Consider the following 111512-nt stretch of genomic DNA (forward strand, 5'->3'; position numbering starts at 1 on the left):
GTTGTTTTATTCCCTGACCGAAGGAACTCTCGGCACGGACGCACTGGCACACAGCTGGCCCCAGGGCCTTCGCAAATATGCGTTTCCCCCAGTGAGCCTTCTCGCACAGACTTTGTGCAAGATCAGGGAGGACGAGGAGCAAGTCCTGCTTGTTGCGCCGTATTGGCCCAACCGGACTTGGTTTGCAGAACTTATGCTCCTCGCGACAGCCCCTCCTTGGCCGATTCCTCTGAGGAAGGACCTTCTTTCTCAGAGACGGGGCACTCTATGGCACCCGCGTCCAGACCTCTGGAGACTCCATGTCTGGTCCCTGGACGGGACGCGGAGGTTCTAGGTGGCCTACCACAGGCTGTGGTTGACACCATCTCTTCCGCTAGAGCCCCCTCTACGAGGCGCCTCTATGCGTTGAAGTGGAACCTATTCGTCGGTTGGTGCTCTTCCCGCCGGGAAGACCCCCGAACTTGCCCGATCAGTGTCGTGCTTTCCTTCCTGCAAGATGGGTTGGAGCGAAGGCTGTCTCCCTCCACCCTCAAAGTGTATGTTGCCGCAATAGCTGCACATCACGATGCAGTAGAAGGTAAGTCCTTGGGAAAGCACGACCTGATCCTCAGGTTCCTCAGGGGTGCTAGGAGACTGAATCCTCCTCGTAATCAGCACCCCGTACCCTCTTGGGATCTGACTTTAGTGCTCAGAGCACTCCAGAATCCACCCTTTGAGCCCTTGCATGCAGTCGATTTGAATATCCTGTCAATGAAGACAGCCCTCCTGCTCGCTTTGGCGTCCATCAAGAGGGTAGGGGACCTGCAGGCATTTTCGGTCGACGAATCGTGCCTAGAGTTCGCGCCGGACTTTTCTCACGTTGTTCTGAGACCCCGACCCGGATATGTGCCCAAGGTTCCTACCACTCCTTTTAGAGATCAGGTAGTGAACCTGCAAGCGCTGCCCCCAGAGGAGGCAGACCCAGCCCTGGCTTTGCTCTGTCCTGTTCGCGCTCTGCGCTGCTACATTGACAGGACCCAAAGCTTTAGGACCTCAGACCAGCTCTTTGTCTGTTACGGAGGCCAGCAGAAGGGGAAGGCTGTCTCCAAGCAGAGGTTAGCCCACTGGTTAGTGGATGCTATCGTCCGGGCTTATGAGTCCCAGGACGTGCCTTGTCCACCTAGGTTGAGGGCACACTCTACTAGGAGTGTTGCCTCCTCCTGGGCTTTGGCTCAAGGCGCCTCGCTGACAGATATCTGTAGAGCTGCGGGCTGGGCGACACCCAACACGTTCGCTAGGTTTTATAGCCTTCGTGTTGAACCTGTTTCCTCCCGTGTACTCGCTTCGGCCAGTAGCGCGAGGGATTAGGTTAGTGTCGGCTTGCTACGCCATTCTCGCCCTAGGGGCCAGATACGTGCGTTATTCTGCTCCGTGGGTTACCCAACAAACGGTTAACCTCGTGAGTTCCTCCGTCTCCCCCCCCCCGGCGACAGGCGAGGCGGATCGCCAGTCGCCAAGCTTGTTACCTCTCTTGAGCTGAGTACAGGCTGGGGTCCTATGTAGTGGTCCCTACGGCGACCCCATAGGTGTTTTTCCACGTTCGGTTACCCTCCGGGTTAGCCAGTGTCTTCCCCTTGACAGACTCTGTCTGTCGTCTCTGCTGAGTTCGCTCCCACCCTCCGGGCTGGGACTACCTCAGAGACTGCCGTGTGTTCACTACCCTACGGGCTAGTGCACATGTGTTTTCCTAGTGCCTCCCTTCGGGCAGGTTATGGGCTCCGCAGCGTTCCCTTCTACATCATGGGCACGCTTTCCCAGTGTTATCCAATGTCCACTGAGCGGGTCTTGCGGAACAGCAGTGTGACTCTTCCCAGCTAAGCTTCCGCACATAAGAGATAAGTTTCAAGAAACTGCGGCTGAAGCTTAGGCAGGGCGCTGGAAGGGGCCAGCAGCATGGCGTTTTATTAGGGATCCCAATTCGTTGGAAACTCCTCCGACGAGACGTAGGAGTTCCCGAACGAAAGGGAACGTCTCGGTTACGTATGGTAACCCTCGTTCCCTGAGTAGGGAACGGAGACGTCTCGTCCCGTCGCCATGCTGCTGTACCTTCGCGGAGGACTGGACACTGTTCGGCTCCTCAGCGAAAAGCGTTTGTGTATGCGCTTGCTTCCGCTTTATACCCGCGCTGGTAGGCGGGCCGCGGGATGCAAATCTTGCATGCCAATGTTTATTGGCTCGTTTTATCTCACTCGAAGGCAATTGGTCTCCCTAGCGTGATCCCAATTCGTTGGAAACTCCTCCGACGAGACGTCTCCGTTCCCTACTCAGGGAACGAGGGTTACCATACGTAACCGAGACGTTATTTCAAATTGTAATAATATTTCACACTTTCTGTTTTTACTGAATTTTTTATCAAATAAATGCAGCCTTGGTGAGCATGCGAGACTTCTTTCAAAAACATTTTTAAAAAAATATACACTGAGAAAAATCTTCACATTCAGAGACAAAAGCATCACAGATGTACTAATTCATCCCAAAGGTGATGAAGGTGAAAGAAATTCTAGCACGTTAAATATTTTCAACAAATTGTCATGACAGTCAGTACTCAATCATACTGAGACTGCTTTGTTTTTGCTTTTTTAGGATAGAGCAATGCCGGGAACATCTCCAGCTGAGGAGCGACTGGAAACGCTGCTTTATTAGACCTCTCACTGATGGCTTTGTTCAATGGACTTTGAAGTACATATTTTTCCACTTCCAAGAGCACAGAGCCTCATCCTGTTCAATGACCTCTTCTTTACTGGCATGAGCATCATGTGACTGGTCAGAAGTTACACTTGCCACTGGATTTTGCGGAAACCATCAAACCAAATGAAGCAGTTCTGCTCTTTTATTGCAGGAGGAAAAATTGAGCTATTGATCTCTCTGCACATTTACGCTCAAAAGCACATAGGCCCTTTCTTGATGTTTTGGACACTCATGTCCTCATGAATGTGTACTTACTGCTTGGTCCTTGTAGTGAACATTATAAGACGGAAGCTTGTTGCTCTTTCAGGTTTTTAGTCAGTGATAAAAAGATCCAGATCTAGTAGCACATGCTACGATAAAGTTTAAACCTTTAAGGGTAACTCTCGCCAAAATGCAATCTAGGGTCTTTATGTTAATCTACCCAAGCAAACTTTCGTTTAAGAGCATAATTAGAATGGAAACGCCACTTTTAAGTTTGACCGTATTTTCGTTTTCGGTCAAATTGCCTTTTGAATGGGAGTGCTTGGGGCACTTCTATGATAGCATCAAAAATCGCTATTTTTAAAACACTAAGGCTCAACACAACATGAAACTTTGCTGGAAGTATCACCAGGGGCTCTTCACATGAACTCGAGCATTGAGAACATTGTTTGTGTACACAGAGTTTACTAAAAATAAAGATTTTGAACAACTCACTGTCGCTGTGTCCGCTGGCATTTTGACAGTAAAAAATTGTCGATCTCCGTAACAGGGAGTAAAGATGGAAAGCTCCTAAAGCTTAGTTCCATATAAATTAACGGATAATTTGTTGTTTTGTCATTAGTAAAAATCAATATTGACCTTATATTTGAAAAAGGATGCTCATATAAGAAACAATACTACAATTCAGAGTCAGTTCATTCACATTCGGAGATCGACTATTTTTGACTGACAGAATGCCGGCGGACACAGCGACAGTGAGTTGTTCAAAATCTTTCTTTTTAGTAAACTCTGTGTATACACAGATTAACAAAAAGACCCTAGGTTGCATTTTGGCAAGAGTTACCATTCAAATCTTATGATTGAGTTGATCAACTCCCAGTTTGCTACATACTCTAACTTTAATATAGCCAAAAGACTTAAATATTATATTTTATCATGAGGGATACAATCACTTACACTGTTTAAAATTATATGATCAAAAAGTGTTTTTACATTGCTTTAACTCGTCAAAATGTTAACTATTTTTCAGCTTTTTATGTTATACAAGATTCATCTAATTTTCTAAGTCAGATTAAGGTTGATTGTACTTCAAATTTTAAGGCAGCCACTTTTTTTTTTTACACTAACCCTGTGTAAATGATCTTTAAACTAAGGCCAGTAAAGACAGTAAGTGACTTTCCCATGGTATTTGCACAAGAAAGAGTAATAATGACTTAACTTTCTTGTTTACATGCACTGTAAAAAAAAAAAAAAAGTTGAGAAAACTTAAAAGTTTAAGGCAACCAGCTGCAGGACATTTTTTAGTTTTCTCAACTTACGTGTTTGAGTTATCTCAACTTTTCTCAACTTTTTTCATGTTAAATAGTTGAATAAACTTTAAAAACTGAATTTGTCATACAAAACGTAAGTTGGATTTTTTACAGTGTGGAGGATGAGGACATTTTGTGTTATTAACAATGTGTGACGCAGTTATTCTAAATCAGGACATACAATCCTCTACTTTCTATATGATCAGTTAATTTAAAGAGGTAAATGAAGCCAGGTGTTTTAAAGGAGCTGTATGTAAGAAATGTATTTCAATTAATCATAAAATGGCCCTGATATGTCACTAGACATTAAGAAATCATGTTCATTTCAAATACTTGTCGAAGTCAGTAGGGGATACACCGCTCTACAGTAATTTGAAAGTGATTGCAGTACCAGTTTTGGCCACAATCTTACATACGGCTCCTTTAATTAATGCATGGGATAAAATCAGGTGTGTGTGTTAAAAGAAAATAAACCTGGGTCTTGTCTATTAAAGCTTTGTCCTCAAAAGTTAAGATGTTTTAATGTTTTTGAAAGAAGTCTCTCACCAAGTTCTTTATTCTAATCATGATTTCTGCCTTTTTAAACTAGGCCGAGTAGAAATAACCTTTTATGTAAATCGAAAATGTGCAACAAGTGCTGTTCGGCTTAAGCTGAAATCGGAACATTCCTCACAAATGTTACATGGCACAAACAACCGCAAACTCCACCAACATCAGAATTCATTTGACCTCCCTGATGGTGCATTGCTCTCAGGCAGCAGTCTGATACTGTAGATCATGAATATTTACACCCTAAACTCTGAGCTCTAACAAATGTGTATGATAAATATGCTTCCCTCCGCAGCAGAGGCCAGTGAAAACACATCGAGGATGGGTTCATCTATGTACGCCTGCGGGGCCGATCAGCGGGAATGCCTGATGGGAAAAGATGTTGCCCGTATCCAGCCATTACAGAGATGTGCTGAGCACAGAGCGCCTGTAGCTTGTCAGCAACACCGTAAAAAATAAAAAATCCCAAGCTCCAGTAATTCAACTGAACAGGCAAAGGCAATTTTGCAGTAAATTTACACAATTATCCTGCTTGAGTAATCAATGACTCTCATAGCTGGTGAAAAAAAAAAAATGGCTGCCAGATGTAAATGTGTGTGTGAGAACAGGTGTGACTGTACCCCTCTGTGCTACAGTGGAGCTCATTTCCCATACCCTGCCAAGTTTGCAAATTGAAGCGTGTAGAGGCTCAGGTAATATTGCTGCAATTTGAGATTCAATAGCAGCCGTGAGAATACCAAACAGTGTCATGTGTACCATGGGAAAGTGAATCATTGGCTTCCATTCAATTAATAGAGTAACACAACAAATGATTAGTCCAACACAAGATTATATATATATATATATATATACACACACATACATACAAGGTTTGTTAGAATACTCCAAACAGTGTGGAGGTAAGGGAACAACTTAAAGGATTAGTTCACCCCAAAATGAAAATTTCCTAATAATTTACTCACCCCAATGCCATCCAAGATATCCATGTCTTTCTTTCCTCAGTGGGAGAGAAATTATATTTTTTGAGGAAAACATTACTGGATTTTTCTTCTAACAATGGACTTCATTGGTTACCATCGTTTTTAAGTCCAAATCAATGCAGTTTCAAAACTCTTTGAAGTGTTTAAATGGGCTGTACGCGATCACAGCTGAAGAAGAGGTTGTTATCTAGCGAAACGATAGGTCATTTTCAATTTTTTTTAAAAATTATTTATAGACTTTTTACCTTCAATAGTTCGGATTGAGCTGATCAACAAACGGACAGGGAACTACGTCATCACGTCGAAAGGTCACGCCGGCGCCGGCGGAAGTACCGCCCCACTGTTTACAATGCAACCGTACGTAGGAGGATAGTTCAAATAGTATTGTTTGCTATTACATATATAGTAATAGTATTCAGTGAATATGAATAGTATATGAATAACATTCTGATGAATATGAATAGTAGTTCAAATAGTATTGCCGGCGCCGGCATGACCTTTCAACATGATGACGTAGTTCCCTGTCCGTTTGTTGATCAGCTCAATCCGAACTATTGAAGGTAAAAAGTCTATAAATTATTTTTTTTTAAATTGAAAATGACCTATCGTTTCGCTAGATAACAAGCTCTTCTACAGCTGTGATCGCGTACAGCTCGTTTAAACACTTCAAAGAGTTTTGAAACTGCATTGATTTGGACTTAAAAACGATGGTAACCAATGAAGTCCATTGTTAGAAGAAAAATCCAGAAATGTTTCCCTTAAAAAAACATAATTTCTCTCCCACTGAGGAAAGAAAGACATGGATATCTTAGATGGCATTGGGGTGAGTAAATTAGTAGGACATTTTCATTTTGGGGTGAACTAATCCTTTAAAGAGGGGTCATAGGCTACATAATATGATAATACATAATACATAATACATAATACATAATACGAAGCGTTTTAGGAAGGCGTGGCTGAGCCGTAACTTTTATAAAGAATATCTCTGAATAACTAAAGAATAACTCTGCAGATCTTATACTTGCGCTAACAGCTACATAATATTATTATGTAGCTGTTAGCGCAAGTATAAGATCTGCAGAGTTATTCTTTAGTTATTCAGAGATATTCTTTATAAAAGTTACGGCTCAGCCACGCCTTCCTAAAACGCTTCGTTTAAAGACGCCCCCACAAATCTACGTCAGTATGTGGGGTCAGAGTTTCATAACACCGCCCAAATGTACACGCGAAGAAAGAAGGTGGAACTTTTATTCTCACTGTATTTATTATTTCGTTGCGAAAGCCAAATTACTTTGTTTGGGCTTCCAAAAGACGACACAATTAGAAAACAGTGCTTAAGCTTTATTTACAACATTGTTCCAGAACAGTCCAACTAAAAATGTATATAATTTTACTTTATATATATTACAGATATTTGATACTGGCTTTATCCAATTTCTGGAATTTGCACATTCTTCACAACTTATGAGTGATGTGGTCCTTCAATATCATTAAACCTTCACTTGGACCACCTTTCCAAGCAAATGCAGATGAAGCTGCCAACTCCACCAATTAATCTTGTTTAAAACTTGTTCAAGTATGCTTGAAGTTCCTGTGCTTCACAGCCGCTGGCCCAAAAGTCCATTGCTCCAGCTGACTTTAAAAATGCTGCCAGTTCCAAGAAAAATTAATTACAAGATTTATGCCAGGTTTTTTCCCATGAGATCCCGTAGCATGATAACAGATGACACAGTGGGTTAGAGTTCCCTCATATCTCATCCCAAAGTAAATGGCAAACAAGGTTAATTGGCTTCTCTGGCCTCCCCAGAGGCTGATCGACGGTATCAAAAATATTTTACTTTTGTTAAGTGTGGAGGGTGATGGGTTTAATCAAGGCATTAAGTGAAAGAGATTTAGTCTCCGCTCCTAGCGTTTGACTGTCCACTGTGCATCCAATTAAACTATGATTGTATTTTATAGTAATTGGTTGGTTCACACATATTCAATCAACAGACTGGGACTTAAATTGCGCTGCATAAAGCTTCATCCACCTTACTTACAATGACAAAAGTACTTTTGACACAATGCATCCGTGAATGCATGAAAAATGAATATGAAACACAATTGAAATGCTTTATTGGTTAACTCTAGTAGAAATTCATTTAGGTTTAGATACTCCGTCTATCTTTCAGCTTATCTTCAAGCCAAATACTCATGCAGTGAAGAGAGAGAGCAATTTATTTCTCTTTATCTCGCTTTCACTATTTTTTTCCACATCCTTTATTCTTGCTTTAAGGGTTGAGGTGCAAGACGTTGATTAAAAATGCATCTGAAAACCCACTTTCAGGTTAACGCTGCTGCATTTTTCCACGTTCTGCGTTTTCAGGTTCAGATTTTTCTCAAGATATCCACTCGTATTTGGGGCGAATTGAATTTGGGCTCATCGATGATTCAATTTTCACAGGTTTTCTTCTGCATGCACTGTTTTCCTTTTATCCAACTCAGAGAAAATAGCAGAAAAACGTAGTCATGTGAAACATCAGCCTGTGTAGAATTACTATCTCTTGTGCACCTTTTCTGCAATCCGTAGCCTTTCCTTTTATTGTAATAAACTTTTCTACATTTCTACAATAAAATCACATCAAGTTACAGGACCAAAAATGTTAAACAATCAAACTCATCTTATATTTAAAGGAGCCAAACTTTACCTTAATAACATCCCTGTACGCTCTTGACCTGCTCAATTCATTTCATGAAGTGCATTGTGGGATGCTTTTCTGGCAGTCCTGCCCTGCGTCTGAATAAACCTACTTCCATTCTATATAATAGGCAAAAAACAGTATGTGAGCAGAATAGTATGTGCGTTCACTCCATGTCATAATCACAGTAAGTGCGCATCTAAAGGACACTATCCCATGAGGCCACGGGAAAAGGATTTGTGAATAGCAGTGAAGCGACGCAACTGACGGCATAGGTCACATGACAGTGACAACATGGCGGATGTAGTATGTCTGAATTTCAGTCAAGAAGTACGTTTTAAACCACATGTATACCTACTATGCAGTATACGATTTCGGACGCAGTGCAGTTCCCAAATATGCTGGGCTTCGGCTGCTTTTTCTTCACTGACCAAATTTTATCCATTAAAAATTGTTCTGTAAAGAAGTTAGTAAATGTACAATTTATATTTGTCAATAAACTAATTCCAAACACTTACGCACACAGTTAGCCTGCGAATTAATAGGTTTTTAAGATCACGAGGAATCCAAAACCAGTAAAGTGTGTCCACACTTTTGACTGGTAGTCTAAATTCAGTCAAGTATTTCTGTGAACTTGTGAAGGTGTGATCATGTGACAGTCAGGTGCATCCTGCCATCAGGGGTGTTGTTTTGCTCACTACAGCCTACCTGTTACAGCAGATAGCCAAGAGAAGTTGTTTCATTATCACTGTATCCTAAGAGTTCTCAGTCGATTCTCTCTCTCTTTTTCTTTTTCCATCTTGGCTTATATTACTAGCAGTTCATATGACACAGGAAATAGAAGGTCAAACGGACTGTATTGTAGAATACAAAACCCAGCGCAATGTGCCGTTGTATATGGCACATTTCGCCAGGTTATATTACACGAATACAGAAAATTAGCATACTATGCACAGTAGACATAGCAGAAAATAGTATGGCAGTACTCTAGGGCTCAACAATATAGGTAGCCATTATGAGAGTTTCTGGACAGTTGACAGAAGTGTCACTTGCCATATTTGTCAGTGGCAAATTTTGAAGTTTATAATTGTATGTGCTGGATCCTGTAGGTATCTGAACTACTGGTCAGTTTTTGCAAGCAGAAACAATCCTTACTGTTGAGTCATGGAGTGCACTATCCCATACATTGCCATATACGCATTCATTTTTGCATAAATATACCAAAACCAGTTCAATAGGTCATCTGCACTCATAAGCTCTTAGAAAGCTCCATTTATTAAATATAATTATGAAACATATGTACACCATTCATTTACAATAGTCATATAGAAAAAAAAAAAAAAAAAAACAGCCATAGAATTAACTCTCAATAAAAAGCAAGTGTTTTGTTGTAGTTGTTTTTCTAGTCAGGAGATATAATGCACTTCCATAAGGATGAGATTTCATTCCAGGAGCTCAGTTGTGAGACCGGCTCAATTACCGTGGGAAAGAGAATTAAACTGCCTGAATCTGCCCGGCCCATGGGAATCGGGATACACACAAATGACTCATATTCCATCTCTCAGCCGCTTTTTCTTATAGTCTTTTGGTTGTTAATCCCAGCCTATAGTGGTTCCTTGTACCAGTCAATAGTTTCAACATCAAATGCGAGGTTGTCTGATGCGGATGTCTTTAATCTTTTTTTATTTTTTTTTGGACACGTTCAGCGATGATCGATCCTTTAAAAACAATGTCTAGGAAGGTCCACCGCCTTGCCACAAAACCATTCTCTCAGAACACTCTCCTCTGGGGTTTCAGTCCATTAGCTTAAGCCCAGTCTATATATGCGGGCTCTGAGACAGACAGGTTTGAGCAGGCACACTGGATAAAGACAATTCCGAGTGATGCTTCAGGCCTCCTGCTGTGCCGTTTGCGTGTGTGTGTGCTGTGCATGTAAAACCTATTATTATGCCTGTAAAATAACAATATACAGCTCGGTCATTATTCAGGAGGCTCGCACACACCACTTCAACATAAGCTTTACTCTCTTCATAGAAAATAAGCAAACAAAGAAAAAATGTCTGTTGTCTCTCTTGTGTTCCCAGCCTAAAAAAGTGGCTGTCGAGTCATTGCTGGCCTCTGATTGGCTGCTCAGCCTGCAGTGTAGATAATACAGTGTGGACGGGATGTTTGCATGTTCACTGAGACAGGCTACTCAATTAAAGGTCAAGCACGACAACGAGAGGTCAGATGTAATATTCTTTGCTGTCGTGGTTGGGTTTGTGCAGGCCCAATGCAGCCCGGTACGGTGGATGCTCCATGCTGGGGCAATGCGTCTTTCCGGTGATTCCGGAGGGCGCTGGAGTCCGTCGATGTCGGTATAGGAAGCGGATGATGACGGCCAACGCACAGAGGGTGATGAACACCACTGCAGCCACTACTCCTGTTTATTAGATGAATGAAGATGTGGAAATTAGCGTTGCATGTGCTTCCTTTTAAATGGATGCATGAAAACATGCTAAATATTAAACAATTATACTGATTCACTTCCTAAAATGTGGTTTGAATGAAATGGTGTGGGTTTGGATCTCACGAATCTATCTTGAGAATAAATGGAAGATGTATTAATATTTCCATCATTCTACAATGCAGTGCTGCAGTGGTACAAATGAGAAACAGCATGAAATAAAACTTCTGATTTAACACTAGAGATGTATGAGGCTGTACAGTTTCATTTCTGAGGATGGTCTATTGTCAGATCTGGGTATTATTCTGAAAAGCTTTTCCAAAAGCACAATATCATGGGGATCTATACCTCCGATAAGTGCCAAGTCATTTTGATCTGCCTTTTTCAATGGGTCTTTGCCTCTGTTTGATTTTGCTGAGTCATCTGTAAGCAGAGAAAGAGAGCAAGAGGAAGACAAAGGACTGGCTTTTTGTGATTCTTTTCAGCAGGCTGAAAAATACTGTCATCATTGAGTCTCTTTGCAGTGTGGAAACATTTAAAGATTCATTTACCTGACCGTGTGTGTGTATTGCTCAAAGTGTTCGAGCTGGAAATCGTCCCGCAACTTGATGCTTCCAGGCGGCCGATAACAGTAACTAATGGGCTTTGGCTGTTTTGCAGGGCTGCCTTCAGCGGGGTAGCCTGATTAAACTGCACGGAGGACAAGCAGCCAATAAACCCTCTCAATCCAGCCTGGACCAGTTCCTTATCAGTGATGTCACTATCTGAAACAGGAAAAAGAATTGAGCAACTGAACTTAAATTGTGATGTTAAAACACATTCTCCCATCCTAGTTTAATATGCAGAGACAACTACACTACAGTTCAAAAGTTTGGGTTGGTAAGATGTTTTTGAAATAAGTCTCTTACGCTCGCCAAGGAAATATTTCAAAATTATTACAATTTAAAGTAATATTTAACAATGTCATTTATTCTTATGATGGCAAAGTTGAATTTTCAGTCTTCAGTGTCACATGACCCTTCAGAAATCATTCTGATATGCTAGTTTGGTGCTCAAGACGCCTTTCAGAGTTGAAAACTGCTTAATATTTTTGTGGAAACCATGATACATATTTTTCAGGATTCTTTGATCCTGATATTCTTTGATTTGGGGTGGAATTATCTGTTTGTCTGACTAATGGGAGACAAAGAGAGACTTTTTTTTTTTTTAGCAATTCCATCTGGTGACATCAGTGGCATACAAATTATGCATTTCACCTTTAACTGAATTCAAATGATAAACTGTTAATGAAACCACTCATCAGCCTTCATTTTAAAAGTAGCAGACTGCAGAACCACACAAGTAACCTCTGCTTAATTAACTTTTTTTCCTTAAAAAAAAAAAGATTCATTAGTAGTGTCTAAAAAGCCATTCTAAAACAGAATAAATTAGCACATTCAGTGCTCGTTCCTTTTCCATTTTGCATCTGTAGTAACTAATGAGATTAAAAAGGGTTTGTTGTAGTTATGTGAGTGTCCTAATCATTCTCTAGCTTTTTTATCAGGTAAAAATAAACTGTCTCCTTGGCAACACTGAGAAATTCCATTTGGCTTTCACTTGGCAACTCACCTGTGACGCCGCTGTCAAAAGTGTGACACCATACATCTGCCTCCCAACCCAGTCAACCACCCACCCTTTCCTAACCTGCCTGGTTTCAGACACCCGACGCCACATCAGTGAAATAGAAATGTGTGAAATGGCACACAAGGAACATGAAGAAATAGAGTCCTCTTCAAAAGCCTGCTAGGAACTCACCTTGGATTCTCCCCAGAATCACTGACCTCACCGGGCTGAGAGCAGAGCCAGGAGACAGGCTGTACTGCTGGGTTACTGTGCTGTCAATCTGGAAGGGCACAGATATTATGGCAGATATCTTGTAAAATATTTATACCAACACTAAGTTTAAATCAGTCATGGTAAGCACAGGAAAATACATCTCAGTTCATTGTGACATGCTTTTAGAAATATCATGCTAGCCCTTTATTTTACAGTCCTGTTCCCCATGTACATACTATGTACTTATTATAGCAATTTAAATAACTGGTTAATAACTAGGTACTATATTACTTTATATTACCCAGCACTTTCTTTGTAAGTACACTGCAAGTGCACATACTATAAAATAAAATAAAATTTAGTATGTTACAAGGCTTTTGAGACAAGCATAAAAGTAATCCATTCTCATTCCTGTAAAAAAGTACCCTGGTGAAAAAACTTCTCAAAATGTATTTAAAATACATTTATTTCATTTGAAGTATACTGCAAATCCATTCATATATTAACTGACATATCGATTGAGACTTACTGATATAAATATTATAATTAAACTTTATTTGGAGTACTTCTTTATTGCACAATGCACATTTCTTAATATTAAGCCTAAAATGTGTTTAATATCACTATTAGTAAGGATAGTATGATCTCTGTGTAATATCAGTCTTTAAATGCACCATTTTTAAAGTGTACCAAAAGTATACTTGCAATATTTCCACTTCAGCACAATCAAATATACTTAAGTATATCTTTAGTTGGACCTCAGCACTATTTCTGAATAACTAAAGTTTACTAAGTACAAAATGAGTTATTCCAATTTAGCAGGCTTTAAGTATACCAATTTAGTACACTAAAAGTACAATTGCAGGGTATTTATATTAAGTACATAAATATGTAAATATACTTGTAGTACACTTAGCATAAAATAAATGTATTTCAAATACATTTGAGTGTATTTATTTTTCACTAGGGTAAAGTATAGGAGGTCAAGAAAAACATCTTTGGAAATCAGACATTGGCCATTGCCTTAACACCTGCTGCTATGGAGACAAAGACTCACCTGAACAAGGAGTTCCTGTCCCTTTCGATTGATTTTGACCCAGTGGAACCGTCCATCTGATAGACTGGCTGACTTTGGGCTGAACGTTTCTGTTCTTTTTTCTTTGTTCAACAAGTATCGTATTTGCAGGCTGCCTGGGAAATCAGAGTAAAAGCTATTGACTTAAAGTCATACGATATTTGTTTGATACAATGAATGCAGTGTTGTAGCATGACAAGAAGAAATAATGCTTTAAATTTCAACATGTTCAAGTCCACAATGTAAAGTGTTTTTGTATCACCATAAAGGAGTATGTGATAATAAGCATCTTTTACATGGCTTACCAAAGAAATAAATGGACTAGAAATATTGATTTGATTTGAAGTCATTCTATTATGTGATAAGAAAATATGGTGTGTGTATATGACAAACATTACACTAGCAGTTAAGAAGGAAATTGTTTTCTTAGGACAATGTCAGTTATACTGTTCAGTGATCATGATATAAAAATATTTGAACAGATCGCAGCAATTGACTATTCAGAATCAAGTATAGCAGAAAGCCATGTCATTTATTATATATACACACACATACAAAAAAAAAAAAAAAAAAAAAAATCATACTTTTATTCCGTAAGGGTAAATTAAATTAATCAAAAACATTAATTTTAGAATGTAACAAAAGATTTAAATTTCAAATAATTTCTGTTCTTTTGAACTTTCTATTCTATCATTTCTATCATGGGTTCCAAAAAATATATATATTAAGCAGCACAGCTGTTTTCAACATTGATAATAATACACAAGCTTTCTGAAGGATCATGTGACATTGAAGACTGGAGTTATGGCTACTGAAAATTTGGCCATTAGTCAAAAACATTTAAAAAAAATCTTATCAACCCCAAACTTTTGAACAGTATAGTCAACAGTACATGAGATGAAGCCTCCAGTAATATCTGTGGCCTAATAAAAGCGTTTTTCTTTTAGAGCAAGATAAACAATTGACTGAGTGCACCTTTAAGGAAATAAAACACACTACTCTTTAGTCATAATTAGGTTATTTCACTGCAATTAACAATTTGAGAATTATGAATGCTTGAACATGTTTAACAGTAATTTGGGATAACAGGACCAAGCAAGTCTGCAATCACCTCTGCACTTGAAAAGTTCTCATGTGAATCATCATTTCTCTTGTAGGTGGAACAAGACTAACTCCATCCACTAGTTCTCCCTTCTCTGTCATTAAGTATTCTTTCTAGCTTTAATTCATTGATATCCATGATCAGTCTTTCCTTAAGCATATTTTCCTTCCGTTCTGCATTTCCTGTGCCTCGCCTCAGTGCTTCTTACTTTTATCACCTTTCTCCCTTTTTTTCTCCCTTTATGTCAAACATTGATGTCATTGCAGATGTGCAGATGTGCATTGCCATCTGCTGTGCAAGACATGTTAGCCAGTCATGTGTTCTCGATGAGATGGTGACAAATTATTTACTGTTAAATGGAAAAAAAACAGAACTGTGAAAGAGTACTGTAAATAGTAATGAGACAATGGTCGCAAGATCCTTCAATTTAGATGCCATGTGTCTTCTTTTGAGTGAGAAAAAAGAGGAAAATTTATGATGTATAACTTTTTCTACTCTGTAAAAATGTAACCTGCATAGATAAAAATTCATTATTGAATCTCAAAGGAAGACAGATATTGCATATTTATACTACTCACAGGAATATTTTTTTTTCATCATTTACTCATCCTCATGTCCCTCCAAACCCGAATATTTTTTACACAAAAACTAATACTATTTTCTGGCTGCTCTTTTCTAGTCAATGAAATCAGATAATGACTATGGTGGAAAAAGACTAAATGCATAAAATTATTAATATTTATTGCCCTTTTTTGAGCTTGATACAGGTTTGGAACAATATGAAAATGAGCAAATGATGACCGTTCCCCAAGTTTTAGAGTAATGTATGACTTGGTACCGTTTGATGATAGCATAACAGCCATATAATGCTGGTCAAGAGTGTGAGCTGTCAGGATCAAGGCAGGCACATGACTCGTCAAGAATCCAAACGACACTTTCTCTTGAGATTTGGTAACTTCTGCATTATGGAAGCCAGCCGGTGATTTTCTGACTTCCTCATTCAATATTCCGGAAAATGGCTCCTGGAGAGTGTACAGGACTGAAGATCCACTTTCAAAGGAAGCTGCTAGAGCTGTGATGGACACAGAGAGACAAAGAAGTCCCTGGTGAACTTCACTGAGAACATCAGCATCATCATCATCTCTATGCAAATTCAGATTGTGCGCAAAGGCAATGAACTCTACGTCTCATCTGTCATTATTAGAGATATAAAAACAACAACATTAGCATTGTTTCCTCCCCAACCACAGCTGAGACTGTGGCGGAGAGGTGTCCTACTGATTCTTTCTGTCTCTTCTCATTTTCTGGTCATCTATTCTAGTTAGCAGTAAACAGCAGTGGCTTGAGCGGACCCGTTGTGACATCGCATTGTGAAGAAACAAAGCCATTACATCACTAATCTGACTGACAGGCTGCTGGATGGGTATGAGGCAGAGCAATGGCTGCTATAATTAAATTCAATTTGTCAGTTAAAGCTTTTCTGCCAAACCCTGTCAGCCCAGCCTCAAGGAATTCAAGGTGAATACGCCATCAAGGGCATGTTGTCATCCACCAGCAGCCAACCCTCCTGATCTAATAGAAAACAAAAAATTTTCTGAAATAGTTGAAATTTCCATAGAATATATAGTGGGTTGACTTTCATACCTGTTGTACACATTTTTGGTACAAATGTCTCCCACAGTGCGAGACTCATGCCATATCCAACAGCTCACAGCAAGTTGTGGCTTAAACGGATATTAAATCATTTCCTATAGAGTCCTGATTTAATTTCTCTCTGTAGGCTTTGATCTAATTGTGTGATTTTACAGTGTAAATCCAATAAAAACACTTCCTCCGTCAAAAATGCCAACATTACGGCATTTGAGAACTACAAGCATCTGAGGTGTGCTTGTGGTCCAGAGTGCCTATTTCATTCAGCTCTTTTTGATTGGTGCAATAAGACCTATGAAAGAGAGCTGGCCTGGAGGCCATCGTAACCTCACCTGTTCTGCAGTGTGGCCCATCGAAGGCTATCTGTGTGCAGTCGCAGGTGTACCTGCTCCTCTCTTCCACACATCTCCCTCCATTATGGCAGACGCTGTCACTTGTGCAGTGACCCGGGCAGCCTGAATTCACCCCAGGGGTGGTCTTAGCACGCTCATAAAGGTCAAGGGTAACCCCATTAACGGTGAGGGCACGTAAGCAGCCCAAAAAGCCCCTCTGCCTAGAAGCCGTTCCTCCTATTGGGGAGATTAAAATTATTAATTGTCCTAGGCAATTTATAAAGCCAAGCACTTTGAAGTTAATAATAGTGTCATTCTCATGAAATGATGCCGTTTGGGTGCTACAGTATGTGTGTCCCAATCACTTACTACTGACACAATTAACTGAATTCTTATTATTTGATAGTCTTAGCCATTTAGTGTGTACACAGCAAAGGAAAAATGAAAATGAAAAATTTGATTAAAATTAAATAAATGTATCTGAATCTCACCATTACACTTTAATACAAAACATTTTACAAAAATGTTGTTTTTACTGACATGAAAATCTCATGCCTTCATATAGATTTTTCTAAAATGCTTTATTTGTCTTTGTAGATTCTGTCAAACTCGTTTTGTGACAGCATATTTGAGGGAGTGACAACATAACATCTGAACAGAGGCAAATTACTAAACAAATATCGTTCATGGCATAAAACAAGAATTCTGACTGTAAATAAAATGGTGTAGCGAAATTATATTTTTTGCACTGATCTTCAACCCAGTGACATTTAACCATGCCATACCATGGTTTCTGACTTGAAATACGATTACAGATTCCTTCTGTAAAACGAGCTCAATTTTCTCTGTTCCCACGGGTATTCTTAGCTAAAGTACACTCAATATTATTATAACATTACTAGTGACATTTGCATGTTTGCGCACCCACAAATAGTTGACTGCTGAGCTGAAGCCGATAGGGTCTTTCAGACGGTGCTTCGGTTAGCTCCAGCGGCAGCGAGTCAACCTGCAGAGAAGCTTCTTTCACATTTCGCTCAGCACGAATATAATGCCATTGACGATCATTTAAGACTACAGGTGATCGAACGGTAAGAATTACTGGTCCATCCCCAAGGTCAAAGGTGAAGTTCACTGTAGAAGGAGCTGAGAATGACAAAAACAGTGGTATGTTTATCTCACACTTTGCGGTTTAAACAAAAGTATGACTGATTCCACTGAAAGTTCAGTGAATGTACTTCTTTTAAAGAAGTGCTCAGAGGCTCTTTCAAGAAACTTGCTGAAGCCTCTATTTTCAGGTCAGACGCACCCGATACTAGTGCATTTCCCTTCAAGCATAAAATGAACTGTTATGCCACTGTTTTTGTCTTGCTTTCAAGTTAAAATATCAAATATATAAATAAATATACTTAATTCAGCATATATTTTCTAGAAACAAGAGTTATTTTCTCTCCAGGAAATTTTGCAATTTCTCTTCTGCAATTTTGCTTCAAGTAAATGTATATTTATAATTTAGATGTTTTCTTGGAAAACAAGAATAAGAAAAATAATGTTTTTTTTTTTTTACAAGTAACATTTGATCAAGCACTCACAAATAAGTTCCAGCCTTATGAAGTCTCTGACACCCAGATTCTCCAAGAAGACTCCTGAGAGAGCACTAGTTTTGAAAAAGAGTGAAATATCGACGCTCAGTTCGGCTTGCAGGGTGGGGAAGTGCAGATAGGAGGATTCTTGGTAAAAAGATGCAGTGTTCCAGAAAAATCCTGTAGCAAAAAGACAGGTGAGAAAACACAGCGTGTTGAAAAGCAAATTGTGCTCTGAATTTGATAAAAAAAAGGGTCCATCTCTTTTGCATTTTGAAATATGAAAATATATTCAGTTTTACCCCCCATTCCCCTTTTAAATTTGGTAAACAAAACACCCACGGTTGCCATAGCAACGCAGCGGTCCAATATGAAGCTCAGCCTGTGAGTTTGTCCGGTTTGTGTCTCCGATGGCGATCTCACTAAGGGGTAAATGGTCTTTATAAGACAGCACACCAGTATCATTTGCCCTGCAGGAGGAGAAAGAGAGAATGTGGAAGAGGAGAAGTAATGAGCGAAAGGCCAGTATAAAGACTTTTTAATCTCTCTCTGAGGTAGACAATTGCCCTCCGAGGAGTGTGTATGCTTCACTTGTTGCTTAAAAAACGGTAATACTTGCCCTATGGCGAGAATTAAGCTTTTTGCTTGTCTCACTCACTTTAACAGAAAAGCTAATGAAGGGTTTTAAAGTGTGAATCCAATACAGCATTTTAATTGACTAAAACTCTTCAATCTGTCTCAGATTTCTTTCTTTCATTCCATGAAAAACAACAATCATATTATCTTAAAAATAGGAACAACTGCTCAAGTCCATTGGGCAATTTTTTTAGCCGAAGGTTAAAGGTTTGTCATATTGCATAAATTATATTTGACTGAAATGCTTTTAAATATTTTATATTCTACAAATGATAAAACTGGCATGTTTTGTAAGAGAGAAGCGTTTGAGCTCCTTTTTGAAAACAAACTGTGTTTATGATTACTACTCTACAGTGATTTTCAAGTTGAAATTGTGTATAATGTATAACAGTGACTATAAAATATTTTAGGAATGGGATTAGCATATGTTGAGTTTTGATATGTGGGCTAGGGTCAATGGGCTAGTTTTGATTGGCCATTGGGATTTCTATTTTTTTAACGCAGACCTGGCAAATCTGATTCACTGTGGAATAAAAATGTACCAGATGTCTTGGTCTGCATCACAGTTGCAGAAGTAATTCATGTCCCTGCAGTTGCCATCCAAGCTACAAGAACACTGCTGGACCCCAGGCAGAAATCCTCCCCAATATGTTCGTTTCACTCCGTCTCTATCCAGCCACCACGACAGAGGCGTTCCATCTGAAAATGGACAAAATGCCCCAAGGATAAAAATATTTGTTTATATTTCTATATTCTATATATACCATATTAAATAATTTTGCTAATAATGACAGCACTGTTTGGAGTCTAATGTAATTAGTCATGCATGATGACATCTGGTATCCTGCTCCTGCTGGTCAGTAATGGGCTCTTTGGCTCCTGTCAGTCAAGTAGCCGTTATAGTAGCACTACAATGTGCGTGACCAGACATCTGCTATCACAGCGGTGCAGAGATCTGGCCAAGAGCTTAGCCAACGACAAATGGCAATCAGATATGCAAGATGTCTAGTGCTGGAGGTTCACATTTGAACAATGTTTGATCAAAGGTTGATCTTTGCTCAAAGGCTTTATTGGATCTCATTCCCATTTTACAAATCAAAATGAATCCAAAGAGTGAGCCAAATGTTTGAGGATAAGTTAACTCCAACCCAGTAAAAAGCATATCAACCCCACAGAGTCTAAAGTATTAAAGCAATGTGCAGAAAAAAAATCATATGGAATAATTTAGCGTAAAAAGCTTATAATCTTTTTTTAAGGCTTTATGCATGCCTTTGCAATTCAAATGCTCTCATCACGTCCCACAACCATCCCTGCATGACAAAAATTACAGTATAACCACTTTTTAAGTGAACATCATCATTCACCGCACATCGTCGTCATGTCACACTTGAGCCCCTTTAATATCGGTGGTAATAACCTGCTGTTGTGAATCATTTAGCTGTGAGGTATGTTTTTGTTCCTTTGCAGCATATTAGCCAAATTTAGAGGATTAGAATTCCTGAGGTAACATAAATCACACACTTCATAAAAAGACAACATTTCAGCGGTACAGCACACAAAACAATGAGATAAACTCAGTGCGCCAGAGTAAGAAAGCAGAACCAACCCCAGGTGTCAAAAAGCCGAGACTTCCTGCAGCGATATATCACTTCCTGTTGGCAATGTTCTGAGGAGGTCACGAGCGAACGGAGATGGTATGGTGAGATGGTGTAGTTGAAGATGAGAACGAAAGGGCTGCGTGGAGTGGATCCTCGAATGTCAATGGGCCTCGTGTAATCGTGCCCCACCACAGTCCAAACTTTATCTTCTGTGCAAGAAACACACACACACAAAGAAACAGCACACTTGAAAAACTAGTAAAGACTGAAATCCCCATTGACTCCGAACGTGTATCAACCCTCTCAAGCCTGCACTCAATCGACAGTATGTGCTTGTGAATGAAAATGAGAGATTAACGGAGTGATGGAGTCGTATGCAAATACCTGATGAATATTAAGCAGAGAACAGAAGGTCACTCTTTCAGGAGGGAGTGAAATGATGAAAGTGTGGTAGTCTACACTAGCACCTTTCCCTATGCACATTGAAATTGCTACGTGTGATGTCTAAAGGTGCCGGTTTGTGGTGTCTTGCAGAATTAGTATGGCTAATAGCTCCTGTAATTGGGGTCAGTTTCAAACGATTTTCTTGCCAGTGCTTGTTGGCGTCGCTTGAGAGAAAAGGTCTATTTGTATTGGGTCTACAGATCTTTAAATGCATTCACCGTGACAAAGCTAACTTTGCAATCTGAATAAAGCTCAGTGAAAGCTGACTTGGTAAAGTAAAGCCAGCTTAGCTGTGCCAATGTGCAGCAGGTGGTCACAGCCTATGACAGCTTCCCGGTGCTTACTTTTCTCAGCTCGGCTTGCAGCGCCAATAACATCAGAGCCAAAACCTGCTGCCTATGAAACTAAGAAAAATTAAGCTATCAGTCTCAGCTAGTATGTGCTGCCAGTCTCTGCAGGCAGAAACGCATCCTGATTTTTTTCTTTCTTTACCTGCACTCCTCCCTGCTGCTGACATAATGGGGCTTGAATTTCCCTGCGTGATGATATAATGTATTACAGTCTTATCTCAGAGACAAATCAGCCCAGCATCTGATGCAGCAGAGAGTAATGTCAGAGGCCAAAAACCAAGGTCGGTGAAATTGGTGATGAAACCTGACAGGAGACGTGAGAAAACACATTGTTCCTGAGGCAGATGATACATCTGCTTGCCCCCACATGTCTTGGAGAGGTAGTAAACCAGTTTTTTCCCCCCATTTTGCTATATATTGTATCCTGTAAAAATCCTACAGTAAAAACCTGTCAATTGGTTACCTTACCATATAGAGTACATGGGCTTAGTCAAGTCAAGTGAGCTTTATTGTCATTCTCTTTTATATGTGGAGACATACAGTGTAACGAAATGTTGCAACATATTTAAACATAAATATAAACATGTAAACAGTAGAAGAATAACATATAAACCTACATAGCTAACCTACTGAAATAAGTAATCTAACTATAAATATATTATATATAATCAAACTATTCATATACAAATACTAACTGCACATATAATTAACCTAACTATACATATACTTTACTTAAAGACTATACATATACCCTGAACATCATATTAACATCATATAATATGTAATTTTACAGTAAAATATAGCCAAATTTATGTTTTTTTTTATTTACAAAAATGTAATTGGTAAATTACTGTAACCTGTAAATCCCCCTTTAACATCACATATGCTTATATTTTATTTAAATAGTTTTGATTCCTCTCATTTTTGTTTTATGTTACATTACAGTGTAATGTTACTACAAAAACAGCACATACAGGGCCAGATCTACTAAACAGGGCAAATAAGCATGACGCTGCATTCCCATAAAAGAGAAGATGGGACCAGAAAGTTCTGCGGGTGATCTACTGACAATGCACAAATTAAAGAACAAATGCAGCCATGTCTAGCCAAAATGAGTTAAGACATGCCCTTTTGGTATTAAATAATGGTGCAAATACAAGAAAATTGACTACCGCAAATCATAGTAAAATCACGTTGCCTGATTTATTTAAATACTTTCCTCCAATAAATGTTATGCCTGAAAGGGAAACTCCTACAAATGCATATCCAATAAGGTCAGCTACAAAAATAACTGTGCTGTGCCCACAGCTTTTCATTGCCAATTTTTCACTGTGTGTCTTTAGTAAATCCTGACAATAGTTTTTCAATGCCAAAAGAGGGTTTGCACTGGCACAAGCTGTTAGTAAATCTGGCCCATAGGGTCAAATTCATTCACTTTTGCAGCCCTTCTGCACTCTGTATTTCAATGCAAAAAACTGAATTTCTCACAGCTATCACGCGCAGTTTGTAGCAGGAGTAATTGCTCAAATGATGAAGAAATTATGGAAAGATTATAATCCGTCATACATCACTGGAAATAAACAACTCTAGCAATAGGCACAAATTACTCTTAGTGATTTCTCCCACAGTCTAGAGAAAACACAAAAACATCTAAACCACAGCAACATCACACCATCTAGATGTCTTGGAAACACTAATCAACTGCTTCGTTGGATCCGCTCTAGCTGAATCAGGGATGTTTGTGTGGTGCTTGAGCAAAAAATCTGCCTCACCGGAGGCTCCATGGGAGAAGGTTGGCCAACCCTAATCCAACCTGCTGAACTAGACAGCCGCATGAGATGCTGAACTCACTTAATGAGATGTGTGATTTCTCCAGGCAGTCCCCCCCACACATGCTGAGGTCACACCTGTCCTTGCACTGAATCAGGTTTGTAAATGAGAAGTGCTGAGGTTTGAGCTTCATCATTGAATAATGTTAAACATGATGAACATCAGTGTATAATACGTCTAGAAATGTGCAAAGTTGGGTATGTATAATTAGATCAGTCACCTGCCATGGTGCAGTTAACTTGAGTGTGCTCTAGAGGTCCACTCCCATCAAGGTCAATTGTAAACACACTCGACTGGCTTCCTGTTTTCCTGAAGGCCTCACAGGATCGCTCATATATTGCTGAAAATGATGAATCATAGAAATCATGGAAATAAATCTGCTGCTGTTGTGTTTATGTTGTGTTTGATTACAGAATGCTTGCATTTTGGAACATCAGCATGCTTGGCACAGGTATACTGAGCCTGTGGGAGGTAAAAAAACAACAACACTAAAGTGAGATAAAGAACATTGGTTTTTTGCCTTAAAGTTTAAGGTGTAATCATAAGAAAAAACATTTGTCAACTTTTGTTAATCAGCAGCATCATTCAAACAGAACACTCTGCCTGGCCAAAAACAGCCGATACCTGTTAAATCAGTCACAAATAAAAACAGTGTGTCACGAGCTAACAAGTCTTCTTTCATTTATATTAAATTAACTTCCCTAACCATGACATTGTAAACAGTTAATTTAGCAAACAGAGGTAATTACAGTTTTCTGGGGTCCTGTTTGTCACGACAGAGAAGTCCTCTGTGCGGCAGAGAGAACTAATTTGTTGCACGTGTTGTTTTGCTGACGGTAAATCGCACAGCAGGACTTGTAAAAAGGAAATATCACATTTCTTTGTCTTTTAATGCAATAAGTCTAACAGATGGTATTGTCATGCCTCTCTCTCCTCCAGAGAACATGTACAGTCATGAGCGTATGATGAAACCATGCATGTGGCGGCAGATTAGAACATATTGATCCAACAAATTTGATTACAGCAAGGAAGCGTAAAAATACATCTGGTGAAAATAATTACAGCTTACTCAAAATACTATAATAGACACAGATGCCAAAATTAAATGGATAAATTGGTGAGTGCATAGTTTCAAATCACTGTTACACTTGCAGGTGTCAAGTGATGCATTATGCATGCAATAATTAATTTTAATGATTTAAAGATAAAGGGTAAGCAGCATTGGCCTATTCCAATAAGTATCATTTACACATAGTTTATTAGAAAAATAAAATAAAAATATGGGAAAAGTTGGACCTCACCAACTTAACTGAAATTTAATACCAATTTAACTGAAGTCGAAGTTAATTTAGGCTACTTTCTTCCACACAATAGTGGCACCTGTAGTTGACAATTACCTACCACTCTTTGTTTATAGTTCATGTTTTATTATTAATATTTTTTAATAATAAAAAGTTATAATTCTGACAATGCATCTGTGATATCTGAAATAAATCCAAGTACATACATTATTCATTATTCAGTAATGTGCTGAAAAACAGCTAAATTAAACCCACATCTGAGTAATCAAACATGCATAGGCTGTTTTGGGACTTTGCATAACTCACAGTTGTGGCAAGTGGCTCCTGTGTATCCTGTTCCAAAACAGTCACAGTAAAACTGGTCCCATGACTGGATGCATTGACCACCGTGTTCACACAGATTGGGCAAACACCTGTTGGGATGAACACATTCATTTGAAATTATAATTTATTTAGATTTGTAGTTTTTGTAATAATAACCATTTTTATTTCTCAAATATTATTCTATGCTTCTAGGTTATGAGTTGGCTCACATTGAATCTACTCCTGAAAATATTTCCATAGAATTGGAATGGCCATCATTCTCAAAGTTGTACACATTCCCTGCTACTTGCATGTTTGATTTTTGAATATTTTGACTGATTTGGTTATCCTTCAAGCTAAAAAAAGAGAGTGTATAACTCCGAGCTTTGTTTAACTCATTTCATCAACTCTTAATTCTATTCCATTAACAGATTTTCCTCCAAAACTAGCATAGAAAAGGCAAATAAATTCTGCCAATTTTATCTGGGCCTGGTTTTGAGCCAAATTATATAGCTGATCACTAAATTTTTTAATTCATGCATAATGATTCACATAAAAGTAGTAAGAAAACTGTGTGAGCAAGAAATCAATGGGGAAAACTGACCTGTCTTGTATGCTGCAAACATCAAAGCTAAGCTGGCTAAAGTTGCTCAGGCTTTCCTGCTGAATCTGAAGGAAGTTGACCGGATGGTTGTTGATGAACAGGAGACGAAAGCAGCCCTGAAATCCTCTGCTGGGGTTCTCACAGATGAAATTGCTCTGGAATAAAGGGCAGCCTAAAATAATGGAAAAGTCCAACTTACTGGCTTTTAAATCAAAAACAACATCCACAACTAATACCAAGTTGCACAAAGACAAATCTCTGCAAAGCAGCTTATACAATCTCAGCAGGACTGCATTGTCTCAGAAGTAAGCAAAATTAGAGATTTAGAGGTCTTAGTTAAGACGTTGAAAGTTTGAGTCAGAGATTTCAATAACAGCATTAAAGAAAATGCATTATCCTCTACAGAAAGTGAATGTGGTTAGAGCTGCATGAATGAACTAAAAAGAAAAAAAACCTCCAAGAAAAAAAGGAGGTGGTTTGGGAATAACAGCTGTGCGTGTGAAATGAATGGACCCTAAGAATGCTCTCAGCTTTCCAAACCTGTATTTCACTCAGGAATATGAGGAACGTTCAGTTGATGGAGGTTAGAGTTAATAAGGCAGAAGAAAATTGTTCTTTGCATTCAGGATAATGTTTTGGGTAATAACTGCTTTTTGACGGCAGCCATAAGGCTAGTTAAGAAAGGAGATCAAAATAAGTTATCATCCCTGAATTTGAATATAGCCAGTAACTCTTTCCAAGAATCAGGATAAACTAGCAATTTCCATTTCTAATGCTATACCTCCAACGTAGATGGTTGTTTTTTGCACATTCTGGCTAAGGCCAATGATTTCCATGGAGACAGGCTTCTGATTGTTGACTGTTAAAGACACTTTTTGACCCTTGACCTCGACGGCTATGGAATGCCACTGTCCATCACTCAAATTCTGACCTGAAACACAAACAGTACAGGCATAACCTAATAAAGGCAGTCTGCCCAGCCTCAGAATGAAAGCTGTGATAAATGAATCACGTAATCATCTGCATCGACACTTAATCAGTATACAATATCTAAAAATGTATTAACAAATGAAATGCTATTGCTCCTACATATCTTACCACTGAAAACCTGAGCAGAGTTTTGTGGCCCTCCAGAGATAGAGAGGAGCAGCCGGGTCTGGCTGAGCTGCAGAAGCAGGTTAGTGGGGTCTGGATCATGAGAGAGAGGGACTGAGAACAGCAGCCCTTCCTGATTCCACGTGCGGAACTGAAGGCGTACAGTGAGACTCTCTGTAAAATAATCTGCGGGGAGCGCCAGGAAGCTGCCTGAGGAACTGAGGAACGTCACGGCGACTGACGAAGACTCAGAGCAGGAGAATGTCACATTTCCCTTAGTAAGGAAGAGAGAGAAGAAGAAAATATGAAAGAGAATGAAGAGATGAATATGTGGAGAGCAGAATTAAAAAGGAAAGGACAATGAAAAGATGGAAACAAAGAGTCATACTAAATCATACTGATGTTGGGCGTGGGCACATAGCAAGTGAATTATTGTAGCAATAGCAATGTGTGCTGGCAGTTTCTTCCATCTTAGAGAACAGTTTAAAACTCTATAGTTCAGCAGCTCTCAAACTGGGGTCCCATAATGTAACTTATCAAAATATATGAATTAGAGGTATTATGAAAAACAAGAAAGAAAGTAAGGCAATAATCAGATTGTGCCAATAGTATATCTATATATGGAACATTATGAATAGTGGTGTTAGTCTTTTCTTCCAGTGATGGGGCAGACCAAAGAGAAGCCCCAATAGTTTACATAAAAAAAAAAAAATAAAAAAAAAAAATTCCCACATACATGCCAGTTTAATGTGTAACAAAAATACCATTAATATCTAGACAAAAGATTTTATCAATAGTTTAAGTTTAAAGTTTAATAATCACATTAAGCCGTATAGTGATTGACGTTTTTCTCCAAATTTAAGACCTTTTAAAATGATCATTAAGATTTGTGTTGTACTATTTAAGATATACATTTTTTTTATGATAATTTTTTGATCAAACCTAATTTAAGACTTTAAGGACCCAATGGAGCTTAAAAAACCCAAAGGAGACCTCAGAGTTTAAAACATTCTGCTATAAATCAATACCTCTGAACACTTTAATGATGAAACATTTAGGTTTCCTATTTACAACATGAGCATGGAAGCCAATTGTGCACATGAACGCGGTGGTGCTATGTTTAATACAATTTTTGTTTTGAGGACCAATGTGAAGTTGAAGTTCTCAAATCGTTTTGAAAGTAGCTATAGCACAAAAAATAGCTATAGCACTGCATGGACATCATTCAGTCAGTGAACTCTTGGACTTTGGAATGTATTGCAATAAGCTGGTAAGATCGTTGTCTTAAAATGCCTCTGACAAGAGGGAGGGTAAGAAAAAAGGATATTTTTCCCTGTCTGTGATAAGTGTATTAGACCATCAGGAGAGAGCGAGAGAGAAATGGACAAGAGGAAAGACATCACAGCCTCTTAATTAGGGAAAGAGAGCTCTTTTATGGTGTGATGCACACAACTTCACACAATTGCAAAAGCACACTTTTAGAAGAACACATAGAGCTACTGTGATTTACCAAGTGACACTTGCAAATTGTATTGGATATAAATGCCTTTTGTGTGAATAAAGTTGTTTAAATGACACAATACAAAACAAAAAAAAAACATCAACAAATCTATGCTTTTGAAGTCTCACAATGCCTTGTGAACAGCAAGATTTCACAACCTTCACAAAGAGTGGGGTATCTTCAAACTAACTAGCTAAGGTGTCATTGCTTCTCACAATACAGGCATATTGAAAAGAGGTATTTACAGTAACACTAGCACTTGTAAAGTTCAAACTTACCACGGTATAGATCTGTGGCTTCCGTCTCTTTGCCATGTCGATGACATTGACACCATTGTAGTTTAGGTTCTCTATGCAGCCATGGAAATTTTCATGGAGAAACGTCCCAGGCTTGCCAGGCAAAGGGATTCCTCCGAAACTGAGCTTGAATAAGGACAGACAAACACATAGAAACACACACACAAACACACAAAAACAACCACATATCCCAGAGATTAGTAACAATACAGTTTGCATAGCAGAGAATACTTTTTTATTAAAATTTTATAAGGGCAATTTTATAAGAATTTTATATAGAATATATACTATTATATATATGGCCTGTTATATACCAGAAAAAATCTAACTTTGCTTCCCTTGTTAACATTGGAAGCTCCTTAAATGAACAAAGAGAAGATAAAATAGAGAGAAAAGGAAAGTGGTAAATATTTTAGCTGTTTGTAACGAGGTTAATCTATAATAAATGGTATCTATTTTCATTCAATATTGGACCCATTAATCATTTAAGCATTTGGGGTGTGTGCTTTCATGTTTGAAATAATCACATATACACACAAAAGAATAAATGGAGGAATGGAAGACATGTTGGAGGTTGAAGAAAAGAAAAGGTAGAAAAGGAAAGAAAAATGTGTAACAAAAATAAAGATTAAAGTATATTAGGGAAACACTTGGTCGGGGCACTTGTTGAAGGGCCCTGCGATAATCCCTGTGCCAGGTTGCACCGATAGAAGATGATATTGTGTAATGACGATAGCCAGTGATATTGTCAAAAGCATCAGCTATCGGCCTTATCAAGAAGGATTTGGCATTTCCAATTAATGTATTAAATTAGGCAATTATTATTTGTACTACTACTTTTATTATTATTACATTAATATTAAAATTCATTTGACTAGCAATAATTTTATTGCGCATCACCCCATAACCAACACGCTGTGAGGAAAATAAAAGATGAATTAGATTAGCTTACTCATTTCAAAAACACGAAATACTTCTCTTCTCATTTTTTCACTACTTTTGGGCCAAAAGAGAAATATTAAGTGCATAATTGACTAGGGTTTGAGACTTCTTCACCACCATAACTCTAGAGCAAAGTTTGCACATTGCTTGTGTGATATCCACTGGCTCGCCTTCATGGTTTAAAATGGAAATAGTTCCAATATTGTGTGCACATTTTCTTTATAAACAATTGCTTGCAAAATTATGGGCAGCGATTTAGATTTTGCACATACCTTTGCTGAGATTCCTGGAATCATTGACTTTGTTCTCTATGGTACTTTGTTTCAGGCTTTCATAGGTTTGCAGTGACAGTGATTGAATAAAATGTTTTGTATAAAATGTGGTTTCAGATAACAAGGGAGTGGGATATCTTTATGCATGTCACAGTAATAGACCTTATTCTTTTCTTCTTTTTGTTTTGTTTTGTTATAACAAGAATACATTTGTTAATATTTATTTGTGTCAGTGTTGGCTGTGTATTAGTATTTGTTTAGACAACACTGAAAATATGACTAAAGGCTGACACATATAATTTACTAAATGAAAATAATTCAGATTTATAATAATTTACACTCAGATCACACCTCATAGTCAATCTCCAGTGTGTCCTCTTGTCCTGGACTGCGGAAGTGTTGCGTGTGTCCATCGACGGTGAAGTTGACATGTTTGTTAAATCGCTCAATTTGAACAGAGTGCCAGTGGTGGTCATCCAGCAGGCTTCCTACCGTGACAGAAGATGAGCGACCGCTAGACTGAGGCTTGGCATCGTCTGTACAGAGACAGCAGAAGAGAGACTAGGAACATAGACTTTAGAACTTAAAGGTGTGTTCACACTTGTAGTTCGGTTCTCTAGGTTATTTTTTCTGGACCAAAATAGAAAATTATACATTTAGTCCTCGTTCATGTAGTGTTCACACTGTCATTTTTATCACTGGACCTAAAAAAATTAGTTTTTATGATGCATATTTTGCAATGAAACATATCAAACACCCAAAACAATGCTGTGTGCTTGGGCTAAATGCACTCATTGTATGTGCGCACATACAATGGTATTTTTTTAGGTATATCTCAGTCCGCTTGTTTAATGCGCACCTTCTAATGGCAGAGTTTACATTTATTCAAATTAACTGCACTAACAGAGCAATCGCACCAGAGTTTTGAACAAAACCTGCCAAGTGTGAACACACCCTTAAAGTACTGTTGTCAAAAGTACTGACTTCGGTACCAAGTCGGTACTGAAATAAAAAAATGCATTTCCCTCTAGCATTTTAAGCGTTGTTGAACGGATTCTTAAACACCTCTGATTGGCCATTGTGTTCCAGCACTCAACATACATGTCTGTGATTGGCTACAATTATCAGCGCTTCTAAAACATGTTGTAAATAGTCGTCTTTGACGCTCTTCACCGAGCGCTTACACAGACACACACGGTAGCGTTTGAAAGCAGGCTGATATATCCGCTGATAGATGGATCTGCTGATAGACGCCTGCTTTCAAATGCTCCCTTGTGTGTCTGTGTAAGCGCTCGGTGAAGAGCGCCAAAGTTCAAAGAAGCGTTGATCATTGTAGCCAATCACAGACATATATGTTGAGCGCCTGAACACAATGGCCAATCAGAGACATATATGTTTAGCGAGTGAACACAATGGCCAATCAGAGACATATATGTTGAGCGTGTGAACACAATGGCCAATCAGATGCATTTAAGAATCTGTTCAACAGCGCTCAAAATGCTAGAGGGAAATGCTGGTATTGTCATATTTTTTTTTATTTCAGAACTGACTTGGTACCGAAGTCAGTACTTTTGATAACGCTACCTCAAAGCAAAGAATTCAGCCAGGCACTTCAGCAAAACTCCACCAAACTCTCTATCCATCCATCCATTCATCCATCCGTACATACATACATCAGGTACTAGTACTGGGTAGCAAATACTCAGGTACTTTTCTCTAATTTCACACTCTGATCCATCAAGATACACTTGAGTGAGAATAAAAGGATAGAAGGTCATCCTGAATAATACGGGATGAGATTCTTTGGCAATTTCCTATTCCTTTGGGGGAAAAAAATCCCACTCCTTTCTTATTCTCGCTTATCTTGTGTCCTGCCCTTCTCTTCCACTCACCCAAATTGAGATGCAAAATGAGTTTCCCTCTCTGAAGCTCCAGAGTGAGGAAATCTCCTCTCTGTCCCTCTCCGTGAACCAGAACCCCTTCTGCCTGATGGCTCCGGAATCTCAGGGATATCACGTCTTTCACTGTGCTGGTAGACTTCTGGTTGAACCGGTAGAGTAAGGCACTACGACCGTCGAAGTCAGCCACGTCGGACTCTGAGGAAGACAGGAAAAGGAGATCAAAGAGAATGTGAAAACACCCTCAGAACACCCTCCGCTGCCTGAACTTTCTCTGACCTTCCAAGATCTGTTTGCTCTTGTACTTCCTGTTGATTTGAAAATCAAGCTGAGTTGAATATTTGAATGCAGTTGAACTTCAGATATTAGGTATGGTATAAAATATGCAAAAACAGAAACTAATGCAAGTGTGTGTGTGTGTGTGTCAGGTTTTACCTACATTGTGGAAAGGATAAAGCACCTTCATTAACATCGCTTTGAGTGACCATGAAATCAAAATAGACAATTCTTGGTTTTTATGGAATATTTATTATAAATGATTTCTGTGCACGTTATTATTTTTTCTAAATTAAGGGTGGGACAACCTGTCACTCACATGAAATCACATCAACAGCAACAGCAAACCACAAACATCCAACGATCCAATCAATTCCCAAGGGACAAAATCAAGTCCCGTCCAACACTTTTTCTTGTTTGAGAAGCTGTTTCACTTGGATATACGTCACAACAGGGAAGAAAAGCAATTTCCGTTTCATACAGACTTTAATAGGAGAAGGGCTAAATAATAAACACAATGGCTTAATGAAATATAAACATGCAGAAAAGTTTGTGTGATGGTCAGTTTTAGTGGTATGGGCTAGAATTGATCATTAGTTCAGTTATAAAAAATAAATAAAATAAAAATAAAATCTTTGGAAATTCTCTACCATGATTTCTAAAGATCATTTCATGTAAGGTATCACTCACTGTATGTGCAGCCATAGACTTCTAGCCGTAAACCCATTCCTCCTCTGGGGCTTCCCTCAAGAGGCAGAAGACGTATATATCGAGTTCTGATTGAATGAGGGAGTTTGTGTTGGACCACTGTGTCTGTGTCACTGTTTCCTGTAAACGTCTGTAAATATACACATACAAACACACATATACAGTGATATTGGTCAGACATTCCTTAAAGGGATAGTTCACCCAAAAATGAAAATTAGCCCATGATTTACTCACCCTCAAGTCATCCTAGGTGTATATGACTTTCTTCTTTCAGAAGAATACAATCAGAGATATATATTAGGGGTGTAACGGTTCACAAAATTCACGGTTCGGTTCGATACGATACACTTGTGTACTATAGAACAAAAAGAGTTAAATAAACTTATCACTTCATCTAAAACAACAACATGTTTATTAGATCCTATACCAACTAAACTACTGAAAGAAGTGTTATCTGTAGTGGAAGAGCCTCTCCTCAATATTATTAACTCGTCTTTATCTTTAGGTCATGTTCCAAGAACATTTAAACTGGCAGTTATAAAACCTCTCATTAAGAAACCACAATTAGATCATAATAATCTAGCAAATTATAGACCCATTTCAAATCTTCCATTTATGTCTAAAATATTAGAAAAAGTGGTGTCCGCTCAACTGGGCTCTTTCTTGCAACAAAATGATATCTATGAAAAGTTTCAGTCTGGATTCAGACCGCATCATAGCACTGAAACTGCGCTCGTTAAAATCACAAATGATTTACTTTTAGCTTCTGACCAAGGCTGTATCTCAATACTAGTTTTACTTGATCTTAGTGCTGCGTTCGATACTATAGATCACACAATACTCTTAGATCGACTACAAAATTATACTGGTGTTCAAGGACAAGCACTAAGCTGGTTCAAATCATACCTATCTGACCGCTACCATTTTGTCTATTTAAATGGAGAAAAATCGATCATAACTCCAGTAAACTATGGAGTGCCGCAGGGATCTGTATTAGGCCCCCTGTTATTTTCAATATATATGATGCCACTTGGAAATATTATAAGGAAACATGGAATTAGTTTCCATTGTTATGCTGATGACACTCAAATATATATTTCATCACGGCCGGATGAAAACGCTACATTTTCCAAATTGACAGAGTGTGTTAAAGATATAAAAGATTGGATGACGCGTAATTTTCTTTTATTAAATCCAGACAAGACAGAGGTAATACTTATCGGTTCAAAAAACCGCCCACAAAACCTCGCACAATACAACTTTAACATCATAGGATGTCCTGTTACTTTATCCTCTACAGTAAAAGACCTGGGTGTTATACTCGATTGCAACCTGTCTTTTGAAAATCATATTTCTTATGTTACAAAAACAGCCTTTTTCCACCTTAGAAACATTGCTAAGCTACGTAATATGCTATCCGTTTCTGATGCAGAAAAGTTAGTTCATGCATTCATGACCTCGAGACTGGATTACTGTAATGCTTTATTAGCTGGTTGTCCTGCATCCTCAATAAACAAGCTACAGTTAGTCCAAAATGCCGCCGCTAGAGTTCTTACGAGATCAAGAAAATATGATCATATAACACAGATTTTATCATCACTGCATTGGTTACCTATAAAGTTCCGTATTAATTACAAGGTATTGCTACTGACTTATAAAGCCCTAAACGGCTTAGCTCCAGTCTATTTAACGGATCTTCTATCGCCCTATAATCCATCGCGCTCTTTGAGATCACTAAATTCAAGGCTTTTGGTCATACCTAGGATATCCAGAACCACCAAAGGAGGGAGAGCATTTTCACATTTGGCTCCAAAACTCTGGAATAGTCTTCCTGATACTGTTCGTTGCTCAGACTCGCTCTCCCAGTTTAAAACTAGATTAAAGTCGCATCTCTTCAGCCAGGCATTCATTTAATCCTACAGTTCAAACTACAATCCGGCCTCTATCCAATGCCAGAGGAGAACTGGCCCCCGACTGAGCCTGGGTTCTCCCAAGGTTTTTTTTTTCTCCATTAAGGCACCTGATGGAGTTTTAGGACACCATTAGGTCACTTGATGGAGTTTTTCGGTTCCTTGCCACTGTTGCCTTTGGCTTGCTCAGTTGGGGATATTTTGGGGATATTTAATTTAATTTTATCAATCAATAAATTCCTCTTGAAACAAACTTTGTTGTATTATTTTAATTTAATACTGTGAAGCTGCTTTGATGCAATCTGTATTGTGAAAAGCGCTATACAAATAAACTTGACTTGACTTGACTTGTGTCACGGTTCGGTACGGTTCGGTTCGGTACGTTTTCCATACAGCAAAAATAAATAAATGGCAGAGAAATTTCCTTGAATTAATTTTTTTTATTATTGTTTTATTTATGAAAACTAACATCATAAAGTATGATTTTTTTTTTTTGTGTGATTTTTTTTACTGAGCAATAATGGAGCTATACTTAACTCTTCTTATGAGCATATAAAACAAAACAGCTCCTTGGACAAAATGAAATGTAATAAACAAATAAACAGTAGTAGGCTAGTTATAAACAAAGGTTTATTTTAGTTCAGATTAACATTTGAGGGCAGCAATTGTATTCATAATGTCAAAAATAAAACAGACGTAATGCTACTTGAAAGCATTATAGCCCACTATTCCTGACAAACTTCCATACCTTGCAGTTAGTGTTACTACAGTAAATCCATTCCACGGTGAATGTTGCTGATCTGTGGACACCAGCCAGTTCATTCATGGCACGATGTTTCTTCCTGGTTTCCACGTCAGCGCTGTTTGATCCGTTAATAACAGAGAATTGTGCATGTTTCTCACTAGATCTCGCAGCGATGTTATTACTTCAGTGGCGAATTCAAAAAGCATTTGAAATTCAAATGCTTTCTTTACTGGTCTGGATCTCTTAGCGCTGTAGTGGTGTTGCTTGATCAGGCTCGCGCATAGTCCCGCGAGTCCCGCTTCACAGGTCAAAACTGATAAACGGTCCACACAAACACAATAAGAGTAGCTCAGTTTCGTTCCTTACATTGCATTTGCCAGTTGATGTTGTGGTCGCGCCAGCCTCTATGAGCGCGCTTGCCACCCGCGACGCGCATTCATTTGAAATAACGAAATTTTGGTCGGCAGAAAAAATGGTCCAGCGAACCGTTCGGTACGTAATGCGTACGGAAAACCGAACCGAAAGCCTCGTACCGAACGGTTCGATACGAATACGAGTATCGTTACACCCCTAATATATATATATATATATATATAAAAATGTCCTGGCTCTTCCAAACTTTATAATGGCAGTGAATGGCCATGTCTGTTCTAAAGTAGAGACCTGCGCGGGATGGATTTTTCAGTCCCGCTCCCGCAAAAATATGTTACCTTCTCCTGCAACATTCATATTTTGTCCCGATCCCGCCCGCATAAAAGTATAAATAATATTTTTTTCTGTACCTGCATGAAATACTTTCAAGTTAGCCTATGTGTCACCACCACCTACGCATCAGCATAAATGCTCCCAATAAATTATTTGTTATTAAAGCATTATCATTCACAAACCACTGATAATTTAACATAAAACGTACTCGGTTACTAACGTAACCTCGGTTCTCTCTAGAAGAGGGAACGAGTACTGCGTAAGATATCTTACGCTAGGGGAAAATCCTTTTCCGCGAGATATTGAAGCCAAAAATTATCCTTAATTTTGTAATAATGCAAAACGCGTTGCAGCAGCAATGCAGACATAGGCGAGACAGCTCGCGCGCCTATTGGCTGCTCTGCGGCAACTGCAGCAGCCTATCGAGCGAGGCCTGGCGTGACGCCAGACCCAATCAGGGCACTTCGCGCCCGCTGCGTCACGTCCCGCCGAAATGGGCGTGGTCTAGGCCTATAAATATCGCTCGCAGGCAGCTATTATCTGGTTTTTCATCATCGAAGCAACCAGAGCGTGTGCATGCACGGCAAGATACGCAGTACTCGTTCCCTCTTCTAGAGAGAACCGAGGTTACGTTAGTAACCGAGTACGTTCTCTTACGAGAGGTCTCTCGTACTGCGTAAGATATCTTACGCTAGGGGACCCAATGTAAAACGCCGTGCATGCTGAGATCTGACACCAAAGACCCAAGGGCGAAAGCCCGGGGTACATATAGTGCACAATCACTCAGTGAACTCACAGAGAGTCCGGGAAGAAGGAGGGGTGCAGCCTCACTTTTCCACATAAAGTAGCGTCGAAGGGACGCGAATTTCATCATACAGACAGGGCGGGGTACGGCCTGAACTGATGGGAAAAAATGTGGGTCTTACACAGTTTGCCCAGCTTTAAACTGTCGAACATCGAGCTGTGCTCAGCAAACGCAGCATTCTGAGCTGAACGCATCAGGTCAGATAATACTGGTAGTTTAGACCGACAGCAGCCTGGCCTGCAGGGCGGGAACCTCTAGGTTATAAAACCTTATAAATGTAGACGGGGAGGCCCAGCCTGCCGCCATACAAATATCTTGCAAGGCAATCCCACTTGACCAGGCCCACGAAGAGGCCATGCCTCTCGTGGAATGCGCTCTGACACCCAAAGGGCACTGCATGCCCTTGGAGGCGTATGCCAGCGCTATAGCATCAACTATCCATCTGGATAGGCTCTGTTTCGACGCGGCTAGTCCCTTAGAACGTCCGCTAAACGAAACAAAGAGCTGTTCCGTCTGTCTGAAAACAGACGAGCGAGACACATAAGCTCGTAATGCCCTGACTGGGCAAAGGAGGCTCGCGTCTCTTTCCTCATCAGGGACCGGTAGGGCTGACAGAGAGATAATCTGCGCCCTAAACGGTGTGTTGAGGGATTTTGGAACATAACCGTGCTTAGGTTTGAGTATAACTTTTGAGTCATTGGGCCCAAACTCCATGCACGCCGCGCTCACAGAGAGCGCGTGCAGATCCCCTATGCGCTTCACTGAAGCGAGAGCCAGCAAAAACACTGTTTTGAAAGACAGGTGTTTTAAATCGATTGACTGCAAAGGCTCAAATGGCGCACCTTTCATGGCTTCCAGAACCGTAGAAAGGTCCCATACGGGGACTGAGGGAGGTCTGGGAGGATTCAGTCTCTTAGCTCCTCTAAGGAAGCGGATGACTAAATCGTTCCTTCCTATTGACTGACCAAGCGTTGTTTCTGAGAACGCTGCTATAGCCGCCACATAAACTTTGAGCGTGGAGGGGGCCCTGCCCCCATCCAACAGCTCTTGTAGGAAGGAAAGCACCTCCGTCACATCACAGTTTGTGGGTGACACACCACGGGCTGTGCACCAGCCCGAAAACACTGACCATTTCGAAGAATAGAGTCGTCTTGTAGACGGAGCTCTAGCCTGCGTGATCGTGTTTAATACTCCTTTAGGGAGTCCAACATGTACCCGTTGATGGCCCAGACATGAAGGGACCATAGTTCCGGGTGAGGATGCCAGATCGAGCCGCGGGCCTGTGAGAGGAGATCTCTCCTCACTGGTACTGGCCACGGGGCAGTACTTGCTAACTGCATCACGGCTGGGAACCAAGGTTGGTTTTTCCAGAACGGTGCTACCAGCAGTACTGAGCATCCTTCTTCCCTGATCCGTTCTATCACCTGAGGCAGGAGAGAGACGGGGGGAAAAGCATAGAGCGGGCGGCGGGGCCACACATGGGACAGCGCGCTCCTGCTCTTGGAGAAAAATTCTTGACAGTGAGCGTTTTCTTGAGACGCAAACAGGTCCACTTTCGCTCTGCCGAATTTCTTCCACAGCAGTTGGACTGTCTGTGGGTGTAGGGACCATTCGCCTGCCGGAACATTGTTCCTGGACAGTCTGTCTGGTCCTATATTCATGATCCCTGGCACGTGCGCTGCTCTGAGCGAGCGCAGGTTGCACTGAGCCCATACTAGGAGGCGTTCTGCCAGCCTGTACAGTTTCTCGGATCTGATGCCGCCCTGGCGATTTATGTAGGACACCACAGACATGTTGTCCGAACGGACCAAGACGTGGTGACCTTTTATTTGGGGACAAAAACGCGTCAGCGCGTTGTCTACTGCCAGCATTTCGAGGCAGTTTATGTGCAGGAGCTTCTCCCGTTCTGACCACTGGCCGAAGAACGGTCTGCCCTCGAGCAGCGCTCCCCATCCCGAGGTGGACGCGTCCGTGGACACCACTTTCACCCTCGAGGAAGTCCCCAGGCTTACACCTGATTGGTACCAGTCGTTCGCTTTCCAGGGTTTCAGAGCTGTAACGCATTTCTGATTGACCCTGAGGCGAAGCAAACCGGGTGCCCACGCTTCGCGTGGGACTCGCGCTTTCAGCCAAAACTGCAGCGGGCGCATGCGTAGCAGACCCAGCTGGAGCACTGACGATGCTGAGGCCATGAGACCTAGCATCTTCTGAAATCTTTTGAGCGGGACAGACGCGCCGCAGCGAAAAGAGTTCGCTGTGCGTCGAATGTCTACCGCGCGCTGTTGTGATAGTCGCGCTATCATGGATAGTGAGTCCAGTTCTGTGCCCAGGAAAGATATTTTCTGACTGGGTGACAGGGAGCTCTTCGCCCAATTGACACTCAGACCCAAATCCTCGAGGTGATCGAGTAAAATGGTCGTGTGTTCTATGAGCACTGCGCGAGATTGCGCTAGAATCAGCCAATCGTCCAAATAGTTCAGCACTCGCATGCCTCTCATTCTGAGGGGTGCGAGCGCCGCGTCCATGCACTTCGTAAATGTACGGGGTGCTAGGGACAAACCGAACGGCAGGACTGTGTACTGATATGCCTGGCCCTCGAAGGCGAATCTCAAATATCGCCTGTGACGTGACGCTATCTGTATTTGAAAATACGCGTCTTTCAGATCTATTGACACAAACCAATCTCCTTGGCGAATCTGCACAAGGATTTGCCTGGTCGTGAGCATCCTGAACTGTCGCTTCACAAGCACTTTGTTCAGCTGCCTTAGATCTAGTATGGGTCTGAGACCCCCGTCTTTTTTCGGTACCAGGAAGTATCTGCTGTATAGCCCTCCCTCGCTCTGATCTTGAGAGAGAGGTTCTATGGCCCCTTTGCTCAATAGTTTCGTCACTTCGGCTCGAAGTAGATGTGCTACTTCTGTTTTTACCGTGGTCTCGACGCGCGCCACATAGCGGCGAGGGCGTCGGCGAAACTGCAGCGAATAGCCTCTTTCTATAATGTTCAGCACCCACTTCGAAACCCCGGGTAGCTTTGCCCATGCGTCTGCATGGATAGCTAGGGGTCGAATACGAAGCGCGCTCCGCTCGCTCAGCGATGGAGAAGCTTCGGTGTGCTGTAACACAAGCGTGTCGCTCGTGACATTTGAGGCATGGGGCGCGCTGATGACAGCGGGCAGATTGCCCGCGCTCGACTCCTCTACGGTGGTTAACCGCGAGGGGGAGGGCTGGGCGGTTCCCGTGGGAACTGTCATGTCTATGTGTGGATGTGGGCGCGGGACAGCGGGCACATTTATCACACTGAAAGCATCGTTCGCTTGCGTGAAGCGAGTGCACGTTGGTTTCGTTTTTACAGAAACCGTGAGACATGCATAACGTGGTGTTAGTGGGCACTGGGTAGTGGGCACGTTCACCATGTTTGAAGCGCAACCGATCTGAGTCGGTTTTATGTGCGCGAGCCCTGTGTGACAGGCTGTGCTTATGTGTAGGGATGGGCACTGGGCAGTGGGCATTCTTACTACACACGAAACACCATCGGCCGTGGCCGGGACACCAGAAAATACACTCTTTTGGGGATTTATCTGGGTAGCCGTGAAAACGGCATTTGTGTGCAGGCAAGCGGGTGACAGAACCGACTTGTTGGCTGCAGAAAACACTGGAACAGTCACATTTTCTGGAACTGGACGAGCGAATAGCTTTGGTGTGAGTCCGGCCGCAGCGGGACTGGAACACCGTCGTTTTCCTAGCTGTGCTAGGACGACTTCGGGGCCTCGGGCTTCACCGTGATCCTAGGTCGCGAGCCGCGTCCTGCGGGGCGGCGACCGGATGAGCGGGAGCGCGGTCTCGCGCTTCTGGCCTGGCGGCGTTGTGAAGTGGAGGCAGTGGACGGTGGCTGTGGCTGTGAGCTCTGAGCAGACGGTTTCGCACGGCCTGCTGCAGAGCTGGAGCGCTTCGGGAGGAAGTGCTTCATGGCCTGAGACGCTTTCTGTACCTCTGCGAATCTCTCCGCGAAATCTTTGACGGAGGATCCAAAGAGGCCTGTGGCGGAAAGCGGGGCGTCGAGGAACGCGGTGCGTTCAGACTCGGCCATTTCCGAGAGCGTCAGCCAGAGATGTCTCTCAGACACGGTGAGAGAAGCCATAGTCCGTCCAATGGCTTGCGCTGCGGACTTAGTAGCACGAAGAGCGAGGTCCGTGGCACTCCTTAAGTCCGGCACACAGATCGCGTCAGGTCCTTCCTCATCCAGCTTACGGAGGAGATCGGCCTGGAAGATCTGGAGCGTTGCCATGGTGTGCAACGCTGACGCAGCTTGCCCGGCGGCGGAGAAAGCGCGGTGGAGCAAGCTCGACGTCGTGCGGCAAGCTTTAGAGGGCAGGGCCGGCTTAGCGCGCCGTCCAGCGGAGGGCGGGCATAAGTGGGCCGCTATCGCCTCTTCAACCGGCGGCAGCGAGAGGTATCCTCTGTTCTTGGCATCGTCAACGGCGGAGAATGCCAAAGAAACAGCAGGACGCACTCTAGCAGAATAGGGGGCGCTCCAGGACTTGGCGACTTCTTCGTGTAACTCAGGAAGAAAAGGCGCCGGTCTGGACACAGGCGAAGCGCGCTCCCCAGGCAGGAAAAATCCATCCAGCCGGTTGTGAGCGGGCTGCTCAGGCGAAGACCACTCGAGGCCGAGGCTCGCCGCGGCCTGTGCGAGTACTCGCATGAGTTCCGTCTCAATAGAAGCTCTCTTGCCTGACGAAGTGCGGGCAGGGGGTGCGGGGTCCTCAGAGCCCGCCCAATCCTCACTGCCTGACGCCAGGATAGAGCAGGAATCATCCTCTCCCAGCAGGGCTTCCTCATCCGCGATATCAACGGAAGCGGCGGCAGACGGCGGCCGCTGTCCGTCAGGAAGCGAAACAGAAGAAGCCGGGGAAGCAAGCGGGCGAACCGGCGAGCTTTGGCGGCTGAGGGAGGGTTCCGGGGCCCGCTGGGCACGGCGCTTTTTACGGCGCGACGCCGCGGCGGGCGGGGGAGCAGTCTCGGTGAAGACGGCTAGGCGAGTCCTCAGAGTCGCCATTGCCATCAGCTCGCAGTGAGGGCATCCGCCGTCAGCGAGCGCGAGAGCTGCATGTTCCTCACCCAGGCAGGAAACGCAGATCACGTGGCGGTCCCCGTCGCTGAGTGTGGCTCTGCACGAGCCGCAGGAAGGCATCTTTAAAAAGACGCTAGCTCTTTTAGAAATGTGCGTCGCGGCGGCGACACACACACACAGAAATACAGTGCAAATAAAAGAGAAGGATATAAGCGCCGGAAAGCGCAGCAGGAAGGCAGGAAGGCGGCGCGGCCAGCGACTTCAGTGACTCGTCCCGCTGAAGGTGCTCTCTCTCGACGGCGCGGCTTCTAATCCAGCTCCAGCGATGCGTGTGCTTCGCTTGAAGGATGAAAAATCAGATAATAGCTGCCTGCGAGCGATATTTATAGGCCTAGACCACGCCCATTTCGGCGGGACGTGACGCAGCGGGCGCGAAGTGCCCTGATTGGGTCTGGCGTCACGCCAGGCCTCGCTCGATAGGCTGCTGCAGTTGCCGCAGAGCAGCCAATAGGCGCGCGAGCTGTCTCGCCTATGTCTGCATTGCTGCTGCAACGCGTTTTGCATTATTACAAAATTAAGGATAATTTTTGGCTTCAATATCTCGCGGAAAAGGATTTTCCCCTAGCGTAAGATATCTTACGCAGTACGAGAGACCTCTCGTAAGAGAACCAAGCAGGCTACTGCGTGCATTGGCATGACTGAATGCGCGCAAAGTGCGCTCCCTTAATAATTCCTAAAAAGCGGACATCTCAGTTCATCGCAATCTCACAAATCTCAGTTATTATCAATGAAGCTGACTGCACAATACATCTTTCATAATATCTACACCCTGTTTGTTATTGTTACATTTTGGTTGAAGCAGAGGAGGAAGCAGGATCCAAGTGCAGCAATCTTTTATTAAATAAACTCAAAACTTCACAAATACAAATACAAACGCGACTCAGGACTCAGACTCGGGAACAGAACAACCACCATAGTGCAACGATGAGAACTGACAAAAGCCCTATTCGCACTGGATTAGTATTATATGGGGACCTCGTGTGATTTAGAAATTACCCACCCACATCTGAATTTCGTGTGACGCATTTGCACGGGATAAGCGAAGCCTGTGATTTTACTCGAATTTACTGACTTATCTCCCGGATATGATGTCAGAAGGCTATTGCTTGGAAATGTCTTGTTATTATAGGTCTAGCTGTATGATATATCATAAACAGAAGAATGTTCCCTACTGCATGCAGCTATACATGTCCATCTCCATTTAATCATTATTTAATTTAATTTGATGGTTTTCAGAGATGCCGATTCGCACGAGACTAATATTATCACAGAACTTCGGTGTTCGGTGAAATATGGTAGGCCATTTGCAGGGGAATTTTTACTTTACAAATTTGCACAGGGTTAAGATCACAGACAACCTCCGCAAATATTACAAATGACTAGAGATCACCAGGTAATGCTTAAACCGTGCGAATAGGGCTAAAGACTTTTTCTTCTTCTTTTGTTTTTTATGGCGGTTGGCAAACCACAGACATGAAAACTCCTCACCTTTCGGCGAAATTCGCCGTTTTAAAACCAAAATGGGTCACCTACGTGATTTGTGCAGATCCGATGAGAAAATATTTATGGGGTGGGAGGGGGGGTCGTGGTCGTGGCCAGAATTTACCCGCTATATCTCTATAGTTACCATAAACTTAGCAGCTTTAAAAAAATGCCGAAACAGCCAATCCGAGTCAGAGTAGGGCAGAATTGTTTTCAAAGTCTTTAACACCGCGAGTCTGATGACACACTGCCGAACAAAGAACCGCACGTCAGAAAGCAAGCCTGAGGTAAGTTAGCTTACAATGTTAACTGTCCTGTCAAATACAGACAGCGATGTTGCCAATGTCATTATTATTTTTAATTTTGACATAGAAGAGGGCGGGATAGTATCGCGAGCGGGCGCGGGCGCCGTGAGAGCTGAGCGAGCAGGAACAAGTAGTGAGTTGTCGTCGAAAAAGATGGATAATACAAAAAAGCTGTCGGGGGCTAAAAATAGAAAAAGAAAGAGAGGAAAGGAGATGGCATGTCAACTGATGCGACAGCAGCTATTTAAGTGGATGGTGAAAGGCTACAGGTAGGATTTTGTTTTGTGTGACGTCCAGGCATGTATAGGCTAATGCCATCGGGACTACCGGGAGATTCCCGGTGGGCCGACGTGCTTTTTGGGCCGATACATATCATACTTTTTTGTTTCGTTTTTTGTCTTAACGGCCCATAAAACTCGTACATCGGTTGCCCATTCGTTTTGTTTTGCTTAATTGGCGGCGCTGGATTAGTGCGTAATTAGTATGTAATGCATTGGTCAATAAAAAGTCAGCGTTAGTTGTTTTTTTTCTGACACCCCATGAAACACGTAGATCAGCGGCCCATTTGGTTCTTTTCTTGATTGACACTGGGCTAGCCCAATCACACCTTTAATGTGAAGTATAGAAATATACTCTTTCAAGTATAGAAATTAGTACAAAACTAATTATGAAAGTTAACTTTATTTTTCAGTGCATTTGTTTTACAATATATGGCTATTACTATCATAGGATTAATATTATAACTATTATTATGTAGGTCTAGTAGTAATGTAGACAGACACTGTAACTAAAATAATTTTTCTTTGTTTAATTTTCACCAGATTGATGAATTTAACATTAAAAAGCACTCTATAGATAGATAGATAGATAGATAGATAGATAGATAGGATTGGATTGGATTTTTTGCTGCCGCATCCTTCTCACCTTTTTTACCCCTGACCTGTTTTCATGCCTGAAACCAACTTAACGGTGCATTACCGCCACTGACTGGGCTGGAGTGTGAATCAGGAGATATTGGAACTTAGCTTAAAAAAATTAAAAATAAAAAAATAAAAAATACACACATTTTGTTTAAATCCTAGGGCTAAAGACTGAACTAAACAGGGCTTAAATACACAGACATACAAGCTTAATAAGATCACAAGGGGGCGTGGCAAATAAGAAAAACCTGGGGAGACAAATCAACATTAAACATAACAAGCAGGGGGGCGGAGTGGGACCAAAAAATCTACCGGGAAATTTCGTAGACCACCGGCCCTCTGGGCAAATTGAAACAAATTTAAGCAAATGCTGAAATCTAAAATTACAATAAAATGACTGCACAGCGTGAAATGCCAAGTGTAATTATTATTATTAAAAAAAAGAGGTGTTCAATTACGTCACAGGCCGACAGGCTATGCCATTTGGGGAGGGGCTGCTCACTGATCCCCCTATATTTTTGAAAATCCTTGACATAGTTGGACATGCCCTTCATTAGTGCTTTCTGATTAGCCTGTGTTTCTATTGAAATAAGAGGCTGCTGTGGCCCGCCATGTGGGTTGAGCAGAGAGGCTTCACAGTTTGATCGGATGGTGTTGCTAAGAACTTGCAATGTATAACTATTATCAGACCCTCGCGGCCTCAAAACACTACCGGCCCACCGGGAAAAGTCCCGACTCTCCCGATTGCCACCCTGCCCCTGATAACAAGGGACTGCAAAACATGGAACAAGACTGGGGAACACAGGTTGAAAACATCACATTTATAATCAGTATGCCAGCATGCAGAATTCAGAAGCTAGTTTGGAAGCTAGTTATTTTACTTTATAAAGTTTTAAATATGGATATTTTTCTTACACAAACGCATCGCTTCGCTTCAGAAGGCCTTTATTAACCCCCCAGAGCCGTGGGGAGCACTTTTATGATGGATAGATGCACTTTTATGGACTTCAAAACAGAAACGGACATTCACTGCCATTATAAAGCTTGAAAAAGCCAGGAATTTATTTTTTTATATATATAACTAACTTTTTATATAAATTGTTTTATAAGAATGTCACATACACCTAGGATTACTTGAGGGAGAGTTAATCATGGGCTAATTTTCTTTTTTTGGTGAACTATCCCTTTAATAGACACAATGCTAATACTGAAATCAAATATTTTAAGTACTCTCCCATTCAAAAGTTTGGGGTCGGTTCGTTTTTTTTTGTATGTTTTTGAAATTACAGCTTTTATTTGTATTTAATCAAATAAATCCAACCTTAGTGAGCATGAGGATCTACAGTAATGTTGTGACAGTAAAATAACTGTTATGTATTTTAATGTATTTTAAAATGTTATTTATTACTATGATGGCAGAGCTGAATTACTCCAGTCTTACTGAACCCAAAATTCTGAATGGTTGTTTACCTCTTTATATGTTTATGTAAGCTGATGCTAATTTCCATGCATAATATTAGACTTGGTTTGGTGCTGGTTTGTCTTGTAGACCATAGCTAAACAAAACAAAGCTGAATGCTGGTCAAACAGCACAGTTTAGTGACTGTTTATTAAATGCTCTACAACAAAACAGCTTCCATGCTTAAAAAGGCCCTGCAGACACCATTTAGATGCTTTGTACGATGCAAACATTATATTAGCACAAATGATCCTTTTTGAGTTTGGTTCTTTGCTCCCCAGTGATGATGAAATGAGACTAAATGATTTTCTGATGAGTTCTGACCTTCTCGGTCTTTCAGCTGTGTGCTGATTCATCTCTGCTGGGCTGTTTTGTTTTGCCATTTTTATTAAAGGATTCCTGAAAATAAATCACTCCCCGAGCTTGTATGGGGGAAGTTGCCAAATGATTTTTGGAATATGGTGGCCAGTCTGTTTTTCTTTCACTGAGCTAACGCATGCCGACAGCATACAAACCAGAATAAACTAATTTTCTTCATCTTGTCTACATCATTAAAGTTAATGAAAGATCAAGGGTGTGATGAAACAATGAGAAAATATGAGGAAACTTACAGATGGAGAAAGATCTCCCTTTTTTTCTGTAGGAGAGAGTGACTGGAATGTTTGTTCATTGCCGAGTGAATTTTAAGCCCTAGCACACAGACTGTGAGCATGAATAAACCTCTGACTAAAGATTGACAAGCTTCCAGCATGACTGTGGTGTGGTGTAAATTAGTGGGATATCATTAAACATTTCAAGTCAACAGGCATATATTTAATGATCTACTTTTAATGAATAAAATACAGAAATAAAAATAATGTCATTGCCAGAAAAGGTGAAAGCAGTCACCGTAGCTGAAAAATATACATATATAGCTATTTCTTTCACATTTCTTTCATAAGTGCAATGTGACTGATTTTATTCTCTTTGTGGACTGATGTCTTTGAGGCTTTTGAACTAGATATTAATCATTAATTTAGTGAGAAAACAATAGAAGAAAAAAAAAGGCAAACGCAAAGAAAATGGGGAGGAAATGGATAATAAGCTTGGATGATGAAATGATTTGTATTTACATTTACATTTATGCATTTGGCAGACACTTTTATCCAAAGCAACTTACATTGCGTTATCCTATACATTTATACATAGTGTGCAATCCCCTGGGATCGAACCCACAACCTTACGTTGTTAACGCAATGCTCTTACCACTGAGCTATAGGAAAGCTATATATAATGTAACAGTGCGACCATTCTCAGAAATATTATTATTATTCTCCTGGAGATCAACAAATGAGAGAATTAGGCTATTAGAATTCTGTTTAGATTCTTTAAACCTTACAGTGAGTTTATGCCATGTTTGGTTCTTTTTGTTTTTGAGAGGAAAAGCGTTAAAATGTCACCTTTTCAGAATAGCCACAATCTCTGGAAAAGCCAGTCCTGTACTCCCTTAGTCAGTTTAATATAATTTTTCATACTGGCAGATTGTGTCTGAATGACCTACACATGATGGTTTAATGTAGACAGTCTCGTACGACATACCCCCCTATACAGTACCTATACAAAGTGGTTTAAATGTGGATGGCCAATTTTGACATTATTTTCGTAATGACTTCTATAGTATCATATCATTTATGCTCACACATTTACAAGGGAGACAAAGCATGAAAAAACTGTGCAAAGCAAAGTTCTATACATAATTCAGCAATGCTCCATGTATGATTTATTTAGAGAAAAGGGGAATAATTCAATGCTTTTTGAACTTCCCCCAACACCCCAGTGGACAATGACAGGAAAACTTAATTTACAAGCGAGTTTAATCCTTGTACTGAACAATAGGCTTAGCTTGAGTGTTCATTCAGCATTGGTAAAGAGAGAAAGAAAGAAAGAGAGAGACAGAGACAGGTACAATAGCTTCTCAAAGACATTCATTAGCGAGATACACAAAGCAGAGAGCACTACGCAACACACTGTAAATATCACTCACTGAAACTTAAATACTTAAGCCTTGAATTAAGCTATTAAAAAGATGATGGTACTTTGTTCAAACAAAGTGTATGCAACTATGAAGGTTTTTATATCAAATGAAATAAAATAAAATTGTATATTCCTTAGGCAATTAATAGGAAGAACAAAAACAAATCTCAAATGAACATCCTAAATTTGTATTACGCAAGCTGCTCCACAGAGTGTTCTCAAGTTTCCTGGATATCAACATCTCCCAAAGTATTCACCTGGAAATGTCTATCAATCTATTAATCTCCATGTAATCTTAAAGGTCCTGTTCTTCGTGATCCCATTTTTCAAACTTTAGTTAGTGTGCAATGTTGCTGTTAGAGCATAAATAATACCTGTAAAATGATAAAGCTCAAAGTTCAATGCTAAGCGAGATATTTTATTTAACAGAAGTCCCCTTTCAAAGCCTACAGCGAACGGCCGGTTTGGACTACATCCCTCTACTTCCTGCTTTAATGACGTCACTAGAACAGTTTTTTGACTAACCTCCGCCCACAGGAATACACAAAAAAAAGGGGGCGTGGTCTTGTTGCGCTCCCACGGAGAAGAGGAAGAGTTGCGTTTGTAGAGTGTGTTTGTCGCCATGTCGTCGAGACGCTGTTATTTTTATTATTGTAATGCGTGGCAACGATTTCTTTTACACAACATGGCAGCTTTTAAAGGCTATATTCATGGTGAAAATAAAGTGTTTTTATATAAAGTTGTTTGAATGAAAACAATTTCAAAAGAACTATACACAACAAAATAATATTTAATTAGGAGGTGTTACAGTACTTTTTGTATTTCTTTGCAGCAGATGTTTTCAACCTCTGTTGGTATTTTGTCACAGTTACCACATGTACACCTATAAAACATATATTACTAATCAAAACTCGTGCTCACGTGTAACTAAGGTAGGAATAAACAATTCACTTATTTAAAAAATTCAACAACACCATTGTTAATTCGACAGACGGACAAAACCATATACCACAAGCTTTTATAACAGTTTGTAACATTTAACATTACAATTTAACCAATTCAAGGTAACAGCCAAACGTAAAAGTATGACAACTAGCCTACTAAATAAACAGCTTACCATTGTGAAACATCCTGCAAAAGTCGTGCTTGAACAGGTTCTAATCGATCCTCTTCATTATGTTCTCCGGGTCTGATTCCGGCTCAAATTGATAAGGTAATATTAAAGACATGTTTACAATAACATTGAGCGCATGCATCTCCGCGTTATGGTAAGAGGCGTGACCTTTCCGGGCAACGTGCGCTAAGCTGCTGTCGAATCACAACACAGGAACCGCTGGCACAATCAGAACTCGTTACGTGTTTCTGAAGGAGGGACTTCTTAGAACAAGGAAGTCATCAGCCCGTTTTTAGGACAGTGAAAACAGCGGTATACAGATAAGTAAATTGTGTGAAAAATACTGTTTTTTTACACGCGAAACATGAACACATGTTATATTGCACACTGTAAACACAATCAAAGCTTCAAAAACACAGGAAAAATGGGACCTTTAAGTTAAATACAAATTTTTTTTTTAAAACATGTACCTTTAGTCTAGCAACTTCCTTGTTTCTTCATTTGGCCAATGTGATGGTATTTGAATGCTCTGAACTAAAGTGAGAGGAAGCTAATCAATATAGTATAACACTGTGTACTCTTTCAACCCAATATAGAGTCAATACACAGACGGCAAGTATCGATTTTTTAATTATAATCATTATTATTTTGCATTTTAAAGGTACTGCTGACATTTTGTGTCGCTTGTAAAGTTCAATTCGGAGGTCAATTAACTCTGATCTATCGAACCTTGTTTGAAAGAGGAGGGATTAAAGTTGAGAAGGCGATGCAGTTTTCGAGCTAAAAATTATTATCTGGACTCTGGATTTACATTGTTGCTGTGTGTGTGATCTTGGTCGATTCAGACTTCTTTGCCATTTGAATACTCCCCAAAAAAATATTTCTAGTCCTTTGTTTATTATAGAAACATGTTACAGCCAAAGCTTTTTCAGTAAACAAATTCTTCACAGCAGTGAGATGATCTGATTAAGCCGTTAGCGGCTTTAGCTCAACATAATCAATATTTTCCATGGTCACCTCCAGCTCTGTGGGAACACAAAGACATGTTGGACCACACCTGACGAGTAGCCAAACAACTTTAGAGCCAGACAGAGACAGAGACAGAGCAGCATACAAGAAAGGTTGCAAGAAAATATCTATAAACACGTTTCTGAACTGATTGACCTTTTTAGAGTGGTTTAATAGAATCTGTCACAATGTGAGAAATCCTCCTTGCCACATTAGCCGCTGTTAATGGCTAACGCTAAAGCTCCTTCCAGTCATTGCCATTGATTTTAAATGGACACCAAAATCTTATTATGTGGGGCAGTTTGCAGAGCAAAGGCATCAAAGCGCTTAATGAAAAAAAGAAACATTATGAAAAGTCTTAGAGATCAGTGCTAAAGCACAAAACACAACACAGCTGCTCTGACCTTTTCACGATGCTGATGATTAAATTTGCAATCAAACTTCAAATGCTGCTGTTAATTGTGAGAAAAATATATTTTTTATCAGTTCACAATTTGAAAATATCAATAATGGCATTCATTAATATTTTATTAGTCTATACCACCACCACCATGGATTCTACTTACATTATGTATTTAGAGAATGCAGACATTTCATTTAAATGTATATCTTTCTTTCAAAACCACTGCACTGAAAAAAAAAAAAAGTGCCTTATTCCATTACTCAAATGTTACTCAGAAGATCATCATGGATGTTGTTATGTATTGTTTTTATGTCAAATGATCAGATGATCTTCATTGAATAAGAGACTCAAATTTTTTCCCACACCATTTTCAATAGGATTATTTTAGTCAGAGCTGAAAAAGTCTCGGTTAATCTTCTTTACCAATCCAAGCACAGAAGAACAGATAAGAGAGAGTTCTGAAATGAAATATATTGATTTTGTGTGAATGCGTACACATGTGTGGGTTTGTGCACATCTAGGGCTTTACACTTCGTGGATCACGTGAACACAAACCAGCAGTGGAGAGAGGCAGATGAAATCGATTTCAGAGACAACGCAATAAGCCCAAACTATACAAGTGACAACTAGAGTCAATGAGAGGCACTAGTAATCCTAACAATAACTCTGCAGCGTTCTGTCCAATCTTGAGAACTGGATCTGCCACCACCAAGTCTTAGGGCTCTGACAACAACAACAACTCCAAAACAGCGTTAAATTATAGAGATCATCAGTATAAAAGTATAAATACTTTTTTTTTTGTGCATTTGACATTTTCAAAATAGGTTTTGCATTTTATATAAAATGACAACAAGGTGACCTCTGTAGTTTCAAACAGAGCATTTCTTCTAATAATGAACTAGCAAATCGTTTTAATTTGATGTATTTCTAAATAATGCACAACCCTAAGGATAAATCATAAATCAACACACAATCATTCAGCAGGAAATAAAGTGCTCCTTTTATGCCTCCCTGCTTTAAATTTCTCCATCATGTTTTATGATTAGCGTGCAATTTTGTCCAAATAACTATAATGCAAACCATTAAGACTATAGTTCAAATAATTTCTGAGGGAATTATTTCTGGTAAAATGAAATCAGTTAAGTTCTGATGTGCAAGATATAGCCTACATTATACATAATGAGAAAAAAAGAAAAGAAAAAAGCATGAGTTCCTGGTTAGTTTGTCTGTTTGTGAGTGAACCAGAACTTGTGTGTGTACACAGGTGACTTGTGCACAATAGACCAGCTCTATAGACCTCTGAATCTTGATTATTCACTAAAAGCAACTCATAAGAATGGGAATTTTAATTCACTTTGAATCGATTAATTTAAAACCCACCGTTTAAAAAAAAATCCCAGCAAAACTAATCTTTTTTTTTTTGTGTGGCGATATACAAAGTATTAAAATATTGTTTTTGAATAATTTCACAGGATAGTTAGTCAAATGCAGTTGTTCATTACTATATTGAAGTTCAATAAATGTATGCATGTGTAAATTGTTTTATACTTTTTGCAACATTTTTTTATTACAAATAAAAAACAATATTAAATATATAATCAGATAGATAACTTCACAAATTACTTTTTGAAAAATGGCAAATTGCATGAAGTACAACTACTATAAATTAGTAGCTTGTAGCTTTAAAAGACAGCGTTTCAAAGAAATTAACCTAAAACCAGACCTCTTCACTGCTATGCTGCTTTGATATCTGGAGAGCTTACTTAATAAAAAACCTCTATAACTCCATTAGTGGATTGCTAATGCAAATATTGTTCTGCAATTCCTCATTCAGCAGCCAATCCCTTTTAAACATTCCATCTCTGTACCTCACAGAGAAGCTGATTCAAATTAAAAGACTTCGTTTAGACTAGTGAAAACACTGCCACCAGTAATATCTCTCACAGCTGCAAAAAGAACAATGAGGACAAAAAATCAAGTAAAAAGCAATTTAAATCAATTTTTAAGAACCAAATTCAATTGTTTTGATATAAGTAGATACCGCATATTCTAGGTACATGTAGAGATATACCTACATTTTTTGTGAATATTCCTTAGAAAATGCAATGGATGGGGATACAGTAGATTAAAGTTGCTGTCTGCAGACATGAATCTTAATTTGTCTTGCTTCTTTTCTCTTACTGTCCCTATAGCTAACAATCAGATAGCGGTTAACTTGACATAGATTAATCACATACACATGTATTATTCTCATTTGTAAGTCACTTTGGATTAAAGTGTCTGGTAAATTAATAAATGCTAAACATTAACCGGCTAACAAACAAGAATACTCGCTAACTTTTCCTGACATTTTAATACATTTTCAACACAGCTTTAAAAGGTAAAAGTTGCAATACAACTTTACATATATCTGTCATTTTTCTAATAAGCTATTCATTGTTTGCATTCTGATCAAATATACAAATTGTGCATCTATTCCTGCACAATTGTCCAGCAGAGTTTATGCTGTCTTCAAGCGCACTTTCACCATTCACTACAGACTTGCTTTGGGCTTACTATATAGACCATATATAGGTTATTATAATTAAATGATGTTATTTTGTATTGTCTATATTATTGTGCCCTTCGTGTGGAGTACATGAATGACCAAGTGAAGTCGTATGGAACAAGACGTTACAAGATGGAAACTTGGAATTCCAGATTATTCCAGAGTTGCGACAATGGAAGAGGAGTGTCGATTTGAAAAGGTGCAGAAAGCATGTCTGTAGTGAATGGCATTGAATGGGTTTGGTAGTTATTTTAACTTTATATGCTGTATTTTAATCATTTTGAAGGCATGTGCAGAACAGGATGGACATATGGAATTCATAGTTTCCCGCTTGTAAATAATAGGGTTGTGTTGAAAAAAATATTAGATAGTCGATCAACGATAGTCAGAGATATTGCCGATAGCTGATGTCTTTGACGATAATCAATCACTGGCTCGTTTTCTTATTAATGCATTCAATTATTTTTATTTTCATTATTAGGCTATTATTATTATCAATGTTTTATAGATTTCAATGAAATAGTTTCAAGACAAGTTATGTGTCTCAACAACCTACACGTCCCCGCTTAAAAGCTCCAGACAAATTATTTGTTTGAAAAGCAAGCATACTGTATGCATGGTTTGGCATGGCAGCCAATACAAATAATAAATAACAATTGCCTTACCTAATGCAGCAAAATCCTGCGTTTGGACCAGGCCCAGAATCAAATCACAGAGGGTGCTTCTGAAATTAGTGAGGGTATTTTTGTCTCATCCTTTGCTATATGGTTATCACTATCAGTCATCACAATTTTGAGAGTAAATCCCGCATTTATATGTGGACGGGCCTATGTATTGAAGTATGCGGCCGCTTGTCATGCATGGAAAACACAAGTTTTATTCAAATTCTGAATATATTATATTAATTATTATATCGCAAAGCGTGCACAGGAATGTCAATGGGGGGGACATCCCACCGCCCATCAAAATCTGAACTGCCAAGTGACACCTATAGTCACAAATTATATATATTGTGCAAGTGTGCGTATATCCAAGTGTGCTTGTTATAAAAGAGACATCATTTCTTGAACAGTTGTTTGAAGATGGCAAAAACAGCATTGTCATAAGACACAGCATTTGACCCTCCAGGACTGAAATTGCACATCACTGATCTATTCATACATTTGTGTGCACTTATGTTTTTGTACACATTTAAAATAAAAACATTTTATAAAATAAAAAATAAGAAAAAAGATCGAATGTAAGCCCACATCTGAAAGATGAAGGGCTGCAGTTGTATCTGAAGCAGTTCATATCAACCTGCAAACATACGTAGTGCCACCTTGCCAGGAAAAACAATCAAACTAGGTCTGCATGCACCGGGACAATGGTGCGGTAAATTGTGTTCAACAATATTGGACTGGAACATATCAGGTATTGCCTCTGCATCGGACTGAATCATTTTGTCCTGCGTGCCCAAACATACAGTGCGCCAGGCAGAGCGGTGTTTATGTCTGGCTGCTGCTGTGCACAGGATATGGCCATCAAACAGTCACTTCAGTCTCTCCTGCCTGAACATGACCATTAGAGCAGGGAGAAGCTGGAGTGTATATCTCCAATATCTCGGCCATTGTCTCATGTAGTGCGTATGTCTTTGTGTGTGCACTTAAACACTGAGGAGGATACTGAATTTAGATATGGAGTGGATGTGGTTGGCTGCTTCACGTCATGCCTCATTTCAGTGACACCACAGCAGTGGCAAAGGTATCAGCACACACACACACACACACACACACACACACACACACACACACACACACACACACACACACACACACACACACACACACACACACACACACACACACACACACACACACACACACACACACACACACACACACAGTATGATTCTTAAGTATGCACTTTTTTCTTTCTAAATTTAAAGCAGTATTTAGAGCCATGTGTATGCAAGACTCCCAGTGGCCTTGGAAACATGGATTTAGTCTATGATAGAATTTGAATAAGTAAATTACTCTGCCTTACTTATTTTATAGTAACAAAAAGCATGTCCATTACATTTTGGTCTGGAATAGATTCTACATAAAAATGAAGCTGATCATATGTCATCTAGGCCTATTAAACTAGTATTTATTGTGCTTCAATTGATTTCAAATGGCTGTCCAGACACCACAGTTCAAAAGAAGTGATGCACCTGAATGAAAATTCTGGGCCGAAACTGAAACTTCTTGAAAAAGTTTCTTCTTGAACCGAAACTGAAAACTGCACTTGGCCGAAAACGAAAACGATACCGAAACCGAAAATGCCTTTAAAAAAGATTTAAAAAAAATGTAATTTCTTATTTTAAAAGATTTTTTGTATAATTGTATTATTATAAGACATTTTACTATATGATTTCACTTTTCTAACTTTAGTTAGTGTGTAACGTTGCTGTTTGAGCATAAACAACATCTGAAAAAGTAACAACACTCAAAGTTCAAAGCAAAGGAAGATATTTGCTTTTAAAGAAATGGTAGGGACTACACTAAATTCCTCCCGGGTTAGTGACATCACTAACTCTAAAATTTACATAAACCCTCGCCCCGGGAACACACACCCGCTGTATTTTCCTGTTCTATGTTGAGAAGAGGAAGAGTTTTAGAGCCTGCTCAAGCTGTTGCATCCATCTTTTCACATGCAATACAGTACGTAACACAAATGCAATAGCATGTTACTCTCTAGGCATCCCACACGAGCGATTTTATAGATTATCATGACAGAATATGCTAATTGGAGATAGTTAACCCCACATCAGCAACATAAATTCATCAACTAACCGCATTCTATATGTTGTCACTTTTTCTTGAGAACAGTTTCTGACATTTTAGTTCTCGTCTGTGTGAGGTAATCGGAGCTGCTAACACACACACACACACACACACACACACACACACACACACACACACACACACACACACACACACACACACACACACACACACACACACACACACAAACACACACACACACACACACACACACACACACACACACACACACACACACACACACACACACACACACACACACACACACACACACACACACACACACAAACACACACACACACACACACACACACACACACACACACACACACACACACACACACACACACACACACACACACACACACACACACACACACACACACACATACATGTCTATATTACTAACAGGGGACTATCGCTCTACACTGGCCAAGAGGGGACTAGTGTTTCTGGTCATTTTGAAGAAACAAAAATGACATACAAAATTTTCTTTTAAGCTCTTTTTTCATAATATAACTTCAAATATACATTTTTTTATTTAAAAAAAAACATGCCAAGTGGGGACCTGAAACTCTGAACGATCTCTATCTATACTAGTGGGGACTTGATAGCCTGCAATGGAGCTGTGTGTGTGTGAACAGTGAAGTGAACTGGCAGTGAAGTCTGGCTTCATTATGTAACTCTCTCTCTCTCTCTCTCTCTCTCTCTCTCTCTCTCTCTCTCTCTCTCTCTCTCTCTCTCTCTCTCTCTCTCTCTCTCTCTCTCTCTCTCTCTCTCTCTATATATATATATATATATATATATATATATATATGTATATATATATATATATATATATATATATATATATATATATATATATATATAGAACCCATCAGTTATCAAAAAATTTTAAATACGATTTGTTTTAGGAAAGACCATTTAAATCTACAACAGGGTAAAAAATACAGACGGCCCGACGGCAACAGTTCAAAAGCAGAGGCGAGAATATCCTCTTATCATTCATAATATTATTTTTCTTATTTAACGCTCTCTCTTCATAGATACTTTCTATGCTTGGCCAGCAGTCCCTAACAATTTACTTGTTACTACTAGAAAAACTTAATTTTTGTTTCTTCAAAATGACCAGATGCAGCAAGTCAACTCAAAAGTTTTGAATTAGATCTTAAAGAAAGGTCCACTGTTGGATGGTAACGAACGACATATGTTTGGTTGCATTTAAATTGAGCAATATTTCAAACACTGACTTTCTCTGTACATCAACATCCTAGAAACAAAGGAAACAGAAAAATAAGGACATGTCTATTGATTTTTTGTTGTTGTTTTTTTTGTAGAAATGATGTTTTAATTAATAGGCAGCCAATACTATCTGTCGCATTATTAATGCCTTTATAATATAATAATAATTACATTATAATTATAACATTGAGTTGTAGATCCCCTCTTGGCATGTTTTTTTAATTTTATTTTTTATAAAAAAAAATGCATATTTGAAGTTATATTATGAAAAATATTATATAATATATATATGGTAACCCTTTATAATAACTGCATTTAATTAATCATTAGTTAAGCATTAGTAAACAGTTAAATCATAATTCATAAAGCAGACATTAATAAGCCGTTTATAAATACAGCTTTAAATGCTGTATTATTGATTTAGAAGGATATCTATAATGTGTTTAATAATTGTATTTTCATACTTTATTAATTATCAATTTATCATTTCTAAATGAAGTATAGCATTATTTACAAAGCAGTTATTTAGGAGTTGTCAGTGATTAATAAGATCACTTAGAAAGTGTGAGTAAATGTAGTAGATTCAGGGAGTTATAAAGCATTTAGTAGTGGTCAGTTCACTATTTTGTGAGCAAAAGTGAGGACTAGTTATGCCTAGTAAAGCATTTATAAAGGAGATTTAAAGACTCATTTATCTTCTAAACAGAAAAAGGAAACAAACACAACACAACACAATGATAGAGAACATAGAAACATTTAAATCTCCTACATAACTAGCATAACTAGTCCTCACTTTAGATGAGCTCACAAAAAATTGTGATCTGACCTCTACTAAATGCTTTATAACTACCTGAAAACAGTAGAAATACATGTTAATAAAGCATTTATTAACACACTAAGTAACTATTACTATATGTCTGAATAATAAGTGTATGGTGTATGAATGTACATTGAAATAGTTTAATCATTTACTCACACTTTCTAAGGGATCTTATGAACCACTGACAACTCCTAAATAACTGCTTTGTAAATGATGCTATACTTCATTTAGAAATGATAAATTGATCATTAATAAAGTATGAAAATACAATTATTAAACACATTATAGATATGCTTTTAAAACAGGAATAAAGCATTTATAATTGCATTTATATACTGCTTATTAGTGTATATTAATGCTTTATAAATGAATTAACTGTTTACTAATGCTTAACTAATGATTAATAGCGTGCAGTTATTATAAAGTGTTACTGAAAGCTCCTGAACTAAGCAGTTAAACAGCAGCTCTACAGTCTCAGAGCCTCTCTAGGACAGCAGCCATTCAGACAATAGAGAAGTGTGAACGACGTGTGTTAATGGGCCACTGCAGTTCCTGCTCCAGCCTACAGGAGCGCTGCTGAGTATGGACTTAAACACACACACACATGTAAGTCCCCACTTGGTCAAAAATTTACAAAATTAACCAGAGCGTGTTTTGGCTGATTTTAACATGTTTTAAAGCATGACCAACAGGGGACTTGAAAAATGTCCCCACTTGGCTCGACGGTCCCCTGTTAGTGAGTGTGTAACGACACCAAGGTCCCCACTTAGATAGATAGACGAGTACACACACACACACACACACACACACACACACACACACACACACACACACACACACACACACACACACACACACACACACACACACACACACACACACACACACACACACACACACACACACACACGCACACACACACACACACGCACACACAAACTCTTGAAGTTCCGCCCTTTGTGCCGGAAGCAGCAGCTCATTTGCATTTAAAGGGACACAAAAAGACTGACCCTCAAAAAAGGGACAATTTTAACATGCTGTAATACATTATCTGTGGGGTATTATGAGCTAAAACTTCATAAACACACTCTGGGGACATCAGAGAATTATTTTACATATTGTAAAAAGGGGCATTATACCACCCCTTTAAAGTAACACACAAAAATTTGACAGAAAAAAGGCCTATACTAATTTAATATCAATATATTGTTCTTTATTCAGTTCTACACAACATAATCAGATGTAACAGATTTATTTGTGACCAATTATCAAAATAAAGTAGTCCTACGAAGCTATTATTATCAGAGCATGTGAGCAGATAGCAGGATCAGTGAACGAGAGGGTAGCGTCATTTTACCAGTGTTGCCCAGCACGGCTATACACACACCATATTACAGCACAGTAGTTTGTTTTTCCGGTGAGGGTGAACGGTCCATTAGTGGAGCGTTTGGGCCGTGAGCGACGGAGAAGGGTGTGCAGCGGAACATTTAGTAGTCACTTTGAAGTTGTGCATCTTCGGAAGCGGAGCCGCTCGCAAAGTTACAAAACATGCTGTGCCAGAGTCAAACCTGATCGCTGAACACAGAGGGGAGGGGCAGCATATTTTTGGCCTTTTTTTCTCATTCGGCCAAAAAAAACCGAAAATGCCATTTTCGGCCGCTAATTTAATTTTTAATAATAAAAATACAGTAAAAACAGTAATACTGTGAAATATTACGTTTACAATCTAAAATAACTTCATCCTTCATAAACTATTCTACTATGCTGATTTGATGCTCAAATAGTTCCCTGATTAAATTAACATTAAAGTGAGGCTAAGAAAAAAAGTATATGTACACACCCGTTTTGGCAGAAAATCAGCTTGGGTACCTTTTCTGTACACATAAGTAATAAAATGTACTATTCATCAATACTGCATGAAACCCACTCACTCTAGCTCTTTGCTTGGATTGTGGATGCCTTTATAATGGTTCTCAACTGCTTTCTTCTCTCTCACATGCACACAGGAGGCAAAAGTCAAGATATAGATATAGATGAAAGCAAAGTAAAGGAGCGAAAGGTACTGTACAGCTGTTGAAAAGGCAGGTGAGGCAGGTAGAGGGGATGGTGACTAATGTAGGATTTAATTGTCAAATCGCACCACCTTCATGCTGTGGTGGAAATAAAATACTTTGTGCCAGCAGGAATAAAACCTCAGCTGTACTCCAGGCCCCAGAAAGCTCTCACATAGATGGTGGGAAAGAGAGAGAGAGAGGGATATCTGCGCAACAAAATCTTCATGTTTAAAAAAACAAAATACATTTTTTTTAAAACTTTCTGAACTTTCTTTCATGATTTCTGAAATCATGACAAAAGAATGAATCATAACAAAATTTCTCTTTGCAGAATCACCGCTGTATTTTCCTGTTCTCTTCCATCCATTAGCCTCAACCCTTCCGTGCCAATAGATAATTATTTTCAAACAGTGTCATACTTCGCGTGTAGCCATACAGATGTACATTAACAATCCAAAATCATTAATGCACAAATGCACAGTCAGAATGGCTTCGTAAATACCATGTAAGAGGCAGAATCACACCATTTGGATTTATATTGACTTACTGACTCACATGTTTACCATGATTAACAGCTAGAAGCTGGTGGGCAGTAACGATGAGAAGACCCTTATCTAATGGGCAGCGTGTTTCGGTTTAGTCAAAGTGGATGACTGTATTTTGGCGTTAAACAGATGGCATCGGATTCTGTCTGTCTGGCTCACTGGCATCTGCTTCAGCTGGCATGGCAGCTCACCTTGGCACAGACTGGCACCTCTGTGAGATGGTTTCCTCCTTTGAATGGGTAAACAAGCAAAATTCAAGGTCCTATTGCCAGTGTGTGCCCAACAAGCTCAGTTTCTCCTTTCGCATGCATCTCCTTTTGGCCACACCATAGCTTACACCAACTCGGTTGGTGACAGACTTGATATTTCAAGGTGAAAATAAACCTGCTGGAAGGCTGGAGGCTGAACAAATGGATTCCTTTTGTATTGCTATGCTGAAACTTGGTCAACCAACTGTTATTTATCATAGAAGTCACAGGTATGACAGGTATCACATGTGCACGTCTCTCAACAGGGCTTGATTGTTGCACAAAAATGTATTCCAGCTCAAATTACTATTATGTCTTCCCAGTGGACAAATATCCATCTTATTAATCAATAATCTAAAACAATTAAGCAAATTAGCAAGATGTCCTTCAGAATAATTAATGTTCAATTCAATGTGTCACCAGCATTTTCACAGTGGACTCTGGATACAGAATTCATTCATAAGTAATATTCCCTCCCATCAGTTCATTAGGAAGAAAAGCAAGAACACAAGATTGATTGACATTTGTGGGAAATTTTACTTGCACTTTCTTTTAGTCTGAAGGAAAGTGAAATTTACTCAAAATAAGAGGATGGAACTCAATACAAGATGGAGATCAGATCCATTTAAATTTCCTCTCTGTGGAAAATCACTTCACCAAAACAAGCCACTAGAGAACTGCAGGATTAATTAACATAGTCTAATGAATCATTTGTATGTGCCGCATGCACTGACAGGTCTTAAGTGACCCAGAGTGTGTTTTATTGATCTCAGACAGGGAGAATAATTTATCAACATATTCCAAACTAAATTCCATCACTGAACGCAGTTCATCATAATGCCTTGTGCTTCATTGCATCTTGCATCAATGCCACACACACGCCATTCAGATTCCTGTAATTTGAGTCAAAATATAGGCTGGAATATTTGACAATCAAATGGAGTAAAAGACTCAAACTAAAAATAAAGTTTGCAGGTGACCCATGAATTGGTAAGTAGCAATGATCAACAACTCAACACATGAATTGGTTAGTAGCAATGATCATAGTCTTGCATTATTATGGCCATAAGCAGAAGTCAAGGTGGCACTATACAGAGAATCAGTGTTGCTATCGTTACTTAAACGAAAATTATAAATGGTGGCCTGGCAACTAACTGAAAAAATAAGTAGAAGTACAAAATTACTAAAACTGAAATAAAAATAAAGCTAAATAGAAATATAAAAATAAAAAAATATTAAAAAAAATTGCATTTTTTCCCACAAATTAAGTAAAAAAAAAAGAAAAACAGCAAAAAATTTAACTAAAATGAAAATGAAAATAAAAATAAAATCTTAGATAACACTATTTTAATGGTCCACTTTAGACATTCTACTAACTATAAGTAACTTTACAACTAAACATCAACTAACTATCATTAGATTATTAGTAGACTGATCTGCTTAATATTTGCTAACACTTTATTTTGATGGTCCCCATCAAAACATTCAGACATTCTACTGACTATAAGTAACTTTGTAACTTATTCTACTAATCTGAAACCTAATACCAAACCTAACAGTCTACTACAGTCAAATATTACTCTAATGAGAGTTAGTTATAGTTAGTCAGATGTCTAAAGTGGACGATCAAAATAAAGGTATTTCAAAATAATAAATACTATGATAGTACATAATGGTAAAATAACACTGCAGAGAATACATTTTCTATAGCTATGGATAAAAAGCATATGCTAAATATTGTCTTCCCTGAAAACAGTGTTTATGAGTGTCAAGCTCTTCTTGGGTAACTACCCATATTACCCACAGTGTACTTACACTGTAAGTACACTCTACGTACATGTACTGTAAAATAAAGTGTGACCAGAATTTCAGTAGTCTGTACCAATACCAGTAAAATGTCATTGTTCTCTGTCCCGATTTTGGTACCAGAGCAAAAACTGCTCAATTAAGTACTTTAAAAAATTGTGTCCGGTTTTGTCTCGTCCGTTGGTTATCACAGTCAATCATAGCAGGTTTTCGATTAAATTGTGCATTTAAATATGGTTTTCAAACCAGAAAATTTGCAATGTGCTTAGCAGCATGAAAAACAAAAATTGTATTCAGATTGTGAATGGGTAATAAACAGAAAGCAAGAGAAGTGCCCTCCCTTTATAATCACTAAGGCTGTCAATGAGCGCGTTTACATGCACGTTCTAACCCCAATTATGTTTAAGCTGACAATGCATGTGGTCATGTAAACAAGTAAACCCGTTTTCCTTTATCGGAGTAGTCACAAACGGCTTAAGCATAAACTATATTTTTGGCCCTTCACCCCAAATTCTCCCGGCATGTAAAAACTGTTCTGTCGGTTTATTGAAGTGCGCATATGTAAAATTTGTCAGGAAAGTCCCCTTATTGCAGAATTAAGCGCATCCAAAGATCGGGCGTTTCGCTGTAGGGGATGAGGAAATATCTCAACTAACAACTAATAAACTCTTTCCTGACCCAAGAAATTATTTAAAAAAAATTCTCATCTCGTGCAGAAGTGCCACAGTTCTGTAACTGCATGAGAGGATAATATCAGTCCGTAAGTGTCCCGTTGACATGTTGGAACACTCTTCAGTTTTAATGCTTTATTTAACATCACAACAGACATAACTAATGGAATACTCAGATACACGAATGGTTACATTTTGACATCACTGCTGGGAAATAAATAAATAAATTAGTCTTGTAAACGCGGCTTACTTGCGTTGCTGGGTTATCAGTAGGCATAAACCAGGACAACGGGTTGTTTCAATAAGCTGTTTTTTTGTGAGTTATCAGCATTTTGTTTTTTACTTACTCAATATCTAAAGTGCAAGTTCACTGAATGTTGCCTTCTGAAAACTCTTACTTGTACAATGAATCTCTTATTTACATTGTGTTTGTACTGTGTTGGTTATAATGAAAGGATTCGCGAGCGTGCGTTCGTTTTCAGCGGTGTGTTAAGCAGATTCTGACTAACTTGCTGACTGACACCACTAATGTCATTGCGTTCACATCCTCAACAGATATGATTGTGATGGGCTACAATGCTTATAAAGAAACGCTGTAAATATAAACCTTTGACGCTCAGAGAGCGTTCAAACATACACAAACAAGTCTATCACACAAACGTCTATCAGCAGGTACCGAATAAACCAGGGACTGCAGAAACGTTGATATCGTCAATTTGTTTTTAGTACCAACTGGTACCGGTACGTAAATAGTCTCTTCTATTTAGTTATGGTTGGTATGGTTTCATTTCTCACTTGTGCTAAAGGTTTCTTATCATTGGTGTCCCATTATTCAAACAATGCATAATGTCTAGGCAATGTTCCAGAGATTAGCTAGACTCACCCATATCACATCCTCTTGCCTATATAGTCTCCAGGTTCGTCCAGAGTCACTATACTGTAGCTGGTAGCGGGCCACCCAGTCAGAGCTTCCCCAGCGACCCTGGGTAGCAATAGATGTGACTTTCAACCTGTCCCGTAGGTCCAGCTGTAGCCAAGGTTGTTGGTCTTTTCCATTCGGAGACCAACCCCCATCACCTACAGGGACAGATCAAGAGCCAGTGATTTGAAGAAGAAAAAAAGTGCAGAGGAAAGAAACAAGGTTTAAGCATAATTTTCCCCACAATTCAAGCACTCACTAAGATTTCATACTCCTGTTCATCATGCTGACAGGACTGAAGCTTAGTGGTCAGAGAAAAAATGAATTAAATTTGTTCCAGTAGTTTTGTGGCTCAGTCTCTCTCTTTTTGAGATAGAAATCCTACAATCCCTAGAGGAGAGTTGACAGACCTCAGTGCAGTATAATATTACTGCGGTTAAAAAAGGCAATTTGGAAATTACACAGCATATTTCTACACTTGCATGTCTTACTGTAGTTTTTCTAGTTGGTTTTTAGTTGGTTTTCTGCATCTCTTGTTCAGTACAGAGTAAAAATAAAAGCAGGTCTCACACACACTTCACATAATTCTTGGAAATATTCGTCCACCCACGCAGAGAGAACCCACCTCCTTTTCTTTTTATTTTGCCAGAATTCGGGAAACAGTACCTACAGGAAGAATACTGGCAGAGAGGACAATCTATAAATCAAGCAAGTATATTAAAGGAATTGTGTTTGATTTCTGATAGCAAAGAAATGACACACACCTTGGAATAACAATAAAGAACACTGCCCATGTTATCAAATGCAAAAATTTGTGCAGCCTGTAAAGATCTGAATCTGCCAAAGAAATTTGCTTGTTATGTCGTTCGATATGTATTGTCTACAAAAATATCATAATTATTATTTTAACGATGCATATTTTGAGTTACATTTAAGACACAATATTGTCAACAAAAAATGTCTAATTAAACCACAGCACAACTGTTTTGGTTCGCCAAGAAACACACAGCAGTGTTTGGATACTGAAAAAATCTGTTTTGAATGGATCAGTTTAATGATTGATTCAATGATTGAATGAATCTGCTGTTTGAACGAATTGTTTGAATGTATTGTTTCAATGTATTGTTTCAATAAACTGTTTGAGTTAATGACTCAATGATGACTCAACTCATTAAGACAGTTACTTGCCATCACCTACAGCCGGTTTTAGTTTCATATTTAAAGTATTGTTTTATTTTTCTATTTAAGCAGTTGTAAATGCATTCAATCCACCTCTGAGCTGCATAAAAAAGTCTGTGTAAATGCCACTTCAGATACAGCTTCTGTGCCACTTCTGCAGTGAAAATATGGATACAGATTTAATTTGACTGGTAATAGTGTCTTATTATTTTAATTGAATTTATTGATTAAATGTAAGAATTTGACATCAAAGATTATGCATCCATCAAAAAAAGAATAATTCACGGCACAGAATATGTAGAATATGAAAGGCTTCGGGAGTCAGCTGTCCATGACAGGCATAAACCAGTCAAGGTAACAGCACTAAACCACTGAGCAAAATATTGTTTAATTATCATTATTGTTAATCATTTGTGTCAATATTGCAATCCTCTAGCTCAAGTTGCTTTTAAAGAGGACATAAAGCTGGTGTGGAAAAAGGAAACCCTCAAGGTCAGGTGTGACAGGGTTGCCTTGGGGCAAGTCAGAACAAGATGGTCGGATAATAAATGCTTTATCAGTGCTGTTCAGTGACTAGGTACATATCATCTGTAAAGATTTTCACACAAGGACAGGGTGAACACTCTGAACTTGTTGGATTTTACTGTAGGCTCCATGAGAAGGCAGATAAGATTCTTTTCAGGGCTCGACATAAGCAATGGCCCGATGGCCCGGGGCCAGTAAAAGAGTATGTCGGGCTAGTTGATTGGCCATCAGCAAAACAAACAGCAAACGTCATACACAGTGGCGCGAAGAGTGTCAATGTTACTTTAGGTTATTTATAACGTGTTAAAATGTCAAAGAACTACGAGGCTGATACGAGAAAGAGGACATTCCTAGTGTCATGGAAAACACAGTACACCTGGGTGGAGAAAGGTGATGAGGGCATGTACTGTTTCGTTTGGCGGAAATTTCCAACAAAAGCCGACCGAGCCGGGACATTTTACAAGGGGACCCAGAACTACAGAAAACAGGCCTTAGATGCACACAAAAAAAGGCGCCAACATTTGCAGTGTGTGTTGGCAAAGCGGGTGGCGGAAAAACCCATCAGCTGGGCCACTTCATTACTGGACACAACGGGCCAACAACGACACAATCCAGCGGATGGTGAAGTTAATCAACACTGCTTACCATATCGTGAAGAGAGAACTCCCCTTTACTGCTTACGAGAGAACGGTCGCTCTTCTCAAGAAGAATGGTGAAGACGTTGGTTCTCAGTACCTCACCGATGTAGCATGTCGAAGGTAAGTTACTCAGCTAGCTAGCTAATATATCACCGTAACTTTGCTCATAAATGATAGATCCAAAGTGCGACTGCTTGACTTGTGTCATGAGTGAGTTTGGGTGTCATGTCACAGCTAGCAACCAAGCCACATTAACTAGCTATGTATAACATGTATATGTTTTCATGCTAGTTAATCGAATGTGTTTGTAGCTTGAAACAAGCTAGCGCGAACCGCTGATTAGCTAGCATATGAAGTAGCGGCCCAAGATGGCGACCGCCCGTATACGTGAACAGTATAGCTAGTCTTTCTAAACAATATTTTCTAACTTTTGTCTGTACCCTTACAAAGTTCTCAATGCTTCGGTTAACATGTAGGGACCCTCATTATGCTACCGTTGAAGTGTTGTACTATTTTTAGCCTTGTTAGTGGTGCAGAAATAGTGATTTGGTTTTACTTTCCAAGTGCCCCGACCCCCGAATACAAATGTTGAAAAAAAACAAAAAAAAAACAGAGATAATAGGTGAATAACTTAAATAATCCTAATATTGTAGTTGTCCTAACTTTTCTTTTGTTTATTTTTAGGTTTGTTGATGTTATTTATAGAGAGCTGTGGGAGGGCTGTGTTGCAGAAATTAAAGCAGCACATTTTTTAAGTATTCTGTTAGACTCATCTACTGACGTGAGTGGCAGAGACCTGGAAGGGGTTTTTGTCCGTGTATTGAGCTGTGGACATCCAAAGAACATCTTTATTGGTGTAGAGGAGCTCCAACACGCCACAGCGCCTGGTCATTTTGCTGCAATGGCCAAGCCTGCTACCAAGCCTGGCTATTGAATTTGATTGTGTTGCTTGCTGTGTTTTCACTTGTTGAGTAACGTTACATCAATAACAAGTATTTCTCCGTCTACAGCATTGGATAAGGCAGACATATCCCAGTGGAAGGATAAGGTAGTGGGCTTGGGTACTGATGGAGCTGCTGTGTGGGTTGGGGGGATTGGGGGTGTTGCCACACTTCTTCGTGCTGAAGTTCCCCACCTGATAAATATCCAGTGCCTAAGCCATGGCCTAGAGTTGGCTGCCATGGATGCTATGAAAGACCAAGAAAGAATGAGAAAGGCAAGTAACAAGGAAGTAAAAAGCCAACCTTCAGCAACTTCTGTATAGTAAACTGAGAAAATCATGTCCTACATAAACCCAACATGTTATGTGCTACTTAAGCTAATTTGTATAATTATCATACTCCTATAATTCTAATTCAGACATACTGACATACTGAAGGGGCTGTATAAACAGTATCATCACTCTCCAAAAGCGTGGAGAGAGTTGAAAGATCTGGCAGATGTGTTCAACCAAAAGGTCTGGAAGATGACCAACTTGGGAGGGACAAGGTGGCACCCACACAGGGAGAGGGCACTCAGGGTCTTGTTGAAAAACTACCCAGTATTGCTTTCCCAGATGGAAAACACAGTGGAAGCAAGGCTAGTAATACATTCCTATTTCCTAGGTAATCATACTTAATCAATCTCGGTCAACATTAATTCTTATTTGGTTGTTTACATCAAACAGATCAGCAAGTGCTGAAATGATTGGACGAGCCAAGCAGTGCCTTCAGGTGTTGAAAGATTTTCAACACCTTCTCTTCATCATGCTGGTCCAAGACGTCATAGAAGTCTTGAGTTGGCAAGTTTCTATTAAATATAATCTGTCTGATCAGTTTATTTTCAATTTAAGTTGCAGTGTAGTGTACCTCAGTTGAGTCATGTTTTCATTATTGTAGTCTGAGTCTGAAGCTGCAAGAGGATGGGCTTACCCTGCCAGAGGCACTCTATGCCTTTGAAACAGCAGTGTTGAGGCTGACAGCCATGGAGATAGAGGCAGGAAAGTGTGTGGAGGGCTTCCTAGCTGAAACCAAGAATGGAACCTATCAAAATGTTGAGCTGTTGAGGTTCAGGGACAGCAGAGAAGAGTTTTCCAAGTATATATTTAAACAAGAAGGATTACATCATTTATTTTTAAGGTGTTAAATTCTGAGACATTATAATTAATTATTAGTATTTTTTTCTCCAGTGTGAAGCGGACACTCCTGCGAAGTGTGATTCCCAGGCTACAGTCCCGATTCAAGGGGGTTGAGTCTCATGAGGTGCTGCAGGCTGCAGCAAAACTGGTGGATCCTCGCGAGTGGGCTGCTGACCATCAAGAACTAGCATGCTACGGCAGGGACCACCTTGCCACGGTCTATGATCACTTTGCTAATGTCCTTGCCCGGATAGGATGTGACCGGGACAAAGCACAGCGTGTGGAGTGGCCTGCTGCTAAGGTGCTGATCAAGTCCTTATCACAGAGCCTACAGAGGAATGCTTGGCAAGACTTTTTCCTGGATAATGAGCGAAGGAGTAGCTTCTCCAACCTCCTCCTCATTGTGGAGCTCATCTTGGTCTTGCCTCTGTCCACGGCAACAGTCGAGAGGGGCTTCAGTGCCATGAAGCGTACAAAGGGCCCTATCTTTGTACACCGACGCATGTATCATTCCTATTTTGCACCCGCGCAAAGTGCGCTTTTCCCTCCACAGAAGCACGTCGCTAAACTAGGGAATGAACTTGCGCTCCCTGGGCGGTTCAGCGCAAAAAAGGAGGTGTGTAACGGCGCAAACAATCCCTTTTGCTATTTTGCTGTTCCATAAAACAACTGCACCACTGACCAGAAAAAACCTAGTCTAAAGTCAGTTGCGCATTGCACGTTGTTCATTATGCTATTTTAAGGGCGCATGCTTGGCCATAATCAATTTAGCGTGTGCACAATGCGCATACACTTTGATTCTCTCATCTAAGCAGCAGTTTTCATTTTTGCAAATCATACATTATTACGATAGATAGATAGATAGACAATATAAAAGCATACATCTAGCTTACACATTTACCCAAATTATCATACGCCTGTTTAACCGAAGTTAATTTGTGTGTGTTTCTCCATCCCCAATGTCACTTCTCTGTGTTTTACGGCCCTGACGAGAACGTTGCTCTCCTTGGCTGTGAACCGCTCCTGGCGTGCGTCTGGCAAAACCGCCGTTATAATAGGAATCCGCTATAGAATAAGCGCGCCTGCTCTTAAAGGGAATTTGAGATGACGCCCTGATTGGTTTATTTCACGTTACGCCCAAACCACACCTATGAATAATGAAGCTACTTCAGACCAACCCCTTTTAGATTTGCGCCGGGCGCAAGAGTCATTTATCCCGCCGGGAAAATAGCAACAGCGCCCAAGACCCGCCCACAAAGTTACTTGCGCTTTGCGCTTGACACTTGCGTTTTAGATCGTTAAAATAGGGCCCAATGACTGACTGGAGGAACAGCTTGAGTGTTGAAATGCTGAAGAGCTTGCTCTTCATTAGCTTGGAGCACTTTAACCCCATGCCAATAGTGTAGAGGTGGCTCATGGAGGCGGACAGAAGGAGTTTCCAGTGAATAAAATGGACCGCTGAGGGAGAGAAAGGGAGGGGCCCATGAAGATGTCACACTGTGTTGGAGGTTAGGGTTAGGGTTTTCTTTCTACCCTGACCTGTCCTGGTTCCTGATGTGGGCATTCTTCTTTCAGAGTTTGTCCTTGTTTGCTACAGTTTTTAAATAGTTTATATAAAAAGCTCACTTTTTTCTGATGCTTTTCTTTGTCATATATGACAATAACTTGCATATCATTGGATAAGACCATTGCAAAAAAAAAAAAAAATCGTTTAATTGAGAAAATAATTTGCAGATTAATAATTTTTTTAAATAACATACTTCTTTTACGCTTACCTTATATGGGAGTTCACTTTTACTTCCTTTTATGTTAACAATTTAAATGTTTGTCATTAACTGTTGGAAATTAATTATTTTAATTTCAGTAAGGCAACTGAGTTGAAAGAGTTGCATGTACAAAAACTGGGAAAACTATAAGTATGCAAATAGTGAAGAGGTGGCTCATGGAGGCGGACAGAAGGAGTTTCCAGTGAATAAAATGGACCACTGAGGGAGAAAAGGGAGGGGCTAAGGGGAAGAAAGGAGGAAAAGTGGAATCTCTTAGTAAAATGGATCCCTGTGAAAACCACAATATCTCCGTGTTGGCGAGCCTATATTCATTGCAGGAAAAATTATATATACTGCAATAACCATTCATAGTTACAATGACAATTTGGTTATTTTTGCATGTCTCCAGGGGCTCTCTCTTAATTCCTGTACTCCCTTTGCTGTATTAATTTAATCCTAATGTATACAATAAATACAGTTTAATGGAAAAGTGCTTTTCCTTATATTTCTTTCAGGGCCAGTAAAAATATAGAAGGGGCCAGCAAAACTCTGATCTACTGGCCCCGGCCTTAGCATGGGCGGTTTGTTTAATTTTTTAAATAATTTCCAACCTGACATAAATAACAGACACAGACATAAATGACAACTTACAGATCTTGTATTCTAATGACAATCAGAGACAGATAATAAATAGATGGATAGATCTAAAGATAACATTTGGTATCTGCACACGTTTGGATCAGGCTGGCAGTGACTGGGAACGGGCTGCCTGTCTGTGTCTCACAGTGAAAGAAAACCTCCTGCTGTTACTAAGAAAGAGGCATGATGAGAAAAAGAAATGCCTTGGGGGTGACACGGGCAAGCCGCCATATCGTAGCCCCACTTATTACCGTTAGAAGACAGTGTTAAAGGAGAACTTGGTAACTTTTTTAACTTAATAAAACTGTCTAGAAATCATTTGGATGGTTAAACAACCTGTTCTGGTGATATTGGTGACTTTCCCCGCTCCCCCCAGCGTTCCCAGGCGGAAAACCAACCTTGCAACTTGCGCACTGCCGTCCCGGCAAAGTGAAATTGGAAGTCTCGTGAGAAGCGAGAACTAGAACGAGAACGAGCGCGAAACACAAATTGCTTTACGGCAATTCGACATAAACACACACGCATGTATGATGTATTACCAGATTACTCACCTCGGTAGACATAGCTCCACGCGATACAGTTGGCTTGCTCCGATCAAAACAAACGCACATGAGCAGCGGTAGAGAGGGGGAGGAGGCCGCCGCAAGTGAGTTTTTTACGACTGTGTTGTGAAATATACGCCCCCCCCACAGCTGTAGGGGGAGCTCGTGGGGAAAACATGCGACAACAAAAGGGAAAATCAGCGAAGAAGTGACTAGAGTTCGCTAGAGTTACAGAGTTCTCCTTTAATCCAAAAAGTTGAATCTACTACCAAGTTTGGTATTGTGATAATTTGCGAGTGCCACCAAGCATCATAAGGAAGTTCTTGGAGTGTGTTTGGCCCATGAGGTCAAACAACTTACAGTGCACAAAACAACGCTCTCAAAGGGCCTCAAAATAAGCTGGTATTTCTGGCCTGTCTATCCTTAACTGCCTAATTGGCTGGGGAGTTTTCTCAAGTGCTTCTTCAGACTGTAATCAGCTGCTGATTGTTAGGCTGCATTAATCAAACTGCTCTTCACCTCCCTGAAGTAAAAACCACAACACGTTTGCTTAGTCATAATTTATATACCTCGTGCTTTGCCAAAGCTCAGTCTGGCAAAATACTTTGTCTGTGAGTGTTTTGGGATCATTAACCTGTTAAGCTGCAACGCCAATTTTGAAAAATCCCCAGAAATGACATACCCAAACTGAAACAGATACAGTTCATGAACCCTTTGCACTAAAAGCACAAGTATGATCTCATTTGAAAGCTGACACCTGGTAGTTTATTGTAAATGTAGAATTAATTATTGTCATAATGAAAAAAACATTTTTTAAATAGCTTCAAAGTTTTGTAAAGTTATTAGAAATTTATTTTTATTAAACATATTCATGAAAATAAAATTGAAGTGGGCCCTGGAGCAATCTAGAAATGCACTGCAGCTAAAGACATATGTGTGACCATGTTATATTTAAAATCTGAAAATGATAAGTCTAAAACTCTGTATTTGGTTAAATGTTTTTCAAGATCATGTCAAATTACTTTATTTTGATTAGACTCTAAAAATGCTACTGATGTTTAGCCATCATCTAAGTCATCTATTCAGTCTATTGTCTCTATTGTTTTGTGGTGCAAACGAGCCCCATTCAGTCTCAGTCTCCCCAGTACACATTCACACACCTCTCCAGCCTGGTTATGGATCTAAATATGCATATCTTTTGTCTGCATTATAGTTACTAACGACTGGCTATTCATAGGGTTTCAATCCCTAATTTATTTTATCAAAGTTCTCACTTATATTTGAAACTGTATCAAATGCACTAAAACATTTCAGAAAAGCATTACTATTTAGAAAAAAAACCCATAAAAGAATAACTTCTAGGTGACAGGTGCACCTGAGCTAGCTAGCATGTTAGCTTAGCACACCATCAATACACGACCATTTATGAGATTAAAACTATGTTTGTGCTTCAAACTTATTTTATAACGCAAGTCGATTGTTTTAAATAATCTTCTGTGATCTAATTTGGCTTCAGATAAAAAAAAATCAGAAAGAAAATATATTATTTATAGTATGCACTATGATAAAGTCTATATCGATTAGCATTACATTATAAATATAATCTATTATTATAAAAATACCTGGCATTGCTTGAAGAACACTCAAATATCAAATATCATTTGCAATCATGTTTATTGTCTTCAAAACGACTATATCTGCATATTACAGCGATCTCTGTGTTAGCTTTGTGTGTAGCTGCTATCAGTGACGTCCTTGAAGGTCACATGATTATGTCTCTTCTTCATGTTCCATATGGAGTATTATTGTGCATATAGCGCCCTCAGGCTATAGGTATGAATTGAAAACACAGCACATCTCAGTAAGAAGCGCTCATAATGATTACATCGACGCATTTGGGTATAAATTCAATAAATATTATTCCTGTCTATAGAAATATGATGTGAATCTATGAGAATATATCAATATTTCTCCAAGTCTGCACATTTTTGAGCTAAAAGCCCTGAGGGACGTTGTTTTGTGAATCGCTGTCATGACAACAGCACGGAGTTTTTTTTTCTGAATGGACCAGCTGACGGTCATAATTCATATTAAATGTATCAACGCATTTTTCCATTTCATAACTCCTGACACAAAATAAGACATAACGGTCACTATAAGTTTCTCAGAATACAATAGTTGTCAAATACTGAAACTTGAGTCTTATATCTTTTTAATGATGTATAGTTTGTCAAGGTAAAACATTTAATCTGATAGTAACTTTGAACTAAATAAATAAAAAAACGCTTCAGTGCGCCGACGCACTGGTGAGGGTTAACAGGTTTTAAGCAAATCATGAGCAGCCATTATACTCCTTCTGGGTTTGATCCCGATGGTTTTTGGGGCTGTTGTTGTTCTGGAAACCTCAATCCACCAGCATTTCTGCTGAAAAGGGATATAGTTCACCCACAAATAAAATCATAATTTACTCACCCTCATGTTGTTCCATTTTCCATGTTCCACTTTTTTCAATTAGGACTGACTTTTCTGTGTCCAAAAACCCACTGAGATAGATCTCAAATCAAAATATCATATTTTACGTACCACAGAAGAAAAAAAACTCACACAAGTTTGGAATGACTTGAGGGGGGTGACAGAATATTAATTTTGGCTAAACTTTCCTTTCACTTTCACTTCACTTTCATGTAAGGAAAATCTTACACCGTGTCCTAAGCAGAGCCCCAGATATTACACGACTACAAGAAGTGACACAATCAATCAAAATCACAGCCAATTAGGAGAGTGTGTGGGCGGAGCCTCTCTGCAAGCGCACTGCACTCGCAATGAAATGGTACATAGATTATAAAATTAATATTTATTACACCTTATAACATTATTAAAACTACATACTGAGAGACTGAAATAATCTTTGTCATAGAATACACTTGATTGTTCACATTTTGTTCACAGTCTTGTTTCCTTTCCTTTGTTTTCAAGATCTGAGGTGAATTATTCATTGTAGCTTTCAGTAATAAATGCTTTTAACATTAAATAAAGAAAAGAATCGGTACATGAGTCTATCATTGTCATACCTTGTAAGGTGTTGTTCCAGCTGCAATGTCACGGAAATATAAAAAAGATGCCTTTTAATCGCGTGTCGCGGCATCGCATCAAGTCGGGTTAGGATATGGTGTTATTCAAAAAGCGAACCAGTTCTGTATTTCCTAAAGGCATTGTAAGACTAGTAGATCAAAGAGACCATTGGTCCCAATCTACTTAGGCTTACACTTCTTTTGGAAAATACAGACCTGGAAAAGAATAGCTGTTGCTTGAGAATTAGTTAACACTGATTTGAATATTCAATGACACCGTCATTAAGAGGAAAAACACCCTTTACAAATTAAATATGATTACCAAAAGAACAAGTTTCTAAACTTCTTTCAGTTCCTTTAGCTTCCTTTGAGTCTATATTTACATTTTGAGTGGTTATAAATAAGTTGCATATTGTCAGTAGAGATTTATGTTTGTCTATGTGTTGTCACGCTTAAGAAATTACCTCTAAAACATTTTCAAATCTTGCTTCAGGTACAGCTAATCACCAGAACTTTTCACATCAGTACTGTTCATGGATGACAGCGGACTGTTATATTCCCTCCAATGAAAGTATATAAAGTCTTCAAATACTTTTTTGCAGTGTTTGTGGAAGCTAAATCGCATTACGTTAGGTATTCATATGAAGAAAAAGCTTTACGTCAACACTTTTCCTGACAAGGACAAATTTCCCTTCTGCTTAATTCTCTAGTCACATAAACACAGACAACTGGATGTTATTTGATACAAACAGGGCAAGAGAACATGAAGACAGGAGCACATACCATCTCTTCTGTTGAGTTTAGAATAGTGTGGTGACCTCCTGTCAGAAAATTTTGATGAGTTCCGGAAGGAAGTTGGGGGTAGTGATGTCATCAGAGGCTCTTCACAGTAATCTGGTAAAAAATAGAATGAAAAGTTGCGTTAAAAACCAAACAAAAGAAGCGTTTGTCTTTAGTTCTTTATTTGAAATGGAAAACAGTTAAGGGTTTTTTCAATTATATAAATATTATCATCTGATTTTTGTTTTATTGTATTATATGATTAATTAGTTAAAATACTGAATATTATATGACTTTCAATTTTATTGCAAGACTTCAAAAGTATTGTTTTTGCATGCACTAAATATTAACTCAAAACCTTTTGTTTTACTGGACACAATTTACAAAAACAAGAATTTCAGCTCATTAATGGGGTTCGAATCTGAAACAAAAAAAACTCTTTTAATTGTAGTGGCATAGTTTAATTGTGCAAGGTGTGATGTAAAGACATCTGTTCTCTGTAGAGACGGCCAGTTTGTGAGAGTTAACTAAAGTCTTGAGTCTTGCAAGCTGTTACATGTAGTCTGGCTTTCATCCGACTGAATTGTCAGTGCTGGTTTGTCACTGAACCCGGCCTATTTTTTTTAAAGAATTCACTTCAACAGGTTTCATGTTTGAAAGTATCAAGGTTGTCAGGAATTTTATACTCATCCGAGATTGTGAGTATTATAATAGGAGTAAAAAAAAAAAAAAAGGAAGGTTCAGAGAAGGTACATTTTATTATCGGGTATAGTATGTGACAGCACAAGTTGAATCAGAGTGTTCATTCAAATCTTGTCAGTTCATTACAGCAGTGGTAATTTTAGTCGAATTTTTGCTCAATGTGGTTGGCAAGAATACCCATTTGATAAAGGTCAGGACCCTTTTCAGTTTGGATGAAAGAGACTGAAGAAAACATGTCTGTGGCCATCAGTCCGGATGCTTTTAAAGCAAGGAATGTACAACCAATTGCAAACTGCTTCTTTATATATCACCATACAGACATTATACAGATAATCATACAACTAACCATCAACCACCACACTAACTGCTTCTGTACGGACAAAGACTGAATGCCCAGGAAGTTCATGCGAGACCATACCAAAGGTAAGATTATTGTACTTTAAAGGTAAATAACATGCCGTAATTTGCTTTTCTTGCATCCTTCAATGGCCTTCTCGACGGAAACACACAGATCAAAAGAACTCTAATGAACCGCAGCTCGACAGCCCAAACACATTAGTCTCAAGCTTCCAGAATATGCATGTATCGTCAGAATAACAAAACAATGAACAGCAGGTTAGGGAACCATTAGCTGTGTCCAGGGAGCATTTTAAAGCTCTCTCCTGTTTCAGCAGCGTAAGCACTTTGCAGCACTCTCCATGGACCAGGGTAAAAATATATCCTTATTTAGAGGGCCTTTGCATTTGTGGCAACATTTTGCCTGGCAATCACTCATTTGACATTGAATTGCCTACTCCCAAGTTTGACGCTCCCAATAGCCATCTCTCCATCTCTTTTGTTCTCTACTCCTCAATCTCGCCCATCTTTCTGTTCACCCACTCTTCATTTTCTGTTTTTCCTCCTCCTTTCTCACCATCTCACACGTACACACTCCCACTTTCTCTTCAACTTAATGAGAAAAGAGAGAAGTCTCGCCATTGTGAGGGGGCTCACATGTGTTATTGCCACCATAAGGGAGCCATAATCTGAGTCAGCAGTGCTCTCCGCTGCATCAGAGAGAACAGCTGCGGCATCGTCCTTTCACTCTCAGCTGAGCAAATGACACACAGCACCCCCTTCAGATTTACTCCTACAGTAATAAGTAGCATTTTAAGAAAGTTCACTGAAGAAAGTGATGAAGTGTCCTACTAGATGTTCTGCAAAGTTTATCTGAGGTTGATTTGTTTGCACTGAAATACAACCTCAGAGATTGCAAATGATAGACCTGACGTTTATGTGACACCCTCAAGGGTATGACATCATTTGATGAGGACAACAAAATATTTCACGTCTGAATTCAGGACCTTATAAATTTCACTGAAGCACATAATTCAGAACTTTCACATGTCCTGAAAGTTATCAGGCCCTTTTTTGTGTGTGTGGGAAATTAATAATCAGGCAGTGTCAGGATTTTAAAAACACTGGAGGTCTTGTTGACTCCAGCAATATTTCTAACAGGATTTTTTTCATTAAACAAATAATTTCCCAATGGAGTGTCTAGACCTGAAGATGTTACAGATGATAAGGGCACACAAAATGTGACTAATGTTTAATTACCGTAAGCACAGACAAGGGAGGGACTTACACAAACTAATAATCCCACTCAGGATTTTGAAACATTACATGTGGAGTCAACAAACGAACAAGAGCTAAGAATAGGACGATACTCTGTGAAAACTGATCCAGCAGGCTTTATTCAGATGCTTGTTGACCCATTTTGAGAGAAACTGACAATCACCACAAAAGCTGAGCAAGTGAATATTCTTTGAAATTCTATACATATTTTACAGATCCTGTCATATATATTTAACTATGCATTAGCCTCATTCAAGCAACCCCTTTAAAACTAAATGACTAGCTTTATATTTCAAAACATGGCTGATACCTTCAAACATATATTAATAAGTAGTTTTATTACAGTTCTTTATATGAATAATGCAGACGATTCCTGTCAATTCTGTTTTTCTTCCTAAGAAAGATATCAAACACATTTATTAAAATATAGACAGTTGAACCTAGCAGAAAAACAAGAGGTATTTTATCAACACAAACCAATTCATTGACGGATAACTTCAGAGCAAACGTGGGCAGGGTCTGCCACTGTAAGCCGTTTCGAGAATCTCTGAATCCATATGAAATGAAAATTCAGCCTATGTTAGCTGTTATTGATCTTATTGTAAAGGTTTTTTTTTTTTTCAATGTGTATGTTTCATAAAAAAATATATAATTCAGTAGAGTTCCAACGCTGCTTCAAAACACCTGTCTGTAATTAAGTGTTCCTCGAGATCTTATTTAGCTGGTACAAGCAGAACTTTGCAGTATCTCCAGGATTGGGCACCGCTGATTCAGCCAAAATAATGAGAACCCATCCCACTAAATAAATATCCTAAACAGTCATTACAGACAATTGAACTATTGAGCATTCAATGGATTTGGTTTATGTGATATCAATTCATGCTTAGCATTCATACTGAAAAGAACAATGAAATGTTCTTCAGAAACACTGTTGTCAATCCACCATTGTTGGTGGCTTCATAAGTATCCTCAGCTGGAACACTTTCACCTCATCAGCCAATCAAAATGTGCGCTTTTATCTTTCATAAAAATGGTTTATGGCCCTTCATGGTTAAAACAAAAGCACCTCTCTTCAAGCCCCGTCATCTACAGGAGCACGTCAATGACCTTTCGACAAAAAAACAAAAAAAAAACCATCTAATTGTACGTTCTCCCTCTCTTTTAGGCATATGCACATGCACACGTTCACATCACAACATAACAATGACAGAGACCACAGTAGAGTAAAGTGTTTGCCTAGCAACTGGCATATAATTATATTTTTCCATGACAAAATAACCCTGGGAGCAGCAGCATTTTGAAGTGGCTGAATGACAGACATTATGTGGAATTTTAGGACTAAGAAAGGTGGCCCTGAGTCAGTGATGTCTCAGGCAGGTCTGTATCTCTGATGCACTCTTCATTCTGTGCTGGAACCACACATGGTCATTGTTCAAAAGGTCAGATATTATTACTGTGCATCCTCAATGTGTCCTGGGCAAGAGTGCTTTAATCATGTGGTCCAGGGGGCACAGAAAAGAGAGAAAGGGGGCAGGAATGGCAAAGAGAAATGAGAGGAAGAGAATAAGGGAATGCTGGTAATAAGAAAGAGTATAAAGCAGGGATCTGCAAGGAACTTAGGAAAGTTTGCCGTCATTGGAACACGGAGGTGTAATCATTGGAATGCAAGCAATAACAGAGGAGAGAGGAATATTATGCATATAATTTTATTTAGTTGTTTATTTTAGAAATGCTGAAGTCAATCATATCTGCACAAATCTTTCAGCAATCCTTCTTTGTAATCACACAGACAGTTTTATTGAGTTATAAAGCTTTATGGGAAGCCAAACACTCCAAAAGTGGGATGAAACTGCAATACACAGCAGAACCGCACAGTGCGAATCACTGGAGAGTGGATCTGTTTACACTCACGGCCCACTGAAGAGCGCAGAGATCCGTTCCATTAACTTGCGCAAACCAGAAACTGATCTGCAAACAAAAAGTGGAACGCTCTAGTAATGGATCTACTGTCCTGTGGGTCGCGCAGTCCTACTCGCAGCAACAGCAGTGCTGCAGCAATTACACACTTTGGTCTTCTGTTTTGCTGATTTTCGCACACAAAGTAATACTTTGTAAAACAAAAGGATATTATTTCAATAAAGCATATTGAATACTACAGTGGCCCTGCTTTTCACGCAAAATATTTCACAAAAAGCAGTTCGATTTCAAATTATTTAAAACAATTGTTTAAAATGGAGATAAAGTATTAGGGGTGCGGAAAAAAAATAGATTCATATATGAATCGCGATTCTATCTTATACCGATTTGTATCAATTCACAAATTTCAAAAATCGATTTTATAAAGTGTTACACTTCATTAACTTCGCAGAACTACTTAAAGTTACTTACAGTTATTGACGTTAATCGCAATAAGACGCGAACAAGGACTTAATGCGGTGTTCGCGCTGACGAACACACAGCCGAAGTGTACACACAGGTGCCGCCTCTCACATGCATGCGATCACGAATTCAGTTCTCTTTCACAGCTACACACACAATTATGTCAAAATGCACATCATGTGGACTGTGGAGCATTCAATGTAAACAGAGTCGGTTATGTCCTACACGAACGAAAATAAATGGGAGAAAATTGGATGTGTAACTATATCAGTGCATTCATTCTTAAAGGGACAACTAGCAGCCTCACAAACTGTTGCTATGGAATGATATTCCGGACATTATTCAAAAGCAATTGCAAATTGTATTTGCAATTGCGTTTTCAATTTGTGGACGCATAAAATGTGACAATCCAAACGCAAATGCAAATCACGCATTACCGTTTGCATTTTCGTTTAAGCGAACGCACAGTGACTGCCAAATTTAAAATGGAAATGCAAAGTCTGTTTGCAACTGTGTTTCCCATATCTTACGAGTCTTGACCCTGTCATATTTAAATAGCAATTTCAATTACCACGTCTGCTTTTTCACTTTCTCAGCGTCGCGTACGTAGCCAGCCAAAACTCAAATGGAATCGCAATTCCCTTAGTATTTCCATTTCCGATGCCTTACACGGAAACCTGTCAATCAGTGTCAAGGGTGGGATTATGCTATGGGGCGTGTTCGTGTTGGGACGTGACGTCACTCACAGTTGACCGTCAAGAGGTGATGCCCTGAACAGACGCCGATTTATTGTAAACAATGGAGGTAGTTAGTTGGTGAAATTGTGGAAGACCTTATGATGCTCGTGCAGCAAGTTGATGACAGTACATCCTCTTAAAGGGCTTTTGTATAATATTGGGTTGAATAAAATGGGAAGAAAACCTAAACAAATTTCAAGGTTCACATTTAATTCAGTAGGATTTTTTTTCCTTCTAGACCTATTATACTGTCTATCGCAGTCAAATAAGAAAAGTAACAAAAAACTGTAGACCACAATCAAATCTATGCACATATCGAATATTGACCTTAAGAATCGATTTGAATCTCGTGAGGTACCAAAAGATTCCCACCCCTATAAAGTATTACTAAAGAGTCCAAATTGATTGATAGTTGATTTTATATATACATAAAAATAAATTCAGCTGGTCAAAATCAATAGCAAAATTGGCTCAGATAAGTTTTGAGAAAAGCTTTTTGTCACTGTATGCGATGCAAATTTCTACATTTTTAACTGTAATTTAAGTGTACAAAAACTTTTTGGGTCCACTGCATATTGGTCTATATTATATAACAGATTTAATTTGGAGGCTGACATGTCAATTCATGTAAAACAGGTTCCCGACTCCTGGTATAGAGGGATCACAGGACAGTTTTCAACAGCTGTAAACAATGCAGGATAAAGTGAAAGAGAGGAAGTGATTATGATTATCTCAGAAAGGACAGGATGTGCTAAACACCTCAAGCATCCAGGTCTAATGAACGTACATCACGTCATAGAGTTGTTTAGCCCACACTGCTCTAAGCTATTTATAGCTTGCGGGATCGATCACCCATCTGATGGGCCGCCACGATAGCGCTGATTAAGGTGGGAGATTAATGGCAGATTAACTGGTTTCCACAGTGTTTCCGCCAGGCATTGTTTAAATCATCTCCCAGCGGAATGACAGCAGTACTTGCAGTGTAAATAGGATCTTTGATAAGATTGCCTGACAAATAACTCTGTTTGGCCCTTTAGATACCATTATCTGATGCACAGTATAATAAAATTCTCTGAGATTTAAACCACAGAAATGGATCTGAAATCTCTTTCCAAAAACTGTGAAAGGATAGTGGGCAAACAGACATGAACTTTTTTTTAAATATGACATTTTTAACACTTTAAAATCTAATTTTTGATCTCTAATTGAGATCTAATGGTCCTGCTGTGAGACAAATGGATTTTTAAAAAGTATTTCACATGTTCTCTTAATGTCAATGATAAATCACAATAATTATAATACAATTTGAAAAATGCTATTTAAAGATGTTTTACATGGAATCACATCACAGGACAGGTCGAACTGAGCAATGAGCAGCATTTTTATGACAATAGATTCTAATGATATAATGCCATTTTTCATTTCATTTTAACAAAATAATTATTTTAATGACATCCTGATTGTGTTCTGTTCAGTGGTCAGGCTGGGGAAGGCTATATTTCTATAATTCTTAATCTAAATAGCATGATGAAATTCAGTTAGATTATAAAAATACATTCTTCTTCTTCTTTTCCTCCTTCTTCTTCTTCTTATTATAATAAGGGAGAGTAAAAACATACTCCAACTCCAAGTGATCTCATCAAGCTCTCTCTTCCCTGATTAATAACTCCTGGCCTTAAAAAAAAAAAAAAAAACCTTGACAAGCAGAATTATGAAAGCTGAAAACATGTTATTTGTGTGTGCATGTTTTTTTTTTTTCCTGTCTGAGATGTGTCATTTGGCAGGCGCTCTGTTTGTATTTATCCGATCCTGAGCCGTGGCCTTAATTTCCCCTCATCAAAACTCGGGAGGATTTTGTTTGTCCTTCACTTTGCTTTAATCTCTGTAAATCCCTGCCTGCCTGCTTTGATCTTCATTTGTGTGTGACTGGGAGGGTCCTCTCACCATTTGTTTGTGATTGGGAGGGCCCTCTCGCCAAACTCCCCCACCTGACCGGATCCTTAGAATATCAGATCCATCAAGTTCCTCTAAGATCAGTACAGAGATAGACCGACTAAAAGCAAGAGACAGAAAAAAAGAGACTATATAGGATAATGCCCTCCTATCAGAACCTGTGGTCTAGGGCAGTGATGTTTGTTTTTTTTACCAAGAAAGAGATTTCAAAGGAAGGTAAACAAAAATGTCTTTAAAAAAAAAATCACTTAATATTACCAAGAACTGCACAGGCCCAGCAATATGCTAAATTATTAACACGACAAAGGCTGAATAGCAAAATTTGCAGGAGCTAAGAAAATTGCCTGTAAAAATCAATGGGACACTTGTGGATGTGAAAACCAGTCTATTGGGACCTTAATGTGGGAACACAACATAACAACTATGTCCCTTTTAATTAAATACGATATTCTATGAGAATCCCTGAGATGCAGCAAAACAGAGTGAACATTCATCAAAATAGAAATGGTGCTGTAACCTTTATAAAAAGTAACTACAGCATCTAACAACCTTGAATATACATTAACACGAGCAATTCTCTGAGACAGTATATGACACCAAACACGTCTTTCTGCAGTCAGTAAGCCCACCTTGCTTCACTGATCCTCTGAAAGTTCACAAACACAGCGGCTATTAGGACGACACAGACTATATGCAGCTCTGACGTTATTGGCAGTGAAGAGCAATTTAAGTGACTGTAGAGGTAATTGAGTTGATTTAGAAAACTCAAGATTCTTGTACTTGTCTTGGATGTTTGGAGAAAATAAATAACCTGTAATATGTAAACACCACCAAATTATAATGAGCAAATTGTGAACAGTTTATGCTGACTCTATTTATTTAATGTAATAAAGAAAGTTAGTACTAGTTACTAATGATGATAACTACTAGTGCATGTGTTTGTTCAGTATGCATTCTCTAGATATGTCAGTCATATTAATTGTAACACCACCCAATAAGAGTAAAACATTAAGCGCACAAATAAATTAATATACTAATACTTATAGGCCTAATCATTTTTGTTTATTTCCCAAGAGAAATAAACAATGTCAAGATGAGGTCAATGATGAGGAGTCAGACACAGTCAAATCAAAGACATTACAGTACATCTTTTTTTCTTTCTTTTTTTGACAAATGCATCATGTACATCCAGTTTTAACAATAATTTCTTGTGAATTTGAGTAAGCATCTGGGCCGTCCTGCAGACAACACTGATTGGACCCTCAGCTTTGGGGTCAGCAGAAAACAATCACACTGATCTCTTGGCAAGCTGAATTTTGATTATTTCAGATGTCAGTGCCTCACAAATCTTCCACATATTTTTACACAGGGCATTTTGTGATTATTTATGATCATCTGCTGCTGGCATTTCAAACTTTTAGTGCTTTGGATCATAGGTGGAGTGGGGGCAGACCAGAGCCAATGATTTTGTCTGAATATATATATATTGCACTTGTCAATGTCAAAATGTTCGAGATGACTAATCAAATCAAAGAAGGCGGGTCTTACGGTCTTACAGTCACTGTCACAACACAACAACAGTTCGTGGAAAGATGTAAGTAGATGTAAGTATAAACAACTGTTTTACGGTACAGATGTGATCGACAGTAATAGATTAGCGAAGCAAACTTCTCAACTCTTTATGAAATTTTGCCAATTTGAATTGAAAGATTCAATTGATGTAATTTATCAATTAATGTGACGAGACAAGAAACTTTTGCGTTTTCCACATTAGACATATACGAATAAGAGTGAATGTGTGCACATTTTAAAATAAAATAAAAATTTCAAATAGTTTAAATTGATTACTTCATTACGATTACCATTCTTATGTATTTATTCCCTAAAATCCCATAAATTATTATTCATAAATTATTATTTTTTTTAAATCTTTATTTCCACAGCTTTGCTCTGATAGGCACTCATGCACGCCAGCACACAGAGTTGGATCTGTTGGAGGATAAAAAAATAGGCAGTGGAATTAAGGGTGAAAGCCATTTTTTAATTGAATACCTTATGGAGGATTAGGAGAGTATAGCCTCTGCCATGTCCCACGTATCTCTGTGTGTGTGTTCGCTTAATCATGTTATAGCATATGCTCGTATATTTTATGCTTAACTTTTATTGAGTGAGAAACCACTCCAAACGAATCAGTGCATGAGTGAACTATCCAAATGATTTACACTGAAACACAAACCTATTTTCCTAATCAGTTAAACTAAAAAAAGACCTGAATCAAAAGAGTGATTTATTCATGAAATGGGTGTTGCTACTTCTGGGGCCGGAATCATGAAACATTCTTACGAATAAAATGCTTTTTATAAGTACTAATAAACAGGCAATATCCTGGCAACATGCATGCTAATAGACAACTAGTTGATAGTGAGAATTGGACCCTAAACTAAAGTGTTACCAAACACTTAAGAAGAATTCAAATTCTTGAAAATAATCTCCTTAAAAATAATTGTAAATAAGTTAAAATAACTTCCAACTTGTAATAAAGGATTATAACATAACACTTTAATACTATTACTGGGGATGTACATTTAGACCAGGGTTTCTCAAACTCGGTCCTGGAGGGCCACTGTCCTGCACAGTTTAGCTCCAGCCCTGATCAAACACACCTGAGCAAGCTAATCAATGTCTTCAGGATCACTAGAAACTCACAGCTAGGTGTGTTTGATCAGGGTTGGAGCTAAACTGTGCAGGACAGTGGCCCTCCAGGACTGAGTTTGAGAAACCCAGATTTAGACAATGAAAATGCAAACAGGTTTTGGTCATGAATGTTAAACTTCAGTAAAAACAACTGTACCAAAATTAGTCAAATAGAGTTTTTAACTTTATAATTACAACATAACTTCGGTAACATTCAGCTATTAGTCAGGGTTCGAATTATGATTTCATCTTTGTGGGGGTCTCTTTAAAAAAAGAAAAAAGTAGCCAATGAGCAGGCGCGGTGTAGCTTACTAATGTAAATAAATAAAAATGTTTAATAAAAAAGCGTTTCTAACACAATCCAATTTAAATAGTAGGCTACATTTGGTTTAATTTGTCGTTTAATGAGGTCTAATATATGTTGTTAAATAAATAGAATAAATAAATAAATAAATAGATCCGACAATTTTAAGCGTGTATTTAAGTGGTCCAGTGGCAGAACTTTTGCCAAGCGTGTCAGAGGTTCTGGGTTCTTATCCGCACTCGTATAGGTTTTTTTTTTCTCATCAAAACCGATTATGTTTATCAGTGGTTGTATATCAGGCAAGTTTGTGTGTATTTTGTTTTGTAATTTCACCGGAACGAATAGAGAGTCTCCACAACGGATTGAAGCGCGCGTCCAAGTGAAGACCGTGCGCGAGCCACAAGAGAACACATTATCCGCGCCGCTGATCGCAGCGGCAACGAGCACTTTAATCACTTTATTTAAAAAACAACACATTTCAGCGCTAGATCGCCTCTTATTGAACAAACGAACTAAATGAATGCTCTGCTAGTTAACTGGAGATATTTTATTTATTTGTATTGGTATATTAGTGCCATGCACGAGATGTTTCAAAAGTGGTGGGGACAATATCGACCTTAGCAAAAAGTGGTGGGGACATGTCTATGTTAAAATACCACTTAACTGATGGGTTATGCTACTGCTAGATCGGACGTTGACATAATTTCTGTGAGCTGAGAAAAGTCAGTAAAAGTCCTGGCAGAAAGCGAAGCATAAGGATGTAGTGTGATGACGATCCGAGATGCTGCGAGATCCATGTGTTTGGCATCTTGTCCTATATTTTAAGTCACACTACAGTAGTCTGAAGGAAAAAGTGCTTTATTTGTAATTTCAAATAATGGTGCTGATGATTTTTAGAGACCCCCACAGGTCTATGATTTTACGGCTTTCATGGGAGCTCATCCTCTCTCTATGGGAGCTCAGCTCCCACTGGCTCCCACGTAATTCGAACCATGATATTAGTGCACCCATTCACAGGATCACACTCACTCACTCACACACACACACAGATACAGGGTGCATTTATTCTAGCGAGAGCACCAAAAGACAGAGTGCAAATTAATTCAACAGACAGACTTTAAGAAATAACCACCTAAAGTGTATAACACATTAAAAAACATGACGCCAAGTGCTGAACAGTACTGTAATCTGCAGGTAGTGCAAAAAGACTTGATGTTTTTCATTGAGTTGATCAGAGTCTTAGGAAAAAACTGCCACACTCTGCCTGTTCAGAATTGCATTTGGAACATTGTGTCTCACTGACTAATAATTACACTATTCGTATTTTTAAGCACATTTGAACTTCTCACAAAAAAACGTTTCACCTAATTCACAACACGTGCGAATGCTATGCACATGAATTTGTTCTTAACCTCGTTCTAATGTTGAATTCTGAGTATTCAAAACAAGTGACCGCATGCCTAGGTAATCAATTTGCATAAAACACACTTAAACCATGTCCATATAAGGGCTTTCCGTGCATCCTTTTCTTTCGTCACTCTCAGCAAACATGACGCTCTCTAAAGACGCGTTCTCTCCTGAGAACACGCGTAGCAAGATCCTTGAACAATACCAAGAGTGGCATCAAAGTTCAAACGCAATAAACAACTTTGACATTACAGACCTCTGATTAGCCAACTGTATATACACGTATCTGCGTCTTTATTCAGAGCTACCTCGCAGCTTGAGCTATAACACACCTTTACTTACTCTTATACTGATCTTTTTACTAATAAATATATATATATATATATATATATATATATATATATATATATATTTCATCTTAACAAGTTTATAAGCCCATCAAGAGTACGTGATTTTTGTGTGCGAGTGGTTTCATATATTATTCGTAAATTTAGAATACATTTTAGAAATAACGTAATTGATGAATCATGATATAGCCTATAGGATTTGTTTGTGAACTCGTTTGTACACAGGTTTCACTCACAAATTTGAGACCCACTTTTTAAAATGTATCTTTTTTTTGTGAATCCGTCCACTAATTCTGAAAGGCGAACAGAAAAACAAGACTAGAGTTTGTCAGTTCTACCCCATACTTAATCAATAAAATAGCTTCACTGCTGAAAAGCTACATAATTTAAAATCTAGCTTCAATATTTGGAGTGACGCCTAAAAAAGATTGTAAATATAACACGATGTCCCTTCAGCATTTCATGAATGTAGTGAAAACCAACTGAAAACTATGAGGTGCCCCTAGGGACATTATTCAGAATTACCATGCATATACATGTACTTTTCCTCTCACATACACATATGAAACCAAATTCATTCACATAATATAATGAAATGCTCACACACATACAAGTGAAATGCTTTTACAAACACAACTGAAACGCTCTCATGCATACAACTGAAAATATTACGCTCACACACACAACTGAAACGCTCACACACACACAACTGAAACGCTCACACACACACAACTGAAACGCTCTCATACATACAACTGAAAATATTACACTCACACACACAACTGAAACGCTCACACACACACAACTGAAATGCTCTCATACATACAACTGAAAATATTACGCTCACACACACACAACTGAAACACTCACACACACACAACTGAAACACTCACACACACACAACTGAAATGCTCACACACATACAAGTGAAATGCTTTTACAAACACAAGTGAAACGCTCTCATACATACAGCTGAAAATATTACGCTCACACACACAACTGAAATGCTCTCACACACACAACTGAAATGCTCTCACACACACAAGTGAAATGCTCTCACACACACAACTGAAATGCTCTCACACACACACAACTGAAATGCTCTCACACACACAAGTGAAATGCTCTCACACACACAACTGAAATGCTCTCACACACACAAGTGAAATGCTCTCACACACACAACTGAAACGCTCACACACACACAACTGAAATGCTCACACACATACAAGTGAAATGCTTTTACAAACACAACTGAAATGCTCTCACTCACACAACTGAAAAGCATTTCAGAATGATGTTGTATGCAAGCATTTCAGTTGTGTGTGTGTGAGAGCGTTTCACTTGTAGGTGTGTGAGCATTTCAGTGGTGTGTGTGAGAGCATTTCAGTGGTGTGTGTGAGAGCATTTCAGTTGAAACGGAAGGTGGTTAAAGTCTCCAGTCCAGTTGGTGGCAGTAGTGCACCTCAAGACGAAGAACTAGAAGCTGACTGTTGAAAGAAAGCATAGTAAACTAGCGCAAGTTGGCCATAAATTCACAGATTCGAACTTCCCGGGTCAATAACTCGTGAGCTAAACGTTGTTAATACACAAATAACACCTCGTTTTAATCGTAGTAATGTAGACAAGCAGCTGCAACCTAATTTTCCTCAAAACGAGCTTTCCCTCGCAGTGGACAAAACACATTGAACACTATGCGCAGGCGGCAGAGAGGCAGATCCGAAGGGACCGGTTATACTACAAAACTTATTTTGAATAAATATAATTTTATGATTATTATTTATGAAAAATATTCAATAACTGCACTGTAATTCACTTTATTGTTGACAAATTCAGTTCGCACATCACTGCTGTCCTGATGGTTATACTACAACACTAATTTTGAATAAATATATTTTATGATTATTATTTATGAAAAATATTCAATAACTGCACTGTAATTCACTGTATTGTTGCCAAATTCAGTTCGCACATCACTGCTGTCCTGATGGTTATACCACAACTTATTTAAAAAATATATATATTTTTGATGATTTTTATTATGAAAAATATTCAATAACTGCACTGTAATTCACTGTATTGTTGCCAAATTCAGTTCACACATCACTGCTGTCCTGATGGTTATACTACAACTTATTTTTTTATTTTTATTTTTTTTTGATGATTTTTATTATGAAAAATATTCAATAACTTCACTGTAATTCACTGTATTGTTGCCAAATTCAGTTCGCACATCACTGCTGTCCTGATGGTTATACTACAATTTATTTTGAAAAAAAAAAAAGTTTCTTTTTGATGATTTTTATTATGAAAAATATTCAATAACTTCACTGGAATTCACTGTATTGTTGCCAAATTCAGTTCGCACATCACTGATGCCCTGATGGTTATACTACAACTTATTTTTTTATTTTTATTTTTTTTTGATGATTTTTATTATGAAAAATATTCAATAACTTCACTGTAATTCACTGTATTGTTGCCAAATTCAGTTCGCACATCACTGCTGTCCTGATGGTTATACTACAATTTATTTTGAAAAAAAAAAAAGTTTCTTTTTGATAATTTTTATTATGAAAAATATTCAATAACTGCACTGTAATTCACTGTATTGTTGCCAAATTCAGTTCGCACATCACTGATGCCCTGATGGTTATACTACAACTTATTTTGAAAAAAAAAAAAGTTTCTATTTGATGATTTTTATTATGAAAAATATTCAGTAACCACTGTAATTCACTGTATTGTTGCCAAATTCAGGTTATACATCACTGCTGTCCTGATGGTTATACTACAACACTTATTTTGGGGAAAATATATTTATTTTAAATTGTATATACAATTGTAAATGTTTGTAACTTCACTCTAATTCAAAACTTCACTGTATACAATTAAAAAAATTTTTTCAAAAATAAGTGTAGTATAACCATCAGGACAGCAGTGATGTGCGAACTGAATTTGGCAACAATACAGTGAATAACAGTGAAGTTATTGAATATTTTTCATAAATAATAATCATAAAAAATATTCAAAAATATATTTATTCAAAATAAATGTTGTAGTATAATCATCAGGGCATCAGTGATGTGTGAACTGAATTTGATGACACTATAGTGTGTAACAGAGAAATTATTGACTGTTTTCGTAGTAACGCTTTTCGGGTTTTGCACTTTGCAGACGGTCCCTTCGGATCTGCCTCTCTGCCGCCTTTACTCTTCACGTCACATTACTACGATTAAAACGAGGTGTTATTTGTGTATTAACAACATTTAGCTCACGAGTTATTGACCCGGGAAGTTCGAATCTGTGAATTTATGGCCAACTTGCGCTAGTTTACTATGCTTTCTTTCAACAGTCAGCTTCTAGTTCTTCGTCTTGAGGTGCACTACTGCCACCAACTGGACTGGAGACTTTAACCACCTTCCGTTTCAACTGAAATGCTCTCACACACACCACTGAAATGCTCACACACCTACAAGTGAAACGCTCTCACACACACAACTGAAATGCTCTCACACACACAACTGAAATGCTTTTCAGTTGTGTGAGTGAGAGCATTTCAGTTGTGTTTGTAAAATCATTTCACTTGTTTGTGTGTGAGCATTTCAGTTGTGTGTGTGTGAGCGTTTCAGTTGTGCGTGTGAGAGCATTTCAGTTGTGTGTGTGAAAGCATTTCACTTGTATGTGTGTGAGCATTTCAGTTGTGTGTGTGTGAGAGCATTTCAGTTGTGTGTGTGAGAGCATTTCAGTTGTGTTTGTGAAAGCATTTCACTTGTATGTGTGTGAGCATTTCAGTTGTGTGTATGAGAGTGTTTCAGTTGTGTGTGTGAGAGTGTTTCAGTTGTGTGTATGAGAGTGTTTCAGTTGTGTGTGTGAGCATAATATTTTCAGTTGTATGTATGAGAGCGTTTCAGTTGTATGTATGAGAGCGTTTCAGTTGTGTGTATGAGAGTGTTTCAGTTGTGTGTGTGAGCATAATATTTTCAGTTGTATGTATGAGAGCGTTTCAGTTGTGTGTGTGTGAGCGTTTCAGTTGTGTGTGTGTGAGCGTTTCAGTTGTGTGTGTGAGCGTAATATTTTCAGTTGTATGCATGAGAGCGTTTCAGTTGTGTTTGTAAAAGCATTTCACTTGTATGTGTGTGAGCATTTCATTATATTATGTGAATGAATTTGGTTTCATATGTGTATGTGAGAGGAAAAGTACATGTATATGCATGGTAATTCTGAATAATGTCCCTAGGGGCACCTCATAGAAAACAGCTCCATAAATAAACACCCACAAGACACACGCAACACTAACTGTAAACATGACTCAGAAGCACACAGACAGAGCATAATTCAGGCTGACTTCGCTCCCTAAATTCCTTAATCTACATCAACAGCTGTAGGCCAATGTAAGCATATTTCTTAAAGAAATTTGTATACGAGTCAAAATCTGCTAAGGGGTAACTAAATGTAACAAACCATGTAAAAATGCTATCATCTTTTATTGAAAAAAAAAATAATAAAAATGATCAACCTTTGATAATTGCCTTAATCTTTTAAACAACATTTGATAAAAATCACCTATATTTCATCAGCATATGAGAGTCAAATTGAATGACTACAGGGACTCATGTCATGATCACTCATTTAAAGGTGCATTGTAATATTTAGGAGGATCTGTTGACAGAAATGCAATTTCATATACACAACTATGTTTTCAGTGGTGTACAAAGACCTTACATAATGAACCGTTATGTTTTTATTACCTTAGAATAAGACATTTCCATCTACATACACCACGGGTCCACTTACATTGAAATAGCCATTTTGTGCCGACATGTTTCTACAATAGCCCTAAACAGACAAGCGTGTTTCATCACTGTTGTTCTTCATGCAAATAAGCTAGCTAAAATCAGTGAATAAAACACTGACACAATGATGAACAAGTAGCAATAACATATTGTTTTACTGAACAATTAAGTAAACATAATTTCTTAATTTATCTTTGTAAAGAAACCTCATTGCTTACTGGCTACTCCCTGCCGACATCTTTTCCTGTCGGCCACCATAACTTCTGTTGGTTGCAATTCCTAACCTCACCACTAGATGCGGCTAAAATATACAAAATGCACCTTTAACAGTTCATCTAAAATTACCAAAATGAAGAAAACACTATATTTGATTTTTGGGTAATTATAAAACATGCTGGAGACGTTCTAAATGCTTAGGTCATTATACTTGTTTTATGAAATGAAGTTTATTTTGTGGCTTAAATACATTACATGGTGCTCAGAGACTGACATGTTTGGCTTGGCAAATTCGTTGACTTTTGAAAATCAAGTTAAAAAAAAAATTTATACCAGGAAAGGACTGGAGGGGTTTTGATGCACAAAGTTGTTTTTATTGTCTCTTACAATAAAATTGCATTAAAATGCAGATGTTGTAAATAATAGTAAAAAAAGAAAAATCACTTAATTACCATTATTACCCCTTAGCAGATTTGGACTCATATGTACAATATGGATGCACATTCTGTGCAGGAAAATAAACAATTCTACTGCTCTACCAGTGTAATGATAACATGCATGTGCCTGAAATATATGTAAACACCTAGCAAATGCCTCACAAAGAAACCTCACTGCCATTAAGAATTGAATTAATTTAGCTTTTCTGTGATATGATGCCAGAAAGACGCTGTCACATTACAAAGTGAAAGTGCTTCTTAGAATAACTGCTGCTTCATTTACAGAATGCTGAAAAGGAAATGTGTTAAAAACAACACTAAAACAAAACCCAAATTTTGTTAAAAGCATTCTCCCAGTATAATCATCTGTTAACTCTAGGGCTTTGTCTGAGATTCTTCATATAGCCCTGATCTCAGTGTTGATGTCTTTTTCAGAGCACTTTTTTCCTAAGTGCAACTTATTTAAAGGAAAGTTATTTTCTCCTGGCAAGAGTCCACGAGTTCAATCACTCACACACCTGTTTTGTGGGCACTGAAGTCTGTGAGAGACAGATTGAAAACCGCAGAGGGCTTTTGTTCTCAGCGGGGAGAGAGTTAAACGCCACTTCTCTGTCTTACAGAAGCTGCTGCACCACTGCCTGACATGGGCGGTGCTGATTGCTCGTAGACAGCAGCTTTCCACATTCCCCCAACAAAACATAACCTTATCACACTCATGCACTGTCTTACTGCACACTAAAAATCACACCAATCACACTGTCCTGAACCCCAAAACACTCACCAATCAGACTATATCCTCTCCTGCAAACCAACACACTTTGTATTGCAAAGGTTTTCAAACTGGTGTCCAACAGACCCCAGCAGAAATGTTCAGAGAAATATATTGTTAATAAATAAACTTAACATTTACTAAATCTTACATAATTACAGTTTTATTTTTATTTCTAAAGAGTGGTTTGAAATCATGAGTTTTTATAAGAAATACTACAAAATAGTCTAGTTATGTGGAAAATTAATTATTCATCTCATACATACTTTTAAAAGTATTGTACAGTTTGTATTTGTGTCACCTTTAGTTTGATCACTTAGCAGTGTTTTAAGGCAATATTTTATGTGAAGAGGCTTTGGAACTTTAATATGTACACAGTACACTTACAGTAGCTAGAGTCTATACACTATAGTTTTTCTGATATTTTTCAGATTCAATATTTTCTTTGGCTTTAGTACTACGTCAGTTTAAAACCCATTTAATTTTGATACAAATATTTTCCCTTACCACACAGTTTAAATCAGTACATGAAGATATTTCCAGATGATTTTGTAGAATTCAAATAATTGGAGGATACTTGTAATGAAAAAAGTTTGAAAACCTCTGCTTTAGTGCACACCAAACCAATCACATTTCCAGACTACTGCAAATCTGCACCCTTTAAAACGCTCACACACTAATCAAACACACTCACAGTTTGAAGAGATAGTTCACCCAAAAATGAAAATTCTGTCATCATTTAGATTTACATAATAAACTATGGTAAGTAAATAGGGTCCATTTACTGTTTGGTTACAAGCATTCTTCAAAATATCTTGTGTTCAGCAGAAGAAGAAATCATACAGGTTTGGAGGGTGATTAAATGATGACAGAATTTTGTCCCTTTAATGGTCTTTCAATGCACCCCAAAACACACACATTGGTGTCACAATATTGAGTGGCTTCACCATTAGTGACTTCTCATAGACTCAGTGGTTTTCAACAAGGAGGCTATGACATTTGATAAACATCATCACTGAGACTAACCCTCACTCAAACCTGTTGATTATAGAAGGTGTAAACCAAAATATGTTTAGGTCAATCTATGAGCCTTTCCAAGTAAAGACCATCACAAATAGAAGTAGTTTTTTCCAGGTTTTTATATTAGTGCGGACATAAAAAGTCCCCTCACAAGTATAGCATTACCTGTACACACACAAACACACACCTGTTTTATGGTGTCTTACATGCTTCTATACTGAGCTTAGCAATATATATATATATTACCAATTTGCACTGCTTGCTAGTCTCCCCAATGTAGGTGATGTCAGGTTTCGGCTCAGGCAATTTACCAGTACGAGAAGTTAAATTACCCCTCTGATATGCTGTGTGTGATGTGAACAAAGAATGAAGAATTACCTCTAAACATCACATACACTGCATTTTTACAAGACAGTATTTATTACGTTTCTAAATTGTTTTCCTAATTTGCCCAGCTTGCCAGTCTCCTCGATGTAGGTGATGTGAGTCTTTACTATTCTTAGGAGGACGTAGACAACACCTGATATACACACACACTGCATCCTTTCGTGCCAGTAAGCTATCGGAGGCTGTTCGATCACGGCAGATGTCCATAATCATCATTTATTTCTGGAGTACCGGTACTCCTCCCATCGCGCTTGCTTGCTTCCAAACAGATGAAATAAAATCGTAAATGAGATCGAAAAACTCAGTGCTTGACTTTTCAAGAAGTGTTTTTCTGCTCGCTCACGCCTTGGTGTGTGTCCACACGCGCGCGCGCGCGCGAGAGAGAGAGAGATCAAAGAGCCTATTAAGCTCTATCTATTTTATGATATTAACAGAGTTGTTTTCTTTCTTATTCTTTTGACGGGATTACTTATGTGTCTTTATTTAAGAACCGACTTATGTCTAAAGGTTTTACATTTCTGTGTGAGATTAAGATAGCATGGCCTCATCCCCACAATTAAAGTTAGCATTTACAAATTGTATACAATTATAGCGATGATTATACACTTTAACTGGAAATCTCAGTGAATGCATTAAAATCACGATTCGAAAAACGCCTCAATGTAAGTTATATAGCCTAAAATACAAAACACTAATAGATACAACAAATAGTCTATATTAATTTAGTAATAATTAATGTATAAAAAGCACTGCGATTTTGATATTGGCTGCTTACAAACTGCATTGGTTTAACTGCTTTTTAATTATGTGAGCAGGTTGACAGGATTCCAACAGATCTTGTGTTTGAATGTGTCTAGATAAGGTTTAATAAACTGACATACTGTTTAAAAGTATTATTTCACAGAACAAATAAATGAACTTACAGTTACTCGCAGATAAAACAGAAGTTAACGCGCTCAACGTCGTGAAGAAGAACATTCCGATGCTGTTGTGGAATCTCATGTTTGGAAAAAGTAGTACTCTGCTCCACGCTTCCGAGGTACCTCCGACCGTTAAAACCGTTAGGGGAAAAGCCTAAAAAGTCTCGTGAAGGTAGCGTTTTGACTCCCACCACAATGAGGTGCAGTCACAAATGAGCACGCGCCTCCCGCCGTTTCCTCAGATCCCTCTGAAGGACTGATCCAACACTTGCGCGAGCGCTCTCTCTCTCTCTCTCTCTCTCTCTCTCTCTCTCTCTCTCTCTCAATGCTGATCTCAGTCACACACTATGTGCTTGAGGATGTAAGTGGTGCGTTTTCGATTTCAGGATCACGGAGAGATCCACAATTGGAAAATGTTGTCTAGCTGAGCATTTCTTTCTTTTTTGTTAAAGGGTTAATTACCCCCAAAATTTTAATTTCTGTCATTAATTACCGTTACTCACCCTCATGTCCTTCCAAACCTGTAAGACATTCGTTCATCTTCGGAACACAAATTAAGATATATTTGATGAAATCCAGTAGCTCTCTGACCCCATAGACAGCAATTTAATTTCGTTACCACTTTCAAGGCCCAGAAAGGTATTAAAGACAAAGTTAAAGGTATAGTGGAGGATTTTCTTTTTCTGGGTGGATCATCAAGACTATTGGTCCTCCTAATTGTCAATCATTCTGGTGATATGTTTACGTAAGGCCAGGTGTGTATGTGTGGTGAGCTATGGTTTCAGCCATTCATTGAAGCTCGCCGTTCTCACCGGGTTTTTTCAAAATGTCTGAGGGTCGCAAGAGAAAAAGTGTCTACAAATTGTATGACAAGAAGAGAAAGGCCTCTGAAGAAAGAAACAAGACCAGAGTGTTTTTGGGAGAATATTTCACACGCTGGCGTGCGCTAAAAGCACAGGTTGGGCTTCCCACTGATGCCTCAGTCGCGAAGTTTCTACTCGACAGGTAAAGTTTGGTAGCCTGGAAATCCAGACCTAAATCTAAAAGATTAATGGTCTGGTGTCGATCAATGAAAATCGGTCGGCACCAAGCATGCATTTGAAAATCTCACAGCACGCAATTGGATAACACTACGACCAATCACAACAATAAACCCCATACGCTTAGCTACCTGCGGAGCTAACTGGTAGATTAGACTCTTCTGGTCGGCAAAACAGCAAAAACACCCTTCTTGCAAAGGAACGATTCGAGCGCCGTCTTCTGTTCCTCTTTTGGGAAAAAGCCAAGTCTAACTCGTTCATTGTAGCGGCCAAAGCCGTTTCAAACCACTGCTATTTATCCATAGGGATCTTGCAATGTTTATTGATGACTTCAACGTCACAGCGCTGTCGTCATCTGTTTAGCTCGCCTCTGGCCCGCCTATATCAGATAACCCGATGTGATTGATGCAGCTCAGATCGAGGGGCATATTTAATGAGCTCCATTGCTCGACACCAGAGTAACTCGCTGAGCAAATTCAACTTGTGCTCTCGTGAGAACTCTGGTTTACCAGGGTAAAAGTTTGGCATGCTATTTGGAGAAATCCATTTAAAATCACTGCTAGTAAAAGTTAATGTAAGCTATGATTAGCGATGCTAGCGTTTAATAGGCGTTCCCTCTCGGGAGCAGGTGTTGCTCATGTGCATTTTTTCAAAAAGTGGAGAGGGCGGTTCTTTTCTAAAATTCGGGAAAATTCTCCGCTATACCTTTAAATAGTCCATGCGACTACAGTGGTTCAACGTTAATTTTATGAAGCGAAGAGAATACTTTTTGGCCGCAAAAATAAATAAATAAATAACGACTTTATGCCGAGTTCACACTAAGCGATTTTCAAAGTATTCAGGGCACACTGACTGCACGACTATCTGGGGTAACAGTAACTTTTGCTGATGTACACTGCAAGATAGATCGGCGCCAGGGGGTTTCACATGCATGACTTTACAAAAGAAAGAATCGCCGACAACTTCCGAACTGGGCTTAATTATGGAATAATTAAAAATAAAAATAAAATAAGCCTATTTGTGGAAAAAATATGTAATATTTGAGTTACATAAAAGCTTTTTATTTGTTTTCTTCCTAATTGTCCTTGGAAATAGTGGTCAAAAACCCCCCCACCCCCAACACAAAAATGGTTTGGCCACTGATCAAAATTTGATGTTGTCATTTGATTTGAATTTCAGTAGCCTACGCTCAAAATGTCCGGTCAGCACAAGTCCGGTGCTCAGGAAAGGAAAGAAAAGAGAAGAAGAGAAGAAGAAAATAGAGGCATTTGAGATTTTCTAAACAAATAGCCTATTTAAAAAAAGGTGGTGACTGAAGCTGGAACTAGTAAAGTCAACGTAAGCAAGGTAAGAAAAAGTGCAGCCAACGTTTACGAGCCTTGTCAGGGGTTTTCCTCGGTTTTCCTGCATAGAATTTTTCTTTGGCGGATGCCAAAGCAAAATTTTGTCCAGCCAAAGCCTTATTTGATCGGAGAGCGCCCCGGCCGCGCGCGCGCATTCTCACGTCTTCAAACAACACGTCGAGTGCTGTCTTGCTCTCTCTCCCTCGCGCATATTAATCAAAATCAATAGGGGTTATGCGGAACGCCCAACGTTCGAACCGGAAAACAGGTATAAGCATTTCCGGTTTGCACTACCGTACGCATCTGCAGTGGTAGGTGATCTCTGAGGTAACTTATTTTTCGCTTTTTTAGAAAACAAATCTTATTTCTGTTTTAATTAAAATGTCACGAATGCTTAAGTATCAGAAATTTTTTTTTTATAAAAAAAATTAAATGCAGTCTTCATTTGATTGTTTTAATCATCTTCAAGCAAATATAAAAGGTTAAACTACTATGATAGCATACAAGTCTAAACTAACTTACTGTACTCGGGGCTCTGGAAGTCCGTTTAGCAATACGATGTACATCTGAAATGGATAGAATGGGTAGCTCCTGTAAACACCGGCTATAAAAGGTCGCCATTCCTACGCTGTGTTTACCTCAGTAGCTGACGACCGGAAGTAGTTATATCTGTTTTGTAGAACCCGGAAGTATGTTGCGCATAACCCCTATAGAGTGCCGAAGTAATGACGTCACTTTGTAGGCCAACCCGGAAGTTAGCGGCGCATGGGTTCCCTCGATCAAAAAGCAATGCATTTTCCCCATAGACTTTTGGAAAATCGCAAAAAATAAGATCTGTGTTCAACAAAGAGTTGTGACCCTTACACGTTTTGTCTATCAAGATAATCTTTACAAGTTAATCCAAAATGTATACATTTTGAAGCCTAAATAAAGCCGTCGGATATAAAATGCTAACGGTAGGCTATCAACGGACTACAGCACACCATGGTCGCGGATCAACGTCATCATCAAGCTTCCTCAAACTCACTCACTCGCTCGCTCATTATGATCTGCACTGTGTATGAACCTATGTTTTACAGTCTATGGTATGAACCTATGTTTTACAGTCTATGGTATGAACCTATTTTTACAGTCTATGGTATGAACACTTATCCACTTTTTCATGAGAAATACTGCCCCTTCTGTTTTTCAAAAAATGTTAGAAACTAATTTTGTTTATGCGTGCCTCTCTGAGATTTTTTAAATCTTTTGTTAATGTTTTATTTATTCGTTTATTATTTTGTTAGTTTATATAAACCTTAATATTATTTTCTTTGTGATTAAGATTATTATGCCTGATCATTGTGCCCCAAATAAACTTTAAAGATTATCTTTCACTGTATTATGTTTGATTGTATGTTTGCATACCATTTGCTAATTCGCCAGGAAAAAAAACGCGCTTTAACCATCTCAGAAGCACTAACGTTAGCTATGGCCGTATCAATTTCCATGTCCTTTTTCTTAGACGATAGAAAAACCATAGATCGAAGAGAGAACAACTATAAATCTGGACATGAACAGTGCAGCTTAGATGCTGGTTTACTTGCCGGTATTGTAAGGGCCAGCATGAGGTACAAGGTTAATCGAGTAAGTAAAACTAGGGAGAGATAGAGGAGTTATAATATGTATTTAAGATAACTATGTATTTAAGATAACTATACAAATAATCTCTGAACAAGCATAACGCAGTTCAATTCCAAACATTTAATATAATAGTTGTATATAATTATATATGTTGAATTTAAAGAGAATTGTCAATAGCAAATGCTTATTATAATATATTATAATTAAACCATATATGTTCCCTAAATAAACCTCATTTTGTTAACATTTTCTATTTTTACCTGGTAATCCACAAGCCCCAATGTGAGAGCCTGTGTAGTAAATTTTATCTCACATTCACATTACTGTGAGCTGACTGGAGTGTAGTTACAATAGTATACAAGTAGTATGCAATAGTTTAACATTTAATTTGTGTATTTGTCAGACAGTCAACTTACAGTGCATTAAGGCTATACATATCAGCGTGTTCTCTGGGAATTGTCCACGTTTATATAGCACATTAAATATAGTTAACATTTACTACTAAAATAACAAAGATTAATATCATTGCCTGCTTTAACTACCGGCAATGCTGTTTACAAATACAATCATATTATTATAGGTGGGTAAAAGCCAAGTTCACAAGGTGCAGGACCCACCCTATCTATAATTATATCCAAACAAGTTACAATAAAAGTCAATAAACCAGGTATTATTTTGAATATTTTAATTAAACACATTTCTCAACGTAACGTTAGCCTTTAATAAAACTGCAGCGGATCTAATCTATTAAACAGTGGCAAAGTAAACAAGCTTTTAGATATTTTAAGAGAAAGACAAAAGGTATTTTAGCTGTTGATTTGGTTATGAAAAACGTTTATTCTTGCTACTGCTAGCCTTTTTTACTCCATCTGGCACGAACCCAGAGTCTCCGCTGGATAACATCGGACGGAAAACAAACGAGATTTCATTCGATGACTTGTGGTTGCATCTCGGGACAAAACAAAAATAACGTTATGTAGGCTATATTAACTGAAAGGTAAACTTCTAAGAACGTGAAGCTGAAACGCGGGCTAGTGAGAGATTTCATGTTTGTCATGATGACGTCTAAAGTCTCCGCCAAAGGATGTAGTCCCTTTTAGCAACTTGTTAGCAACCACCGTTTTTAAGACACAATAAAGTTTTAAAAAATCACAAGCAGGTTATAACTGGTGTGTTTTATGTCATAGATCAAAACGTGAAAATATTTAGAGGCTTTGTTAACCACAGACCTTATTTCAGGCGATTTAGCAAAAACCCATTCAAAAAACCCATAGACTTTAGGGCGAGGGAACCCGTAGTGCTAAAATGCTAACTCACTTCCGCGTTTTGGCCTACAAAGTGACGTCATAACTTCGGCACTCTATTGACACGATAGTAAAAGGTCGGAAGACCGCAGTTTCACGTGGAGCATTTGGAGATTTTTTTTCTCCTGAATTAGGATGTGAATTGTCCTAGGGTGTGAATTGCCTTATCTTCTCTTAAAAGCGTTCCGCCCATTCAGCTGACATTCACCACAATTTCAGTAAACGAAAAAACCTATCCAGTTATGAAATGTTTTCTGTGTTGTTGACACAAATCTTGTGCGATGTCCTAAACTGCCGAGATAATCACACAATGTGTCCCGTACACGTCCACTATGACACGTCCGATACGCAAACGAATGACTCCTTTGAACCATTCACTTTAATTAATGGTTAAAACAACTGATCTGTCCAACACTGAGCTCACGAGACGTCTGAATCGGTGTATTAAAAAAATCGCTAATACTTTACAATAATGTTCGATTTCTGAAACTCTAGTTAACTGCATTAGTTATCATAGGCCTACTATTAATAAACTGCCCTTCTACAGCATTGTTAATGTTATTGTTATAGTAATTTTAATATTTAGGCTACTAGCCTACATTATTGAAATCAAAAGTTGTATTTGTTAACATAGTTAATGCACTGTGAAGAGGAAGAGCAGAGGAGAGGAACAGGAGAGGAAGAGCAAGGGAAAACATCTAAGATTATCTCGTCCCGGGCCCAGGCAAGACTGTCAGCTGGCCTGCCTGGATGACATGCTTCTGAGAAATGCAAAGGAGGCCATGGAAGCTGAGGAGCCTTAAGATGAAAGATGGCTGTGAAAAAAGTTTTTTCGGAAACTACGGTGTCCGGGTAGGGACGGGTTCGGTTCAGTTAGTTATGGAGGGGAGGACTTTGGAGATGTGTCGATAATATTTAGTCGAATATTAGCTGCAAAATGCTGCTTCCGGAGGATGCATCCCGAGGTAAGATGGAATCAGGGCATGTCCGAGTCCATGCTATCTTCACTTCACTTGAGATTCTCTTGAGATTACTGTACTTCATCTGTGCATGCTGCATTTCCCAAAACCACCGTAAATCTAAATTTAGCATATAACAACTGTAACCACCAATGGTCTCTACGATCAATTTAGGCTTACAATGCTTTTGGGAAATGCTGCCCAGATTGATTTTTGAAGGCAGCATAGATATACATGTCTACGAGAATAGATGTATATTCTCGAGCCACAAAAACCCCTTGTGACAATTATTAATGACTGTAACATTTAATTGTCTCCTGATATTCAAAGGGAAATCAATCATAAATTTGTGTGACTTTTCCTGATCCACTCTTATCTATCTATATGATCGCTGGGTTATAAGTCATTTCTATGGTATACTCTAAATCATGACCGAAGGGATTATCACCACTTATGCCGAACTGTGATACTGAGAGTTCCTTCATGCCAGAGAGTGAATTGAAATCACCATGACACTTTGGTAGACTAGGGGACCACCTCTCTGTGTGTGTGTGTGTGTCCTGAGAAAACATGAGCTTCATACTGTGTAAATATCTGAAGGACATGTTTGTTTGATCCTTTCCAGAGTAAAGAGCAGCAAGGATGTGAGCACGACTTTCTAATACACTGTCGCTCTCACACATGCGTATAGACCTGTCTGTGTGTCTCATTAAAACAGGTCTGACCGACTGATCTCCCGCTGTGGAGCTTGAGTAGAGGGCAATTTCTCTGTGAAATGCCATGAGACATCCACTCCATGCTGGAGTTCAATTCACTTCAATATAGCAGAAACAGAAGTGAGGAAATGAAGGAGATAAAATCTGATGGCACATGAATGGCCTGTTTCATGTCTTTATTAAATGTCTATCATTTGTTTATGTTGCCATTTAAACTGACCACTATTCACTTGTTGGATAGTCACTGCGACATACGTCACACCTACAGACCTTCCACAGTCTCACTTACCATCTGACGCTTATTGCACGTAAAAAAAAAGCTCATAGACGTCTGAATACATCAGTAGTGATTTTCTAGCGTGAACTGATTCGATATTAGACGTACAGATGAAGAACACAGTAGGATCTGCTAATGAAGAAGTTTGGTTTGGCTGACAGCTTGCTGTGGCAGTCTCTTTAGAAGAGTCTATGAATTAGTAAGCATTGAATTACAATGATTGAGTCTATAAATATGCATCTGTCTGACCTTTCAATCCATATGCACTCTTGCTAAAACTTGTATATTGCGTCTAATCAAAAGTGAATATCCTGCAATCCAAAGAAGAAGGCAGAGAGGAGATCAAAGACACATCAGATCAAAGAGATGTATTTAAGATGTCACAGAGTTGATGCAGCGCTTCTGACTTGACTAGTCTAGGGGTAAAAAAATAAATAAAAAATATACGCATTCTGTAAATAAGCAACAAGAAAGGTATACATTTTAGATAAATATTAGAACTGACTGGAACAATATTCGATGATAATTTAGTTAAAAATGTGCAATTATATCCCTGGCTATGAGACAAACTGCGTCTGTAATTTCATGCTGCAAAATTGTGCTGTTTGCAATGATAGCCAGTTCAAAAAATGTGTATTCGAACTGCCATATCCACATATCTTGAAAATCTCTCTATTATGTACCACAGGTTAACAGCTGGTGTGTAGATGGAATTCGTTTAACTTTACATAACCTCCACCCGCAGTGGGTCTTCAGTTTCCTACAAGGTAAAGTAAGTGTGAACTTCTCAAGGCTCTGTAGAATGAACTGAAGGGCACTGGGCAAGACAAGCCTCCCGAGGGACTCTGGGGTAATTCAGAGTAAATGAAGAGAAATGAAGCATACCCTTAAAGCTGCAAACAATCTCTCCTCTCCTTTATTTTTTTTAGCATAATCTGCCTTCTCATCTCCACTGCCCTTCACTCAATGGCGGACATGGGAATCGTTTCCACTGATGAGGAAAAGCCAGAACTCTGCCACCCTCCACCTCTCCAGTTCATTTTCCAAAGGCTCAATGTTATAAAAGGCAAGTGATGATATACACATTCTGATCTCCATTCTATCTATACATGTATAAATGTATGGACATGCATGCATATATATATATTTTATTTTATTTTATTTTTTTTATGGGAAATAAAGACTAAAAGTTCAGGGTCAGTAAGATATATATTTTTTATTAAAGGAAATTAATACTTTTATTCAGCAAGGATGCATTAAGTTGATCAGGAATGGCAGTAACAAGTTTTACATTACATATAAACACGGTTCTTTTGAACATTTTCAAAAAAATATTAAGCAGCCCAACAGAAATGCACCTTTAGCACCAAATCAGCGTATTAGAATAATTTCTGAAGGATCTTGTGACACTGAAGGCTTCTTTGCCATCACAGGAATAAATTGCATTTTAAAATATGTTAAATGGAAATGTATAATTGTAATAATCATTTTAAATTGTAATTATATTTCAAAATATTAATTTGTTTACTTGTGTTTTTGATCAAATAAATACAAAAAATGTATTTATTTTTTTTACTTTTAAATGGTAGTGCATATCTATTTTATAATATACATTGCATTAGCAAATTGTCTTGACTGTAAACACTTTACAGTCGAAGTTGGAATTTAATAAATTGTATAAATCAATCAATATTAAGTTCAATCTTGATGTTTTTGTGTTCAGTTAATCGCTTACTCCTACCAGACCTTTTAAAATCATTGACACAGAATAAATATCAAAGACTGCAGTATTGCTACAGCTTTCAAATACTTGCATAATACAGTTTGAAGTGAAGGATAAAGTATTGCATATTGAATAAATTACAAAAATAGATTTCAGATATTGCCGGGTGAGGAAAGTGGGGCAAAGAATATAACGGCTGTATATATTCATATAAATACACATTTATAACTGATAGTGTGTGATAGCAGCAAGAAATAGATTATGTTACACTCTGTCTCTTAAGCTATGGCATTGATACATTGCTAGCTGCTATAAAAGCTAAGGGTCAAGGTTTGGCTGGTTACTAACCTGATGCACTTGTCTTTACCCCCTGCTAGTAGATGCTGTACCTATCTGGTTCTCAGAAGCATTTTTTTCCATTTGTCGGCTTTTAAAAAATATCTGTATATAAATGCTGATATTCCATTATATTATAGCAGATGTTTTACCACTGCCTGATTGTTTTGGAAATCTGCTGTACTTTGAACTGTGCAACATCATGCTTTTTGTGGCAATGCTCAATGGTACAATTTAATGTGCTTATGTAATATTCTGAAATGATCTTGTAAAAAATTTAAGATGAAGTTGTTTCCTTAGGCGAAATTGACTTGGACATTTTTGACATTTTACTGCTGTTTTGGACCTCACAGCTCAGCATAGCAGCTAGGGAAAGGCTTGGGGACAATGCAAGCTCTTGTAGTGTCAGAGTTGCCATGATGTAAATGTTCTGCTGCCCCAGAGAGTTTAGTCACATGAAAGCTCATGATGAGGAAAAGATGGCACATTTCAGATCAGCTACTTCCATTAATATGCTAACGAATAGCTTTCTCCAGGTTTTATAGAAGCACAAATCAGCGTGAATCTCTTCCAAACTCAGCTGGATTCTTTTCACCTTCAGTCAGTTTGAGGAACTTTGTAATTGATTATGAGCATATATTGTATTTGGAGGGATTCTGCAGTGTTATGGAGTGTGTTGTGTGAGCTTAACTTTAAATCGAGAACTATAAGTACAGGTCTTCCACCTGCTTTATTCCACATTATTTGTTATTTTTTCTTTGCAATGTGTAGGATGTTTCTGCATATATTTAAATTCTGTAGAATACTAAATTCTCTCTCTCAGGGAGTTTCAGCTGTTACTCTGTTTGATGTAAAGGTTATCTTGACGGAACAGCAGACATTTTCAACGCCTCCGTGCAAGTCTCGACATGTCTCCTTCGTTCTTTCGTGCCTCCGTGCGGAGCATCGTCTGGTCTGCATATTATTAAACCCCCTTAGCTTTTGAAACTAAGCTTGAGCTAATGAAATCCTGCGAAACAGGTGCATTCTAATGACATGTCTCCTATGCTGTTCCCATGGAGATCTAAAAGCAAACATTTATAGTGTAATGATGAGCTCTGATTTCTGAAGTATTTTGTTTGTGTCTAATACATGCACCACTAGAACTAGACTCAAGTAAAACAGCAAATCTTGCACAAAACATTACATTTCCTCTGTCATAACTTGAGCATAACTAGATACAAAATCTAGTTTGAGCCTAGTTTTTCTAATCACTTATTATTGCAGCAGTCTAAATATAAACCTATACGTTGATTTCACGCAGCCGCCATTTTGAAATCGAAAGTGAGGCTCCGGTGGGAAAAACCCCGGAAGTAAAGATAAACAACAATGCCTTTGGACTACCAACTTGAAGCTTCTGCCGCGATTTACACAATTGGATGTTAATATCCAATATAGGATATGTATATAGTTCATTCCTGCTTCTTTTTTTACTTTTTGAATTATAAAAAAAAATTATTTTATTTATAAATGAATTTCACTGTATATAGTCTAAAGTATAAAAGAAATGTATGTACAGTTTTAGAATTGACACAACATCATTAAACACAACAATACGCCATCGCATTCACGACTCTCCTGTGATTAAAGGCGACACTTCCGGTTTTCTTCCCACCGGAGCCTCGCTTTCGATTTCAAAATAACGGCTGCGTGAAATCAGCGTATAGAGTGCTGCAGGAATGAGTCCAAGTCCAGGTTTCGGTTCCATTGTCCAGAAGTCAATGTGTTTTGGAATGGATTTTTGGTTAAATGCCTGATGTAAGGTCTGTTGTTAATGGAAGGTCAGTATATTTTTATGCTTTATTCAACAACATAAAATGCATCAATAACCCACTTTTGATGTTTTTTTTTAAAGCTTTTATCGTGAAAATGATGGTTGCTAACAAGTGGCTCAATGGTACTACAGAGGTTGTAAGGGACATTAAACATCATCATGCCGAGCAGGAAAACTCATCTACTTGCTATTACGCTTTTATAGCCTTGTTGTGTTTACTATTCGAACTAAAACTTCAATTTGTAGATTTAAAAAAATGATTAAGAGATTTGTCTGAAGCTTAGTGATGGTGATGTTGAAGTCATTTGACCGTGGTGTAGTTTTTTTACTTCTGGCGATTATTTTTTAAATATTTAATAAATTAATATGTTATAAGTTAATAATTAATATGATTAATATTTAGGCTACCAAATTCTAAAAACAAAAAATGTGTCAGAATCATAAACTTTTGTCGATCACAGAGCTTTTTTCCCCAGCAATTATCCAAAAGCCAATGGAAAAATCCCATTGGCTTTTTGTCTTGGTAGGCGATTCCATCATCCCTCCAGCACTCTATTGTTTGCTTTCTTCTGCACAACACAAAAGGCGTTTTCACACTAGAAATAGTTCATCCTGGCTCATTCTAAATCTCGGGTAAACAGAGTATCCCGGTTGTCTTGCTTCATGTTTCACACTGCTCATAATTTACCCGGAGTTAACAATTAATCCTGGGTATTCATAAGGTGAGATTTCACATTCCTAAACCCTGGGTTAACGTCCTTATTTGCAGATCCGCGGCCAGTGTCACTGACTGGACAAACGCAGCACATGACCTGTTTACATAAAGGCTCTAGCATTGCGTGTCCTCATATTACACATTGCTGACTGTAATATCAAGTTTTTTTTTCTGAATTAACTTTTCGAACTATAAAGGTGAGAATGAAACGGCCTCTTCTTCACGCCAATTGTCACGTTTTCCATTGACATTTGACATTTTTCCTATCAAACGCAGAAACGACTACATCGTGCAGTGTTTTCCGTGACTGCCCAAAGCATGTGAATATAAGGCACGCGGTTGGTTGTCGTTTGCTAAGCATCTAGTTGTAACATTCTAACAATTTTGGCATCGCAATATGGAGTTAACACCTCAAAAGCGGTGATAAACCCCCCTTTTAAATTACAAGTGTGAAACGTGAAAAGCAGGGTTAAGAAAGACGACAACACAGGGTTAAGCGCAGTGTGAAAAGCCTTAAGGACTTTTTTTGTCCATATGATAGTCAGTATAGTTCAGTGTTGTTTTGGACCCATTGACCATTATATGGATGAAAAATCAATGATACATTTTTCGAAATATCTTTTTGTGTCTTCCGCATGAAGTCATTGATGTTTGGAACGACACGAGGGTGAGTACATGATGACAAAATTATCCCTTTAAGACTGTTGACAGCTTGCCTTACATATATATATATATATATATATATATATATATATATATATATATATATATATATATATATATATATATAAACATAATTGAATGCAAATGCATGATGCACAACTATGACCTTCGGATCAAATGTTTTAGGTTTTAGCCTTTAAAAAAATTGAAGACAATGAAAACTAAATAAGACTACAAATCAATAAAGATACTCATTCAATTATTTATCCAGTATACTATTTCTACATTTGCTTCTTTTGGATTTTTTACATCCATGGGCTTTCTTCTCATCAAAAATTGATGGTGGGGAATATATTTTTTCCATATTTTCATTATCTGCAATCTTTAACAAGTGTATTGATCGGCTCCACTTCCCCTCCTACCTTCCCAGCCGAGCTACGCGAGGTATTGGGTGTCTGGACATGGAGCCCAGGTAGCGCTGAATTAGATGGTAAAACCTCACACACGTCACGCTTTTGCATTCAGACAGAAAATGATCCTACAGTGTAAATCCTCCCTCCTGTTGGTCTCTTCAGGGTGTGTGTTTTATCAGTAATTGTAGAGACATGGATTCAGCTCACCTGTGATGTTTAGAGGAAGCTTGTCTTTCAAAGAAAGGACAATAAGTTTGTTTAAATGTACTGGAATATGAGAGAAAGAAAGAGCTGCGTCAGTCAGCAGTGATAAGCCGATAAACCGCTCATCTCAGAGAGCAGGGACTTACTCATTCTTGTGTGATCATACACACGTGTATAATTGAGTGTGTGTGTGTGAGAGAGAGAAAGAGGAGGGTGTTGAGTTGGTGAGAGAACATGTGCTTGGCTGAATGCTTTGGACACTTTCAGACTAAGAAACATGACAGCATTTTCTCATCCTGTCATTGACTTTGTGTGTGTGTGTGTGTGTGCACGTCTTATTCCTTCAGCTGGCACAAGTCTCTCTCTCTCTTGTTGAGCAGGGAGCCTTAGGGTCAGTCTGTAATCTACAGCTATAGAGTTTCCTCCAGAAGATGAAAGAAAGTCAATATGGAGTCAAAGATATACAGCCATCACTAATGGAGTCAGGCAAAGAAAATGGCAGATATATACATGGATGCTAATGTGGCAGACGATCAAAAATGAGCACTGAGTTGTTGAAAAGTCTTGGATATATGAGTTTTGGCTGATGAATACAGTAAAGGTGCCACTACAAGAGTTTTTAACAAGCTTAAGCAGTGAGACTAACTTTCCCACCAAATAATTGAACAGCATGGTTATAATGATTAATAATCGAGACCAAAACTAGTTTAATGATTTATTCATTTAGCATAAGCATTTAACCAAAGTTGTTTGCAAATAAGGAACATTGCAAGGAATTTCTCGTCAAAGCCACATTATTTTCAATCAATTACCAGCTAAATTATTACAGGAGTGAAATACTGAATTTATTATTATTTTGTTTTAGTTCATTGATCAGCATTTTTACATGGTAATCAATTACGATTATCATCTGATTCAATCCAATATGTGATATCTTGGAATCTGACCTACTAAGTATAAACACACCCCATCTGATTCTTCTCTTATTCATGAATGCTTGTTTGTTTTTTACCATTGTTACATGACCACTCATTCTTGTCTTTAAAAGGAGAAAACTCACTATGACTGGTGGACCAGGATGCTAAGCCGTTATGCGTTCACTTTGCTTGTCTTTGCTTTGCTCACTCCAACGCACTGATCAATGATAACTACACTGTAAAAAAAGATTTTTAAAGTTGTAAATCGAATAAAGATTCAAGTATGTTTTACATGTTACAATTACTTCAGAATTTCACGTTTAATTCAGTGTGTCGCTTGGAGTTTCTTTATAATTTCTTTTTTTTTAGAAATATCCCTGCAGTTTACCTTCAATTGTAAACAACTATGTTGTAACAACTCTCTTAACAAAAAGTACATGAGCTCATTCAAAATTGTGTCTTAGTAGGTACTAAATTTAATTGAGGCCGTTAATTAGTATGTTCTATATAAGATCAATGTATGAAGAGTTCAGATGTAAAAGCCTCTAAGTGCCATCTGAAATTTTCTTCTAGAATGATCATTTTTATCATGCACGTATATTTAAGTTCAGTAATTTCGCTTAAATGACAATTAATAGGTAATCTTCATTGCCATTTAAATGAAATTACTGAACTTAAATATACAAGCTTGATAAAAATGATCATTCTAGAAGAAAATTTCAGATGGCACTTAGAGGCTTTTGCATCTCTTCGTATATAATATGAATAAAATCCAGATGTAATCAATTCCCAGTGTCATCATTGTCAAGTGACTTGCGGCGTCAGTTGCATGATCACTGCCATTCAAACTCCATTAAAAAATGATATCACTATATCTCTAGGTAAAAATTTTTTAATGGTCTACTTTAGACATTCTACTAACTACAGTGACTTTGCAACTCTCATTAGAGTATTAGTAGACTGTCTGCTAACACTTTATTATGATGGTCCCCCAAAAGTCATTCTACTGACTATAAATAACTTTGCAACTGCATGGCAACTTACCTGAACCCTAACACCTAACCCTAACCTAACAGCATACTAACTGTCTACTACAGTCTACCAATACTCTTGAGTGTAGGTTGGCATGTTGTTGCAAAGTTACTTATTGTTAATAGAATGTCTAAAGTGGACTATTGACATAAACTGTAACCCTATTCTACATTTTCAAGAGGTCAAGAAGTCGCTTCAATTGTATTTACGTCACAATAGTGAAGAAATTAGACAAACTTACATTTAATCCCATCTTTAAAGTGTGCTGTATGTGAAAACACCCTAAAACTTCAATATAAAGTTTATTTTAAGTTTGTTTTTAAGTTATCTATACAGT

The 111512-nt window shown here is 38.6% G+C and overlaps 1 protein-coding gene across 2 annotated transcripts; it reads right to left on the minus strand.

Moving 5' to 3' along the window:
- Positions 1-9699: 9699 nt before the first annotated feature.
- Positions 9700-96358, minus strand: cntnap5l (contactin associated protein family member 5 like). 2 transcript variants are annotated; one of them, XM_082156055.1, is made up of 24 exons: positions 96101-96357; positions 75419-75529; positions 64124-64317; positions 32482-32629; positions 31510-31713; positions 29969-30153; positions 28386-28529; positions 26610-26880; positions 26293-26442; positions 25512-25683; positions 24911-25017; positions 23524-23643; positions 20688-20888; positions 19624-19780; positions 18788-18915; positions 18455-18625; positions 17790-18008; positions 16866-17102; positions 15722-15955; positions 13764-13897; positions 12686-12773; positions 11443-11655; positions 11240-11314; positions 9700-10867 (listed from the first exon to the last, which is right to left on the minus strand). In XM_082156055.1, exons 1-24 carry the CDS (start codon positions 96177-96179, stop codon positions 10671-10673), a joined length of 3939 nt encoding a protein of 1312 aa, XP_082012181.1. In that variant the 5' UTR covers positions 96180-96357; the 3' UTR covers positions 9700-10670. The 2 variants fall into 2 exon arrangements, 1 of the variants encoding a protein (XP_082012181.1); XR_014202007.1 differs by lacking the exons at positions 9700-10867; positions 11240-11314; positions 11443-11655 and having other exon boundaries at positions 13764-13893; positions 96101-96358.
- Between the last annotated feature and the right edge of the window lie 15154 nt (positions 96359-111512).

Source organism: Leuciscus leuciscus (assembly GCF_965113295.1).
Source record: "Leuciscus leuciscus genome assembly, chromosome: 23".
Taxonomy (NCBI): Eukaryota; Metazoa; Chordata; class Actinopteri; order Cypriniformes; family Leuciscidae; genus Leuciscus; species Leuciscus leuciscus.

Coding starts and splice junctions, on each gene's coding strand:
- cntnap5l (XM_082156055.1), bottom strand. CDS start 96,179: ATGAGATTCCACAACAGCATCGGAATGTTCTTCTTCACGACGTTGAGC. Junction 32,630..64,123: donor GGCAAGAGGATGTGATATGG/GTGAGTCTAGCT, acceptor GTATATTTACAG/ACGTTTACAGGAAACAGTGA. Junction 15,956..16,865: donor TGGGCCACACTGCAGAACAG/GTGAGGTTACGA, acceptor TGTCCATCACAG/CTCTAGCAGCTTCCTTTGAA.